Source organism: Engystomops pustulosus, chromosome 7, assembly GCF_040894005.1.
Source record: "Engystomops pustulosus chromosome 7, aEngPut4.maternal, whole genome shotgun sequence".
Classification (NCBI taxonomy): Eukaryota; Metazoa; Chordata; class Amphibia; order Anura; family Leptodactylidae; genus Engystomops; species Engystomops pustulosus.
In genome coordinates, this window is record NC_092417.1 from 53,699,761 (window position 1) to 53,817,084 (window position 117,324).

The 117,324-nt window shown below is 42.4% G+C and overlaps 3 protein-coding genes across 17 annotated transcripts; 2 read left to right on the forward strand and 1 right to left on the reverse strand.

Annotated features, from left to right (window-relative positions):
* The first annotated feature begins 8,506 nt into the window (after nucleotides 1–8,506).
* Nucleotides 8,507–65,355, forward strand: PPP1R13B (protein phosphatase 1 regulatory subunit 13B). Of its 9 annotated transcripts, none has more exons than XM_072115922.1 (18): nucleotides 8,507–8,805; nucleotides 28,793–28,940; nucleotides 32,525–32,644; nucleotides 34,758–34,819; nucleotides 46,218–46,319; nucleotides 48,982–49,156; nucleotides 50,540–50,733; nucleotides 50,996–51,160; nucleotides 51,314–51,494; nucleotides 53,116–53,274; nucleotides 55,174–55,343; nucleotides 56,634–57,132; nucleotides 57,425–58,188; nucleotides 58,911–59,048; nucleotides 60,026–60,159; nucleotides 61,629–61,795; nucleotides 62,258–62,457; nucleotides 62,938–65,355. In XM_072115922.1, the coding sequence occupies exons 1-18, from the start codon at nucleotides 8,797–8,799 to the stop codon at nucleotides 62,977–62,979; spliced, it is 3,429 nt and encodes a 1,142-aa protein (XP_071972023.1). In that variant the 5' UTR covers nucleotides 8,507–8,796; the 3' UTR covers nucleotides 62,980–65,355. The 9 variants fall into 9 exon arrangements, with proteins under 9 accessions (XP_071972023.1, XP_071972022.1, XP_071972020.1 ...); XM_072115921.1 differs by lacking the exon at nucleotides 8,507–8,805 and adding an exon at nucleotides 26,235–26,493 and having other exon boundaries at nucleotides 50,996–51,136; XM_072115919.1 differs by lacking the exon at nucleotides 8,507–8,805 and adding an exon at nucleotides 26,237–26,493.
* Nucleotides 65,356–66,597: 1,242 nt separating this feature from the next.
* On the reverse strand, nucleotides 66,598–92,367 carry ZFYVE21 (zinc finger FYVE-type containing 21). 3 transcript variants are annotated; one of them, XM_072115937.1, is made up of 8 exons: nucleotides 92,300–92,367; nucleotides 76,637–76,687; nucleotides 74,683–74,851; nucleotides 74,104–74,179; nucleotides 73,379–73,470; nucleotides 72,148–72,195; nucleotides 68,729–68,871; nucleotides 66,598–68,030 (listed from the first exon to the last, which is right to left on the reverse strand). In XM_072115937.1, exons 2-8 carry the CDS (start codon nucleotides 76,673–76,675, stop codon nucleotides 67,995–67,997), a joined length of 603 nt encoding a protein of 200 aa, XP_071972038.1. In that variant the 5' UTR covers nucleotides 76,676–76,687; nucleotides 92,300–92,367; the 3' UTR covers nucleotides 66,598–67,994. The 3 variants fall into 3 exon arrangements, with proteins under 3 accessions (XP_071972038.1, XP_071972035.1, XP_071972037.1); XM_072115934.1 differs by lacking the exon at nucleotides 92,300–92,367 and adding an exon at nucleotides 92,103–92,280; XM_072115936.1 differs by lacking the exons at nucleotides 72,148–72,195; nucleotides 92,300–92,367 and adding an exon at nucleotides 92,103–92,278.
* A 162-nt stretch (nucleotides 92,368–92,529) lies between these two features.
* On the forward strand, nucleotides 92,530–101,639 carry XRCC3 (X-ray repair cross complementing 3). 5 transcript variants are annotated; one of them, XM_072115930.1, is made up of 8 exons: nucleotides 92,530–92,696; nucleotides 94,410–94,480; nucleotides 94,838–94,978; nucleotides 97,484–97,696; nucleotides 97,768–97,922; nucleotides 98,759–98,971; nucleotides 99,290–99,336; nucleotides 101,121–101,639. In XM_072115930.1, exons 2-8 carry the CDS (start codon nucleotides 94,426–94,428, stop codon nucleotides 101,335–101,337), a joined length of 1,041 nt encoding a protein of 346 aa, XP_071972031.1. In that variant the 5' UTR covers nucleotides 92,530–92,696; nucleotides 94,410–94,425; the 3' UTR covers nucleotides 101,338–101,639. The 5 variants fall into 5 exon arrangements, with proteins under 5 accessions (XP_071972031.1, XP_071972030.1, XP_071972032.1 ...); XM_072115929.1 differs by lacking the exon at nucleotides 92,530–92,696 and adding an exon at nucleotides 93,046–93,107; XM_072115931.1 differs by lacking the exon at nucleotides 92,530–92,696 and adding an exon at nucleotides 93,642–93,723.
* The last annotated feature ends 15,685 nt before the right edge of the window (nucleotides 101,640–117,324 follow it).

Genomic DNA, 117,324 nt, shown 5'->3' on the forward strand with positions numbered 1-117,324 from the left:
AAACACACAGGTTCCCTTATGCGGCAGCATTCTTGACGTTGCTCTGTTATGTGGTCTTGAGATTTCTTCATACATCAATGGTTATAAAGAATGGAACTATGGAAGCTATAGGAGAATGTTAATCTATCTATATCATGTTTATTAGGTTTTAAATGTTATCAGGAGACATTGGACCACATTCATGTAACTGGCACACTTTGCAAAACATTATTTAATAGAGTTGCATGTTCTAAAAGGGGTTCTCTGGGTACTTCCAAGTTGGCCCCTATCTACAGGATATGTGTACGGCGCTCATCTCCATTAGCGCTGTAGAGATAAATAGAGCCATGAAGGGGCTCTAGTAATGCCCACAGAAACCTGGCTTTAACCCCTTAAGGACGCAGCCATTTTACAGCTTAAGGCTCAGTCTCATTTTTTAGATTCTGACCTGTGTCTCTTTATATGGTTATAACTTTTGAACACTGTTACTTATCAAAGCGATTCTGAGATTGTTTTTTCCCCACGTTGTACTTCATTTTAGTGGTAAATTTTGGCTGATAAGTTTTGCGTTTATTTACAAAAAAAAGAAAAAAAATGATGAATTTTTAGAAAAATTTGCCATTTTCGAAATTCTAAATCATTGCGTTTTCAGGCAGATCGATTTACCACCTAAATAACTTGCAGAATAACATTTCCCATTTGTCTACTTTACATTTTCATAATTTTTGAAATGTTTGGATAATTTATTTTGATGTCACACAGCCTACAAATCGAATAGCGATTTTCCGTATTTTCAGAATTGACTATTTTGGGGATAAATACTGTTTGAAATCAAATTTTAGATATTTAGCAACAAAAACCCCCTATATAACCAACCCATTTTCAAATATGCACCCCTCAAACTATCAGAAACAGCATTTACAATGATTGTTAACCCCTTGAGATCTTCATAGTAATTGAATCAAAATGGCGGTGAAATTTAGAATGGTCAAATTTTGTCGGTTATACGTTCATTTAGCCCTAAAATTTACACATTTCCAAAAGATAAAAAGAGAAAACTCACCATAAAATTTGTTCTACAATTTCTCCTGAGTGCAGCGACCCCCCACACGTGGCCGTTACTTGTGTTATGGGGGCACAGCGAGGTGCAGAAGGGAAGGAGCACCCTGCAGCTGCCAGGATTTTAGTTTTCTTGTTGCCCTCTTTTGAAGGCTATAAAATTTTCGCTTTTCCGTTATTTGGGTCATGTGACAGCATTTTTTTTGCGGGATGAGATGCTTTTTCCAGTGCTTTTTGGGGTTGGTATCACCTATTGTTGAAAATTTAGGAACTTTTTTTGAGGTCATGAGTACATATGTTTTGTTGATCACTTTTTATTGCATTTTTAGTGGGATATAATAGGTAAAAATCATAATTTTTGGCGGGTTTTTAACGTTTTTCTTTTACGGCGTTCATCATATGGGTTCAATAGTTATTTAGTTTTATTCTATGGATTGTTACGGACGCGGTGATACTATATATGTGGGCTTTGTGTTATGATTTAGACTTTTTTGAGCGTTATATGTCTCTTTATATGTTTTGGGGCTTATGGGCATTTTTTGTGATTTATAAAGTAATTTTTTATTGAAAAACATTTTTTTTTACATTTTTTTACATGATCCACCATGGGATATGAACAAGCAATCATCTGATTGCTTGTTCTTGATAATACTCTGCAATACTAATGTATTGCAGGGTATTAGCAGTGCCAGCCTATGCAGATGCATAGGCTGACACTTTGCCTTTAAGATGACGTCACAGACGCCATCTTAAAGGCAATCCCTCCAGACTTCTCTGGGGTCACGATCGGACCCCAGAGGTGCCAAAACAGCGATCGCCCCCCCCCCCCGAAATCGACGCGGGGGGGGGGGGGGCGATCGTGGGGTAAAGACCCCCAGAAGGCATGTTAAATGCGGCGGTCGCGTTGACCGCGGCATTTAACAGGTTAAACACCCGCGATCGGAGCCCACTCCGACCGCGGGTGTTAGCCGGGGATGTCAGCGGTAGATTACCGCTGAAATCCCGCGGCTAACGATGCCGGTTCGGCTGCTGTGCAGCGCTGAACCGGCATCGTCTCCGCGCAGTAGCTGTACTGCGCTGAGCGCTAATCGTCGGAAGCTGCGCAGTACAGCTACGGCGCGGAGCGCTAAGGGGTTAAAGTTGGGTTTAGAAGGAAGGATTTAGTAACGTTTTAGTGAATAGATTTTATACACGCTATATACCCCATGGGGGATTTGCTGCAGAACTTTCACTGTAGACATCCCAAAGGAAACTTTGCCTAGTGTGTCACTGTGTTTCGACTATCACTATTACCCCATTGCCTAGGGCTGGAAGGGGTAGTTTAAAAGCTACAGAAAAATATGACCACTGTAAATAACATAAGTCACGCAGAATGGGAAATCTATCTAATCTGATTGTATATGTATCATAGTTTATACAGTTAAAAAAGACCATCAAGGAAGGGATTGGATGAGGAAAGGATTTAGGTGAAACAATTTTTTATAACATAACCATCAATGTTATTTAGGTGTAAAAAGGCATCTAGACCCTTCTTGAAGCTCTCTGCTGTCCCTGCTGTGACCAGCGCCTGAGACATTCTATTCCACAGATTGACAGTTCTCATAGTACAAAAGCCCTGTCGCCTCCGGTGATTAAACCTTGTTTTCTCCAGTCAGTGCCCCCTTGTCTTTTGATTTGATCTTGAATGCTGTTCTTTGATTTATGATCTACTAGTACCCCAGGTCTTTCTCAACAAGTGACTCTCTAGAATTTACTCCCCCAAGGACATATGTTGCCTGTGGATTATTAGCCCCAGGTGCATAACCTTACATTTATCCACATTGAACCTCATTTGCCAAGTGGATGACCAAACACTCAGTTTATCCAAGTCCCCCTGCAGCCTATGAACATCCTCCATAGACTGTATTACACTACACAGTTTGGTGTCATCTGCAAAAATAGGCAAAGTGCTATTAATTCCTACCTCTATATCATTAATAAATGTATGAAAGGGGTTTTTTCCCACAAAGATAAGTAAGGCCCTATCCATAGGATAGGGCCTAACTTGCTGATCAGCGGGGGTCTCAGTGCTGAGACCCCCACAGATCGCGAAAACAAGGGGTCCGTCCGACCTCTTGTCGCTCCATGAGTGTAATGGAGAAGACGGCCGCACATGACCGTTCTGCTCCAGTAATCTCTATGGAGCTGATGGAAATTGCTGAGCGTCACACTCACAGATCTCTGTCAGCTCCATAGAGATTAATGGAGCAGAACGGTCAAGCGTGGCCGTCTGCTCCATTAGTCTGAGGAGTGGAGAGACCCCTGGTTTTCGCAATCTGCGGGGGTCTCAGCACTGAGACATTCACTGATCAGCAAGTTATGCCCAATACCGTGAATAGGGCCTTACTTGTCTTTGCGGGAAAACCCCTTTAAATAGTAGTGGGCCAAGCACAGAACCCCTGGGTACACCACTTATAACTGGTGACTATTCTGAGTAGGAATCATTGACTACAACTCTCTGGATACGATCCTTCAGCCATTTTTCAATCCAATTGCAAATGATTTATGCAAAACCAATAGCCCTAATTTTACCCATCAGGCGTCTATGAGTGACAGTGTCAAATGCCTTTGCAAAGTCCAAGAACACAATATCCACAGCAGCTCTACCATCCAGGCATCTGCTCACCTCTTCATAGAAGCAGATCAGGTTAGTCTGACAATTTCTATTCTTGGTAACCCCTCGCTGGCTGTCACTTATTATACTATTTGATGTCACATACTCCAGTATATAGTCTTTTACAAACCCTACCAATATTTCCCCCACAATGGAAGTTAAGCTTACAGGCCTGTAATTGCCTGCGAATTTCTAGAGCCTTTTTTAAATATTGGCACAACATCTGCCTTGCGCGTCACTTGGCACCACACCAGACATTAGGGAATCCCTGAAGATTTTAGACAGCGGTACAGCAATAACAGAACTGAGTTCTTTAAGAACTCTGGGGTGTAACCCATCTGGTCCAGGAGCCTTGTACACATTGATTTTATTGAGCTTAGATTGAATCATGTCTACATTCATCCAGTCTAGTATATTACCTGGATGCATGACCCACACCGGCAACTCCCACTGGACATGTGTCTTTTTTCAACCGTATAAACTATGATATGTAATCAATTCCTGCATCCAGAAATCTAATCCTTGGAAATATCTCTAAAAAAAATCCCCATTTCTTGCAATGCCTGAATCACAGTCATTTACCATGGCTATCAATTGTGCAATTTGCAGCTACACATCTACAGCACAGCCTCAGGCTACACAAACCCTTCATCTGAAGTGCTCTTTTTGTGGTACTGACTATGAATTATAATTATACACCGGGTGATTAAGAAACTGATCATATTACAAAGCATCACTGTTCTCCAGCTACTGATAGCTCAGACGTTGGCACAAGTACCAGCAGGCCTATGATAGAGAACTACAGAAAAGATCACTGATATTGGAAGCAACATTGAGTGTACATCCAGGCATGGCATAGATTTCTTGATAAATCCATACACAGGAATTTTCAAAATGCCAAATCTGTGGAGATCATAAATGGCATTCCGCAATAAAAATGAGCACCCAACAATTTTGGAAATGCTCCTAGGCAACGAAACATAACCTGCAACAGGACCCCCAAGTAGCATGTGCTGGTTATTACACCTGTTATGTAGTAGTGCAGTGCCGCAGGCTACCACTGCACGCCTAGTAGCTAGACCCCTGAAGACACGTATCATGCCTAAGGCCGGGGTTACACATTTAGAGTTGCATTCATAATGCGACGCCAGCGCACAGGGGGTGGGCCTCGGCCCGATCGCATATGCGTTTCTAGTGAATCGCATGCGATCGTTAAACAGGCCCCAGTGTCTTGTATTGTTTAAAGGCCCAACCCCTGTGCGCTAGCGTCGTGTTATGCACGCAAGGCTGGTGGAACATGTGACCCTGACCTTACAAATCCATGTCCGCTTATAATGGATCCTTTTAGTGCAAATATTGCGATATAACTAGCAAATCTGTGTCCACTATATTAAAGAGAGTTTATTGAATAGACAAAGTTATCAACATTGTTTTATATCATCTGTCCAAAGGAGTATACAAATATTGGTACAGCAACACTTAACAAAGTACATTCAAGGAAATGTTGGACCGTATTCACAGAAGATATAAGGAGATTGCTGAAAAGACAGCTATTAAAGCATACGATATTATGGAGAGTTCATAATGTTAGAAAGAAAGAAGAATCGATTCATACAAAAAACATTTTCGTTGGGTTTCCTGACGATTTCCGTTTTGTGTCGAATTGTCCCGGGATTTTGGTGCACGCGATCGGACCTCGGCGCGGAAGCGACGGATGCAGGAACTCGGGCTCACGATCTTACTGAATCCTCGTTGGACAACGCACCGAGGGATTGCGACAGGACCGGGTAAGTAAATCTGCCCCACTGTTTTTGGCGTAAAAACACCAGAATTGTGGCTTAAGTGCGTTTATAAATCCCCCCAATAGTATTGAGAGACTGGGGCACATTTACTAACAACAGTGCAAACCGCACTACATGCAGTCTACCTGTGTATAGTGCAGGGGGTCCTTCATGAACCTTTTTTTTTTTTTTTTTTTAATGCACCTTTAACTTGGGGCATGCGACACAATTCTGTCGGACTTTGCATGTTAAATCTGGTGCAGGGTCCGACTGAGTATCAGAAATCCCTTAATTTGCAGCCGCGCCACAAAAGGGTTGCGTGACACAAATGCGGTGCAGATACTTCTTGCAAGCAGTTTGCATTAAAAAGAACAAAGTCGGCAGGTCCAGCGGCAGCACTGGGCACATGCAGGGGCCCAGAGCTGCTGGGGGGCCCACATAAGGCTGTTCATAAGGAATCCATGGTGGTAAGGGGGGGGGCTGTATCTAATAAATTCTATAGGGGGGGGGGGGGCTTATATAGAATAACCATGAGGGGGCTGTTTGGGATGATAAACAAGTATTTTTTTAAGTGAACAGGAGACTGTTTTTGTTTCTAAACATGAGTTCACTGCAAAGGGGCCCACTAAGGCTCTGTCACCCAGGGGCCTACAGATACCTGGAGCCGACCCTAAAAGTTGGACTGAAAACTGGCACATGGCCCTTAGTAAATGGGGATTTACTAATGTGTCTCAGGTTCCGCCAGTCTTTAGCTGGAAAACACTTATTCTGCAGCAGATTTATCACTGTGATGATTAATTCTGGTGCAGTACAAGACTGTTGGCTCCAAACTGTGCGCCAGAATTTTGGGCACACAGACGATTTCCCACAAACCTTGTCCCTTTCTCGGGAGGCCACGTCCATCTCCTGAAGGCCATGCCCCCTTAATCAGACAAGTCAGGAAACTGCCAAAAAAAGGTCTAAAAGCCTTGATAATTGTGGTGCAAGGCATTTAAGGCCGTTTTTGGTGCAAAACAACCAGAATTGTGCAGCATAATATGTATATATGGTGCTCATCCTCCATTCCTTAGTGTCAGGTCGGATGATGGGGCCCCCTTGACACTGCAGGCCCTCCAGCAGCTGCCCCTGATTGTGTGGTGGTGGGGATAAACCAGCTAGCACCGCTTATATAGCTGGTTATATGAAAGATGTGATAACAGCTAGTGGCAGGAACACCTGTACCTACCTATACAGTAAGTTCTATGGAAGGCGGAGATAAGCAGCTGCCGGACAAATCTGGCACCACTTATCTAGCTATATGGAGTAAGTGATGTCAGCCAGTGGCAGGCATACTTGTAGCTATCTATACAGTAAGTTCTGAATTGCAGGCCACTGGCAGCAGACAGATCAGGTAGCTCCAGTCCCTGAGACAGCAGACAGGTCAGGTAGCTCCAGTCCCTGAGACAGCAGACAGGTCAGGTAGCTCCAGTCCCTGAGACAGCAGACAGGTCAGGTAGCTCCGGTACTTGAGACAGCAGACAGGTCAGGTAGCTCCAGTCCCTGAGACAGCAGACAGGTCAGGTAGCTCCAGTCCCTGAGACAGCAGACAGGTCAGGTAGCTCCAGTCCCTGAGACAGCAGACAGGTCAGGTAGCACCCGCCCCTGAGACAGCAGACAGGTCAGGTAGCTCCAGTCCCTGAGAGAGCAGACAGGTCAGGTAGCTCCAGTCCCTGAGACAGCAGACAGGTCAGGTAGCTCCAGTCCCTGAGACAGCAGACAGGTCAGGTAGCTCCAGTCCCTGAGACAGCAGACAGGTCAGGTAGCTCCGGTACTTGAGACAGCAGACAGGTCAGGTAGCTCCAGTCCCTGAGACAGCAGACAGGTCAGGTAGCTCCAGTCCCTGAGATAGCAGACAGGTCAGGTAGCTCCAGTCCCTGAGACAGCAGACAGGTCAGGTAGCACCCGCCCCTGAGACAGCAGACAGGTCAGGTAGCTCCAGTCCCTGAGACAGCAGACAGGTCAGGTAGCTCCAGTCCCTGAGACAGCAGACAGGTCAGGTAGCTCCAGTCCCTGAGACAGCAGACAGGTCAGGTAGCTCCAGTCCCTGAGACAGCAGACAGGTCAGGTAGCTCCAGTCCCTGAGACAGCAGACAGGTCAGGTAGCTCCAGTCCCTGAGACAGCAGACAGGTCAGGTAGCTCCGGTACTTGAGACAGCAGACAGGTCAGGTAGCTCCCGTCCCTGAGACAGCAGACAGGTCAGGTAGCACCCGTCCCTGAGACAGCAGACAGGTCAGGTAGCACCCGTCCCTGAGACAGCAGACAGGTCAGGTAGCACCCGCCCCTGAGACAGCAGACAGGTCAGGTAGCACCCGCCCCTGAGACAGCAGACAGGTCAGGTAGCACCCGTCCCTGAGACAACAGACAGGTCAGGTAGCACCCGTCCCTGAGACAGCAGACAGGTCAGATAGCACCCGTCCCTGAGACAGCAGACAGGTCAGGTAGCACCCGTCCCTGAGACAGCAGACAGGTCAGGTAGCACCCATCCCTGAGACAGCAGACAGGTCAGGTAGCACCCGTCCCTGAGACAGCAGACAGGTCAGGTAGCACCCTTCCCTGAGACAGCAGACAGGTCAGGTAGCACCCATCCCTGAGACAGCAGACAGGTCAGGTAGCTCCCGTCCCTGAGACAGCAGACAGGACAGGCAGCACCCGTCCCTGAGACAGCAGACAGGTCAGGTAGCTCCCGTCCCTGAGACAGCAGACAGGACAGGCAGCACCCGTCCCTGAGACAGCAGACAAGTCAGGTAGCTCCTGTCCCTGAGTCACATGTCGCCGCGGCCATCACACACCTGAGCGCTGCTGGCGGGGAGGAGCCATGTTGTGTAGCCCGGTTCCCCTTCATTCCTGACATTCCCGTGTGTGACGTCACGTCAGGCCTGAGCGTCAATCACCGGCAGAGCCGTCCATCAGGGAGCGGAGCTGTCAGTCATCTGCCGGCGCCCATGTCCCTAGTACCTGAGCCCCGCCCCCTGCCTTCATCTTACTATCCCCGCCCCTCCGCTCACTCCTCCTCCACAGCTCCGCATCCTTCTCCTTCCCAACCTGTGTCCTACCTATTCCCCCGCCAGGAAGGAAGGAAGGGAGGGAGAGCCGGAGAGAGGGGAGGCGGAGGAGGAGGAGGAAGCTACAGCGGGAGGAGGAGAGGCCTGTCCTGCGGATCCGCAGCCATTTCGTGCCTGGATTTTCTAACCTGCTCCCTGGATCTGATCACAGGAGGCTGAGGGCCGGGGGCACCGAGCCCTTACACCGGGCTCCCCCAGCTGTGACCGGCGCTGACAGCAGACATGATGCCGGTAAGAGGCGATGTGTCAGTGCGCTGCTGAGATTTCCATCTGTCTATGAGTGTGTGCAGGAGCCATTGCATTGGCTGTGATGTATACCGTGTGCACTGTATCAGCCTGCTATGGAGGATTGCTGCAGATGCTCTATATGTGTCCATACACTGCAGGGGGTGAAGGGCACTGCGGTGTCCGGATCTCTGGATGGGAGGAAATGGAGGCTTTCCTGTCATTCCTATCAGTGCACTGGATGTCATTCCTGATGCTGGGATATTATCCAGGGGCTGGCACAGGCCTGGGCATCAGATTGCCTCTGCAGATGTCTAGTCATGGAGCCAGACTGGTCAGGCAGGGGTTAAGCCCAGTCCTGAAAATCAGGATTGTCATTGTCACCAGCTGGCCTCTCCTTACCCAGATCTTTAAAGGGATTTCCTATTCTGTGTGTGTATGTAGACATAGTGTACACTATTTATTATAAGACTGATGTCCTGTGTAGACTAATAGTCTATTTTTGAGTTTAGTCCAAGATGGCGCCTAGATAAAACATCACATTGGCGCGCACAGGTGTACCGCTCACCTACATAACAGGGACATGGCCACATTGTGGCTTTTTAGTCTGTGTTTGTCTGACTTTATAAGCGATGTTCGAAAAAAAAATCCCATTGGATGACAAATGACAAAAAATGTCTTTGGCATGTAGACCAAATTTTTCCTCTGTAGAGACGTTGAGCCCATGTTTTTAGAATAGTAACTGTATTTGTAACTGTAAGGCTTAAAGGGATTGAAAAATATGACTGCTATCTTCCAAAAATGGCTCCTCACCTGACCCTGGGCAGTGCTTTGTACTTCACCAACCTACTAGGGCCTGAGTGCCCAAATTTTGACACCTGGAAAAACTCACTTGTATGTGTAAGCTTCATTCATTTCTATAGACCTGAGATACAAACCATGGTCAGCAGAGGAGCTGTTTTGGGAAGAAGCAGCCATGTTTTTTATCCTCCGTACAAACCTCTTTAAATCTGAGGTGTATTGGGCCTAGGGTCGTATTCATGCCAATGAGTTTCTTGTACTGTCTAGTTTTTGCTATATAACTGCATAAAAATGTACAAAAGTTAATGGGAATTTTTCTCACATTTGTAAATTTCTTTTCTTTAATCAGATTGCGTATTTGTTCCAAAATACTTGTTTCATGTCTTGTTCTGGTGGTGTTCGTGTAAATGTAGCTTAAAGGTGCTGACAAGGGGAGAGGTGTGGGTCCCGTTCTCACTAAGGGCGCTTTCACACGATGCGTTACGTCGTGTTTTTTTGATGTGTTTTTGAAGCATTCCAAAGGTTTTAGCCTTGATCCACATGCTGAGGTTACATCGCATTTTAGGAGATGCAGTGAAAACGCAATGTAACCTCAGCATGTGATCAACGCTGAAGCCTATGGGATGCATCAAAAAAACGTGCCGCAACGCATTATGTGAATGTGCCCTAACGGGTGGAGTAGCAGGTCGAGCATGTGTCCTGCTGCTCTATTCACTGGCAATTTGAGTGCTGGAGATAGCCGAGTACAGCGCTCTGTGCTTCACCAACCTACTAGGGCCTGAGTGCCCAAATTCTGACACCTGCAAAAGCTCCCTTGTATGTAAAGTATCAATTTTTGCGAGACAAGCTATGGTTGCATCTATTTTTACTTTTTGTTTAACATTTTTCAGGTTGCAAAAAATTCCTGTCTTATCTGACCTTTTTTTTAAAATTTTTTTCTTGCCTTGATAGTGTTTAATTTTTAATACATTGATGTTACCTAAATATGTTTATAATTTTATTTTTGGTTATTAAAGGGGGTGATTGTAATTGTTTACAATATACCGAATCAAAAAAGAAAAAATTGCTCTTTGTGTATAGCATGATACTGCAGCGCTGCCTTTGGATGGGTGTAATAGGGAATCTACTATGACTATCGCCACCCCCAATGATATTTGGGGGGGGGGAGAAAGTTGCAAAAAGCTGTGAACCATTTGTTTAGTAGCCCGAATAACCCTTTAGGTAAAGTTCAGGGAATCCCACCGATCGCAAACAGGCCACCTGGGTCCCAAGAATTGGTGTCTTGTTCTGAATTATGGGTGGAGCCACTATCTCTGACCACTCCCATAGACAGGGAATGTAGCGGCTGGATAAATGCTTGTTCTGTCGCCCCACCCATAAGTGAGAATGGTGGTCCTATTCTTGTGATTGGTGTAGGGTCCCAGCAGTCGGAACCTCTCTGATCCCCATGTTATCCCCAATCCATAGCTTAAAGGAAATCAACCATTTAGAAAAAATAAGAAACCATCTAAGGATACTCACCTATGCCCCTCTTCATTCTGATCCCGGCGCTGTCATGCATAGACCGCCTAGAAAAGAAAGATGTCCTGGGCTTTGGGCTGCTAATTATCCGATTGGCCTGAATTTCTGCCCCTCGAATCACTGGGAGAGGAGTTGTAGGGCTGTGTGCATCTGGTCCTCCATGCTGCTTTTTATAACTTTCTTTTTTCTGTGTGTCAAGCTTAGCGGGATCAGGATGAAGAGGAGCGGAGGTAAGTATCCCTAGATGGTTTCCTTTTTTTTTTTTTTAAATTAATGGTTGATTTCCTTTAAATACTTGAGAAAACCTAGTTACACCACATGATGTAGTGGTAAGTCATGTGTGGTTAAGGCTGGATCTTCTGTCTTGTGACCATGGATTGTGATGTTGTGACTGCATCCTCAAGCATGAAGAAGATGTCTTCTTATTTTTGTGTCTTCGGGGGCTGCAATGTGACTCCAATCATTTGCACTCAGATTTTCAAGACCACGTGGTGATCTTTTGTCACATGGCAGGAATCGTGGCCAAAGACTCTATGTTAGTGTCTGATATATTCACCACTAGCAGATATCGCTCTAAAGGAGATTTGTGGAAATCCATAACCTGTTCAACCCCATAAATGCAACCCCTGTCCAGATAGTGGAGACGTAATGCCTCTTCCATATATCTGTACATGTTACTAATTCCTTAAGTGGTTCTTTTTTTTCCCCCATATATTAGACGCCCGATGGTTTGATGAAGGGATATAGTTCTGCTAATCTTGGACCTGTTTTTTTTTTTTTATTTTTTTACTCCTATGTATTGTTCCAATTTTTGGGTGGTAGACACCACGTTGATAGTTTTTCCATGTTTCTTTGCTTTCTAAAGCAGCTTTTGTGTCCTGGGGTAATGCAGTAGAGGATTCTGATGCAGCATTACAGCTCTCCAGAAGATAGATATAGATAGAGCTGTAATGTTATATATTGGATATATGATTGACCTACATCTGATGACGGTATAGCTACATGTTTACCCTCTCTCCATCCGTCATCCTTCACAAGGACTGGTGTTTTCATTACCTCTGACTGAAGACTTCCTGAGATTACTTTCTGGCTCCAGGGAGTTGGAATAATCAATATATTTAGCTTTTCACTGACTGCTCCAGTTCTGCGGCTTCAGATTTGAATAGCCAGACCCTAAACCTTTCCCCAAAAAACCCTGCTTCCCCCGACGCTTCCACCTCCCTTTTCTTCGTAATATATCTCTACCAGATGGGTAAGAGAGTAATGTCATCCTTTGTTAAGCTTAATCTTTCAGTTTTAGTCCAGACTGAACTTAATCTGTGCAGGGGGTTTTCTTGCTCCTTATGGGGTTTTGATATTGATGACCGCAGGGTAGGTCATCACTATCCAGTCAATTGGTGGTTCAACATCTGAGTCCTTCCCTCTCCATCACTTACATTGTACAAGGAACAGCAGCACAAGTCCTGTCCACAGGAGTCCATGAGGGTCCTGAAGGTGATTAGTGAGGGTGTCGGGTGTCTGACCCCTTCCCATCGGATACCTGTGGCTTGTTCTGCGTAGAGATCATCGATGATGGGGCTAGACAACCCCTTTCATTTGTTGCACATTCACCTTTCCTATTGAGGTTTTATGGATGTTATAGCATGGGGATAACGCATGTAAAAAAACGCAATGTCCACAAAATGTAAAGCCTTGTATAACCTTGCCAAACCGCTAGACAGGGAACCCTACCATGCTGATCCTCCACTTCAAATGAGCGGACCTATAGAAAACAGCAGACATAACCCAGAAATGTGCCCGGTCAGTCTGGAAATTTCTTATTTTCTGTAGCAATGTAACAAGAAATGAAATGTAAGAAGTATCGTATGTTCCATATGTTCATATGCATTATGCATCGGTATATCATGTAGTGACGTACTACAACCTGAAACTCCCACTGAAATAACATAACTACAAGTATCCAATCCTACAAGTATAGCAAGAGTACAGTGTGTCTAGTCATGTACATCTATTACTTTAACATATAGCATCAGCTGTATGGCCATTTGCATAGAGCCTAGCCTAGGGGTCTATTTCACCCGAGTAGGTGGGCTTTTGTTTCTCTTTTGGTGTTTCAGATGTTGTATAATACACCTAAATACAAAAGAAAGAAAACATCTTTAAGGCATTGGAGAGATTTTTCTATCATAGACTTAAATAGCATGTAGCTCCTTTATTACTGTGTTCCCTCACTAATGAAGTGTCAGCTGATCTTGGCGGGTCCGTTCTCAATGGACATCTACAATCAGATTTACTATATGGTAGACTGTCCTCACTGACATGCTCGTTACGGGGGTCTGAGTACATTTTTTTCTTGTTCTTTTCAACGTTTGTGTTCCCAACAAATACACTTTATTAAAATACGTGAACAAGTTGGTTGCACTCCAGGCGACGTCACCGGGGCGCCTCTTTGCTTCACCATCTTCTAAGACAGTGATGGCGAACCTTTTAGAGGCCGAGTGCCCAAATTGCAACCCAAAGCCCCCTTATTTATTGCGAGGTGCCAACCAAAAATTAAAGCAGTAACTTATTGCTCCCTGTTCAACAACTCTCAATCATATTGGCCTCCTGAGGACACAATACAGTAGAAAGATGGAAAATTTACATCACTTATTTCCAGCGTCCCTCTGTACACAGAGAATCATGGGGCCAGCAGGAGGTCCTCAAAAGATAATGCTCCCTCTTCCTACAGTCGCAAGTAGCGAAGGAAGTATCAAAATATGACTGACAGCAGCATCTTTTAAGTTGCTTGGAACTTCAGGAAGATTCTTTGAGTCTTGTCTGGTGTGCTGGGGCGATGGCCCGGGTGCCCACATAAAGGGCTCCAAGTGCCGCCTCCGGCACCCGTGCCATAGGTTCGCCATCACTGTTCTAAGATATGCATGCATGCATGCACGTCACCAGCTGTCTGGGAGAACAACCAAAGCTCATATTGAGTGAGGGGGGGGGGGGGTTGTCGTGCAATTTTTTAGAAGATGGCAGAGGAAAGAAGCGCTTCGGTGACGCCGGCCATAGTGCCTCTGGTTTGTTTACATATTTTTCTCAAGAACACGGTCGAAGAGAACAAGAAAAGATCCCCCGAAAGTAACAAGCATGCCAGGGAGGACAGCCTACCAGTAAATCTAATGGAAGATGTCCTTTAATTAATGGGGCTATTACGATCATGAAGGATCCCCTTTAGATTTCTGTGAAGGCCATATGATTTAATTTCAAAAATTTTTTCACAGGCTCAGTCCCATACAAGTGTGGCTAAATGGGACTAAAGTACAGTACCAGAACAAGCCATTCTTATAGACAAACTGATGAATGTGGTGGGTCGGGTCACAGCTCTCCATTGTGCTAATGGGCAGGGATCCCAAGCAAGGATTGTGACATTACAGTCAATTCATTCACTACCGATGGGATCTCTCTCTGAATAGGCGAGAGCAGTAGGACGCCATTGTAGCGTCTGTTCTTGTACTGTCCTAGTGGTAAGATGACTGGAGTCATGTCTAGCACAAGCTCTAATAAAACGTGCTGACATTCCTCCCTCTACACGTAACCCGCTGACTTGTGGGGAGGGTGATGCCAGTGAAATGTCAGGCTGTTTAGTCATTAGGAGAATTGCATTCTGATTGTTTTACATCCACATAAAAGCCTGCTATTAGTGACACCATGACATGTATTGTACAGTACAGAGGATGTACACAATCCACCAGGTAATGTCTCGTTCTGTCCTCTCCGTCATCTTCTGACTAAGGATTTAAGGATCGGCTCCTTAATGGGACCAGTGTTCTGATGAACTAGTAGATCTCAAATGTGTTTGGTTTTTTTTTTTTCCTCATACAATGTGGTACTAAAATAAAAAAACAAAATGATAATACATATAAACTTTTCACTTTTCCTCCAGTTTTTTTCATGTATAGATTTGTTAAAATTTCAGTTTTGGGCTGCAACTATTTCTTACTTTTCAAAAAATAACATCCAAATTTTAGTGACAAGGGGTTGCATCGTCCTGTCAATGAATGGGCGCTGGTTTAATGTTTCAAATCCCATGTGATGAGCACCTGCTACCATTTCTCCCTACAGATTGCGTTGATCACTTGGGAACCTAGAAGGGAGGACATTTTGTAAGCTTGTAGTGTAGGTGAAATTGAACAGTTTGAAAAGAGATCTCCTCTAAGGGCGCCCACCTTACCTGTGGATTTGCCGCACAGAATTTCTGTATAGTAAATCTGCCGTAGCAGCGTAGTCGCTTGACGCCGGCGTATGATGGAAGTCCCGCGCCACTGGCTATAATCAAGAGGCTTAGGCTGCCTTATGTATATGGCGGGTGGCTGTGTCCAAAATTACCAAAAAACCATATTCAAGAGGAACATTCACATAGGGGCATATTTATCATACGCTGGCACTCGACGATAATGCCCTGTGCCGGCCCACTCCCGGCCGGCCGCGCCCCCCCTTGACGCCCCCACTGGCGTGAAGGTGGCGGATCGGGGCAAATAATCGCAAAAGCTAGCAATAAGCACTGGCGTGGCGCAGAGATCCTGATAAATATGCCACATAGTCTCTAAATGCTGTCCTGCACCCCACACCCTCCCTCACGTCCGCTTTATGTGGTGTGCTGGGGTTAGTTATGATTATTTTAGGGCTTCTACGCCAGTTTTTTGGCTTAGAAGTGTTGATAAATGTCCCCCAGCGTGTAAAAACTCTGCAGTGAATCTACAGCAAGGATGTCGCTCCCCGACAAAATTGTGCCATTAGAAATAAAAATTAAAGCCACCTGAAATACCTCACTAAATGTATGCGAAGTAAACGCCTAAAGTCTACTTTCTCATTGCAACCAATTGGAACTCCACTTTAATTTTCTCACAGCACTTTATAAAATGAAAGTTGAGCCCTGATTGGATGCCTGGACAGTTCTGATATATTAGGCCCAAGGGTACAGAAGATATGCCAAATGGTGCATGCACATAGATCCTTCAAGGGAACCTGTCACCAGGGACATCATTTTCACTAAAGGTGGGTTGTAGAAGTCCATTACAGCTGCATTGCAAATATTACCTGCTTTCTTTAACCCCTTTAACGACCTGGGTGGGCCTTTTTTGTTTTTTCATTTCTATTATTCACTCCCCACCTGCGTAATAAATTGCACTTTATAGTCATGGTATTTAATATTCCATGTCATGTACTGGGAAGCAGGAAAAAAATCCAAATGCAGTGAAAATGGTGAAAACACATGTGCATTGTTTTCTTGTGGGTTTGGATTTTACGGCTTTCAAATGACATGTCTACTTTATTCTTTGGGTCAGTACGATTACGGGGATTCCAAATTTGTTGTCTGATTCTACCCTATACTGCCATACTACAGTAGCAGCAAAGACTTACCGGCTATGGAGAGGGCGCTGCTGTGGCACACAATGGGAAGGGGTTAAGCATTTGCATTTCAATATAATTGTATGTTATAACTTACCTTGCACCCAGACAAAAATTCTCTGTGTAGTCCCAGGGGTTGGGCTTTGGTTTGGATGCATTTCAAAAAACATCACATGACTTGTCTGTGCTGCCGGCTGCTCGGCTCTTGGCCCCAACCTTTGTGCTCATGTACAGCTCCTCCCTCTCCCACTGATGAGGGAGGAGCTGTACAGGAGCACCAAGGTGGGGGCAAAGAGCCGAGCAGTCTGCAGCACAGACAAGTCGCAGAGCTGTAATGGGCTCCTGCAACTTGTCTTTAGTGAAAATGAGGTCCCTGGTGACCATAGGTGACCATGTCCTGCATGGTCAGAATAGCACCAAAGGTCCGGTGAGCCTAGGAGTGGCCAGGAGGTAAAAGCAGCAGCCCACACGTTAGGTCAGCCTGACATTTTCTCTTCCATAATGTTTAGCGCCTATGAGGGGTGGAGGACTGCAGCGCTGACTGGAGTGCACTATTTGGATTCATCCACGTATTTATTGTGTACGTGGTCAGTCACACCATTGTAACCGCTGTGCTGTTTTCATAAAAATGTATTATAAAATCATGGAAAGGCAATGCTTGAAGAACAGAAATAAGACCCCAAATAATATATTGCACAACTTGTATAGCCTCTACCGAAGACGGTGGGGGTTGTAGTTATGTGGTGTTTCAAGGAAAAGCGAAGAAGAATATCAGCGATTTTTTTTTTTTTTTTTTTTTTTTTTTTTTTTTTTTTTTTTTTTTTTTAGCTTTTACTGTTTCTATGGTAACAAAGCGCCGTGAAGTCAGTCTCCAGCCATCAGTCTATTCTGTATGTGACTGTAAGTGTTTATGTATGTGGGTTATATATGGATGGGTTATACATGTATACAGGTTATACCGCTTGTGGCTATGGGAGATTCACTAAATTGGCATCTAAATAACTGCACCACATCTGTCCTTAGGTTATGTTAAAGAGGTTGTCCCAAATTTTCAAGGTATCCCTAATTCTGTGACCATGCTGCTGCGGCAATACCACATACAACCTGCACACACACATGGCACTGTTGTACGAATGTATCCATGTTTATCTCATCATGTACAGTCCCTTCAAGGACATTTAACACCAGGATGAGGGTTTGTAAACCAAGCTCACTTACATGCTGGTGTGTTCTACCTCTGGCAGGATCCACTCTTCATTTAGATTCTTATGCCCTTTACTTTACCTTTTTAAAAGCTTTAAAAATTCTGCAAATGAGCCTAGGGTGCAACATGCTCCATAGCTGTTAATTGAGCCCTGAGCCCCTTAGGCTAAAATAAGAGCGGATCTTACCAGAGGGGGGGCAAACACCAGTACGTAAGTGTGTTTGGTTTACAACCCATCATCCTGGTGGTAGATGTCCTTTAAAGATGGTATAAATGACTCCCTCTGCATAGTCATTATAATGGGGGACCACATAAGTCATGTCCACAGTATAGTGTCCTGCTGTTACACATAATATCCACTTCCCTCATAGCAATAAGGCTGAATAGACTACTACTAAGCCATTCAACCGATAACCGATTGTCATATTATCAGAGCCAGGTAATACTTTGTGGATCTCCTTTAAAGAGACTTGATCATTCTGTTGGAGCCCTAAGGATGGGTTAGAAGAGGTGAAGGTCACAGGGGCAAAAAGTGTCAACTAATTCTACCCTAAATGACTATATATAAATTAGTAAAACATCATGTTGACTGTGTTAACCTGTTGCTGCAGGGAAGGAGCTTTAATGTATAATCGCAGTAGCACCGCCATCAGATTTAGTAGAGTAAAAAATTGTTGTGTGTTTTAAGGAATTTTTTTAAGTTTTTGACAATGCGTTTTTTTCTAAAGGGGTTGTTTGGGATAGTTGTGTGCCCCCCCCCCCCCCTCTTTATTTATTTATTTTTGTATATGGGCCTGGGGCCTCAGCAGTGACGTCACAATGACAGCTATAGCCTGCTGGAGAAGTCTGTATTTGGCAGTAGCAGGTACAGCCCATTCAGTTTAATCGACAAAACCCTTTTTTAAGGGTGCTTACACACGTGGCTTCAATGCATGCGTTTTCAAGGGCATCATAACATCTGAGAAGAGGAGATTTGCCTCTTTCCTTCTAAAACCAACTGTTAGGATTATAATAATGAGCCAGAAGGGCTCCTTAGTGTTACCACAACTCCGCTCCCTTCACAGGCTGTTACACTGTTACCCCCTCCTCCTGCTCTCTTAGCACTTTCCCTCTTCCTAATGTAATCTCACTGCTGCAGAGGAAGTGTCAGCACACAGGGATAGGGGGGAAATGCTTTTGGACAGTACAAAAGCCTGTGAATCTGCAGCACAAAGCAGCTCTGGTAGAACCCTAGGAGCCCTTCAGATTAATTCACACAAATTTTAAATGTTGATTTAAGAAGGAGGTCATGGATAACAAATATATAATATAACATAACAAAGAAGATTCCCACAGTCACAATGGTCGGCCGGAAGCTGAACACAGCGCGCTTCTGTGCCCCTTTTTGTGCACATGGGGCATGGACCGTAGAGAGTGCAGCACGGGACACTGGTAGGGACCACAGAGGTAAGTGTTTTTTTTTTTTTTTTTTTTTTTTTTTAACCAGCCCCCTTCCGGACACCACTTGTTTTTTTTTTTTAATGCTCTTGGACAACCCCTTTAAGCTTTTAACAGATGAAATTTGCAAAAGAGCTTGAACTTGTTCTATTCCCCACTCAGGAGATTAGACATTGCTAACGCCTAGAGATGTCTGGGACTATAGATGGAGATTGAGTTTGTTGTCTCTGTGGGACAATGTGTCATGTGAATGGAGCTGGTAAACATGGCGGCTTCTGGTGTGGTCCCCAGCCACGTGTCATAAATCATTATGGCGATGTGAGACTACTGTGGTGAGGCAGCCTTATGATCGTAACATGTGCAATATGCTGAAAACCAAACATGTTTTATAGTTAAAAACGCAGTTTCTGCAGAAACGCTGCAGATTTGCTGCATTAGTGCATATTCAAGCTGAACTGAGAACTATTTGTACTTGTCATCTGCTTCCATCAAATTTTTGTAGATTTTTTCTTTCGTTGTGCACAAAGCCTTCTTTATAGAACAGGTGGATGAAGCGGTAAAACTTTGCGATCCTCTTGTTGGTGATAGAAGTTGTGCGGCATATCAGGATTTCTCTGGTATCTATGTGGGTGGACATAGCAACCTTGACCAGTGCCGCCAGCACGTAGATAACCAAGGTCACATCTCTGTGTGAGGCCATCGTGTTCAGCCTCCTACCACCATCCCATGTAGAGAAAAAGCTGCATTTTTTATGTGGATGACGTCCTGTGATCTGCAGTGAATATTGTTTCTATTAGTCAGTGGCTGACGTTCTCTGCGGAGAGTACAATCCATGTCATGCCATGAGCCAGCGCCGACTATGTCATAACACCTTATATATGGACAATAAAGTGTATGTGGGTTCCTGTTAGACGTCTGCTGTATTCTGGGAAATGGAACTACATGATCACTTTAGGATCAGGCGCAGCTCAGAATCGTGTCCTCGTTCTCATCTTGTATTCTGGTTGATGATGGAAGTGCATGCTGGAAATTGTAGTGCCGCTGATCACTGTTGGTTCCCCACCAGTCATATATTAGTGACCTCTAATGGCCTTAGGCCAGTGTTGGCGAACCTTTTAGAGACACAGTGCCCAAGATGCATACCAAATTCCACTTAATTACCATGAAGTGCCAACATGGCATTTTAAGCTGCAACCTATTGCTACCAGTTCTTCCACATCATTCAATCGTATCGGCCCCTGAGGCCACCAATACAGTTGAAGGAAGGAGGACAAATTCAGACTCTCATTGTAGCTTCTCTCCAGGGTCTCTCTGTGCTGGAAGAATGGTGGGTCCAGCAGGATGACTTCCAAAGATAATGCAGTTATGTCAACATCTGGGGTGATGGCTTGAGTGCCCACAGAAAGGGCTCAGAGTGCCACCTCTGGCACCCGTGCCATAGGTTCGCCACCACTGCCTTAGGCCATAAATATTAATAACCCAAAAAAACCCTTTAAGTGCATCTCCACTTTTAAAGGACTTGGCGACATCTCAGCACGTCTTACTGGTGAGAAGCCAAGAGGGAGTCACAGGAAGCAGCGGCCAGATCAGTCCCGTAGTCCAGCGAGGGCCGAGACTGAGTACCCAAACTACAACCCAAGACCCAATTATTTTTGGCAAAGTGCCAACTCTGTTTCCCCAAATCAGAAGAATTACAGTACAGGCAGTCCCCAGGTTACGTACAAGGTAGGTTCCATAGGTTTGTTCTTAAGTTGCATCTGTATGTAAGTCGGAACTGTATATTTTATAATTGTAGATTCAGACAAATTTTCTTATTTGCCCCAGTGACGATTGGAGTTTCAAATTTTTTTGGACAAGGATTATCAATAAAGCTTCATAACAGACACCTTACATCTGATCATTGCACTCTGGGACTATAGTAAAGCATCCAGAGATCTTCACCAAAGATAACAGTGGGCAGAGGTGTCCGTCTTTAACTAGGGGTCGTCAGTAAGTCGGGTGTCCTTAAGTAGGGGACCATCTGTAATTGGATGCGTTGTCTCTAGTCTGGGGAACTCTGCCTGAACAACAGCCCATGTGCTAACAGAGAAGTGTCACCTCTGACGCTTGTGCCATAGATTTGCCACCAATGGACACTACTAACCTCTGATATTATATGCCTATGTTCTCATTTATATAATCCTCAGTGTGTAATACAATTTTACTACAATAAGATTTTTATTGGTACAGGTGCTTTTTGTATAATTATTCTAAAATATCCCATAATAACAGTTAAAAAGTAATACGCTGATGGCAGCCAAACAGCCAGCAGAGAGGAAACCTATCAGCAGTTTTGACCATATATAATAAAGCTGCAGACCGTGTTGGGGATCAGACCTGAAAATCTGTGTAACCATGTCTTTGTGTGCTAGAAGCAGCAGGACTGAAAAATGTGTATTCCAGGATTACAAGCTGACATGGAGCATTGTGGTGGAGTATGTGACATCTCTTCACGGAAGGCCCCCGGCACACATGGCGTTTTAAACCCGTTTTTGGGCCGTTTTTAAGCAGTCCGTTAAAAAACACATTCCGTTTTTTACCAGTTTTACCAATTATCTTAATAAAAATGGGTCAAAAACGGAATGTGTTTTTTAACGGACTGCTTAAAAACGGCCCAAAAATGGGTTCAAAACTCCACGTGTGCCGCTGACCTAACACAGCACAGCCCCTTCCGCTGATTAACTGCTGTAGTTTTGAAACGCAAGCTGCTACAGCAACGTAGCAGTGAACGTTTAAGAGTTCTTGCACACCTGTGTACCACAGTCCAGCTACAATCCCAGAAGGGGGATGAGTGCGGTGCAGGAGGCGTTACCCGTGGACACAGGGTCTCAGTCTATTGAAACTGACAGTGACTCGTTGGAGTTTGGTGGCAGGGAGCCAGGTAAACTTTGATATACTTTAATAACTTACAGGAATGGTGAATCTTGGCTATAAAAAGCTTTTTAGCAATTTTCATTACATGGAATACCGGAACCTTTCATCAGTTTAAAATCTATCCATATGACACTTAGCTGTGAGGCTCTTATATACATAGCAGGTCATGCACAACTGCTTGTATACTATTGTGGCTGGTGTTTCCTTGAGGATGACGATGCAAGGTAATGTTCCCCTTGGCACCTATGTAAAAAGCAGCTTCCTGGATCATCCATCACTGTCCCTGTATCTGTGTGATATCAGGCGCTCCTTGTTGGTGCATCATCTTCTATATATTTGTGAACCTGATGAACGGCATGTACTGAAATGTTACAACAGAACCACGAATCAGGTGGTTACTTACATAAACTTAGTTTATATCTCCTATTAGTTTGTTTATTTTGAGCCAAAATTTTATGGCAAATTTTGGCTTTTTCAAAAGTCGCAAACATTTTTTGTTGTCAGCTTTTGCTATCTTTTACGCCAAGGTTTAGTTGCACTTCCAATACAAAATCTGCTCCATTCTCCTTTCTTCATTTGTACCGTGTCCTGATTAATGTGCCGTATATCCAACCATTCACAGCTCCACAGACCAGAATGGAAATCCCAGAGTACATGCGCTAATTGAATTAGTATTATAAGTAGAGCTAAGGGTTCTAATAATAATTTCCTATTATAATGCTCCTTAGCTGCTGCTATGGAATTAGCTCTTAGGCTGGGTTCATACACATATATATATACCCTATATAATTTTTTTGTTTATTTGCATAAATATTTCATTTATATTTTGCTTTTCCGTAAAATGTTATAATGAAAAAACCCCCCGAAATATTAAACTTTCAGCTTTTGAATCTAGCAGAACTATGTTTCTATTGATTTCTTTGCTTATTTCATTTATGAAGTAGTCGGACGACTGATCCTGCTTTATTTTTTTTATCTTTTATTATCTAAAATAAGTTATGGATTCGCTATCTGGGTTTTGTCACCAGCCCATTTTAGCAGCGACTATTATTCCAGTTACCACAAGCGGAAAATTGCTTTCTCTTTCAGCTGAATTCATAAATTTTTCAGATTTTGTTTTCTATTTGAAACCAGCAAAGTATCGTCCTCTGAGCTATGTGTAATGTGCTGTGCAGAAGGGATAGATAATGCATTACTACAAAGGTGCAAAGCCTTAGGATTCTTAAAGGCTCTTAAAGGGTTACCTAGAGTTCGGGTTAGACTTCTTTTGTAACCTGCCATAATCTTACTTGTGATGTGCAGGTGTTCAGTATTCTCTCTCCTTCCTTTACACCTTGATCAATTTTGCACATAGCATACTGACCCATTGATTTAGATTGATCTGTTCACACGTCTGTTTTTTCAATTGCAGCATGCACTTATTTTTTTTCTCCCATGTGGAGAATAGACCTCCAAAAAAGTCAATGGATCCAAAAAAAGAAAAAAAACCATACGGCACTCCGACTGGGCAGGGCAGAAACTGTTAAACCATCAGTTTTTTTCCCAGACAGGAAAACACGGATGTGAAAAAAAAACAGATGTGAATACAGTTCGGAATGTTAATATATATATATATATATATATATATATATATATATATATACACTGAACGGACACATCTGTCTCAATGAGCCCACATGGAGTAGTATCCTCCATAGTGTTCCTTTTTGTCCTCCGTATGAACCGAAAGGACCGAAAAAATATGGCGGAGAGAGAGAATTTTTAATGTTTTTAAAATAAATACTGCTTTATGCATTATTGGTCTCCTGCAGCACCTCCACAGGGAAAACAAAGAATTACATTAATGGAGGTTTGCAGGACTGTGTTATTTATAGGGCATTGATTGCACGGTGCTTTGTGGGGGGGGGGGGGGCGCTGGACAATATATTAATAAGATCATCGTGCTGTTTGTGTCTGTGTAGACTGATTTCAATCCCATGGAATGTCAGCAAGCCAAGATCTAGAAGACCTCGGAAACTGGTAATGAAAATATAAATTGTAGAACTTTTCAACATATAAACAATAACCTTTATTTGATGAAACTGGACACTTGAATATAGAATTTATATTGAATAGTGAATGTTTAATAGTTTACATTTCTGGTCCAAGCTCGTCATATGTTCTCCACATGGACTTCCAAACCTTCCTGGTACCATGTTTTTTTGTTTTTTGAGTTTGGATTCTGGTAAACGGACACAGATTTGGTTGATTTATGTTTTATGATTTAGATTTATGTTTTATATATTGGGACACAATAACCCTCATTATCCCTCTGCTATATGTGACCCTGCCCCCTGCATGTCTTTTTGTGTTTTCCTAATGTTGGTTACATTGTGTATCCCGGACTCCTGTCTTCATGCCTGGAATGTTGACTCCGGAGCGTTATCATGTGATGAGGTGGAAGGATTTTATGTTCTCATCATTGACTGTTCAGCACCATCAGGACAACATGTTGTGCAGGGACGTGGTCTGACCACATCCAGAACATTCCAGAGGATGATTCAGGGATTGTTGAGGCTCGGATACATGTCCTAAACACTTGTGTTTGTCTTGTTGTGTCTGTATAGGGATGATGGGAAGTGTCATTGAAGTCATAACATACTGGTATCCTCTACTGAAGGCAGAGTTCTTGTAGGAGTCATTATCCCAAAATATAAGACTAAAAAAAATGGTGTTTTCCTTACGGCCACTCTAATAACTTGCTAATGTACTAAATGAATTAAGACTTATAGGTTGTCCGTATTATCGGGTTTCCTCCTGCATTTTCATATCATGAATGGGTCTATAGTTCTAATCATTATCTTTCTCGTTTTATGGCTTTCAGATTGCCTATACATTATTTTCCATATGTGCTCCATAGAGACTTTCGGCCTGTGTCATCATTAATACCATTACTGCCACCATCATCTTTTTGTCTCTTCAGCACATCCAAAAAGCGAGGGCCTGATATTTTCATACGATGTATCCAGTGTAACAAGCTGCCCACGTCTCCCTGGTTCAGCAGGATATGATTTTTATTGTATAGATCCTACACACTGATCCTGAATGTTTTGTTAGGGCAAAGCCCCGCTCCTCCCCTCTTCCTTCCTGAAGCTGTCTCATCGCATTATTCTCCCGTGTAGTAATGTTATCGGATGCAGAGGCGGAAGAATTCTGAGATTTTACAGCCAAACCAGCAGATTTGCACCTAGCCTTAGTTTTGGGCCTGTGCTTTATAGTAAAAAGCCATTGTATTGTATTGCTACTTACTTGGACTGTACAGACTGTAATAGGGTTTCCAGGCTAGGACCGGCGTGGAGTTGTGCCGCAGTCCGGCTGAGGTCAATGAGCAATGTTCACCAGGGTCTTGGCTTGTTTTTAAACTACTCTTTATGACACTTCTGACTTGTCTGTCCACTGTAGGGGTAGGGGGGGGGGGGAATCAAGGTCTAATCCTTGGGTGCAAGAGAGATGGGTCCACAGTGATCACCAGGACAGTTAGTACTCCAATCTCGCACATGCTCATTCGTGCTTATTTACAACTTTGGAATTTCTGGAGCTAAAGAAAGAAATTGCAAGAATATGCAATTGGTATGGGGGCTGATTTCTGGTGGTCCCATTATTAAGACCCACCCCAATCTGTTTTACCTACACTGGGCCAGCTAACAAACTCTGGGGAAGGTCTATTATGGAATTGCCCCCTCTACCGTTCTCTCTTGCCCCCTCTACACCTACAGTATATCGCTGCTTAGACTGGATACACTTGTAGAAGACACACAGATAAGAGAAGTATTCAATCTGCAAAGGTTTCTATTTTTTTTATGCAAGCAATAATTTTTTAATTTTTCCATAGTTTTGTATAACAGAATGCGTCCAGTGTTGACATTACAGTCTATTGGATTTTCACCTTGTGTGTGGCAGTATATACACTAGCCCTTTAAGATGAGGCTCCTGTGTATACTGTACTATCAGATTCTCTCTGGAAAGGAAGTCTCGCTTCCAGGTCTTGGCTGAGTCTTGGCCCCTTGTGTTTTGGCAGCCAGGGGTGCACATTGTACACCAGATCTCTCCCAGCGTTTGCCTAATTAGGCGAAGCATAATCCTCCGTATCGTCGAGCTGTCACATCCACGGCCTGCGTTGTGTCCTCATTGCTCCTTATCAGCGTTCATAGCCACACCACCCTCCAAATCCCAGCAGCAGTCTGAGAGACCGCCCGCCGCCTGAACAGGTCTCATCGCTTTCCCCTAAATGATCCCCTTCATCTGTGGATGTCCACATGAAGAACCTGTTCACCATGATCCTGCAGAGCCTCATAAATAAACCAAAGGACAAGACATTACCACGGGAGAAGATCGGAGCGAAATCTTCCTGTAAGAAGAAGGACAGTTTTATCCTGAAGAAGGAGGTAGAGTTATAGAAAGGGAGGGTTATTCTACCGATGTAGCAGAGCTGAGTTTCTTATACTTTTATTTGTACACACAATAAGATGCACAGGTTTAAGTTGATAAACAAACCACTTTTGTTTATCCATCTATTTGATAATAATAGTCCTATCTGCATCAGGGAAAGCTGTGTGACTGATGTAGTTGGCATCGCAGCTCTTAAAGGTGTAGTCGGTCCTGCACAGTGATCGGCATGCCAGGGTGTCAGACAAGTAACAACGACATCTACCCGTGTAATAGTTGGATAATCGTGCGATTGGTGCAGCAGCTTTATTTTTACGTCGGCTTCATTCTCAGTTTATGTTTGTTGATTGCGCTTGTTTACTTGTGTGTGATTTACTCTCTCCTCCCATATGTCAAGGTAACATATGGATACATCACATGGGAAAAAGAAGCACATCTACAAAACACTGCTCAGCTTTGTGTGAATGAGAAGTAGTAAGATCCCCTGATTGTAAGCTTGGATTTAGTGTGTGACTCCTTTTTTATTTTATCGTTTTATCATTTTCAGTACCTTTCTTTGTAGGGGCATTTGTCTATTTATTTATTTTATGTATTCTTTTTTATGCACTTGTAGCACTTGCTTTTTCACTTCTTTACTTTTTAATAAAATACAATTTATAGCGTAAATATATATAATTTTTCTTTACATTTTGGCTTTGTTTATATCTATTTGGTCTTTCATTTTTTTCTTTCTATCAAATGTAATGAAATCTGCAAAGGATCCTTGGATGCAGATGTGAACGGGACCTTAGACTATGTTCTTGAAAGCGATTCTCCGTGTTCTATGGGGTTATAGCCTACATAATATTGGAAATAGTTTTCTACACTTAAAAGAAAAGTGCTAATAATGTATGGAGACACGCAAAATAGCTTTTCTAACTTTAAAAATGTGTCCATGCACTTCCTTTTTTTTCCTTTTAATGGATTATCTGATGAATTTTATTTTTTGTTTGGAGTATATATAATTTTCCCTTGTATATATCTTTTGTCATGATGCTGCTATATACTCGTTGCTTTTGTATTACGGTCACTGCACTCATTCCACATACGTATAATATACTGTATGTGTGCAGTCATTTTACCCTCCTCTCTTTTGTGGGTTAAATAGAGGGGAAATCCTAGAAATATAATAGATTATTCTTATATTTTGAATCCATAAAACAAGTGATGGATTATCAGAAAATGTAAGGGAACTATATAATTTTAGCGTTTCCATACATCCTATCAATTTTGTTGTGGTCTGCTAAGTGGAAAATGCAAAAAAATAAAGGAGGCCTTGTTGTGTTTGGTGACACGTGAGAAGTCAGGACATTGACCTAGTTTTTGCGTCCAAAATTGTGTTTGTGCGGTTGATACATAGGGCTTCATACACACCAGCATGTGAAAATTTGGCAATTTACAGTTAATATCTACATATATGCAACTCTTTCTGACCATCTTTCTTCACATAAGCCAAGTTTTTACTGTGATTTGTGCCAATTTCTTTGTAATAATAAAAAAAAATCTAGGTTTTACTAAATTACGGAGTGCGTAGCAGTTTCCCGGATAAGTTGAAATCCTCAAATTTCCCTTGAGCAGCAGCAGAATTATAAAATGTTTTAACCTGTGGGTAGATGGAGTTTATTAACTGTGTAATACAGTTTCATATTATCTTTTAAATTTTCCCTAATGGTTTACTAATATTTTAGAAGTTTTACTGGGTTGTCAGACTACAGACGGACCTATCTGTCCACTGTGTCTCCGGATGCTTTACTTTAATGTCTGTAATGAAGTTTTATGGATAATCCTTGTTTCCATGACAGCACAACATTTTGAAAATCCAATTGTCACTGGGACAAAAAATGTTTTTTGTCTGGAGCTACATTTATAAAATATACCAGTTCCGACTTATGTACAATTTCAACTTAAGGACAATCTTTAAGAACCTTGTACTTAACCCGGGAACTACCTGTTCTTAGTTTGTTGTCTGTTGCTATAGTGATGCATAGTCAGCATAAGTGCTGGTGCTGTAGATTTTTTTAATGAACGTTTATTGTAAAGTTGCATCATGTTTACGGTATATATTTAGAGATTCCGACATCTTGTTTTACATGTAACTACTAGTGAATGAGCAGAGCCTAGTGGGGAAATGTTAATGCTGGCAGGTGACACTGGCCCTAAGGCTGGGAGTCATTTTGGTGACATGCATTGTTGTCTGTTTATAGACCGTTCTGACATTGGACCATTGTAACAAGCGCTTTGTTTCTCTTTCTTTTCCAGACTATATTAACAGTGTTTCTAAGCAACAATGAACAAATATTAACCGAAGTCCCAATAACTCCTGAGACGACATGCCGGGATGTGGTGGAGTTCTGCAAGGAACCCGGAGAGGGTGCATGCCACCTGGCAGAAGTGTGGCGGGGGAATGGTAGGTCACCCTTCATTTATTTCATTCACATGTTACACCCTATTTCATGTACAGAAGGGTACTGCGCTATTTTTCCTGTTAAAAATACCATTCGGGCGTGACTGCAATGGACAAACGCAAATATGAACTATGACTTGGGAAACCTAAAATCTTTACTTGTTTCAGGTGAATGGCAACCTTCTAATAAAAGATATATGTTTGCAGTTGGCACTTTGGCTCAACACTTTTGTTGACACTTAAGGGCTAAAAGGCTCCTCTTCGTGTATTTTTTTTTCCAAAGTTGAGCCATTCGTGGCCTCATTGTCCTCCTGATAGAGGTTCAGAACTGAGGAATAGTAAAGGGAGGTATAGTGCAGCTTCCTAGTGAACCTTAGAGACTCTGAGTGTCCACCACGGACCTTTTGTATGTATATACTGCCTTAATAAAACATATGGGAGAAGCCCTGTGGCTTTATGACCGGTTAAATGGAAGATATGGACGTATAATAAATATTTTACTTCTACTGTTCCCCTAGGCAGGTCAAGGTGTACACATCCTTACACCTCTCTGTATTGTACAGCACATTCATTTACACATTTGATGCCAAAATGTCTGCATTTTATCAATTCATATCTGTAACATCCATATGGATATCATAAAGTCCCATTTAAAGGAATATGAAAATCGCTGACATTTTGGCAACAAATCGACTGCACGTGAATGTATAGTTGGAAAATTTGTCGCACATTGAATAGGAAGAAAATCTTAAGATGACGTCAGAAATAGGATCACCAGACCTATCCAAACTATAATGTAAATTGTATACCTGTGCTACCAATATTGTAGAAGTGACGCCAAGGATGAGAAGTTTTACTTTATTTGGTGACTGGCACCTACATCGTATTCTCGGATGCTGTTGTCTGTCCTATTATCACCGCTGAATAATTTTTCTGTTCCAAATAACAAATTGGATGAATAACATCTAATAATTGCTGCTCTGCTGCCTGTAAAGTAAGGGGCACTTTCTCTAACCGGATCGGATAGGCTTGGCACTGTGTAGGCCCCGTCTTTCCCCCTCCTCCTAGGGCATTTAATGCTTTGTAAAGTTTGTCAGTGCTGTGGGCTCTCGCTCCCAGATGTTCGCTGCTGAGATGCATTAGCCCGCACGTCACTTCTGAGCACACAAGCTGCTTCCTGACAAAACCTTTAGAAAATCAGAAACGCAACTGGGTTGACTCATGTATTTTTTGCCTATTCTTCTTCCCCCTCTTGCCGCCCTGATGACTCATTCTGGTAATGGTTTCTGAACCTAATAAATATCCTTCCAGGCTCTGTTGCTCATCTCGCCCAGACAGCTGTTAATGTTTGCGATAAGCGGAGACAGTCAAGGTCACCAAAGACATTTACTTTACAGTCGGCTCCATTTTTTTTACCATTAATAAATTAGTTTTGCAGGAGGAGAAGTTCCTGCTTTCCTTCTTCCTCCTACTTCACACTCGTTCCACTCCGTACCAGCTAAATGAAAAGAAAAACCCTTTGATCGTCCATCCAATGCTGTCTCCCACATAGACTGTGCCACAAGTGGAAAACCCTTCTTTCAAAAAAGAATAGGAGTAGTAAATATGAAACTCTGATGTCCACAGCAGAAAGTAGGGTACCTGTTCCTTATTAACCTTTTTTTTTTTTTTTATTATTATATAAAATACTGAAACTAAAGTTAGGAAATTCTTGACTGTTTCCGTCTTGCCACTTTCTAGCACTTCACCAGATCTGTTTGTGCTCTTGTTGTTCCATTTTTAGTGACCCCATGTGAATAGCTGCGTGGCAGACCCTGAAAATTCTCAGATCTAATTACATTTATTGTAATATTAAATCCTCTCCTCTGAATGCAGTAACATGGATGCCCCTTCTTGTGCCAGTCAATGAACTGGTTGCAATTGCACTTCAGAATTCAGTTTCAACCAATCATCTATTCAGTTCTTCATAAAGCTGCAGCTCAGTCTAAATCTCCCAACCTTCAGTGTTCTATTTTCTGTCATTCTAAGGGTTCATTCACATGGACATATGGGGACATATACATGGCCGCAACTCCCCTATAGACGGCAATAGACACGTCCTATCTTTCTCCATTTGCACGGCCGTGCATCTCTTTTGGAGATCCTCCTCTCCAGCGTGCCAGGCGGAATGAATGAAGCACAAGACTAACATCCACCATTGTCCAAACCTTCTACTCCGAAATCCAGGATTTATCTTGTGATGCATCACTTGTCTAGAATGCACTTACTGGGACAATCAGAATGTGTGCACCTTTTCCTCTGTTTTACAAGTGGCCTCTGTAGCCATATTACTGGCTGGTGATATAATGGGGTGTCTGACCTCGGCACTGATATATGTAAAGGTCAGTGACTTGACTGGTGACTGACCCTTCGACATAAAAAATAGGTTATTTTCTACTTGTAGCATCAGAATACATGCCCTGGCAGTCATCACCTCAGAACTTGGTATGGTGTGTTTGTTGGACAAACTCTTTAACATGCAAAAAAAAAAATGGAAAAATTTAAGTGAAAAAAGGTTTCCAGCTCACCAGTACTCCCATCACAGTAGGGATCCTATGCCAGGAGAAAACGCCAAGATGGTTACCCAGTTATGACTAAGGACTAGACTGGCAGAAATGTGTAGGCTGGGAGGACTTCTCTACATTCTACTTCTTGCACTGTGTGTGTTATGCTAATGTTTTTAATATCACAATAACCCTTGGATTTTATGTCTACAGATCTTTTTGTCTTCGTGAACCACTTTAAAGGGAACCTGTCATCAGGATACCTATTTTTTAGCACTCCCCCAGTCCCCACAGAGCATAGTACATACACTGCCAAAGAGTTTTTGTATAAAAAATAGGTTTTACAGAAAAAAAGATATGTTATATATTACCTTTCAATGTCATGTGCTCTGTGACTAGGCACCCGTCCCCTGGGAGTGGCTGGAAAGGAGCAGTTTTCCCCCCAGCCTTGGGAAACTGCTCCTTCATCTGTCCTTATCAAATAAATGAATAACTCCCATCACTCTGGATTGGCTGTAGAGGAGCAGGGGGCGTTGCTAAGCCAAGTGATGGGTGTTTTCATATATTTGAAAAAGACACATGGAGGAGCGGTTTCCCAAGGATGTGCCTAGTCACGCAGCACATGGTAATGAAAAGTTATATGTAACATAGGTTTTACAGAAAAAAAAAGATATTTTTTTTTTATACAAAAACTCTTCTGCAGTGTACTATGTACTATGGTCTGTGAGGACTGGGTAGTGCTAAAAATGGGTCTCCTGGAGACAGGTTCCCTTTAACAGATTCCACTGTAACCCTCTACAGACTGGCATATCTCCTACTTGCCGTGGTATCTGGCCTGAGGGGCTTGTTTTGCTGACATCTTACTGGATATTTATGATATACAAACTGTACACAGAATTGCACCTTCATTTGATGTATGTGATTGATTCATGGAACATCAAGCATCGGGTTCATACAGAGTCCATGTACTAGTTCATATATAAGCATTAGATTATCTGTCACAATGTGACACTTTTTAATTGTTGTTATTCTTGCTTTGTTTAGAACGACCTTTGCCTTTTGATCACCTGATGTTTGAGCACTTGCAGAAATGGGGTCCTCGAAGGGAGGAAGTGAAGTTCTTCCTACGTCATGAGGATTTTCCAGCAGAAAGCAGTGAGCAGGGTATGTATACAATGGACCCCCCCCCCCCCAACCTGTTTCTTTTGCAGCATGTAGTGCGGGTGAGCTGTACAGTAACATGTGAACATACAGTAGCACATGCATGTAATCAAGTCACCTGTCCTTCTTCTCATATCCGAGAAATAGGAAGACAATGGAGCATGCAATGAACTCAAAAAGACTATTGCGCCCTGGTTGAGCAGTAACATTCTTCTCGTCCTGGCATGCTTCTCTATTGGTGGCATGCTTTGTTATTTTCTAACCTGCTCTCGTGATGAATGGTCCATTTATATTCCTGCTTCCTGGAAAGCTGGAGTCTCTCCAGTCAGTAAGAGTAGTAGCTCTGTGTGCGTCATAATGCCCCAAACAGGAATGTAAGGCTTTGTTGTTCCCTCTCGCCTGGCGGACTGCCAGGACACTTTATTATCATGACACTTTAACACTTTATGTATAGCAGAACCAGTGCCAGGTCACTGTACACTGGGTGGCACACTTATGGCTTGTAGCATTGCGGTAGGAAGGTAGCCTGTTTATACTGGCGTGTGTCTATATTTATGTGTCTAAACACTTCCTTATGTAAACGCCAGATACGTGAAATGGAAATTAACCACCACATTAAAGGGCAACTCCAGCCACAGCAATTTAATATCAACAGCTTTAAAAAAAAAAAGGTGCCACCTTCATTGCACCCAAGGTTAAAATAAAAAAAAAACTGTGCTAGTTAATTTATTTTGGGAAGTCCTTTGGGAGAAGATTGATTGGGTTAAAGAAAAAAAGCAATACCTGATCTACCATTCTTCCCCTGATTTAATTCTGATACTCCCTACTCTCGGGTAGCATTTCATGTGTTTCCATATGGGCCCATGAAGTTCCTTCCCCTGAAAAAAAATCCTTTAAAGGACACCTGTCTTCAGGTTCATCTATTTTTTTATCATATAAATGAGGCTGGTCACATGGTCAGAGGCAGTGATGTCACCCCTTTTACCCCTCCCCTCTCCTCCCCCTGCTCATGTCTGTGTGTAATGTATAGTAAAGCATTGCTAGTGTGTGTGCTGCATCTGCTGACATGCTGCATCCTCCTAATATACAGGTGAGAGACACAGACATCAGCTACACATGAATCTGACATGTTCTGCTGTAACATGGCTGCCTGGAGCTGCTGTATCTCTCCTAAACACACACACATGCACACACAGGCTGCAGGGGGCGTGGCCACCAGGAAGCACATCATTATACAACCTCACTCCATTATACAGGCTGTCAGTCATGCACTGGGGGTGTGGCTGTGCCTCCCACTCATGAATAGAGTGGACAGCTTGAATATGCTAATGCTTCATTGGACATTTCACAGGTCATTTGCATACAGCTTTAGGACCTCATTGCTTAGGTTTACAGGCATGTAGAGGGACAATGAAGGGATAGAGGCAATGCTCTCTAATGGCAGTTTATGAAAATATATTTAGTTTAGGGGGGTTATTTTGCATGACGGGTTCTCTTTAATGTATGTCTTTGGTGACCACAGCTCTGCTTCTGTGATACCAAGCTGCAAATCCCCTGTATAGACACATTAGTATGATAACATTTTGTCTTCCTGCAGCTTTCATTAAAGGGAACTTGTCACTTTGAAATTGCAGCACAGTCTGCAGGCAGCACATTATAGTGCAGTGGGTGCTAAACAGCATGTACAGTATGTCCCTTCTGCAGGTAGTATGTTATAGAGCAAACGGAATAGAGTAGATTGTGCATTCTGTAGGAAGCCTGTTATAGAGCAGGAGGAGCTGAGCGTATTGTGGATAGTGTCCTATCTTTATCTAATATGTTAATGGAGCAGGAGGAGCTGAGTGTATTGTACATAGTGTCCTATCTGCAGGCAGCATGTTATAGAGAAGGAGGAGCTGAGAGTATTGTACATAGTGTCCTATCTGCAGGCAGCATGTTATAGAGCAGGAGGAGCTGAGCAGATTGTACATGGTGTCCTATCTGCACGTAGCGTGTTTCAATAAGGTTTTGTGGTCCCCTTAATGTTTTTTCTCTCTAAATATATCTTACAAGCTGCTTACAGAAAAACTTGAATGTTCAGTTTTTCTTTTCACAACTGGATTTTTTCTCTTTTCAGCTGCTCGCCAGGCTCCTAATCAGAGGAACGGGCTCACTGGAGAGAAGCGTCTGGAAAATGGGGTATGATAATCTATTCCTGTGTGCTGTGCTGCTCCCACTTATCTGAAATAATATCAATAACGTGTGACTTGCTTCAGATTGCCGGGGTTGTTGTATCGCCCTGGTGTTCTAGCTTCTGAATCGGCTACTCTTTATGTACATGAGATCTGGTGACCTTCGTCTTTCATGTTGGTAGTCATCTTCTGCAGTGCCTAATTGCCTATGCTAATGAGTTGGAATGTTTTATGATATGTCCAGGATTAAGGTACTATTGCATGACCTTTCCCCTGTCACTAAGGCTTGTGATTGGATGAATTTTTACAGGCTAGCTTTGGACATGCAACTTGAAACTATGCACGTCCCGGTGCAGCCCAACAATGTACTATTTACCTAAACATGAAGCTGCGTGTTCTACATTATTGGTGTTTATTCTGTCTAAAATCTTCTTGGTTGAAGGCAACTAAGACTATAAAACATTAGAACATTTATTGGGAGTCCACCAAGTGTTATTTCTGCTTGGTGTGTGTTGTACACAAATGAACTGTAACTTCCTTTATACTGTTATTTTCTTACCGTTTTGCGGTATCTGAGATATTCCTGTTTCAGTCTGTGTGTCAATTTAGCAGTCCGTGCACCCGAGATGTGTCCGTGGCACCCGGGGCACTGCTATTCCCTCTTTTCCCATTTTTCTGACCAGACATGCCCTGCTTATCTGACAGAGAGGGTAGTGCGTGAGGATGTAATGCCACTACTTGGGGTGCTGAGGACACACCCTAGTGCACCAACTTCCTCATTTGCATGCAGATTAAAATGTGAACATAATAAAAACAGCTTAGTGGATAGAAATAATTAAGGGGTGTTGGAATTCACACCTCATTCCCTACACTCGTATGCTGCTAACAGATTCGTAAACTTGTGAGAGGGAATAGACTTGGGGCCAGCTCCAGCATTGGTCATATCTGGGTAAGTGCAGGGGCCCAGAGTCTTTACATAAGGAAGGGGGCTATAACAAAGGAATCCATAGGGAATATGTTGGGCTTTATTTAAAATGACCATGAGGGGGCTGTATATAAAAAAAAAACAAAAACAAAAAAAAACATGAGGGACCTGTTTGAGATGATAAACTAGGGAATATTTAACACCGGACTATTTTAGTTTCTGAATTTTTAATCCCGGCACATGAATTCACTGCAAAGGGGCCCAGCGAGGCGCCGTCACCCGCAGGCCTACTGAGACCTGGAGCTGACCATGGGTAGACTACCTTTAAGATTGGTTTGGGAGGTGATCATTTTGCTTTTTACCTTTTTATACTGGTGCTTTATTGGATTGTGGTTGACACTTGTACTAAGCAGAGATCTGTATAAGCATTCTGAATGTTGTAGTTTAGGGTCAACTGGAGACCAAGTGTGTGAGGCCATATGGATTATCTTCTCTGGTTAGGGACTTATTTCCTAATATGGTCATCAGATATTTATACGGCTGGAATCTATTGTGTCAGATATTTGTACTATATTATCTATATGTGGATATCTTTTTCTGCAATGGTTTCAAGGATCACCAAATAAAGTCCAATTTGTAGTTTGGCTTGAGCATATGGGAGCACAATGAGTAATGTACACGTTACGTATACAATATAAATATGATGTCTGCACACTGTACCTAAGTCTTGGATAGGTGGCAATTTTCCAAATGAAGTTTAATGATGTGGATCCAATGAATATTTTCCCAACATGGCTACCTTTCCAATCAGGTTCATTAGATGCCAGAGGTTTTGACATGTATATCTGATCCTGGGAAAGCAGATCATGTGTTCACGTGTTTATTGTGGGTTAACATTGGCATCACACATGAAAGTGACAAACAACCATTTCCTAAATTTGTGTACATGTCGTTCCTGCGTCTGCAAGGGATCATGAAATATTGTAGGTGTGTAATGAAAGTGATGCGTGTTGGTACCTGCCACACATCTGCCACACATGAAGAACACCCACGTCCCCTTTGTTCAGGTTTCCCACCTCTGTAAAGCCGCTTTATGTCTCTTATTTACTGCTCTGCCTCACAATTCTCCAAATGGTGATTAAAATACTTTTCCCTATAATTTCGTGGATTAGTGGGAACAACGGATGCAATGGAAATGTAGATTTGCAGCAGCGTTCTTAGGAGTCTTAAGGGTACCTTAAGGTACCGTATCTACAGAGCTAGCAGCTGCTATCTGGCCCACAGTGTCAGGGGGCCCCAGCATCTGGGGTGTTGGGTGTGTATGGTGTGTGTGTATACTGTATGTATGTATGTATGTGTGTGTGTGTGTGTGTGTGTGTGTGTGTGTGTGTGTGTGTATACTGTATGTATATAAATATGTGCATATATGAGTGTATGAATGTGTGTGATTGTAACTCTTCAGATGTCTGCTATGTTTCTCCTAGTTACACCCCTGAAGGGTACCCCACAATGTATAAGCGTAAGGAGGGTTTCTTGGCACAGATGTCTCTTGTGCTGTTCAGGACGATCCATATAGAAGACAACCCGATATTTACTTGAAGAAATCCAGTTGCCCCCGATTATTGGGATTTACTGCCAACTAGTATTACATGCACTGGGATATAAGCTACCTCCAAACTACTAATGTACCACATAGCAGTTTTGTGACATTGGAATAAATAGGCTAGTCTTCTCTCCCTTTTTTTGAGCACCCTGACCTCTTGTTATCATTCTTTGGACTATTTTTGGTAGGTCCTTACCACATCTGATGTACAACCTACAAGAGTCGACCTTTTCTAGACATTATGACCGCAATTTCCAACCATTTTAAGATGGTTAATACACATATCAGATGTATCCGAGACCCTTTTTACCACATGCATAACATGGGGACATGTCTTCATAGAGGCCTCTAACTACCTCCCCACCATTAGTTCTATTAAGTTGTCTATGGACGCACCCCACAAGACTAATCCATGGCCTCCACCATTACTGCACTAGTATAAGTCTGGTATTGACCTCCATTAAAAGTCTTGAATGCAGTGTGGACAATACCCCGTCACCTTTGGGTTTATGGGGCACCATCAAATAATAGCTCTGACCGGTGACCATGTTCTATACTTTATATTAAGAAACTGCCCAAATCCCCTCCCCTTATGTAATATTTCATGTGGTTCAACTTGAAGTCAGTGCAGTGCTCCTATCCAAAACCTCCAAAAATAACCTTGGCCCATCACCTGCCCTTCTATAAGATATGAGTCGTGAAGGATCTCCGCCGTTCCCCTAATTAATATTGACTTGTGAGCGCACAGACTGCGCATCCCTGGAGCCTATTTGTACATGTTTAAAATTCATTTTGTACAAATCTGTTTCTGAATAAATGCAAATTCGGTGTGAGTGGAAGGTGCCGGCACGATACCAGCAGAGATGGGTGGTGGAGGATGTCATGTGCTGCATGCAGACCTCGCGCAGCAAGCAGTGTGTGTGCAGGACATGAGTCTGATGGGAGCTGACAGCTTAGCTTGATCTTGCCTTGATTAGGTGTCTGACTGCTGGCAAAATCCACTAGTCTTTTCCATTCAGTGATCGCTTATCCACGCACAAGGGCAGCGTTACATATCGATAAAGCAGAGAGCCAATGGGCCGGACGCCACCGCCGTGTGACATTACAATTTACTGTTCCTGGAGTTCAGCTCTGGAGCACTGAGGACATTTCTTCTTTCCTGATCCAACTATAACCCAACATATAATAGCTGGGGGTATGGAGCTGACCCACCGGGAGACCATCCAGAAGATCACCTCTAATGGGGAATTCAGCAAGATCAAAGTGTCCTCCTACACCGTCACATGGGGGAACGTCACAATGGTAACTGACCAGAAGTACTATAACTTCTTATGCTATCTTATCCGTGTCTATCTAATTATATGTTATTAATTTCTTTTCTGCAACCAGTTGGTTAAACAAGTAGGGCCACATTTTCATTACTGCTGAACACTTTTTTGAATGTGTCAAATTTATGAAAAGTCATGTTTTTAACATACAGAGAAATTATATGAAATCATATACCATATCTTAAATTATAGAATACACCTTTTGCATAGAGGGCTGTCTATCCATCTATACAGCCGGACATTGATACAGTGAAGAGGGGGTGCTCTCTCTAGGGACCCAACCATGGTGTCCTATGGGGAAAAGAAAAATTGGACAGAACTACGATTTTGAGTTAAATTTAAAAAAAATTACTTTATTTTCCTCGTACACACACTATCCATCTATTTATCTTTGCTTCTAACAAACTTTTCTATAGTCTGTAGGTTATAGGTTTTTCTATAGTCTCATTTTGTGTATTTAATTATACTCCAGGTAATTTATTATAATAATAATCTTTATTTGTATAGTGCCATCTAATTCCGCAGCACTTTACAAATCAATTAGAATATACTTTTGTGTATATATTACACAGGCGATTCCTGGTTATATGTCTTATAATGAACTATGTCTTGTATTTAATCATTTTTTTTTTGTTTTACACTTCTGTTTGTCTTCTGTCTTCAGTAATTGTAATTCATTTTTTTTTATATATATGGGTCTGCATTGTCTAGGTTTTGTTTCTCTGTTTCAACATTTCCGATTTTGGGCTCTTCACCCCTCCGCCGTCCGTATGCCCACATATTTGTAATGTGCTCCTGACCAAGTAGCAGAATCCTTGTTGGATAATATGGCATTCCTTATTTCAGTTTCGGGTATTGGAAATGCACCCCATCCGTATGACCACACGTGTGTAATACACTCTTCACCTAGTAGCAGGATCGGTGCTGGATGATGCAGAATCCCTCATTTACGTGACTAAGAAACCAGATTTTACAATGTTTCTTTATATATTGTCATTCTACAATGACATTCTTCTATCTTGTGTAAGAGCTGCAGGTATATTTTCAGTTCTTTCTTATGAAATGTTTTCATTTTACTTAAAAATGAGCGTTTGTCTTTGCGGTCAGACACAGATCAGGCAGAACAATTGTTCTGTTGCTTTTGCCTTCTATCTGTGTGTAAAAGTGACATATAGGGAGAGCTTAAAGCTCATGTTGTACCATCTTATCTCTTTGTTCTTATTCCCAAGAAACAAACTGCAATACATTGATGGACACTGTAACAATATAAGGAAGCCAATAGTAAAGCCCTGGTTTCCCTTACCACTGGCTGGAGATGATAACGTGTCATATGAGTCTTATTAACAGTATACAGAAAAATATAGAAAACTGCAGATTAGCTGCTTTTATGTTGAAACTGAAGACTCTCTTGAGCTTCATGATCTTTGGATGTATAACACTCATGTGATGTATACCATCCTCTGCCCTTTTATTTAACCTATGGTGCAAAATGAAGCTATATGGGAAGGGATGATGGGAGGGAAGGCTTTTCTATTTGCCCGTGTTGAGGTCCTCTACTGTACTGACATTGCTGACCAGCACTTGTTGCATCTTCTTTATATGTTCCTATACACTTAGCAGCCCTGTTGAAGCGAGTAATACCATTGTGTTAATGTCCTCCTTTGATATCTTCCTCTGTCTAAGGCTTCTTCCTGGCAGGGGGTGAAAACACTAGAACACAACCCATAATTTCTTGTCTGCCAAGCAAATACTTTTCATCTTTAAATAACTTCTTATAAAGCCCAGGGCTTAAAATCATCTTTATTGTAGCTGACTACATTATATAAGTAAACAGAAGCAACTAGTTATTCATATGGTTTCCGAGAGGATTTTTTGGGTCAGTCATATTGCTATATGGGGGCGCGCTGACAAAATTGGAAGGTCTTCTAATACTGAAATTGCGGTTATATTGAAAAGATAGACCACAACACTTTTGGAGCTTGCAAGTCTCCTGGGTCGTCCTCGATACCAATGGACAGCAAAAAGTAGTTATGTTTTTGTAGGAAACGCCAACTTTTGGGAAAACACTTCTTCAAGAAACAATGCCAGTCTTGCCCGCAGATAGGAGTATGGTAATGCAGCTTTGCCCCTTTCAAGATGAGGTTCCCCTGAGCACGTCTTCTAATCTCCTATAACTTCTTTAAGTGATTTTCTTCGCCCTCCATTAATGAGATGGTTATTTTCATCCAATAGATTATATCTGTAATGGAGCTGGTGTACTGCCATAACTGTATGGCTGTAGATAACATAAAATATATATATCCTGCCTGTATGAATAACCGAATGACCCAATGATTCAGAGTAACCCGTGAAGTTGGAATCAGTTTCCGAAAGCAGACAATCCAAAAATCCCTGCACACGTGCCTCCTATGTGATGAGATCTCCTCTCCAGGCTTCTGGGTCATTCTTCTCCTGACCTCCCTCACACTACCATGGGTTGCTAATAAGCTTTTAACTCTTAGTCAGCAGCGGAAGAATGTCATATTCAGCATATTACTCCTTGTGTAAACAGCAGAGGCCCACAGAATGACTGACTGATGGACCTTCCCGTGTAAACATCCATTCTGTATGTGACAGAGTCTTTTTTTAGGACCTTCTAGAGAAGATATTTATGTTGCCCTACGACGATGATGGCTACTGAATCAAAAAGGTATTAAGTCTTTTAAAACCAGTGCTGAGATTTACCCTTTATTTTTCTGTGGGCTATTGCTTAGAAATTTTTATATTTGGAGAAGTGACTTCTCTCGGTAGGAGTTGTGTTCTGCAGCCCATCCTTCAGGCTTCATGTCGATCTCCAGATGGAAGCAATGCTTAGGGTTAGGGAGGGCTGTCGGTAGGAGGTGGCACTACCCACTTTACTGGAATGGCTTTAATAAATATTATGTTGTAGTTGAAATTTTCCAACAATCCTGGGAGTTCTGCCGACAAAGAGATGGAACGCTATACACTCACCCACCCACACAAATACACACCCATAGCTTCTGGAGGTGAACTTGTACAGAAGACCAAAGCCAACACATACACTGAGCTTAACTCTGTAAATGTCTGATGGATTCATACTGTGCATAGAAAAAAATCTAAAGAAAAATGTGTAAAAAAAAAAAAATACCCCAAAAACTATGGTGGTGATGGGGATATAGTAACTGATATTGTAGAAGGAGAAACGCACTACCCACAAGTGTGTAATTCATGGATTCTGGAGCAGGAGTACAGGATTTAGACTAATATGCGAAAGTATTTTGTCTATAGTTCTCCTTGAGAAGCTATGTGTCTCCATAGTAACAGACTACAAGTAAAACCCTGTAAAGTCTGCTTCTGCTGTCATAATGGCTTCCATCTCTCTCCAAATGTATGTTATTGAAAGAAATCTAGGACTAGGGGACGTGATTATAGGTTCAGTGCTCACAGTAGTTTCTTGTAGTCTGTCGCCATAGCGGCGCACAGGTCAGCATTAGAGCTGTATACAATGTATTGTAAAACAATTTGCTGTGTTTTTTTTAAAATTCTTTATAATTTAAGATATTTAGAATTGAGAATAAAGATATTAATCTTTATATGGTTCCATCATATCCCATAGCACAAATAAGATATTACAGGTTAAAAACCTAATCATGTGAAGAAATGGGAGTGATGGGCCCTGCTTGCAAGAGCTTACAATCTAAGAGGAGGAATTTGTAAAACATAAATAGATGTAAAATAACTTCAAGACTGTAAATCTGAAACAAATGTTGTATAAACTGTGAGTGCTGCTGGGATAGAACTGGTTAATAGATGATTCAGCCATGTGACTCCCTGTTTCTGTGGTCTTCTGATGACCCCATAAAAGGCTGAATGAAGGGTGTGTCCTTATTTTCCATTATGCCGGAGGTCTGGGTTTACACGCTAGGCTTCTGAGAAGATCCCACTTTTCCTATTCCGATGATTGTATCCTGAGATTTTACACGCACAAACTGTACATTGATTGCTTCCTTTATAATATACTGTGAAGTTGGATGTTGTGAGACCGGTTACTCCAAGATTAATGACCTATAGCCAAATGGTATACAAGCATGCTTTCAAAGTCCGACCATTGGGTGCACACAAAAAATTCCAAAGATGGTGGAATTAGCAAAAAAAAAAATTCTGATGGGCTTTATTTGTATGGCTTTCAATGTGCGGTCAAGATGACACCACGCTTCTATTATTTGGATCAGTATGATTGTATTGTACTTCTGTGTACGGAGCTGTGTAAGGTGTCATTGTTTGCGTTTTCATTGATACCATTTTGAAAACTGTAAGATTTTTCAATTCCCTTTTTTTTTTTTTTTTTTTAATATAAATTGTTTTTATATTTTAATAGATCGGACATAGATCGTTGATACCTAATATGTTTATTAATTTATTTATTATATATGTGTTATATGAAAAAAGGGGGTGATTTGAATTTTTATTTTTTGAGGACTTAAACCCTGGGGCAATCTGATTACTTAAACAATATACTGCATTACAACTGTTTTGCAGTACAGGCGGTCCCCTACTTAAGGACACCCGACTTACAGACAACCCATAGTTACAGACAGACCCCGCTGACCTTTGGTAATGCTCTCTGAATGCTTTACTATAGTCCCAGATTGAAATAATCAGCTGTAAGGTGTCTGTAATGAAGCTTTATTGATAATCCTTGGTCCCATTACAGCAAAAAATGTTTAAACTCCAATTTTCACTGGGGCAAAAAAAATTTTTTTGTCTGGATCTACAATTATAAAATATACAGTTTCGACTTGCATACAAATTCAACTTAAGAACAAATCTCCGGACCCTATCTTGTACGTAACCCGGGGACTGCCTGTATATTGTAGATATACTGCTTCTGTGTTTGTAACCGCTATTGAAGCCTTCAATAGGCTCCCATCTCTCACTGCGGCGGTAGACTCCCCCCGATGAGGTCATAGAAGGCGCCGACTGCCACTTAATGAGGGATTTGGAAAATTGTGCTTCTTTATTTTTAAAAACCAGCCTGCTCCATTCTAGAAAATTCCACATGGGTTGGGGTAAGTGTAAGGAATATTATTAAAAAAAAAAAAGTGGACTTGCCCTGGTCCAGCTTCTGATTCCAACAAAGTGTTGACAGTCTATAGATCCATTGCGTAGAATGGTGCTGTAGGTAGCCCAACATAGATAGATGGTAGCTTGGATTTACCATAATACACCTTTCAATTATCGATGGAGGTTTGCTGGTGTACATGTACCCAGGGACTTGTAAATGTTAAGGCATCTCCATTGTGGACAAACCTGGAATTGGTAAAAACATAAGGGAAAAGCTGCTCCTATCTTATCAATTCACCTTTTAGGCGCTTACTCTGTCACCTGTTATCACATATCACCACTGGCAGGGTGGCCCACCATGGCCAGAATCTACATTTGTCATTGGATACTTATCAAAATGTTTTTTAACAAGTTCTGAGTTTATTTTTGAAATAATGTTCCTGCCCCAGACAATCCCTTTTAATTTTGAAGATCGTTTTTTATATTTACTTTTTCCTTCTGTTGTGTGAATCTTTGTATTTTTTTGTTGGAACCTGTGTAATATTGTCGTGTTGTTTTACTCTCCTGTGTGTATGGCACGCACATTGGCTGTCTAAGCTTTCTGCTTGTTATTTTGTTTTGTGTGGCTTTGGAAAGGGAGGATCTGATGTTCAGGCCCTGGTATTAAGCTGTGGGAATGTGTAGGATTATACACAGGATTGTTTGTCCTCCTTTTAAGCGGAGATGATCTTTCATTGAGGAGAGAGCCGCTCCTAGGCACGTACTGGTCGCCTGTCACTCACGGGTGCACTCCTCACCTGCCTGAACGCCTGCAGTCCCTCTGCCAGACCCTGCAGCGTCCTCCACGAGCCGCCCCGAGCTTTACCCTTTAAATGTCACGATGTGGGTGAGGAGGAAAGCGCAGCACATAAAGCTCCAGGTTGTACCCTCACTTTATTCCCATTATACTGTCACTGTATTTCTGCCACTTTCCTTCAGGCCTAGAGTGGGTGGCTGCGCATTGTTTCAGCTTCTGTAATGCTGAATGAATTAAGAGGATTTCCTGCTGGCGCTTATACTAATTGTGCTTCAGGATTTGCGCTCTCATCTGTAACCCCTTCACATCCGGGGAGGATTAAAAAAATCCTCTCCCGGGATAAGAACATGAAGAATGTCAGGTGTTTTATAACTAGTTATGGCTGCCACAGGGTTAAACACAGGAATGTTAGATTGTGCGCAACATTCCATACGTTCTAATAATGGCTGGTTAAATATAGTACATTTTTTCGTATGATTTACTTTACTTGGTGCGTCGTTGTGTACTTTATCTACCGTTGGTCACACCTTTCTGTTCTGTGGTTTGGCGTGTAAGGAGGTCTTATTCTACAATATAAATATTTAATATTAACACACAAATGTTCACAGATTCTTCATAGATTAAAGCCATGTTCCGTTGACGCCATTATACTGAGGAATTTTCCCAAAAAGGAACATTATGTGAGACTTATCAAGTTTCTGAGGTAAAATTGGTCTAATTGCCCATGGAAACCAATCAAGGCTCAGCTTTAATTTTATAAACGGCTTTGGGAAAATGAAAGCTGAGCTCTGATTGATTGTTGTAGGCAACTAGAACAGTTCTGCTCTAAGAGATTTATGATAAATCCTCCCCCATTATTTCTATGGTAGTTTATGTATAGTATGTATAGTATGTTACATTGTCAGCATGTGGTGGCACGTGAAGCACCTGCACCCATTCAATACTAGTAAGCAAAATCTCTGTTTGCTGCCTTATTACTATCTTATGCACAGTGGTTTCTCAACAGAATAAAAAAAAAATAATTTATATATACGGTATTTTTTTTTATTATAAATTTTTATAATGTTCTTAAAATTGCTATAGAGAATTGTGAACACAGGCTCACTGTTTTCATTCAGCCTGTAGCTCTGTGGTTGCACAACTAGTAGAACTTTCCATTCACTCATCTGATTCTAATATTCAGTATATTTTTTACCCTTTGCTCCCCCCCCCCCCCCCCCCCTCCCGGGTTCGCTGTATATTACAGAGAATGTGATATAAATGGAACAAGATTCCTTGTGATATTGGAGAGATTTCCTCTCTACCTAACTCAATCTTAATAAGGAAATCCTTTTCTTTATACTATACTGAATTATTATAGCCTCTTATTTTGAAGTTATGTTATAATTAGATTGTTCAGAATTGAAAGGACCTTCTTTCTTTTTGTAAATATGTTCTCAAGGTTTTTGGCTAGAATTGTGTGTGTGAATTTTTGGAATATATCCCATCTTTATAAACTCTGTGTACAGGATTTTATGTAGAACAACCTTTTACTTCAATTCCTAATCTGCTGTGAACTTGACATTTGCTTTCAATCTGATATTTTACATGTTTTTAGGATTGTTTTCATACTTTTGGGATATTTGTGTACATAAGCAAATTCTTTCACTATAGCAAGACTTTATTTTGTTCTCTTTCCCTTTTACATAGATGGGCAACCCAAGAGTGGAGCTGACTCTGTCTGAGCTGCAGGATATGGCCTCTCGGCAACAGCAGCAGATCGATAACCAGCAACAGATGTTGGTGGCGAAGGTAAGTACCATAAATCCAGAATTGTGTGATTATTAAGTGAGTTTGTTTGATCTAGAAAAAGGATTTTCTTGTGCCTAAACAACTTGTCTATAGAAATGACCCATATTCTAAGTTTCCATATATTCCCTGAGTAGAGAGTAGCAATAAAGAGAATCACTTTTTCTGGAGGACCCAATATATCTGTTGATTCTGTCTAATTGCTGCTGTGTAATGCTTTATTTCTCCTGTGGTGGCGCTGCAGGGAAAACAAGGACTGCTCCTAGGTCCCCTCTTCCACCAACAGATTTCTTGCCCTCTCTGTTAAACTTTGCAGAACCCAAAGATCTACCAGAAAAAGGCTTTTTCAGATCCCATACCCTTAATCCCTGAAGTTGCTTTCTCCTGTTTACGTCTGCATTTATCAGACACTATTGACTAAGTGAGGTGAAATTTGCTGATGTCTGTACAATGAGCCGTGTAATTTGTATACACACAACAATAATTTACACTATAATTGAATTCTTGTGGCAAGCTTAATACAAAGAACCTGCTGGTATGTAGGTTAATTGTAATAAACTACAGAATGCCATGAGGGTTTCATATCTAATGTAATATTGCCATTAAAATTCATTAGATGATCTAGGCTTATTATAATGAGGACGTCCTGGAGAGTGAGTCCAAATAAAAGGTGACTCCTGATGTTACCATCTGACTATTCGGGATCATTGTTGCTAATACCTGAGCCTGGTTCAGGATCCTTCAAAACAGGCAAATTCTTATTCTGTACAAATATGTTACAAGAAAACACAGGAAGATGTTACTTTCTGTTATAATATAGGGTGAGATTAGGAGGCAGTACTGTCTGTACCAATCTGAGCTTCAGTGAAAACAAGGAGGCAGTACTATCTGTTCTAATGCAGTTTATATGGAAATTGTAACCAAAGAGGCAAAGGAGAGATGTATCTAGGAGTGATCAGATAGAGACTGAAATATCCCCTGAAGTTAACTGAAGACCAATATATCCAGCATTATGGTTGCATCGGATTCTTTTTCTGTTTGCCCCTCATAGCAATTTTAATAAGATTACAGACTGTGGGGTCGACTTAGGCCCTTTTTAATTTACTACTGCCATTTAAAGTTGTGTTTTTGTATCTTTTTTGGGTGAAAGTAGTTGTTGCATTGGCTACATATAAGTGATAATTTTGCAGCTGCATGGCTTTCTATGCAGAATGGAGGGGTGAAGAGCTCGCCCTCTTCTGCACCTACCCGTGTGCACGCCCAGGATCCAGCCTGGGTGAGCACACAATGTGCCTGTAGCCTAACAAGATTTAAGTGTAGTGGGCAGGAGGCAGTACTATCTGTACTAATTGAATTTATAGGGAGAGGTTTTGCTGTCTGTAAGAACACGAGTTATAGGCAGGGACCAGGGACTATATGTAGAATAGTAGAATTTACATGGAGAGGCAGAGGTGATACTGTCTGTAACAATATGATTTATAGGCGGTACACAGAGACGGTTCTATCTGTAATAATAATAACAGGGACCAGGAGACAATACTATCAATATGGATAGTACTGCTTCTCCTTATTAATTATATTAGTATATATTGTACTGTCTCCTGGTCCTGCCTTATAAATCATATTGTCACAGAGTTGTGTCCCTAGTCCCCTGGGAGTGGCTAGTGAGGAGTGGAGCAGACTTGTATGACGTCTTAAGGAGGGAAGTGACAGGGAGAGGAGATAGGCGATATGGGGGCATGGAAGTTCTTTTTCTTATTTGAAATGTATGCACGCATTGGAGCGGTTTCACGAGTGGGGGGGGGGGGGGGGGGGGGGAGACCTCTCCTCACTGGCCCCTCCCTGGGGACCTGGGACACAGCTCTGCATATAGAAAGGTAAACTTTTATCTAACTTATGTTTTTATTTTTGGAAAAAGCCAGTTTTACTATAAAAACTCTTTGGCTGTGTTTACACATGGGGGAGACAGAAAAAGTTCTCCTGATGACAGGTTCCCTTTAACTGTATTACCATATTTACTGGTAGTGAACTGTATAAATTGTGTACAATTGTATAGCATATAGATCTTTCTGTACAAATATAATTTACAGACCGGGAAAGGGAGACTGTACAAACTGCTGGCACATCATCTGCAGGGGGATACACTTCTATATTTCTCAGGCTGATGATAAAAACGTGTATTAGTAGTATGTGGCAATGTCTATATGAATGTGATTATTGGCACCATCGCCTCTGTACAGCGCAGTTATATTTGTACACCTGTATACTGGGACTGGCGTGACTAGTTCTTTTATGTAAGCCGACTTTTAGTTGACCCTTTTTTCTGTCAGAGTTTCTTTGTGTTTTTGAGCTGAATCACTGTGCCGTATAAGCCCCGGCGGTAGCACTGACATAGATTATTCTATGACCTTTCAGTGGTACCGGATGGTGTTTTCTGGCATAGTTGGCCCTCTCTTATCTCTATCACTCTTCTCTTCTACTCATCACACTGAACATTTGTGTATAATCTCCAAGGAGCCATCCATTACTTATCTCTAGCTCAGGAGACACAAGGGAGCCATTTTGTTTTCTCAGGAAGAAAATGTCAGGTCTCAGGAAATGACCGGCAAAGGAAGACACACAGATGTCTGGGAATCCATGTTTACCTTCTCTATTGTCTTGGCAGGAACAGCGCTTGCGCTATCTTAAGCAACAAGAGCGGCGTCAGCTCCAGACCATCTCAGAGACGGAAAAACTTCAAAAGCTCAAAGAGCGAGTGGAAATGCAGGAGAATAAGCTGAAGAAGATCCGGGCCATGAGAGGCCAAGTAGACTACAGCAAAGTCATGAATGGAAACTTGTGTAGGTTTTTAAGAGCTGTACTAAAGGAAGTTTCTTGACTAAAACTATTGAATGCCACACCCACCAATCTGCTTTCACAAGGATTTGAGAGGGTTTTTTTACTTTCCAAACTCTTTGTGGAAAAGCAAGAGGTATTTTATAGACTTCAGTGTGAACCCGCCAAAGGTGCAGTTTTGTCCCAAAGTGGTCTTCAAAAAATCCAGCATCTTGTCATTTGATGCAGATTTCACATCAAAAGTCTCATCAAAAAAGTTGTTAAAAAGTAAAACATATGGGTTAATTATTCATAAAAATTTGTAGATGTAGGGAAAGAAAATGTACTAAACCAAATAGACTATGGAGTATGTGTTTTTTTTTCTAAAGTCCAGTTCACTTCTCTGTTAGGTCTTGAGTTTTTTCCTTCCGTTATCAGCCAAAACAAGGAGTGGTGGAACACACAGTACAGGGGAAAGACTTTTTGTTTTATGCTTTACCTCTGTTAGGTCACTGGAAAGTATTGCATCTCTTCTGTGTGTTCCACCACTTCTGGCTTTGGCACACAATAAATGAAGGAAATAACTGAAGACATAACAGAGATGTGAACTCTGCCAAGGAGGCAGTCATTCTTGGGACAAACACATCTGATCCCTCCATCACTTTTTTCTTTTTCTGTCTTTGCCCTTATTCTGAGTCTGCTATAAGCTGCCCTCATGTACCATGATACCTTGCGTTCTCTCATGAAGAAATGTAGTCAAATATCCAGTGACATACCTACAAGTAAATCCACTGAGCATCACAGTGTGTACATACCAGGCTATATGGTGACTAGCTTGGTAGTTTTCTTCAAATGGAGTAGCATGTAATAAGTATTAGAAACCAGCAGTTAGACAATAACATGAAGTGTATAGTCCAGGCTGTGTGAGCAAAAATGGTTAACAGCTTCCATGCAGTGAAAAGGGTGTCCAGAGAACAGAGGCTGTGGGGAGGGTTGCTGCAGAGGAGTATATGACACAGCTGGAGGTGCATCCAGATATCACATGTCTGCATCCACAGATCTGCTTGCTAACCACATACACAATGCATCACAGCAGCTCCTTCCCTCCAGCAGTTAGAATACATCTGTTTTCCTGAAAATGCTTTACGGTCTCAAAAGAGATAATCGGCACATCCAGCAGAGACCACTCCTGCAGTGACAGGCTAAACTGAGGAGGATAGTAAAGAAACTGCAGGACAAGTTTATCCTCCATTCCAAAAACAAATGATTTGTGAAGCTTGCACTTTAAAGACAAATTCAGTTCAACCCGACCTCTTATAATGGAGGCTCTAGAAGTATAAATACTTAGACCTCTGTGACTTTATCTGTTGTAGTAGATCCCTACTTACATTATTTTCCTTTCATGACAGCTACAGAAATTGAGCACATCAGTGACGTGTTTCAGGAGAAGCAGCAAGAGTTACAGGCCGCGGTGCTGAAGGTGGAGCAGCTGACCCAGCAGCTGGAAGACCTGCGGAAAGGGAAGTTAAATGGTTTCCAGGCTTATGGACAAATGACAGGTCCGGCTGCACTAGAGCTGAAGAAGCTTTATCAAGAGCTGCAGGTGAGTGCCCAAGTCATGTTGGACTGCACAGATGGAGAACACTCCATCTATAATCCAGCTTACATATTCAATTATAGTGCCACTTTGAGGCTTATTGCAACGCATTTCATAGGCTGTGGGGAGAGACATTGCCCAGTTGCGGATGTGTTTCCACTTAAATGCTTATGTGCTACCAGCACCAAATGTTTTGGATTGTTTGGCTGGGAAAGGCGCCTCAAACAAATAGTTCATCCATAACCATTGCAGATTTTGTGTCTTCTAGATCAGAAATCGTCTCAACCAGGAGCAAAATAGTAAGCTCCAGCAGCAGAAGGAGCTGCTCAACAAACGCAACATGGAGGTGGCCATTATGGACAAGCGGATCAACGAGCTGCGCGAGCGCCTGTACAAGAAGAAAGTTGAGGCACGTCAAAAAGAAAACATTCCCGTAAGATTTACTATTAAGCAGGCCACTTCTCTCATTAATACGCTGCATATTATCATGGGATAGTGGAATCACCACCATTGTGTTCTTTTCCATTTCCTTCCAGTCACATTCACAGAGTAATCTGTCTGACATGTTTTCTTCTTCACATTACAGCTGAATCGCATCAATGGTGCACCATCCCCTCAGTCTACGCTACCCACATCAGGGAGGGTAGCAGCAGTGGGCCCCTACATCCAAATCCCAAGCACAGTGAACTATCCGCTGCCTGCCGATCCAGTCAAACCTCAGTCTCTATCTCTAGCTGCTAGCGGGACCCAGCCCCGCTCCAAGTCTGGTAAGTCATTGGTTGTCAAGTTAGAAATGTAAAGTGATTTTCTAATGTGGACAACCAGATGGTGAGGATTCCACCTGCCGTAGTGGACAACCTCATTGAAGTTGGACAATATAGAAATATAAGTAGCTGATTTTTATTTTAAAGGGAACATTCAGCAGAAACTGACCTAATAAACCACTACCAGTATGTCCTCATGCAGCTGAACACCTTCCAGATCATGTCTATTTTATCGTCCAGCCCAGTGGCATCTTCCAGAAAATCAACTTTGATGTGACATTTAATTTGGTTGTATAAAGTCAAGGAGGCGGAGAGTTTAACACTGAAGTCAAGCTTTCCTCACTTCAGAATACCCTCTTCACTGTAATTGATCTTCCTACATCCAGACACATCACTAGATCTCCTTCATTCTGAGCTGAGGAGAGCTTGACTTCTTTAATGCTGAGGTTTCCGCCTCCACGACTTTATACAACCAATTTTCATCTCACTTCAAAGCTAATTTTCTGAATGATGCCACCACACTGAGCAATGTAAGAAACATGATCTGGGAGGTGCTTCACAACATACTGGTAATGGTTAAATAGGTAAATTTCTGATGACAGGTTCCCTTTAATGTATGGTGGATGCATAGCATGACTTCTACATGCAATGTTTGATTACGAATAGTGCACTTCTTATACACGATGTCTCCTAGTTGTCCATCTGCTCATTAACAATCATCTCTATGTGAACCATCGTCCTGTTAACGTATGTGTTTTAATGTCATGTTTGATTTAAAGGGGAAGTAAAGCTCCATGTTACTGTCTTATTTCACTGGCTATTAGATCACTGGTGGGATTGTTACAGAATGATTGTATATTTTCAAAAGCAAAGGCAAAAAATGCAAATTTAAGTAAAAAAAAAAAAAAAACTTAAAATAAAGGCTGCAGAAATAATTGCTTTCATGTGTAGATGTGTAAGATTTGTTAGGACCCATTCACATATATCAGATGATATTTATGAACAGACCCTGAAGAACCTGGGCCATCGCATCGGTCTCAGCTGGGCCTAATGCTCCTTCCAATGGCATTAGGCTACTTTGACCACTGTCCTACTTTAAAGGGCATCTACCACCAGGATGAAAGATTATGCAAATTAGGGGCTCCAGGCTCCATAGCAGTTAATGGAGCCCCTCAGGCTCATTTGCATACATTCTTTCATCCTGTGGTAGATGCCCTTTAAGCTTAGTCATACTTGGTAAATACTGGCACATGGTACTAGCAGTGGTCTCTGCTATAACAGTGGACCCAGATTGTCCTTGTAGTCGCTCCTACAATTGTTTGTATTCCGCTAGTCAGAGAAAAGGTTGTTTCTTCATCTGGAGAAGTAACCTGAATGACTGACAGGATCTGATACTTCTCCTTTAACCTTTTCTGTATAGCTGACTTCATACCATGACTGCCGCTGTTTATTTCTTGTACTATTACGGATGCTTCTATGTTTCTCACATCACTCTTCTTTTTTACATCCTAATGTCTCGTCCTCTGTCTTGTATCTCCTCTTCGTCTGTTTCCCCCTCTTCTGTGATGTGTTTTTCTCCTGACATCGGGGTGGCCATCTTGTTTTACCTGTTGTCCTCCAATAGAGGGAGACAATGAGTATGTGAAAAAATCTCCAGGTCCCTGGAAGGTTTCAGATTTAGACATTGTAGTGGATCCTGTGCGGTCATCTTCCACCTCCTGTCTTCAGTCTTCTGACCACAGTGTCTTCTACCAGGCACCTGGCCTCTGTGACAGCCAGCACAGTGAGTCTGCTCCGCAGCCATTCTTCCCGTCTGCTTACCAATCACACCCGATCTACGCACGTTAATCTGACTATACACTAGACTAGCGCTCACTAATGGTGGGAACTGTGAGGACCTCTCCCAGCAGCACCTTTTACTTTATTCATCCACACTCTACAAACATTAATATTATAAAGTTACATATTATATTATATATTTTTAGTAGTAGTGTATAGAATAATATAGTTCTTTATACACCTTATTAGCTACAGAATAACCTTTATTTCTGTGAATATTCCAAATCGATAAGTAATCTTAATAATCCTGGCTTAGAAGCACACAATTAAAATTAAACTGTAGTGAATGCAGCTATATAATTCAGCCTTTCTTTAGGATAGGTGATCAATATCAGAACGGGGTTGGGCAATTTGACCTCTGGCATCCCATCAAGCAGTGCGGCAGGCCAAACTTTCACTTCTATCGGGCACATAGCCTGTTTGTAGTCTTCACATTTAATTGAATAAAACCAAGCTGCAGTACCAAGCACAGCCACTATATTGTGTACAACACTAGAGAGAAACAGCACTCATCTGGTGATCTGGTGGGGGTACTGGGGTGTCAGACACCCCAAGGTCTGATATTTGTCACCTATTCTAAGGAAAGGAGATAATAAATCCTAGAACACCCCTTTAAGTGTAGGACATGCATGTGTGCTTTTATACTAACTCCAAATCTCATCACACATTTGTAGTTTCCCAAAATATCACATATCTCATGTCTTTAGCTGATGTTCCCACTTGTGTTATCATCTGGTCTCTGTAAAATTGTGTGAGATAGAGAAGGATCCTCATATTTGAAGGTCATGTATGTAGAGATAATGAGAAATAGATGACATTAATAATACAGATTATCTTTCACATTCCTGGGTTTTTCCAGGCGCTCCTATACTGCTGGACCTTGGCGGGTCTCATGGCAGGTGTCCCTCCCAGCAGGCTCTTGGGTCTTTCCATATTTAACCTCAGATGAAGCGCCTGGATACCCCCTTTAAATATCATCCTCCAGTACTGGCCCATTACATGATTAATACAGGCTCTAATGCCCATTTTAATTTTGCCATTTCATGAATCTATCATCAAAGATACCCGATGGATGAGGTCTACTGGTACTTGTAGTTCCACAGTCACTCTAAATTCTGTGGATTTCTTACATATGGAGACAATGTTCTTCACTGAGATTAAACTAATTATTTTTAATGGTCCTTGTGTCCTTCTTTCTCTTTTGGTTTCCCATTAATTGGTGTGGAAACTGGGGCAGTGAGGATTTGTTATGTGTTCTCCACTAGGGACACAGATTAATAACATTGAGTCTGTCTTAGATGAGACTGATATATGCGCTGCCTAATTCAGCCCCACGAGAGCCTGCACTACGCACGACGGACACTAATCTGTATGTAACCGTAAGAGGAAGAAGTCATTTATTTACTTGCCATCTCGCCCCGTCCAGAACTTAAAAATCTCTCCCCATTACAGCCAATAGTAAAATATATTGACAACTTTAGGAGGGCCCATGCCAAAATCTTCTTTTAACCTCAGCCAAGGGTTAATGTGGATTCTGAGGGATTATATATTGCACAGTTTGCCCATTGACATGATTGGATACTATGATAACCAAATTCCGTACATATCATTGGTGTAGTATAAATCCTGACCACACGTCACTTCACTAGTGTCCCCTTTAGATACAGATACTAAAAAACGCAATCACTAATGCTTCACGTGTGACCATATTCACATTATCACAATGATTAATTCATGTGTAATTCTAATCTGTAGTAATTGTAAAATCAGAGTAATTTCCAGGTGTCGTTAGAACTCATAAATGATTGCATCTTCTGCGTTTTCACACAATTGTGTTTTGCAGGTAATGACGCAGGCTGGCCTACACTGAAGCAAAGCACAATGGCCGTCGTAAAGGCGCCACCTCTAAGCAACACAGACTGGAATGAATCAAGTATGGAGCCCGGCTTCAAGACTGCACCTATATCCAGCCAGCCCCTACCTTCTGCTGCTGTAGGACCTACTGACAAGTTGGTGAGTGTCCATTTCTGCAACATGTGAATACACTGCTGGTTCCCAGAGACTATCCCAAAGATTAATAACGCTACGCATTCCAGCTTCTCACCAAAAAAGCAGAGTAGGGGCTCATTCAGACAGGTGTTTTTTCCACTGAAGCCTTCATTTGGGCTTATGGACACATCAGTAGTTTTTTTCCTCTTCCTGGCTTCAGGTTTTTTTCCACTGATCAAATGATGGAAAAAAAACAGAACAGACTCTACATTTTTTTCCCCACCAACTGATCAGTGCAAAACAACTAAAGTGTGAAAAACCACATGGAAAATGTTTAAGTAAGGCATCAGTGAATATCACCAGAAAGAGAAAAAAAGAACGGTTTTCCTTAAAGGGGTATTCCGGAAATATGTACGTCTGACACAAAAACCCATGATGATATAAATAAATGAGTACAAGAATACTCAATGTCATTAGTCACAAAACTGAGCTTAAATAGTTTGATTTTATGATTTACAAAATGTATGGCCTCTCTAAAGTAGGTGGAGTTATCACTAAGATGGCCGCCACTGGAAACTACAAGTCCCAAGATCCTTTAGTTCTCAGTAACTCCTCCCTCTTATGCTCTGCTCCCAGTGATGATGTAACAGACTGTGCTGCTCTGTTACCATAGTAATGATGAGTAACTGCCATCACCACTGGCCATACTGGATGCAGTGCAACCAACCGACTACAGCCTAACATAGTGGTGATCACATGACCTGCCCAGGCAGGTGCAGGACATGTGATGTGGACATGTGACCAGCGGCCATCTTCTGTCGCGTGTCTTGTCCGCAACGGACCGCACGTAGGAAATTTACGGACTGATTAAAGGGCCAGTAGCATTTTAATTCTTCATCACTGTGTATGTCATCATAATTTTCTGCTAAGGGGAGCAACATTTTAAATAACAACTAATTACACATTAGCTTATATTTTTAGTATCCATTTGTATATGAATTATGCTGATTCCTGGAATACCCCTTTAAGCCTCAATGAAGGCTTCAGAGTGAAAGAGTCCTAAATCCAGACATAATTCATATGAGATGCTTTGAGAGTCCTGACTTTCCTCTCACACAGTGTCTGACCTCTCTATTTGGGTGTGGAAGGACTGTTACGTCCCATATGTCACAGAGCTTAGCTTCACCGCATACATTTCCTGACAGCTGCACTTTCACATTTCCGGAATTGCAGTTTTTGAGAATAAAATATTTTACCTAAATATTATATGGTTATATTAACTCTTTTGTTTTTGTTTTGTTTTTTTTCCCCAAGTCTGGTGATGCTGGAAAGTTACCATCTCCAATGCCCGGGTTGAGTAAATCTCTGCCACATAATTATGGCATGTACCAGGGCCCACTCACTTTAAGTGCGACCAATTCCTTGGAAAGGAGGAAAGATGGAAGTCTACCTAGACCAGGGTCCGGTGGATCTACAACCCGCACAAGGCCTCTTCCACTACCAACAACAAGCAACGTCCACCCTCCAGGCTCCTCCCAGCAAATCCAACAGAGAATCTCTGTGCCCCCGAGCCCCACCTACCCGCCATCCTCTTCCCCTATGTTCCCTGGTACAGACGCTAGACCGGACCCTCCTCTAACTGTGGCCATACGACCTTTCCTGGCTGAGAAAGGGTCAAGGCCTCAGTCCCCGAGGAAAGGACCACAGACGGTGAACTCGAGCTCTATTTATTCTATGTATCTCCAACAATCGGCTCCACCAAAGAACTATCAGCAAGCTGTATATAACACCCTGAACAAATCCGTCAAAGCAGGTACTATCAGGGGTATAACATAAAGCGATGTGGATGATGGGAGCTGGGGTCTTGGGTTCATGTGAATTTTGTACAATTCTTGATAAGGATGAATTTTATGAAATGAGTTTTATCACTAAATTGTTTCTCTTTATAAAAATATAAATAAATATTAAATATAGTTTTAAGACACCTTGACTTTACAGAAAACCTACACAGATATGCTACAGACCACTAGAGCGGCTGCTGTGGGGTGAGATGCCTTGTTGTGGGTCACTATGCAGTATTAATGCATTATATTCATGTGTTTCAGTGTATGGAAAACCAGTTGTCCAGTCCAGTTCATCCAATTCTTCACCCCTTTCTTTCCTACATTCTGGACCTCCTCCTAATACTGATAAAGAAGGAGAGGCTGTTCCTCCTGCAGCTGAAAATAGTGGGGTAGAAAACATACCACGTCCCCTGAGCCCAACCAAACTGACCCCCATAGTGCATTCACCTATGAGATATCAAAGTGATGCGGACCTAGAAGCCCTCAGGAGAAAGCTTGCCAATGCTCCAAGGCCACTGAAGAAAAGGAGTTCTATAACGGAGCCGGAGGGTCCCAGCGGACCCAACATACAGAAACTGCTCTATCAGCGCTTTAATACTCTTGCTGGAGGAATGGAGGCCGCACCGTTCTACCAACAGGGTAACTCCCAGGACTTTGGTGTATCGGCCGATGTGGACAATGGTAACGCTGGCACCAATGGTAACGTAGACGAGGCGGGTTCTCTGCATCCAGCCGCCGTTCCCTCTACCCCTCCTCTTCCCCAACCACTTTCACCACCTCAACCACCAGAACCACAGATCTCAGCAGACGATAATGACAATAAGGTCTGTTCACCCATCACAGAGGAACTGATCAGCAGTGAGATCATAAACCAGATCTCCGAATCAACGGAAGACAACAACAACAATAATAATCCACCCATCGCACCTTCTGTCGAGAAGACTCCTAGCCCTGTACTTGAAGTAGCATCTCCAGTGAAGGAAGAAGTCCCTGCACCTCCCAGTGCCCCATCGCAGATCCCCCCTGTAAGTAGACACTTGTCATAGTGGAAGGTATTTCACCTAAGTAATGCTACTCCCTGCTAATCCTGAGGATATTTTTCTTGCTTTTTGTAATGTAGCTAGTTTTATCCGATCTCTTTCTCCTTATGTAGTCTTGAGAAACATATGCAACATATGCTCATAGAAAGCAGTGGAGCCTGTGGCTCAGTATTGCCTTTGCCTCTCAGAGGAATCGACCTCTAGTAACGCTGCAGCAAACTATGTGTTATTGTCATGCAACATGGTCTCCGGGATACATAGGGGGTTCCTCCTGTACATATAGGATTGCCCTGGTGGGTCTCTGCTTTGGTATATTGAGTCCTGGCAACTCGACATCTCCTCTGAACTATGTTTGGGATTCCCTCCAGTGGGCACAGGCATTTGCACCGTCTCTACAAAGAATACCACTTACACGTGGGCAGGGTGTCGGCCTACCCTTCTATATGTGCTCACAGTCCACCAGACTGAAGATAAGTGTATGTATGTATTCTCTGTAAGAATGGATATCCCTGTACCAACACAGCGTTATTTTGGACATATTATTCGGTTTATTGCTGCTCTGATTTCGGGGTAATAATTGACTTCTCTGATGGGTCTAATGAGAGAGCGAGAACACATGTTGTGGTAATGTGTATGTACATATGTGTGCTATAGTGCATAATATTACTTTGCTCTTATATTATAATACCCCTCACTGTTTGTTGTAGGTGAAACGCACAAATTTGAAGAAACCAAACTCTGAGAGGACAGGACATGGACTACGAGTGAAGTTCAACCCTCTGGCTCTCCTGCTCGATGCATCCCTGGAAGGGGAGTTTGACCTAGTCCAGAGGATTATATATGAGGTACAGGCGCTTCACCTATATATCTTAATACAGACAGAAAACCATTAATCTGTTAAACGCTCCCAAATTATCTGATAAGTGAGTGCAATGGAGACTTTTTTTTCTATCTTTTTTTGTAAAAAGAATTACGCTAATAAATTAAGTGTAACAGTTAAAGGGGTATTCCCATGAAGACAAGCTTCTTAAATATACACATGATAACAAAATAACACATTCTCTAATTCACTGTTAATTACAAAACTACAGCATTTCACAGATATAATTCCAACCTGTCTCTATCAGTCTTTGTGTATACAATTTTGGATCCGACCATAAATCATCTTCTGACAACGGTCGGGCAGGGCACATTTTTCTCATGAATAGCTTCTCCTGTCTGCACACTGCAGTGCTCTCTGCCTCCTCTATTAAAAGACAAGCTCACACACACACTTCCTGTAGGCAAGCCATAGACTTACTCTACAAACTACAGATAACAAGATCTTTACAGCAGGGGAAGAAGTTATAGTAGAGCCGACTGTGTGTGTTTATAGCGGAGATGTAGCAGAGCTAGAGTTTGTCATTGTGTTTTGTAATCTCATTGATCTTGTCATCTCTGATCTGTCTCATCTCTCTCTGTGTCAGATACAAGTAGAACGTTCAGAAACTAAATGAAAGCGTTTTAGCACACTGTCGCCACACAAAACTACAGGGATAATGAGCTGTCTGGATAGAGAGTAACCCACCCACAATCTTACACTGACCATCACTGAGTGATGGGAGCTTAATAGCAATAAAATTGAGTAAAATTGTAAAGTAAGGGATTAAAAATCATCTTTATTGTGTAAACATCACTAGGGGATTGAAATTTGACAACTTTCTTTCATGGGAAACCCCCTTTAGTAATGATCAATATTAGTCACTTCCTGTGAGATCTTGGATGGATCCTAGAACACTGCAGACTTTCTTTAAAACTAATTAAAACTCTGCCCTTTCCATAGGTTGAGGATCCAAGCAAACCCAATGATGAAGGCATCACCCCTCTACATAATGCTGTTTGTGCCGGGCACCACCACATAGTCAAGTTCTTGTTGGACTTTGGTGTCAATGTGAATGCAGCCGACAGTGATGGGTGGTAAGTTCTCTAGAAAGTATTTTCCTAAATAACACTATAGATGGGAATGGATGAAGAGAGGAACCTTAGATTACAAGTTACTTGATGTACAAGTGTTTGGCAAGACAATCCTGTATTTCGAGAAAAACTGAACTATCACATGGTCCTAAGTATTCAGACCCTACTATACCCAGTATTCAGTAGAAGCAGCTATTGAGCCAGGAGTCGTCTTGGGAATGATATAACAAGTTTTTCACACCAGGATTTACAGATCCTCTCCAGTTCCCTCAGGTTGGATGGTGAATGTTGGTAGAAGCAATTTTTAAGTCTCTCCAGAGATTCTCAATTGGGTTTATGTCAGGTTGGGCCAGTCAGAGATGTTCTGAAGCCACTGCTTTGTTATTTTAGCTGTGTGCTTAGGGTCTTGTTGGAAGGTGAACTTTCTGCCCAGTCTAAGGTCCAGAGCACTCTGGAAGAGGTTTTCATCCAGGATATCTCTGTACTTGGTCGCATTCATCTTTCCTGCAATTGCCACCAGTCGACCTGTCCCTGCCCCCATAGCATGATGCTGCCCGCACCACGTGTCACTGTTGGGATTGTATTTAGCAGGTGATGAGTAGCGCCAGGTTTTCTCCACACACCACTTAGAATGAACAAAGTTCAAATTAACAAAGTTCAAGTGTTTTGCACTGAGGAGAGGTTTCTGTTGGCACACACTGCCATAAAGCCCCGACTGGTGGAGGCTGCAGTGACTTTGTGGAACTTTTTACGTACTTCATCTCTGGAGTTGAGCCACAGTGATAGAAGGGTTCTTCTTTACCTCTCTCACCAAGGCTCTTCTCCCATGATTGCTTAGTTTGGCTGGATGGCCAGGGCGAAGAAGAGTTTTGCTCGTCCCAAACTTCTTCCATTTAAGGATTTTGGAGGCCTCTGTGCTCTTGGGAACCTTTGGTGATGCAGAAATTCTTTTGTAACCAGATCTATGCCCTGCCACAATTGTCTCTGAGCTCTTTGGGCAGTTCTTTAGACCTCATGATTCTCATGCGCTCTTGCACTGTGAGCTGTGATCTCTTGTATAGACCAGTGTGTTCCTAATCAAGTCTAATCAGTTTAATTAAATACAGATGGACTCCGATGAAGGAGTAGAACCATCTCAAGGAGGCTTCAAATGGACAGAAAAGGGTCTTAAGACTTTTTTATTACCATAGTTACTAGGGGGCGCTGTCAGTATTTTATTACAATGTGCACAAACATGGTATTGCTACTCGGCCGCCTTTAAAGCTGGTATGCAAACGGGACATATGACAAATTGACGTTGGTGTCAGACCTTATTGATTTGTTATTGATATGTAATCACTAAAAATTACCTGAATAACCTTGGGCAATGGAGGATCTACACAGCAGTGACGCCAGGGCCTTGTAAGCATAGACCGAGATCTAGTTTCCTATACCACTTGTCATTTGTACCTGTTTTGTTTCCCTCCTTTCAGGACTCCTCTACATTGTGCAGCGTCATGTAACAGCGTCCACCTGTGTAAGATGCTGGTAGAGTGCGGGGCGGCCATCTTTGCTACCACAATCAGTGATATTGAGACGGCTGCAGACAAGTGTGAAGAGATGGAAGAAGGATATATACAGTGTTCCCAGTTTCTTTATGGTAAATTGGGTGTTAACTATGTTTGCATTCAGTACATAATCCTTACAGCTTTTATCGATCTTTGTAGCAAGATGGATTACAGATATATCACTAAGCTTCATGTGTTCATTTATGCAAGTTTTGTTGAAAATTTAGAGGCCATTTCATATATGACTGGCCTGTACATGGAAACCTCTTAATAACTCAGACTAAAGCCCCTTTCTCACACCGGGCGTAGCATATGTTCGACTGGAGAGGTGCTCCTCACCCCTCTCCTCTCCATAGGGAGTCGTGCATGCAGGTTTCAGTGCACAGGGCACTTCTATGGCGGCCGTATTCTAGCTGCTGTTCGTACGGCTAGCATATACGGTTGTGTGAAAGCCTTACACAGTATTAAAAATGAGATTTTTGCATAAAACATGAACTGGGGGTATATTGCTTTTGCTCCGTCTCTGTCCAGTAAAGTGACCTTATTGCACACAGGTGTTCAGGAGAAGCTGGGCGTCATGAATAAAGGTCTAGTGTACGGCCTGTGGGATTACGAAGCACAGAACGCTGATGAACTGTCATTCCGAGAAGGGGACGCCATCACAATCCTAAGGCGCAAAGATGATGTGGAGACGGACTGGTGGTGGGCACGGCTGAATGATCGGGAAGGATATGTGCCTAAGAACTTGCTGGGGGTAAGATATTTAAAACGATTTTTTAATTTTGTATGTTGCACATACGCGAATTATACCATTCCATGGATATTACAATTCATAATTGTAACATTTTAGATAATTTGCAGTTTATCAGATGCAGGGGGGACTCACTGATTACACAGTGTTAAAAGGGTTAGTGACTGCACCTCATGTTTTGTGTAATGTGGGGGACAGGATTTTAGGTAATTTACCAATATACATCTATGTTCTTGAAATGTAAAGGTGCTTGGTTCAGAGGTTTCTTTTACCCCATTAGCTGCAATCCCCTACACACAACAAAAACCATGAGGTAAAGTATCAGAATATTACACCCTGGCTCCACGTAAAGAAATGGAGCTGCTCAATAAGCTTCTTCACAAGGAGGTTCTGCAGCAGCTCAGGTTATAGTGTGTGATGCTCACAGGTTGTACATTGGATATGATATAAATCCTGATCTTTCCCCCTCCGTGTGTTTTCCAGCTGTACCCTCGTATAAAGCCCAGGCAGAGAACTCTAGCGTGAGTTGTGTAGAATCCATCCCATGATCACACTGGAAACATTTCACCAGGACACGGCTGCAGTCATCGGAGGACGACATTTCACGCTCAGTACATCCGGCTTTTAATAATGGAGAGGTAATAGTAACTTGTCCCACTGTAATATAAACCTCCCCCAGTGGTTTTAGGATGAGCCACACCGTGATGCCATCGGCTGCCTGCAGGATCCGTGTCACCGTCCTCCAGTGCAGATTCGCTCTTCGGCACCACAGATTTCTCCGGTGTAAATAAGAAGTTTAATTTCACGCGTTTCGCTCCCTCAGCCTGCTTTTCGCCAATGTTTTAGTGCCTGTGCATACAGTACCAGGTGGACAACCCCTTACGGCAACACACGATGGGCACTACACCTCAGCCGGGTCACCATATTCACTCGCCTTTTGATCTGCACTTCCAGTTGGGGTCCTTTTACTTGCCAATCAAGTGTCCAAAAAACATTATTTTTTTATCTTCACTTTTAAACACGTGGGATATGGGAATAGAAGGGATCTGTATGTGGATGAATGACTGCAGCAGAGTGGAAAGAGGGGATTAGAAAGCATCACAAGCAGGTGGGTTAAAAACTGAGTTGTAGAGGACATAAGGAATGTGTATGGTGAGGAGGGACTTGAAGCGCCATGTTTTCTATGTTGGTGATGGGAACTGTAAGTTTGGGAGTGGGGGGAGGGACCTGACATTATTTGCACTTTGATCCATTTCTCCATCATAGCGTAATACATTGGGTACCCGTCTGTATACATGGTCAATGCACACTAGGCGGCATGTGATATAGCTCCAACCTACAGGAGCAGGCACTGCTTTCCATACGCTGAGGCCCAGATCACCATTACTTTTCAATGCAACCAGTGGACTAGAGAGACCCCCATTAGATGCTCAACCCACGGATACTGTGAGGCCATGTTCACACACTGCATTTGAACCACAAGCTATAACCTATGGGGAGGGGCCTGATCATGTATGCATTTACACTGAAACGCTTGCAATAGGCAACGAGGATCTTGTGGTTTCAATTGTTTACATCACCAACCACAAGCATTTTGGTGTAAATGCCATTGGGCCAAGCTCATCCCAGCGCTCTTTAAATTGCACTTCAAAGCGCACATCAAACGCACCGCGTGAATACGGCCATAGGGTAAATTCACACTGCAACAGCATGTACGTCCCCATAGACGACAATAGCGGCATGGCTGGGATACGGTGCCACGCGTGTGGCACTGGTCCGTGCTGCACACCACAAAAAGATAGAGCATGCTCTATCTTTTGGCGAGTGTGCGGCCGTGCGGCGCTGTTTTCTATGGAGGGAGAAGGGATCACCTCCTCCTCCTCTCCAGCACATGGCGGTATGCCCGCGTGTGAATGAACCCTTATAGCTCATTTTTTCACATTTTTGAAGCAAGGTATGGACACGGAAGGTGAATTTATAGCATGGTAAAAGGTAAAGTTAAATGGGTTGTATAATATTAGCAAAACAGAGCTGCTTTCTACTAGAACCAGAACCACACCTGTCAATGGGATGTGTCTGAGATGCAATATCAAATGCAAACCATAAACAGGTGTGGCGCCATTACTGGTCATTCTTTTCTAAGATAGAGGTTCTGCATTTGTGGACGTAGCTGCTATATGTAACTACAATTCTCAGCATAGCTGGGATGTTTAGGGTAACAGCTGGAGCGCCAAAGAATAGACCCCAAGGACAAATGTCCCCATGGTAAAAATATCCATGATGGCATCTAAATGGATACACAGGTCTGGACATTGCCCTTAAACCAGTCGTCTCCAACGTTTGGGTTTCTAGCTGTTGTGAAACACGATTTAGCTGTAGGCTGCTAGGGCACGATGGGAGTTGTAGTTCTGCAACAGCGATAAACCCACATGTTGAAGACGGCCTCATAAACTGTGATAGAAAGTAGTTAGGAGAGTTGTGTGTGAGGATTGAGATGTGAGTGGACTGGATGCAATAAGATATACACTGTATTGTGACGTATATAAATATATATATAGATAAAATTTATTTCACTGGGACTCACTGTACCTGCTCGAATACCAGAAGTATTTCCCTAAGTTTTAGGCCGTGTTCCTCTTCTCCTTGAGGTGTACCACACACAGCCCTATCACAGACGTGTCATTTTGGTTATGTTCTCACATAATGCTGTGCTGAATATGCTCTTAAAGATGTTTGCATTCAGTGTATATATTGTGGTGACGGTGGAAAAACAAAGTACAAGATTATTTGTTTAAATTTATTTGCTACTACTGAAGTTTGTTTCTGAAAGATCTAGAAGATAGATTTCAGAAAGAAAACCCATTGTAAATTATCAATAAAATGCTAAAGCATGTTCAAATACTCCGCCTGCCGTCTGTTCATTCTGGAGGGGGAGGAGGGTGGTAAGAGGTCTGAGGACTGCCACGTCCATATCTACAGCTCATAACCTGCTGAATGACGTCTGCTAGAAGAGCAAGGTGCCAGGAAATGAAGCTTATTGTGTAGATGAGATCTATTGATCTGATGGGCAGGGATCCAGAAGTGCCAGCGTCAGAAGCTCTGGCCGTAGTGTACAAATAAATCTCAATAGTTTCAGTGATGGCTGCGCATGCAGTGTGGCCAGACTGCACTACAGATGGAGCTTACCTTCCAGCTCTGGGTGTTGCACCCTCACCAATAATTAGTAGTTTAGAATACCCCTTTTAATCCATATCCTTCAATTTATAAAGGCCAAGAGGACACATGCACATTAAAAAAAAAGGCAGGTATTTGGTTGGGATCACATTTGGGTTTTTATCCAAAGATTTTAAAAGGGGATTTTCTGGAATAATAATTGTTGTTCTGCTCCCATTCACTTGAAGTAAAGCTCCAGCACCGGCCACTATTCAGGGAGTGGAGCAGAACATCAAGGGCAGGAATAACTATTCCCTGTATAGTGTTCTGCTCCAGAATTACAACTGTGCTTCCATTTAAGTAAATGGGAGTTTAGCTAAAGGTTCGTGTATGTCCATTCCTTTAATTATAAGTAAGCAGATCTCCCACATCTGAGGGCTCTTGTTCTTTTGAATGATGGAGGACGCAATTACATGCAGTTTTGTGTTTACAACGCGTTATCAATAAGGTGACATTGCATTTACATAAATGCATTGTAAATACAATTGAATTGCGTTTACAATGCAGTAACAAATTCTGCATGTAGACACAAGCTCAGTGGGGCACCTTTACTAAAAGCAGAGCAAACTGCATTGTGTATGTGCCATTATTTGTGGCACATATTCTTCATGAATCTGGCCCTCCGTACACTGCCGTGACAGAGTACACCTGCAACGTGCGCGGTCCGGCTGTGCATCCATCGGAACACACATTTCGATGACTAAGCTTGCGTCACGTGAAGCATAGTGCAGCCACAATACAAATTGGTAGCGTGACACACATGTAGTGCGGACACTTCTTCTAAAATACCTGTGCAAGCATTTTGTAAATAAAAGAACCATCCGACAGAATACTGGCACAAAGCCCTTTGTAAATGTGCCCCAGTGTCTTTCTCCACTGCCAGGCTTATGTGTTTCTCCCCAAATAAAATAAAAATCCATAATGACCAGGTATCTGTTGTGCTTTTTATTAGGTAAACACAGACTGTACAAAAGCTGCAGACCGTTGTCCCTGTTAGGACTTACAAAGTGTCCTTCAGTCACTACAGAACCAGCAAGTTTTCTGGTAAAGGAACGCTCCAATCAGATTCCTTGAATTATACCTTGTGGAGGAGCAGGACTACAGGTTCTAGGAATACAATGAAAATGAGTCCTGCTTCTTCCTTCACCAAGTATTATGCCATAAATTAGCTTTGACTGGAGTGTTCCCTTAATATCTAGCCATGTAGAGCTGTATACAGGTAGACTGTGAATACATTGCGGCATTGGGCCTATTTCCCATTCTGTAGAGACTTGGTCCAGTAATGCAAAATATTATCATCATATTATATTACACGAGTACAAATGTTTGTATAAAGTGAGATTTTGCAATATCGGTATTACAAGGTATAGGATTATGCAGCGCTCTAATGTGAGGTGTGAAAGTCACCCTGGAATTTTCGGAGCAGTCTTCATCTTTATTGTAAGAAGTTATATTCCTGGAGCAGTTATATAAATGCATATTATATCATGTGCTATGTGTATAGTCCTCCGTACAGGGCAGAGTCACAGGAATGATTGCCATAGAAGTGTATGGGGTAGCAGCACTTCACAACCTCCAAATACATTTGGCAACATTTCCCTCCATTATAACAATCCTAAGTTGTCTTTCCAGGAATAAATGTTAAACAACTGAACACAATAAGTAAGTTTTTGTTTTAGTAGTTAATTGCGGTTTTCCAGAACAGAGCTGGAAGTTTAATGCAAGGGAATAGGTTTGATAGGAAGTTCTGGCTCACGGCGTTCAGTACCTCCATATCCCCCGTCCTTACAGATGGGTCACCAGCATTATGAAACAAAACAAAAACTCCTATAAGACTGCCATCACTGCAACTAGAAATGCTGTGCCCCCCATGTGAAAGAAACATGAGCTAAAGTAAAACCATCACATTTATAAAGGCGGTGCCAAACCCCAGGCACTGTACTTGGAGAAATGACACAGGAGCTGGGCAACATTGCACCACACACTCCCCATCCATTGTATTGCCTAGAAGATTAGTGCTTTTTGTAGAACAGAGAGAGAGAACCTGAGATCTAGAGGAGAAAGTCTTCATTCTTCACAATCCGTGACTGAGGATCAGTCAGATGAGGCTCATACGAGTGTTAGAATGGCTGCTGGAACAAAAGCTACTGGAACACATGGCTAAGTAGTGAACGTTACTAAAAACCTCCAGCCATTCTTGGTGAAGCGTTAATATGTATACATATTGCACGATTAAGGTGAGGAACTCTCGCTGTAACAAGTCTTTTACGTCTTACATAGTGTGTGGAAAGAGTAGCGAGAAATGACAAAACTCTGCACATCTTCAGTCACTGGTCCCGAGATTCATACAGAAGCTTAGCCGCCTGCAAAATGACAGATCACATATCAGAGATGGAGCACAACTTGGCTCCCAAAAAGGGTACTTTGTAGTATTCTAAGTGATTAAAAAAAAACTCTACAAAGTCTTTTGGTTTTCATTTTATATATAATTATATACACACAGATCACCTAAGTACTGTGCAATGCAAGGCACAGAAGCCAGAATTTTCTTCCAGAGTAACACCTTGTGCACATGGACATATGAAAATGGCTGTAGATGTATGCAGTGTCCACAGAGACTCTCGTCACCAGTGGGAGGTGCAGTCTGTCAGCCCACTATTTTGTACAGATACAGTGCCATACATGCTCACACGGGTGAAAATGTCCTGTATTTACAGCCAAAATGCAGCTGTTTATGCATTTTTTTTTTTTTTTTTATATTTCCTCAAATGTGTAAAGCAATATAAAATGCTCCCAAAAATCTGTAAATCTGTGCCATGCTACTACCTACCAACTATTTGTTAGTTTAGTTTTTTTAGTATACATTCTGCCTTTTTTTTTCGGGCTGCACTCTTTGTCATCTATGATTGTGTGAGGCCTCCATAGAGGACTACTGTGCTGTACAGTAACCACACTAGATGTGGAGCAGTAGTCCCGCAGGGGGCACGGTACAGCGTTCAGCCTGGTACATACAATACGTCACAGAATGACATACACATCCATCGCCATCCGTGTACAATACCTTGTGCATTGCAGCCAGCCAAGAGGCTGACATCTTTTTGTTGCTATTAAAGTCTTCACTTGTAGTAAACTTCATCTGTAATAGTTCATCGGAGCCTTGAGGTTTATACTGAATGAGCATCCCAGTGGCCCGGCTGTTCCCCCCTGTATGTGTATGCAAAGAAGCGGAAACATGTTAATTTTTACCTCCGAGCACATACATAAATCATGTCGGCCAAGGCTTTGGGGAGGTTAATAAGTACCAACATAGTATACACCAATTTACATGGACGTCAGATTAAGCTCAGGGCTACATGATGACTTTGGAGCAGGAAATCTATTACAAAACCACTGAATTGCACAAAATGTGCAGCTCCCTGTGACCACTACAAAGGGCTGGACCACATCTACACCAGGCTATAACTGAGGTTCAGGGCATCTCCGCAATAGCAGGGATGTCCCACAAGTCTAAGAGGAAAACTGTGCCGACAAGGGCTTTCCACCTGGTAATGCAAGTCTCTGATCTAAAGTCATCATATAAACACTTTTCATTCAATTGAAAACACACTCTTCAAAATTGATAAGTACCGGTAATATGTATTGTTTTTTTATCTTGGAATTTTTGGGCAATGTGCGATTTTAAGCCTTTTTTTTTGCCTACTCTTTTGTGATGTTCTTCTAAAGATTTCCTTATAGAGAAAAAATGGTTAACACTGTTATTCAGAATTGCCTTTTATTCCTCTATATTTCATGGATGGACGTTTATTTATTTATATATTTTGTTCAGTGGGTTTTTCTATACTAAAATCTTTGTGGAAAACATTAGGCAAAAAGTCTCCTGTTAAACATCAGAGCCATAATTCTACAAGTGTAATAATTAAAGTAAATTTTTTCAAGACCAACTGAACTGGGAGCTACTTTTGTAAAGGATTTCACGGTGTTTTTTGCTGCTTTAACAACCTAAAAAATGAAAACAAAAAATATTCCAAGATAAAAAAAACCCACAATGCAATAATTCTAGAATAATGCAAAAGAAGCTTAATTTCTATGTATGATTACAGGGAGATTGTAAACATTTGCATGAAATAGTATTGCTGATACTCCCACCGCTGGAGAAGATGGACTGCTCGTACCTTAGGTTCTCTCGTGGTATGAGCCAGATATGGCAATGGCTGAAAGGGATTCTGTCTACAGTTTTGACCATATAAAGATGCAGACAGTATTAGGTAGCAGTCCTAGAGTTAGGATTTGTGTGTGGTAGTAACAGCAGGACTGGGGAAAAATGCATGTATATTCCAGGATTGTAGCTGGATTTTGAGCACTCTGGTACACAGACCCTCCCACCTTCAATACTGCAGCAGTAACTAAGGGGGAGGGGCTGTGCAGCAATACTGTTAAGAGATCTCACAGATCGGTGCTCAAAATCCGGCTACAATCCCAGAATATGAATGCATTTACACAGCCATGCAGCTACTAACACTCAAACATGTGGTTACACACATCTCCAGGTCTGCTACCTAACAGGTCTTGCTTTACCTAAAATAAAGTTCATTATATTGATATGCAAATTAACTTCAGGCACGACTGGGGGCAGGGAATAGCATCAGTGAGTTGTGGGGCTTAAACGACCACCACCCCAGTAGCCCCTGTAGATTCGCCTACCTGCTCATTGTCCACTGTTCTTCGGGTGCATAGCTTAAAGCAGGGGAGCTCTGTGCATGCACAGTAGCTCCCATTCCACTGCTGGTGATGCCCCTGAAGCAGGGGAGTTCTCTATTCTGCCAGCAACACACCCGAAACAAAGAGGACAATGAGCAGGTTGGCGGATCTGCATGGGTTAAGGGGAGTAGCCTTCACCCCAGAGCCAATTTGGGCTACTCCCCGCCCCCACAGTGAATTTGCATATGCATATACCGGTAATTTATTTTAGAATTGGATAAAAAAGTTTTGTGGATAGTGCAGGGAGGGGGAAATCAACCTTTGGGAACTAATTCAGAAAGATTTACTTTGTGAATTGCATCAAGGGTCTTCTTTTCTTGAATGTTCACATAAAACGTTAAAAGTATTTAGTTTATGTTAAAACTGAAAATAATCTGTAGACAGATACCATTTAAAGCCTTACATGGCAGCGTGCACGCATGATGCTCTCACTGCCGAGACAAAGTGGTCATGCCCAATACAGCTCTACTTATAGTCTATTTTTGTCATCTGTTGGGTGTCCACTGGTGGGACCACAAGGGACAGGATGCCCTATAAAATGAGCATTAGCAGTGCCGGCAGATATCTAGTCTGTACTTTTGGGCTCCACGTATTTCAATCATGACAGAAGATAATGCAGCACAAAATGTCCTAACAATGGGAGTATGGATCAAACTACAATCTGTAATGCAATGAATGTCACAAAAAAAAACAAAAAACACAGGCAATTTCTTCTCAATTATAGAAATAAACACAAGACAATATTACATAAAACACTTGGTAGGGGCTTGGTTATAGATTCTATACTGGGGACCTAAAGCTTGTTATACCTGTAGATGTGCAGGCCCTTAAAGGAAATCTACCATCAAAATCCATCATGATAAACCAGGGACACTTACTGATAGATCCAGGCACAGGGACAGTGGTCATCTTCTTATATTTGTTATCCATGGCCTCATTCCTTCTAAAATTGGTGTTACCAGAGCCCTTCTGAGCTGAGCACCGAGGGCCTTCTTTAACAATCCAGTAGCTCTTCAGACTCATTAGCATAACCACAGTCACGGTGCCTGGATCTATGAGCAAGTGCCCCTGGTTTATTACACTTGATTTTGAAGGTAGTTATCCAGCATCCCAAAATGGACTGCCGTTCCGATCGGGGGTTGGGGGGGTTAATGTTTAATTCTAGATTCTAAAAGCTGACCAAAAAAAACTATTTAGAGGACTGATTCATTTGATTAAGGCTAATCATAATATGCTAAACCAAGAAAAATCCATTGTACTTGAATCAGCATATTTTTGCATTTTGCATCCCTACCAAAGTCTATGAAAATCACTTCTGGGAAGTTCGATCATGAACATAAATTTAAAGGGAACCTTTCAGGATGATTTGGGGCACTAAACCACCCATAGGTTTTTATGGGACTGTGGTTTAGTCGCTGTCCAGGCCCAGTCTAATACACGTGTTGGAAACATGGTGCATGTTTCAATGGAGAAAAGTCCATGCTCCCGGATCTCCAGAGATATGGGTCCAGTTCAGCGATTTGGGACCTGTGGTTGGTTCAGTGACCCAAAATGCCCTGTCAGTTTTCCTGTGGTTGCAAACCACTAGATTAAAGTCCACTAGTTAAAGACAAGTAAATGGAATTGGAAGGGAATGTTCAGGGTACAAACTGATTTGGAATGAAAACAACCAATCATAAAAGTGTGACATAACATGGCAGGCGACGAGTCACCTCTGCTGACCTTCGATAATGCACTGGCTCTCGAGCAGGCTGGTGTATGTATGAATATCTTTTCACATCAAAGCAGCGTGAGTGGTGAGAAAGAAAGTTATTAACAGGCAGAGCAAGTGCAACATTATCACTAAAAAACAGCAAGTGAGCAAATATCAGGTTATTACCATCATGAGAGGACCACCAAGATGGCGGATAGCAGAGCATGAGGATGTGTTAATGCAAGCCGTGTTCTAGGATGGATTAAAACAGACTGTGCAGAAGTTACCGATTACATGTGCAGAGGAGTTTTCCAGAAACTTGTCCCTGACAAATGATCGGGGCGCAGCAGGAATGAATGAGCAGCCACATGTGGACAGGCTTCTTAACTACTTGCATTGCGGTTTCCATTGTCTCAAATATGCATTTATATGTTACTATTAAAAAAGGATGATTTTTATAGAATTCTTCATTCATCTTCCCCGACATCTACAATCACAAGTACACCATACATATTAGATGGCTGGCTGAACCCATAAAATCAACAGGTTCAGCATACAAACATCTCATATATATGGCAAGCTTAAAGGGGATGTTCCAGCAATCTGTCTTCTCACACACTGTCCATCTGAATTATATTAGTGCCAGTGGAAAGAAAAGTTTACAGATCATTAGTGCTAAATACTTACACTAAGTGGTTGATAGGAAAAGTAAAGTTTGTGTAGCTGGATAACAGCAGATAATGTGTAAGTGGACTAGATGCATATAAGCTCCATTCACATTTCAAGCAAACATCAGTTTTTGAATGTCCATTTTATATCATTCATATAATATTATATACAAAGGAACACTCCAGTCGCTGCTGATTCATTGAATTATACAATGTGCAGGGCCTGAAGGGAGGAGCAGGACTCCAGGTTCTAGGAATACCATGAAAAGGAGTCCTGCTCCTCCCTTCAGACCCTGCACCAAGTATTCAATGACAGGTGTAGAAAGAAGGTAAATCCCATCCTTTGTGATTTACCCTCCATCTACAACTGTGATTATACGCCCACAATGTATTTCCAGCACTTTGGGGAGAGGACGTGGCCGCGGTACCGTACTTAAAAATGATTATGCAACTCAGAAAGGTTAATGTAATTCCATTCGTATTTGGTAAAAAACTGATCAGTCAAAACCTGAAGCCTGCTGAGAGTTAGAACGGAGCTTAAAACAACCATGTGTCTATAATATAGTCACATGTGCCTAATGTAAGGCGTTACCTCCAGGGGTGAACCCCTCTGTGAGAATCTGTACTGTGGAAATTCGAGCAACTTCAATTTCATAATGGTCTTCCCCATCTAGAAACAGATACCTACCAAAAGGAAAGCAATACAAAAAGGTTACCTTGCGGCTTGGGGGAAAATCTTCAAAAAAAAAAAAAAAAGTATTAAAATATTATTCCCGCTACCCCCACCGTGACTGTGGTAATGTTCTCATATTTGTTATACATAGCATCCTTCCTTCTAATATCAACTTTTACAATTATGCTAATGAGCCAGAAGGGCTTTGTGGGGTGTTAAAAGAGCAAATCAGTGCTGTAGCTTCACAGGCCGTTAGACTGTCTCCCTCTCCCCCCTGCTCGGCACTTGCCCCTCTCCCTTTGCCTAATGTAATCTCACTGCAGCACAGGAAGTTTTAGCCCACTTTTAGGAGTGCTTCTGCACAGTGTAACTGCTTGTGAAGCTGCAGCACTGAAGGGACTACTGTAACTGTAGCATTTTAGAATCATTAGCATAATTTTAAATTGATTGTATAAGGAAGGATGCCACGGATAACAAATATTACACAATTACCACAGTAAACCTATGATCCATGCTTTATAACCTTAGCTCTGATGATCATTTTGTTGTGATGCAATTCATACTCCTCCATGGGCCAACACCTTATTAATACATAGTCACACGGAAGCCGAAGCCTTTTATACGTTCTGGAAGCCAAGAATTACCTGTGGTTATTGGAGAGACGGCAAACAACATTTTCAGACTTCTCCGAGGATCCCTGGGTAATATAGAAGGTAGCTCCTGGCATGGAAAGAGGAAAATATAAAAATTATTTTAAAAAATGCCCCTATAACATATCAGGAAAGAGCAGATTGGAATGGGCTCCTAGCCGTGAGTAGTGAAAAAGAAGAAAAAAGGAGCCCTCGTCCTTACCATTTGGATGCTGTCAGCGTTGTCAGACTCCGGCTCTTAGGACACAGTTTGTGCCGACACATTTCATTTACCCTGGCATAGCTGTACATCTAGGCACAGTTATGCCCTGTACCTGTTTAGTTAAACGAACGTGTGCTAAAAATAGCTACAATATGTCTGGTCCAGAAAACAGCTGATCTCAGGTTCTTGTGATTTCATCCATCACAAGAGTTTTTCCCATAAAAGACATTTACGGTATATCCAGTTCTGGGACCTGCACTTATTCTCATGAAACCTTGCACTTATAGGGCAAGTAATAACCAATTGATGACTACCTCGTGTCCTCGGACTCTTATCCATATGTTCTGCACAGTATGTACATCACTCCTTACCGTTCATCAGAACTTTCAGTTGTCGATCGTAGAATTCCATCTCTTTCTGTGAAATGACGGAACATTCTGCGCATTGTCGTACGGGATCTACAAAACACATACGTGGTAGAGGCACTTTCTTACTGCAGCACTTGTCACAGAAGCATTTCCCACACCTCCGGCAGTGATGCTAGAAAGATACAATGAAGGAAGTGAAATGCCCGAAGCACTGGATCTCTTATGGTAAAAAAAATGTAAAAAAACCTTTTATTGTTAGGAATGTATAAGAGAAATTCTTTCAAAACAAAAACAGACGATAACGGCACCACCATTAGCCACCGTGTACAAAACACATAAAGGGATGTGAAGAAGAGAAATTCTTTGTACAATCTGTCCTATTAAAGGTTCCATTAGTATTATAAACGTTATCTGCCGACACCACACAACAATAACCCTGCCCTGATTATACTGCACTGAAACAGGTACAAAGCCATCGCTAGGACTTAATTCACACTCACTGCACTTATTGCAAATATATCCAATATCCCCCATTCACCAGAAAGACTTGTCTGTCACAGTGTGGAATAGTGCAGTCTGCCCCATAGAGACCCCCTGTCTATTTTGTTGAGCATGTTGGTCTATAAGTTACGAACACTATGATCTGCCTATACAGTGCCAATCGTTGTGCACTACAGTGGTCCCTTACTTAAGGACTCCGGACTTACAGACGAACCCATAGTTAAAGACGGACCCCTCTGCCCACTGTGACCTCTGGTGAAGCTCTCTGAATGCTTTACTATAGTCCCAGACTGCAGTGATCAGCTATGGGGTGTCTGTAATGAAGCTTTATGGATAATCCTCGTTCCCATGACAACAAAAATTTTTAAACTCCAATTGTCACTGGAGGAAAAAAAAAAAAAATTTTGTCTGGAGCTACAATTATAATATATACAGTTTCGACTTACACACAAATTCAACTTAAGAACAAACCTATGGAGCCTATCTGGTATACCTCTGGAAGATTTCCAGTCTACCGTCAGTAAGTATAGCGCTCATTTCATACATCACGTATGGTCACTAGGTTTTCCTGCCATTTTCATGCTGAGTAACCAAATTTGTGTTTTAAAAGTAATTAAACATTTGAAGCAACTATTATAATTGACTGAATAGTGCAGGTGATCATAGTAAACTTTGTACATATATGTCATTATGGGATTCGGTCACCAGGAATGTAATTTTAAGCTGGTGACAGATTCCAATAGGCCCTTTAACGATTAGCTTTAAAAAGTCTTTGTGGGCATTGTAAATTGTTACAGTATTCTATAAAAGTATATTAGGCAATAACAGGCTCCCTGCCAGCAACATCCAGTGAGTCACAGGGGAAGGGAGAGGAGCAGCTGCAATGGCCTGTCTCCCTGGTTAGCCAATGTAGGTTGGGAAGAATCAAGGAGATTGGAACTGGGGCTGTTGAAGTTTAACCCCCAACCCCCCCCTCCCCTCCCCCCCGTGACTTGCTGTAATGGTGCTAGCAGGGAGCAAGGTAATGTCTAATATATTTTTATAAAGTAATGAGACAAAGGCATCTTAAAACAAATCATCGCAGAGTCTATTGGAACAGCTTCATTGCAGAGGCCATCTCCTGATGATTCAGCTCTCAGTCTGTAAAAAGTTTTGTTGTTAGACACTTTATCCAGTTCCTTTATCTCTCAGCTGTCAGTGGAGAACAGTATAGAAAGCGGATTTACACAAACTACTTCAATCATCTGCACTAGTGATTTACAGAATTCCGTCAAATTTTTTGTTACACTAACATTTTTCAGTATGAGAAGTGGATTCTTACAGAGAAAGCCATTAATCCAAGTAACTAGCCAATATCAAGATGTTATGAAGACACTTCAGTCTTTTTCCTTAGAAAACTAAAGCCCCCCAGAATTGTTTTCTTATACTGGCACCTTTTTCCACACATGGCTCTTACCTTCCTTGTTATGAAGTCGAATTTGGCATCACAATGCATACACAGAGGACACTGGAAGAGATGGAGATATTAGATCATCATCAATTAGCAGAACACAGGAATTTCATTTCCATATTACACAATGTTACCCCCAACACAACACAAAAACAAAATCTTCAAATCCTCACGATAGGAGCAGAATTATAAATTGCTTAAAGCTATAGATTACTCCGGAAGCTGAGTTTCCCTCATGTAATATAGGTCAGTAATGATAATTACACTGGTTAATAACCACAGGAGGGGGAGATGTCAGAGTAATGATAAGAAGTCCCTGAGTGCGGCTCTGACCTAGAATAAAGTGTGGATGACACATCTTATAAGAGACATCATTGGCAAGGTCAGGGTCCAAGAACCTGGGGGTGATTTATCCAGACTGGGCATCACTAAAGAGTAAAGCAATTTATTAATAAAAGTGTCATGGAGATGAATTTTCTCTCTCTGTCAGTTTACTCTTCACTGTAGATCTATGTTACCCGGACGTAGCCACCACCATTCAAGACCGGAAAGTCAAGGATGGGGGTCCTACGCAGCAGGGAGTACAATAACTGAGCCGCCTTCATCAGCCCAACCTGCAGAAATACACCAAGCAATGCTGGATAAGGCGCTATGGTATTCCATAAATGGTTTCACTACCCGACCCCAAAACATACAAGATGCACTTGTCCCATTATCCATCTAGATTAACTTTACAAGGGCTGTGTTGGCACCTCAGCTTAGTGTCAGGCCCCTTAGGAGAACAGTAGGTCCGTCTCACAGAACAAAGGTTGTAAAACATGACCACCAAGTGCTCACTGATCAGAATAATAGGGGTCCCCTTTTTCAACAGGAGATCACCACTTCATTTTTAAAGGGAAGGACAGAGACAGCAAAGTTCAGACCCAGTGAAGTGAATGGAGCTGTAGTCACACATGACTCCATCACTGCACCCACTCAGAGGATAAGGGACCCCAGTTGTTATTATTGGTGGGGGGACCCAGGAATGACCATACAAGCTTCTCCTATTGAGTGTAAGTGGCAAATGTGAAAATGGATTTGGTTCTATTGAATTTCGGTCCCCATGGCAAGTTACCTTAGCTTGATGTGCCATCACCAGGGGGGGGGGGGGGCAGGTGCTGTGCCACACTACCAATACCATCGGGGAGATTTATCATTAGTCCTATGTAGCTTCTTGACCTATATAACATCTTTTTTGCAGGCTTTTTTTTTTTTTAGAGAGAAACTCCTAAGTCACGCAATGGCGGAAAAAATACACCACAGAGTGTACAACACCGTGCGACACCACATTTATTAACTGAGAGTTTTCAAAAGAACACAACTTTAATCGCAAAACTTAACCACAAAGGAGGTGGTGTATGTGTGCCCATTGCTACTACAGGGGGATATTTATCTCAAATTTGCACTATTTTTATGTTTTTGCTCAAATTTGTTTTTGAGGTATCTGAGAATTTGCTGTGCAAAAACATTGCAAAATGGCAGAAATTGAGCAGATGCTAAACATACGTGCGACTGGTGCAGTCTGTTCGCATAGAGCACACACAGCTGAAGGCAGGTAACACTGCACATACACCGGACTATAAATCTGACTGGTGGAAACCTGCCCGTCTAACACATAGACAACTGCTCAAAATCCTGCCTAATGATAAATCTCCCCATAGAAGTGTACATATTACAGCTGAGCGAATAATTTCCATCCATCCATCCATCCATCCATCCATCCTTCCATCCATCCTTCCATCAGGGGTCCAAGTGGTTGCTATTTTTATTTTATAAATAACCCCCCCAATTTTGATCTGTTACAATCTTTACACCAACACTTGGTTGTTCTCAGCGAATAAACAAAAGAGAATAATCTGCTGAGTGCAGAGAACTGCAGACGACAGCAAGACTGGGGGAGATAACAGCAGGCTAAGCTCTGTGTGTACGGGATGTGAACTCAACCTACTGACCCGTCCAATGGGCACCGAGCCATAAGGATTACACACTACAACCCATCGTCAGTAAGAAATACTGCACTGGACTGTGGGGAATTGTCAGGTTCTTAAAAGGAACAAATGTATTCATTTACCCAGTCTACCCCAGTGTTATTGTAAGTAAATCAGGCTTCACTGGTCACAACCGTCATTTGTCTCCCTCACCTGGTTTTGAGAGGGGAGCAGGCGGAGATAACAGATCACTTCTCCTATTCATTATATGACAGCTGCGGGAGCTTCACAGAGGGTCCCGGCTGTCATACAGACCACCGCCACCTGATGTGCTCACGTGAGGGCGACGATCGAATCTGATATGATTGCACTTAAAAGGTTAACACCCGCTATGTAGGGGGACGGATATCCAGCCGCAAGTTGTGCTGCAGCATATCCATTCGTGTGCATCGAGCCTTCGAATGGACGTCCCAAGGTACTCACTTTAACCCTTTAAGGACTATGCTCATTTTCACCCTTCGGGCAGAGCCCGATTTCTCAAATCTGCCTGTGTCACGAATGCTTTATCTTTGGCTCCATTCATACTACTGTATGGGGGCGTATATACGGCCCCCATACATGTCAATGGGCGCACACCGCCCTACGGAAGGGATACGGTGCCGCACACGTGTAGCCGGGAGAGAGATAGGACATATCCTATCTTTCACCGGAATACGGACCGTGCACCATATATTACTATGGAGAGGGTGTTATTTTCAGACTGTTTTCATGACATGTTAATATTCTAGTTGAACAATATTGCACTTATTTGTACAAAAAAAAGGCAATTTGGTGAAGATTTTAAAAATGTTGCTATTTTTCTGACTTCTAAATGTTGTACTCATCATACACTCAGTTAACTGCCCAAATTGGTTGCTAACATTAACCATAAGTCTGCTTTATGCTGATATAATTTTGTCATGGCAATTTATTTTATTAGGACGTTAGGAGGCTTACAGTTCAAACTGCGATTTTTTTCAAATATTTGAGTAAAATTTCAGATTCAATTTTTTTTACAGGACAATTTCTCTCCGTAAGGGTTTAAAAAGTTCTATTTATTAGAAACTCCCCACAAATCGCTCCATTTTTTTTTAAAAAAACGGCACCCCTCAAACTATTCAAAACAGCTCTCACAAGAATTAAAACAAAATGGAGATTCTATTTGGAATTTTTAGATTAGGACTAAATAATAATTTTATTGTCACAAAATTTGGTTGCTTGAGCTGTTTAAGGGCTTATTGTTTGTGGGACAAGTTGTACTTTTTATTGGCATCATGCAGGAGTTTTTATCACTTTTTTGATCACTTTTTATGGAGTTTATTTTTTTTTTGTAAGGTGTTCACCATTACGGATGTGGGGATACCCTATATGTGCGGTTTGTGTGTTGATTTTTACGTTTTGTGTTTGGGAGTTTTATACCTATGGGGCATATAGGGGACTTTGATTTAGTATTTAAAAAAATTTATTACACTTTTTATGTCCCTCTCTCGGACTTGCCTATGCAAATGCGACCCAGCAGGCATTCAGGTAAGGCATCCCTGGATTCCTTCATCGGACCCCGAGGTTGCCATAGATCCCGGCTGCTCGACCTGAGGCTTGGCCGTCATGTACAGCCAGTCTCCTGCATGTATCGCACAGGCTCTGCTCAGGAGCCTGTACAATCCACAAGATGACGTTGGGGACCGTCATGGTGGCCCAAACAGAAGCTCACCATGACCTTCTCTAATGTCATGGTGGCTTAAGTTCTAAGAAATTGCAAACAAAAACAAAGAGTGGTAATGATACGTTGAGAGGATTCATGACCTTTACTTACAATGGAAGGCTGCAAGGTCTCCCATAGGCTATTATGGCCTTCATTAAAATACTACACTATTCCATCCCATTTCAACCAGTATAGTGATGTATACTGACCAGTTGAGTGTCTGTCTGAGGACATGGTAAGCGTACATTTGAGCTTTCTTGGCGTATACACTGCACGTGTGTGACCCATCATTATTTTCCAGAGCCAAGAGACAGGAAACCCACAGAATACAACAAGATGAAGTCTCTCTCCAATCCAGTATCCCATAGTAAGAGTGAATATACATGGGGCATGCGTTAGAATCCACCACATTATGCTATGTGTGTGTTAAAGAGCTAATCACTTCCTTCTGTACCAAGCGCCGAGGAAGGACCAAATATTTCAAATCAGTCTACTCTTCTGATATACCATGGGTGCCATGTCTATGTATAAACCAAAGCTCCGAAGGCTGTCATCTGCCCTTGCAGGGTGTGTGAAAACACCTATTGGTTAGAAACTGCCTTCAAGCTTGAGGTCTACAAATAAAGATGAGGTTTTATGGGATCTTGAACTGGGGTTTGGAATATCCAAGAAGGACATTGTTTTCAGCCAAGAGCCCTACTTTCTCCTAAGCTAAGCGCTTATAATAAACCTGGCTCTATCTGTTCTAATTTTCCTGAAAAACATGAGAATCTGTCACCCGAATATTGGAATATTTCCTCTAGGAACTGCTTAATAAAGTAAGCAGCTCCCTGGCGTCCTACCCCAATAATAGCAGTGTTAAACCACTAGCTTTGTTGGAACATACCCATAAGCTAGCAAGTACTGCACTACATCGCGCTCCAAACGTATTCACAAGGGGCGGTCCCAGGAGATGGGGACTGCTGCATGAAGCCTGGCAGTCACCGCCGGCATATGGTGTGGGAGGGGAGGACTGAGGGAGAAGTGAAGGAGAGGGGAGCACCCCCGACAGCCCCTCATGAATACGCCGGACCCTTGTAAGCTTGGTCCAGTGTTCAGACGGCTATGTAGTGCAGAGTTTGCTGGATTTATGCTCCGATAAAGATAGTGATTTAACACTGCTATTACTGGGGTAGGGCTTGGGAGTGTTTACTTTAGTAAGTGATCCTAGAGGCAATATTCAGGTGACAGGTCCTCTTAAAGGGCACCTACCACCACAAATCTACCTATAAAGGTAGATTGGGTGGTAGGTGCATCAATGGGACGTGAGGATAGCCCTTTTAAGGGCTAATCCTCACGTCCCCTCACTTTTTTGGTAACTTTTATTCCACATATATTTAAATTTACTTATGCGGCTACCGGGGCGTGGAGTAGCCGCATATGAGATTACATGAGGCGGCTACTCCACGCCCCGGTACCCACTTTACCCCTCCTACTCACCCATCTTCGGCGCGCAGCTCCGCATAGCTGCGCGCCCTCGTCCGGCGACCCTGCCGTCTGCGCATGCGCAGAAGAGCAGGCCCGCGCCTGCGCGGTCACTGCTCCGAAACAGGCGCGGGCCTGCTCTTCTGCGCATGCGTAGCTGCGCGCCGAAGATGGGTGAGTAGGAGGAGTAAAGTGGGTACCGGGGCGTGGAGTAGCCGCCTCATGTAATCTCATATGCGGCTACTCCACGCCCCGGTAGCCGCATAAGTAAATTTAAATATATGTGGAATAAAAGTTACCAAAAAAGTGAGGGGACGTGAGGATTAGCCCTTAAAAGGGCTATCCTCACATCCCATTGATCCACCTACCACCCAATCTACCTTTATAGGTAGATTTGTGGTGGTAGGTTTCCTTTAAAGCATTTACTCTTGCTGGATGCTCCTTGGGATCTAGGGGAAAACTCAAATTTTTTCTTGAATTTTGTCTGGCAAAAATGCTCGCTACCTAATCCAGAATACACTCCTTTAGCTAAAGCTGCATTTCTAATAAATAGAGCCTTTAATATCACCTGAAAAGAGAAAAGGGACAGTGTGCCTCTTCTATTGTCATAATGTTCTACATCTTTGACTTTATATCTTTTTATTTCTCAAGGAAGATACAATGTGGGAAGCCACCATTTCCACAAGGGCAGTGGCTGCCAATCCTTCATCCAACCTAAAAGTCTTCCTGCAGTGGTAGTATGTTCATGTAGTTACACACCACACTACACAGGAGCAGTAGTCTACACGTCTTCTCCAGGGATTTGGCCGTCAATGAGAAGAATACGGCTGCACAGCTTAAGATTGGAAAGTTACATCTGAACAAACCACAAGACAATTGGAAGAATGTTTTTGGACAGAAGAGACTATAGTAGAGAGGTTTAATTTTCGTCAAATGTAGCAATGTGCATTATGGGTAAACAAAGAATATTGCAGCAAACTGTCTATCAGAACTGTGGAGCGGGTTGGGATTCTTCCAAAATTAAAGGTCATCTACCACCAGGATTAAGGTTAGTAAACCAAGCACACCAACATACAGGTGTGTGCCCCCTCTTGCAGGATCTGCTTTACTTTGAACTTTCCATTTCCTTGTATTTAAGAAAAAAGGCTTTAAAAATTATGCAAATGATACTGATGTGCTCCAGGCTCCTGTAACCCCCATGAAGCCCAGAGCCTCTCAGACCCATTTGCATGATTTTAAAAGCCTTTTTTGGGGCACATACTAGTATGCAAGTGTTCTTGGTTTACAATCCTTCCTACTGGTGGTAGATGTGCAGATAATGAGGACTTGACGTTTCCTTATGACAAAAAAAGACAGTGAAATCTGTGGTGTTGTATTATTTGAGGTTGTAAATTAAGATCTTCTAGAATACAATCACAACATACACTCACCGGCCACTTTATTAGGTACACCATGCTAGTAACGGGTTGGACCCCCTTTTGCCTTCAGAACTGCCTCAATTCTTCGTGGCATAGATACAACAAGGTGCTGGAAGCATTCCTCAGAGATTTGGTCCATATTGACATGATGGCATCACACAGTTGCCGCAGATTTGTCGGCTGCACATCCATGATGCGAATCTCCCGTTCCACCACATCCCAAAGATGCTCTATTGGATTGAGATCTGGTGACTGTGGAGGCCATCTGAGTCCAGTGAACTCATTGTCATGTTCAAGAAACCAGTCTGAGATGATTCCAGCTTTATGGCATGGCGCATTATCCTGCTGAAAGTAGCCATCAGATGTTGGGTACATTGTGGTCATAAAGGTATGGACATGGTCAGCAACAATACTCAGGTAGGCTGTGGCGTTGCAACGATGCTCAATTGGTACCAAGGGGCCCAAAGAGTGCCAAGAAAATATTCCCCACACCAGAGGTCGCGATAACGCCTCTACACGCGTCATAGACGCGTTTAGAGGCTGATTTACTTGCCCAAAAAAATCACCAAGCGTATTAATACGCTTGGTAATTTTCCTATGAGCTGCCGCTTCCAAGCGGTGACGGCGCTGGCTGCAGGATCGCAGCGCTGAGTGGCTGGAGGCAGGACAGGGAGGGACTTCCTGCTCACCATCCGAGCCTCTCCCGCGGGACACAGAGAGATAGGTGAGAGATGAAGGGGCCGAGCGAGGGGAGGGGGGCGGGGGCCGAGCGAGGGGAGGGGGGCGGGGGCCGAGCGAGGGGAGGGGGGCGGGGGCCGAGCGAGGGGAGGGGGGCGGGGGCCGAGCGAGTGAGGGGGCGGGGAATCTGTTGCCAGGGCTGTGCTCCTGATCTGTGTGCGATCGTGCACACAGCCAGAAACAGGATCGTGCTATGTGACAGGGGCCCGATTATTATCCGTCTCCTGTCACAGCAGCCCCTGTATACAGTGAGAGGCTGCAGGGAAGGTGCTGTATGCATCCTCTCTGCAAGTCTCTGTATACAGATCACTGATGACAGTGATCCAATGGGCTGTTACCATTAGATCCCTGTTATCTGTGATCTATATAAAAGAAAGCAGGGAACACATATATTATGTGTTCCTCCCAAAATGTGCCCCTGTAAGAAAAAAAAAAAGTTCCCAAACCGCAGCAAATTTATTAAATAATTTTATTAATTAAATAGTCCACTCTGTAGACAGTAAGGCTGCATTCAAACAAACCGTATGCCCGCCAGGCCGTAGCCGTGCAGGCATTGAAATACAATTTTAATACATTGGGTACTGGCCGCAACACGGGGACATGTCATTTTCCCGTGTACGGAGCGGTATCACTCCGTGCGGCCATCTATTGGGGACATATGTACAGCTGAAAGCTTGCGGTTGTACATGCGTCCCCCACATGGTTGTGTGCATGTAGACTTAGGCTGGTGCCACACGTAGCGCTTTGTCTGCGCTTGCAAATGCAGACAAAGCGCAAAACACCGGCGGCTTGTTCCCGATCGCAGACGTTTCCATAGAAACGCCGATGCGATCGGGCCGAGGCACGCCCCGGTGGGCGCGACTTTGTCTGCGTTTGCAAGCGCAGACAAAGCGCTACGTGTGGCACCAGCCTAAGGCTACATGCACACTGCCTTGTGCCCGCCGCACCGTAGCACGGTGGGAACACGGCAGCACGGGGAGACATGTCCTATCTTTTCCCTGGCTAAGGAGCGGTACGGTGCCGCACCGTACCGCTCCCGTAGGGCGCCGCGAGCCCATACAGTAATGTGAATGCAGCCTAAGGGTGAGGTTATTACCTACGTTTTCAAACGCATCACAACAGCTGAGACGAGATTTGCCTAATTACATTGCTGTCAACATTTTGTTTACAAAACGCATGCAATAAAATTGTATTGATGCATGTGTTTTTTTTACACAATGTTGACAGCAATGTAATTGCTATTTGATGCGTTTTGGTGCGTTCACACGCTGCGTTGCGTTTTTGACGCATTCCAAAGGCTTCAACCTTGATCACATGTTGATGTAACATTCTGTTTCCATTGCATTTGCTAAAACGCAATGTTACTTAAACATGTGAAGCCTTTGGATGCGTCAAAAACGCATAAAAAAGGCGTGAATGCACCCCAAAGGGGTTTTCCCAAGAATTCAAATTAGACCCTATCCAGTGTATAGGGCCTAACTTGAATTTGTGGGAAAACCCTTTTAAGCACAGAAAACAGGAGCTGTAACTTTTTCCTTGTATTAATAGACGTCTTATAATACTATATATATATATATATATATATATATATATATATATATATATATATATATATATATATATATATATATATATATATATATATATATATATACGCTAGGAGTTATACATTTATTAGTGAAAATTTCGTACTCCTCCTGGGTTAAAAATACTCCTCAAAAATTGTGAGAGGAGTATTATTACCCTTCTGGAAAAATGTTAGTGCGACCTCTGCCCCACACCATGACACCACCACCACCAGCCTGAACCGTTGATACAAGGCAGGATGGATCCATGCTTTCATGTTGTTGATGCCAAATTCTGACCCTACCATCCGAATGTCGCAGCAGAAATCGAGACTCATCAGACCAGGCAACGTTTTTCCAATCTTCTACTGTCCAATTTTGATGAGCTTGTGCAAATTGTAGCCTCAGTTTCCTGTTCTTAGCTGAAAGGAGTGGCACCTGGTGTGGACTTCTGCTGCTGTAGCCCATCTGCCTCAAAGTTCGACGTACTGTGCATTCAGAGATGCTCTTCTGCCTACCTTGGTTGTAACGGGTGGCGATTTGAGTCACTGTTGCCATTCTATCAGCTCGAACCAGTCTGCCCATTCTCCTCTGACATCAACAAGGCATTTCCGCCCACAGAATTGCCGCTCACTGGATGTTCTTTCTTTTTCGGACCATTCCCTGTAAACCCTAGAGATGGTTGTGCGTGAAAATCCCAGTAGATCAGCAGTTTCTGAAATACTCAGACCAGCCCTTCTGGCACCAACAACCATGCCACGTTCAAAGGCCTCAAATCACCTTTCTTCCCCATACTGATGCTCGGTTTGAACTGCAGGAGATTGTCTTGACCATGTCTACATGCCTAAATGCACCGAGTTGCCGCCATGTGATTGGCTGATTAGAAATTAAGTGTTAACAAGCAGTTGGACAGGTGTACCTAATAAAGTGGCCGGCGAGTGTATATGTTGCTATAAAAGTGATTTTTTTACCTGTAAAAATCCCACTTGTGGCATCATCTATAAAACAAGGGAGTAGATATGGAAACATTCCCAAGGTTTACCAATGGGCGATCTAGTAAGCCTGTGGCTTGTTTTGACCTTTGCACTCGGGGCATTTACTAGAATGAACCTAAAATCACTGAGCTGAAGTCAGCTGCTTGCAGGATTTACCAGACCGATCCTTGAAACACTGAACTGAACAAAGAAGTGGCTTATGGACAATGGCCGTCACATAAACACTGACTGGATCATTGCACAACTGCAGCAATCATACAAATGTCTGAAAGGGCCTATAAAGTCTTACAATCACCGCACCTCCTTAATAAAGACTCTGTAGCTCTTGTCTACATGCAATGAATATAAAATATCCATGACTAATGCCTTCAACAAGACGTAAAATAGTGGCAGCATCTGAAAATACTCAAGCAGGTGGGAAGTATAGGAACCTCCAAGACCCTAGAGGGGGAGCTATAGACAGAAGTCTGCCCTCTCCTGGGAGATTGGGTGTCCAGCCAATAGCCCCACCAGCATATTACTCTATTGTCAGCTTATAGCAGAGGGCATCTCCACCTCTAGAGAGCAATCTGTGAAGCACAGGTGCTTGTCCACAATGAGCATGTGCAGCTACCTGATGACTGGAATAGCGCATGCGCCATTGAGGGTGGCACCATCAGATAGTGGGGAAAAGTTAGGATTGTGAGGGGACAAGAGGAGGCAGGGCAGCTTGACTGTGCCTTGACTTTATGTAGGGGGGGGGGGGAATTTTAGAAGAATAGTGGCAGCAAACACTATATAAATCCTTCAATGGAAGACTTCTATAGTGAGCTATAAGTTACTGTATGGGCTTTGTGGGGGGGGCGGGGGTCATGGCTGGTGTCAGGTTCCCTTTAATATGATATAAAAAGCAGAGTTCTAGGGAACATAGAGCCCAGGACTGGGGTGTCTGAAGTGAATGATCTGTTTATTTGCATATGACGGGATTTTCTTTTATAGGAAAGCAGATAAGGTTTAACATAAACTCTTCTCAAAAGAACATTTCATACGCTACCAGTCTAGTGGAGTAAAAGCTGGTGACAGATCATGTCCACAGCTCATTTTGGGTCCACAGCATAATGACCTTGTGGAGGTCTGGTATCTTTTTCATTACATGTGGCCTAAACCCCAGGTACAAATAGAGAATTGAGCTTCTTTCCGGAGTTACACAATAGCTGGTAATGAAGGTTAGAGTTCACAATACTCATACACATGATACTGACAACAAGAAGCTCCCAGCACTGCAATAAACCTGCTATATAAGAGCCATGATTTGTGCCCTGTCCTCCACCTGCTTTCCAAACACAGATTTTACAAGCCACGTAACCCGGTGAAAAGGCAAAGTGCTGAAGGAGCCAAGGACCAACATTCAATATCCGAGACAAAGCAGAAGACTGGAGCTCACCAAGACCAATGCTCAGCCCCATTCACGTCTGTGCAGCTGCCCTGCAATACCAGAAACCACCAATAGACAGGTTCAGCATCATTTCTGCAAGAAAGCAGCAGTGATTTCTCTCATCCGGGACATCCCCATTAACAGGTTCCCCTTTAACTGTCCTCATAAGTCTTCTCCAAGAAGTGCACACACTCCATTTCTTTACATCATTTAATGGGTGCCGTTCACTGATCCTCGGGTAAACAAAAAACTTTCTCTATGGCCCCCACCATTTACGAGTAGCCAAAGTCATATCTCTAGTGTCAGGTGGGCGGAGCTCTAGTACAAGACTAGCCATTAGACAGATAAATTTGGATACTGAAAGTTTGCCAATTAGACCAGACTAGTCAGATGGTTTGTCCTGGGCGGGAACAATCAGTGTGGCTCCGCCCATCTGACAGTAGAGATCTTAAAATTCTGATAATGATTACTCAGGAATGGTGGGGCTGGAGAGAAAATTCCAGCAGCTGTGGCAGAATCAATGGGGCATTTCCATTTTTCTCTAGCCAACTTAATCTATAACTTTTTTTTATTTTTCCATGTACAGAGCTTTACAAGGTCTTGTTTTCTGCGGAATAAATTGCACTTCATAGTGACGGCATTTAGTATTACATGCCGTGTACTGGCAAGCGGGGAAACTGGTGAATAAAAGCATTTGCACCATTTTCTTGTGGTTTTAGACTTTGCAGCTTTTACTGTCCGCCCCAAATGACAGGTCTACTCTATTCTTTGGGTTGGTGGGATCACGGGGATACCAAATTTATATATGGTAGGTTTTACAATGCTTTCATACATTTACAGAAATTAAAACCTTCTGTACAAAAAAAATAAATAAATACTCGCGGGTGTTTTTACAGCGTGGGCTGCCGGCAACGCCATCTTACCTGGGCCATCCGTCTCCATGGTAGCCTCGGGTCTTCCGAAGACCCGAGGCTATTTCGTTTTAACCCCTTCATTACAATGTGCTCATAGCACATTGTAATGAATGAGGAAGAAAATCCCCATATACTGCCATACTGTAGTATGGCAGTATATGATAGGATCGATCAGACAACCTAGGGTTAAAGTACCCTAGGGAGTCTGAAAAATAGTATAAATAAAAATAAAAAAAGTTTAAAAAAAAAATTATAATAAAAAAACCTAAAATTTCAAATCACCCCCCTTTCCCTAGAACTGACATAAATATAAATAAACAGTAAAAATCATAAACACATCAGGTATCAACGCGTCCGAAAATGCCCGATCTATCAAAATATGATAGCGGTTTTTCAATGCGTTTAACCCCGTAACGGAAAATAGCGTCCAAAGTCGAAAATGGCACTTTTTTGCCATTTTGATAAATCTAAAAAAATATATAAAAAGTGATCAAAAGGTCGTACAGTCCTAAAAATGATATAATTGAAAATATTATCAAATTTCGCAAAAAATGACACCACCCACTGCTCCGTACACCAAAGTATAAAAAAGTTATTAGCGCCAGAAGTTGGCAAAATCAAAAAAATTATTTTTGTACAGGAGGTTTTAATTTTTGTAAATGTATGAAAACATTATAAAACCTATACAAATTTGGTATCCCCTTAATCGTACCGACCCAAAGAATAAAGTAGACATGTCATTTGGGGTGCTCAGTGAAAGACGTAATATCCAAGCCCACAAGAAAATGGCGCAAATGCGTTTTTTCACCATTTTCATTGCATTTGGAATTTTTTTCCCGCTTCCGAGTACATGGCATGGAATATTTAATACCATCATTATGAAGTGCAATTTGTTACGCAGAAAACAAGCCATCACACAGCTCTTTACATGTAAAAATAAAAAAGTTATAGATTTTTGAAGGTGGGGAGTGAAAAATGGACATGAAAAAACAGGAAAGGGCCCGGTCCTTAACCGGTTAAAGGGGTATTCCCATCTGGGCATTTACATTTAATTTAATTCATTTGCCATTTGTAAACATTTCTTTAATTGGATGTTATTAAAAAAAATGTTCCTGTGTGAAGATAATTTCTCATAAATGTAGCAGTTTTGTCCCTTAGAAACGAGACAGCTTCCTCGGATACGACCACGTCAGATTTTGGCAGCAGTGGTCAGACATGCGCTATTGAGCCCTGTCTGACCTCCTGGATTCAGCAATCATTACCACAGGACGGCTGTGGGACATTTCAGTAACCCCCGGACATTTCATATACAAAAATCTTTTGTTCCTTTCTACAATCCCTCCAGCAGAGGTGGCTGTAACCGAGGAAGCTATCTCGTTTCTAAGGGACAAAACCACTACATTTATGAGAAAACTTATTGAAGAAATGTTTATATATGGCAGATTAATGAAAACAGAATGTGAATGCCCAGACGAGAATACCCCTTTAAGCTTCTTATGACCTTGTTTTTAATAATAAAAGGCTTTAAAAAGGTATGCAAATGAGTCTAAGGGGCTCCATTAAAACTCATGAGGCCTGGTGACCCTTAGGCTCATTTGCATATTTTTAATAATAAAAAAAAAAAAGAAACATAGCATAAGACGGTAAAAGAAGAGCAGAACATGCCAGAGGGTCATTCTATTGGTAGATGTCCTTTAAAAATGGGAGAGGGGCTTCAATGTTACTGGAAAAGGCAAATCGAGTTTGCAGGATAGAGGTGGGTGAAGCAGAAGAAACCTGAGAAGGCTATGCTGTGACTACAGCGGAAAAGATGCAGGCACTGCTGTGACTACAAGTAGAAAGAGGCATAGGGGAGGCCCTGTTGTGACAACACTGCGAAGCGGGAGCAGTTTAGGAGGAAAAGGTACTGTTATGGCAACATCTACTCTAGTTGTCAGACAGGATTGAAGGCCTTTTTCTGCAGTCCACGGGGTGGGGTGTTACAGTCCCCGCGCTGGCACACTCGCTGCAACCGGCGACTTATCACATGTGAAAAGTCCTCGGTTGAGTTTGTTTCTACGCCAAGCCCTGCCTGGCGTAGAATAAACGCTACGCAGCTGCCTGCCCGATACATCAAGAGGCAGAAGCACGAGCGCCGGCTTATGATAAATATCCCAGTTTGTCTCTACAAGGTTCACCATCTGAGATTTCACATAAGAGGAAATTTCAGAAAAGACATGTCCCCCCCCCCCTGAGGGGGCTGGTAGTTTAATGTGGTGACAGTATCTTTAATACATGGCTCCCCAATGCAGGTCGGTTTATACAAGCCAACAGGAAGCTTCCTTGATGTCTCCTGCCTGAAAGTATCTTCCTGTACCCTTGGGCTATGTTGACACTATCATAGTTATGATCACAAACCATTTACACAATAGGAGCATTTGCTATAAACTGAGTTCAACCAATGTGGCAGCATATAGTTCCAATAGGCACAGTCACTCAGCTTTCCCGGAGTCCTGATCATCAAGTTAGATGACTATACGAGAGCCCAGGACTCTTCATTGCAGTTAGTTATGACACATCAATGAATCTTCTCTGTGTCCATCCTATTCCTCTACTGGTTATCTGCCTCAATGTAAAGTAGCAGCAAAGCAAGTCAGATTTAAAGGGATATTCCTCAGTTATTCCTTATGCACAGAATAGTGGATCACTTGCTTATCAATGGGGCTCATTACTGATCACATAAGTTGGGGGTCTCTTGCACTAGCAGGTGCTGCGCTGATCTCTCACATGGTACCAGAACACACACTCTTATGGCATTGCTGAGTGATGGGCATGGGAATAAATGGAGGACCCCCTCCCCCTTTTATATGAGGGATATAGGGGGATCTCACTACAGCACATCCCTTTAAACAAATCTTATTCAGCTGCAGGGAGATTATCTAGTGAGTTGGATACTACAGGATTTAGGTAAATGAGCCTCCTGGCCATTGCTGAGCATCACCAAACTTTCCCAGGTGCAGACATAAGTAAAGAAAGCAGAGTGGTATTGTATCTCTATAATGCAGAGTGCAGCACACACGGCAGCGGCACTACAAGTCCCAGCATGACACACCACTTACTGACAGAGCTGCTGGGACTTGTAGTTCTACAGCAGCAGAACATAACAGAACTTATCCTGCCATGACAGCAATGCACTACAGGAGCGGAGGAGAGAAGTCACCAACTCCTGTGGCCTCCTCCACTCAGACCCAGTGCACACGGGAGCTGCGGCTTGTACCTCTTTATCCGGGACCCACTGCGGTTCCTCCAGGCAGAAGGGGCTCCCGAGCGCCCGGTTCTCGGGGAGCATACGGAGACCGCTCGGGGACCGGACCAGCTTCTTCCCATCTCGGTCGGTGGACATCTTTAATCCCTCACGCCACAGAATCCCCGTAACCAATCAGGCCCCAGCTCTCCCATTACTGACAGACTCACCGCGACCAATCACAGCGCGTCTGACTACTCCACCGGAGCTCCGATTGGGCGAACACGTTTACAAGAAATTAACCCTTTATGATTCTTCCAAAGGTCGACCAAACCCTACCAATTCATAATAGTGGATTGGCTTGTTGGCATCTACATAGTTAACTGCAACAGCCAATCATCTGAGCTTGGTTTGACAACTCACCAAGACCAATGGGAAAAGAGAGTTCGAGTCACGTGACATCTATTGACAAAAAAAAAAATCAGAACCAATGCGAAAGTAAAGTTTGTGGGGTGCGGCTGATCACGTGGTTAGGGCCCGCTTTGTGATTGGAGAGTAACTTTGTTTGTCTCCACTGTGATTGGCTGGGTGAGGCCCGCCATTTACACATGCGGCGCCTTGTGCCTGGTAGGTACAGTTATATTTACTTGCGGTCCGGTGTAAGAAAGTACTACAAATATGAATTCAGCTGAACAACCAATCACATCACACCTTCTATTTCCAGTGTGCGCTGGAAAAAAATAAAAGCTGGGATCGGATTGGATATCCCTAGTAGTTAAGTGTATACACCTTATTATGGGGGCAGTTTAGTGTAACACACATGACACATGTGGACTTTAAATGTGGAAATGCTGACACTTGAGGGACATCCAGCAATCCATGTGTGGTGGACATGGAGCAGGAATTTGAGGAAACTTACTGGGAACCTGGGTTCAAGTCCCATCCAGGTCAACATCTGCAAAGAGTTTGTATGTTCTCTGTGTTTGTGTGGGTTTCCTCAGGGTCCTCCAGTTTCTTCCCACACTCAAAAACATACTGGTAGGTAGATTAGATTGTGAGCCCTATTGCGGACAGGGACTGTTTAGGGAAGCTCTGGGCAGCGCTGCGTAATCTGTGTGCACTATATAAATAAAGAATTATTATTAACTTGCATTTTATGTATTCATTCAGAAGAAGCTGATTATTTCTGCGTGTCTGTTCACATTCACTAAACAGATGGTGAGGATTATCCCACGTGGTGCCTGCATATTCTAGGTTGCATTCCCATGTGGCTATTGCATGGCATATTGAAATGCAGCACAAAGGCTCCTCCTGCGATCACCTGTTGAAGTAACATTGCATTACTAAACCGGAGGCGTACGTAATCTTTTTAACAGGTGATCGCAGGAGGAGACTTTGTGTTACGACAAAAAAATCGCCACATGAGAATACGGCCTACATGTAATGTTTCCTCCTTCCACAAGTGACAAGTTCAATTTGCAATTGCCAGTCCAAACAGGACTTTTCAGAAGCAAAAGCTTTGTGTGGGGCACCATGGGAAAGGTCAAGCAGGAGGTGTGAATAATTAGCAGCCCGGCTGCTGATTATAAGTCTCATTTTTTAGGTGATCCCGGACTGTCAAGATTAGTGAAGACCCACACCAGGATCAGTATGGGTAGATTTCCTTTAAAATGTCCATCGATGTCCATGGACTTTTAATGTTTTACATTTATTATCCATTATTAAAAATCATTCTTCAGTTTCCATCCAATTTTCTACAACAAAATTGAAGAATAATAAATGTGGTGCAAAGTGAAACTATTAAAAACCCCTTGACATCAATGGACATTTTGGATCCGTTAGTTTTCCTTTATTCTCATTTTGATACATAGTGGAAGTCCAATTGCAGGTGTGAACTTTGTGTGGGAATTTTTATGGATTTTTCTGAAAGGGGTTGCTCCATGTTTGATTGTTATTCCCTAGCTCTGGGGTGCACAGCAGTGGTCAGATTGTTATTCCTGATCCTGTGGAATGGTGGATAACAAATGTGGTGCAACCAATTTTAATATGAGCTAGAACTCCAATTCTTGTTCTGATGTTTGCGTTGAAGTACAGTTCAACCAACTAGTTATACAGATTTAACAATCCCACTCAATCCCTAAATTAGGGTTTATGCAACACAGTGCTCTGTATTACAACAACAAAGGAACATATCTAATACATTTCCATATGGAGCACCATGGCACCACATTGTTTGTCTCAAGGGTCTGTGCATAAGACCTTTGCCAGGGTGGGAGAAGAAGTGAATTTGTATTATATGGAATATAAACATTTCTGTGATTACGTTCTGTTTCTTGGCAGTGTGGATCATGAAGACATGGACTGGGAGCAGTTGGATTTGAATCCTCAAGTCAAGGCAGCTCTTAACAAGGGTAAGACTTAAGTGTATTAACCCCGGATCTGTGTCACTTGACGTTATATGGAAGAGTATATAATATACATTTAATACAATAAATAAACTTCACAGGTTAATTTGCTTCCTAATTATCGGCTAACTTTCTAAAAAGACAATATAACTAATACATCCTGAAATTCTCTGTGGGCTGTCGTTTATCTTTCTATGAACCTAAATGTCAAATCTACGTATTTCACAGAAGTGCATCACTACATGTAGATGGATATCCTGCATTATCATATGACACGGGAGACATTGGATATTATGCCCCTACTGGGGGCTGATGACTCTTTCAGCATTAGATGCGTATAAATATATTACCTTTCCTCTGCAGCAAATATAAAATCAGTGGAAGATATTTTAAGTTACTCCGTTGTGGATCTGCAGAGGATTACTCAGCTGTCTATTCCTGATGTCCACAGCTTACAGAAGGCATCTGCTGTTACTTTACAGAAGGATAAGAAAGTGATCACAGGTAGATACATTTACTACAATGTTATAAACTAAGATTATTGATTACTTTGTATGGATGCAATTACAGAATTACATTATACAAAGGTATTTTATATACAGGGAGAAAAGTATTTAGTCTGCCACAAATTGTTCCACAAGTTCTCCCGCATAAAAAGAGGAGAGTCTGTAATTCACATCATAGATGGACCTCAACTATGGCAGACAGTGGGGCACATTTACTTACCCGTCCGGTAGCAATGCCCGAGGTGCGTTGTCCGACGAGGATTCGGAGCTGCTGCGATTCACTAAGATTGTGCGTCCAATTTCCTGCATGTGTCGCTTCCCCACTGAGGACCGCCGGAGTTCACCATCTTCTTCCCTGTGCATGTAAGTGCATAGCTTGCGACACATGAATGTTAAATCCCACGCTTAGTACGAATCAGTCGGGTTGTCCGATGGCCACGCCCCCCAATTTGTGTCACATGAAAGTCAGCACTATTGCGCCAAAATCTGATCGCGTGCGCCAAAAACTCCAGTTATATCCAAAAAATTTAGAACTTATTTTAAATGATGGTGGAAAATAAGTATTTGGTCAATAACAAAAGGACGTGACAGTTGCTTTTATTGTATTTCATTATGATGTACCGCTCAAAGACTTTTTCATTTTATTGTATAAATGTTATGTTGATGTCTTGTAAGCATATTCTTTCCTGTACCCTGACCTACTGTTTGTCATTAATAAATGAAATTATAAAAAAATAACAAAAGTACATCTCATTACTTTGTTATCCTTTGTTGGCAATGACAAAGGTTAAAGGTTTTCTGTAAGTCTTTACAAGGTTGGCACACGGTGCTATGTTGGTCCATTCCGCCATGCAGATCTCCTCTAGAGCTTTGATGTTTTGGGGCTGTCGCTGGGCAACACAGACTTTCAACTCCCTCCAAAGGTTTTCTATGGGGTTGAGATCTGGAGACTGTCTACATCACTCCAGGACCTTGAAATTCTTCTAATGAAGCCACTCTTTCATTGCCTTGGTGGTGTGTTTGGGATCACAGTCACGCTGAAAGACCCATCCATGTTTGCCTTGGTTTTCACTCAAAATATGACAATACATGGCCCTATTCATTCTCTCATGTACACGGATCAGAAGTTCTAGTCCCTTTGTCCAGAAACAGCCCCAAAGCATGATGTTGCATTCACTCTCCTCCAAACCGTTCTACTTTGGTTTAATCAGACATTCTCCCAATACTCTTCTGGATAATCCAAATGCTCTGTAGCAAACTTCACACAGTCCCTGATATGTAGTGGTTTAAGGATCTGAGTCCCTGTCGGTGTAGTGTGTTCCTTATGGTAGCCTTTGTTACCTTGGTCACAGATTTCTGCAGGTCATTCACCAGGTCCCCCCGTGTGGTGGTCCGGTAGGTCTTCCATTTTCTAATTATTGCCCCCACGGTTGATTTCTTCACACCAAGCTCCTTGCATATTGCAGATTCAGTCTACCCAGCCTTGTGCAGGTGTACAATTTTGTTTCTGGTTTCCTACGACAGCTCTATAGTGGAGTTTAGAGTGTGACTGTTTGAGGTTGTGGACAGGTGTCTTTTATACTGATAACAACTTCACACAAGATGTTACAGGTCTATGAGAGCCAGAAATCTTGCTTGTTTGTAGGTGACCAAAATACTTATTTTCCACCATAATTTGCAAATACATTTTTTAAAAATAAGATAATGTGATTTTCTGTATGTGTTTTCACATTTTGTCTATCATAGTTGAGGTTCTACCTATGATGTCAATTACAAGCCTCTCTCATCGTTTTAAGTGGGAGAACTGGTGGCTGACTAAATCCTTGTTTCCCCACTAGCTGCAGTAAGATTACTGGATGCATACATCACATAGATCACAACATTTCCTATACAGGTGAATTTACACAGTGGAACAACTTCTTACAGCTTGTCCAGTGCATACACATGCACATAAATAGGAATGACAGGTTACAGTACTCGTGCTCTGCACTGATATATGGGTGTGCAATGTAATGTAGGAGGGCATATTGTAGTAAGAATTGAAGGGGTTTTCCCACTAACTAAAGTTAGGCCCTATCCATGGGATAAAGCCTAACTTGCTGATCAGTGGGGGCCTCAGTGCTGAGTCAGACTAATGGAGCAGACAGCCAAACATGAGCATTCTGTTCCATTAATCTCTATGGAGCTGACGGAGATTGGTGAGCGCGGCACTCTGTAATTTCCATCAGCTCCATAGAGATTAATGGAGCAGAACGGTCATGTCCGGCCGTCTGCTCCATTAGTCTGACGGAGCAGCGAGGGGTTTGACGGTGCAGCGAGGGGTTCGGCGGACCCCTTGTTTTCGCAATCGGTTGGGGTCTTGGCACTGAGACCCCCCTGATCAGCAAGTTGGGCCCTATCCTGTATTTAGTTTGTGGGAAAACCCCTTTAAGCTTGCATTTATCTTACATATTCCTTGTTTTCAGAAGTTACTAAACTAATCTCTTATTATCATTATTCACAGCACTACAGTTGTACAGGGACAAGGCTGGATTCCCGTCCCAGCACCAGAAACTGAGCCTCGGTTGCAGTATCCTGAATAATTTCCTGCGCGGAGGGATCCCCATAGTTGGACTCACAGAACTTGCAGGGGAAAGCTCCGCAGGGAAATCTCAGATTGCTTTACAGCTGTGTCTGTCTGTTCAGTATTCTGTAGAATATGGAGGTCTTGGAGCAGGTACATTTACAACAGATCTTTCATCTGTACAGTATAAAAGTCACACTGTATAACATGTATGTTTTAAACAGGGGCTGTATATATCTGCACAGAGGATGCCTTTCCTAGCAAGCGTTTGCAGCAGTTGATTAAATCCCAGCACAAACTCAGATCAGACGTCCCGGTTGATATAATTCGCAACATCCGATTTGGAGACAGTATTTTTATCGAGCACGCAGCCGACATAGTGAGTGCTACGATTTGTGCACTTAAAGCACTTATTTAGAAGTTGTGGATGGAAATGGTATACTATGTGATATTATTATTTTTTAAGGTCTCCTTTTAGAGCTGTAAGTGGCAATCAAATTTCCTCTTGGGGCTAAATAAAGTATTATTGTTATTCCTTAAAAAAGATGTTTTACAAATATGCTAATGAGCTGCAAGTGCTACGGGTTTGCACCAGAGCTCCTCCAGGCTCCTGCTGCACAGGCAATAACATGTTCCCCAGAGCACTTGCAGATCATGAGTATATCTTTAAAAACTTTTTTTTTTAGGAAAAGAAGACCATAAAATCTATTGTAAGGCCAGATGCTGCTTTATACATTATGAATCAGACGGCAGATTTCCTTTTAAGGGCATCTACCACCAGAAAAAGAACGTTATGCAAATGAGCCTAAGGGGCTCCAGGCTCCATAGGTGTTAATGTAACCTGGAGCCCCTCAGGCTCATTTGCATATAGTCTTTCATCCTGGTGGTAGATGTAAGTGAAGGAAACATTCTTGTTTATACCCAAAGGCTACCTCACATGTTCAATGGTGGTAAGAAGAAGAAGGATCTATTGCCATGATCTGTAATGGCTAAACCGTGCTGCGTGGCACATGTATTACACAGAAAACCCTTTCGTTCACTAAATTGGGGTTTGGAATAAATACAGTGGGCCTTTTTACCTGTTTTCCCCAGAGACCAGTACAGTACTTGGCACATAGGTGGTAGTAGTTTGGCGGCTGTGATGGGGTGGAGGGTTGTTTTGAAGGTGGTGGGGAAGGTTAGGAGGTATTTTGCCATTTCATTCTTTTGTTGTAGGACATGCTGACAGACTGCATCAGTAAGAAGCTCCCCATCCTGCTTCGCCGCGGTCAGATTCGCCTGATAGTTATCGACTCAATCGCTGCTTTGTTTCGTTGTGAATTTACTGCCAAGGATGCCGCCCTAAAAGCGAAACATCTGCAGTCACTCGGGGCCAAACTCCACCATCTCAGCACCTGCTTTACAGCTCCTGTATTCTGCATCAATCAGGTATTGTCTTGTAATGATGGGTGCTCTATTTATCAGTAAGGCCCAGTTCTTTTTTTTTAAGCAGAGGCTTAGATGAGAGCGGGCTTCGGTCCGGTAAATAAGTGACGTCACTGAGACTACAGGTTGCAGGTGACACAAGCTATGATGGGGCTAGGGCAGGGAGAATACACTTTACCTTATACCTTATTCCTGTCCTAGCTATTTCTAGAACTCCTGGAAAACCCCTTTAATGGGTTGGACTGCACTATCCATATTCCTGATAGATAGTTCTTCTATACATGGTACCATTTAATTGAACACTGTTCTCTTATTCACTAGGTCACAGACACCATGAAAGAGACAGACTCCGTCCTGAGCCATTTGGGGTAAGAGTTCTTATTTATGTGTTCACACTAAATGTTTCATCCAGCTCAAGCATTGGTAAAAAAAAAAAAAAATTTTATAGGTAAACTCCCTCAATTCACCCGTTTTACATAATGTGTATACATCATGTATTTTGACCCATTTCCATCCTTACGTTTGCAAAGGGGAGAATGTATTTGTAAACCAAAAATATTAAACCTTCCAAAGACTAAGACTAACTACACATTGCAGATTGTCATTTGGAATAATTGTATGTGAATCTGTACAAAATATAAATTTTTTATGTGCATAGTTTATGCAATTTTATTTTGAGTGTATTGCTGTTTTTAATGCATTCTTTTCATTTCCATAAAAAAATCTGCATGAAATCAGCATCAATAACATTTTTCTCTTCAAAGGTACTAGATCTTATGTAAAAAAAAAGCAAAAACAAAAAAAAACCACATCATCACTAATTTATTTTCTGCATCGCTCGAGATTTTCTGTGTAGAACACTGACTGCATTCGCTTTAATGCTTCTATATTAAGCTGCAATATGTTTGCAAGAAAATGTGTGTGGGACTCTGTAGGTGTCATTATGAAGTGGACCGACTCCACTAATACAGGCGGTCCTCTACTTAAAGACACCTGACTTACAGACGACCACTAGTTAAAGACGGACCCCTCTGCCTACTGTGACCTCTGGTGAAGCTCTCTGGATGCTTTACAATAGTCCCAGACTGCAATGATCAGCTGTAATGTGTCTGTAATGCAGCTTTATTGATAATCCTTGGTCCAATTACAGTAAAAAATTTTGAAACTCCAATTGTCACTGGGGCAAAAAAAATTTTTGTCTGGATCTACAATTATAAAGTATACAGTTTTGACTTACATACAAATTCAACTTAAGAACAAACCTGTATATAATTGCCTGTATATAATAAATTATAAAATGTCCTTTAAATGTATCTTCTGTTCTTGATCTAAGAATGTAAGCCAGGGGTGAACTACACACATTGTCATACTACTCAGTCTTAAGTAACCAGCACCCTAGATGCATCAACATCCACAGTACAGCACAAAATGCCACCCCAGCAATTATAAATGCCACAGTACAGCATCGCAGCATCCAAATAATTCAGGACAGACAATAATAGTGGAAACTCCCATAATAGACAATAATAATAAAAATAAAACTACTAATACTAGAGACCCCTTTAGAGCAGTCCAAAAATAATTATTCTGATCCGTAAACCACAGTGGCATCAGGACCCGGAGCAGAGATGTGCCAGGAGCAGTGCATTACAGCTGACAAGTGCTTGCATCTCTGCTCTGGGTCCTGATGCAGGACGCAGGAGGGCACCTGGGAGCAGTGAGGACCATCACCAATGAACATTTCCAGAACTTATGGACTGTCAGCAGGGTGCAGGACGCAACTCGCAGGCTAGAAATAGCCCTCCGCGGGTTGTGCACTACAGTTCCAGGAGCGGTGAAGCTCCTTCGCCACAGATGAGAGGAATAAAGCAGTGGGAAGAAATGTCTACACTCATCTTACAACTGCTAGAGTGATCATGAAAACAGGACTGTGGAACACGCAAAAACAAATCTGACCATTTTGGCTTTGTTGGTGTCGGCTTTACCGACTTCACAGCCCTGCTTAATAAGTCTATCACTGCTCTGGTCAATAAGCCATGTCTGGTATAGTAGCCCGGCTCTTGGGAATAATGGGATGATACCCCCTCCCACAACACATATACTATTGGTATTAAAACTGAGACTGACTTAATTTCCTTTTTGCACAACACAGGCTACAAGATAGAAAGGTCCAGCCAGCTCTGGGCATCTCCTGGTCCAACCAGCTCTTGATGAGGCTTATGGTCTCTCGGACACAGATGACAGCTCCCCCACCACATACAGGAGGTATCTTACGGACAATGGAAGTCATTTTTGCGCCTCATCTTCCTCCCTTCACTTGTCAGTACACAGTAGACCTGGAAGGAGTTAAGGGAATTGAGGCCACATGAACTGTTAATACATTGACCTGGTTAATGCTGGCACAGAAACTGTGTCACCCAAGTCCTCATGAAATGGCTTTTACGTCTATTGCAATCAATAAAATATACACCGGCTATGAATGTCCTCAGTCGCAAGAGCTGCAGCATCTGTCCATAAATCCTGTATTTTATGGCGCTGATATTGTTTTATAATGAAGGACAGTGATGGAGGAGGATGTAACATCCAAGGATTTATATGGGGTCATGAACTCAAATTGCTGCAGCTTTCTCTGTATACGCACTTTATTTTTGTAATAAATATCTACATAACAGTATTTGTCTTTTTTTTTTTTCTAATTATAAATCGGGTTACTGGAACCATAAAAAAAAATTTCTTGTGTGTTCAGCATAAAAGATGCACCTTTGTGTTGGCTGTAGTTCCTAACCTGACCATAGCCAAGAGCGTTAGTAGATTTTCTGTCTTTAGTGCTGGTACTGTAGTAACAGTTGCAGTAACTACGCTGCAATTCAACCAGAAGACAGGGAGTCTTGCATCATACCTCTCTATGATGCAAGGACTCCCCTTCTGTACAAGGTCAGCAAAATAAGGGCCCGTTTCCACAGGTTGAACACATTTGTGTGCAGCTAACCTAAGTTTGGTTCACATGGCCTTTGTAAGCCTGGGAAATGCATCCAGGCTTCTTGAAAGTCAGACATAGATGTAGAGTAAAGCTCGTATGCAAGGTGTACAGTCTTTCAAATAATCACAACTCCAGGAGTTTTTGGTGCATTCCTGCGCCCTAGTTATAGTTTACACCAGAAACTGGCGCAGGTTGTGATGTAGAACTGCCCAGCTGCCCAATTTACAGTGGGTACAGAAAGTATTCAGACACATTTTTCACTCTTTGTTTCAGCCAATTGGAAAGATCAAAAAAGTTCTTTTTTTTTGCTCATTAATGTACACTCCGCACCCCATCTTGACAGAAAAAAAACAAATGTAGAAATTTTTGTTGATCATAAAACAAAAAAAACAAATATGACATGGTCATAAGTATTTAGACTTTTTGGGTGCGGTTGCACATACCACTGAATCGAAGTGATCCGTAACCAGCACCCAATGTCTTGCATTTAAATGTTAAAAGACACCAGGTACTGGTTACCGATCTCTACATTGATAGAAATGCATATGCGATCGTGCCAGGACCCACCCCTGTGCACTTTTGATTCCGTTTTCTAAATTGAGTCAAAACAGTACATTTTATCACATCCTTTGCAGTGGACACTCGTATTTATCTCACATACTATCCATATACCTTCTGATCCTCCGTGAGATGGTTCTACTCCTTCATTAGAAACCAGCTGTGTTAAAAGGGGTATTACCATGAAGACAAAATTATTAAATGTACTCAGGATAAAATAAAACATTCTCTAATTCACTGTTATTAACAAAATACAGCATTTTACAGATATAAGTCCAGCTTGTCTATATCAGTCCAGCCTTACACAATTTTGGCTGCCCCTGGATCTTCTGACTTTAGGGTGGGCAGACATATTATTTTTTTTATTCCAAATTTTATTGATTTTTCCTTTTTTTTTTATATACCATAGAAAATGCAGATAATACACACTCAAAGGATGAATAAAAACACAGTTTCATTTACATTTTCTTCTTTTATACATTATTAGCCTTATACAGTATACTAAGACATCCTCCCCCCATATTCTTCTGTCCGACGCTGCACCAAGCTTCTCTCTTCCTCTAGCACCCACTTTGCATTCCAGGACGAGTACACACACACGCACACACAAACTGACTTTCTGCCAGCGTGAAGAGAGTAAAGCTACCGGCATATAAGATCTTTATCCAGGGAAGAGGGAGGGAGGTAAATAAGAGGACTGACAGTATGTAATGGCTGTGATAGCAGAGGGGAGAATATCATGTGTAAAAGGCATCTCATGGTTCTCATCTGTCTCATCTCTCTTTCCAAGTGACAGATGCTAGTAGAATGTTCAAAAGCTAAATGAAAGTGTATATAAACCTGGACCCTGATAATCTAACCACATTGTCAGCACACAGAACTAGAGGAATCCTGAAATTTATGGTCCCCGCCCATATCCTGGAATTTTACACTGACCAGCCTAGGGAGTAATAGGAGCTAAAACAGCAATAAAACTGAGTAACATTGTAAAGTAAGGGGTTAGAAATTATCTTTGTGTAAACATCAGTACGGGATTGAAATTAAAGAATTTTCTTTCATGAGCAAATCTCTTTAATTAAACTGGACTTGATTAGGAAAGGCACACCTTGGCTCATGGCTCAAAGTGCATGTTAGAACACACGAGAATCATCAGGTCTAAAGAACTGCCCAAGAAGCTCAAAAACAGAAGGCACAGATCTGGCCAAAGTTACAAAAGAATTTCTGCACCACTCAAGGTTCCTAGCTGCACAGTGGCCTCCATAATCCTTAAATGGAAGACAGTTGTGATGACCACAACTCTTCCTCAATGTGACCGTCGAGCCAAACTAAGCAATCGTTGGAGAAGAGCCTAAGGCCCGTTCCACACTTGCGAGTGTGATGCAATGAACTCGCATCACACTCGCAACGCATGCTGCCGGGAACGCACGGCCCGAACGCTGCACCGCGGGAGTGAACTGACATGCTGAGTTCACTCCCGCGGTGCAGCGTTCGGGCCGTGCGTTCCCGGCAGCATGCGTTGCGAGTGTGATGCGAGTTCATCGCATCACACTCGCAAGTGTGGAACGGGCCTTAGTGGCAGAGCTGTGGCTGAGTTCCAGAGATGCAAAAGGGAGATGGAGATATCACTGCAGCCTCCGCCAGCCAGGGCTTTATAGCAGAGTGTGCAGACGGAAGCCTATCCTCAGTGCAAGACATATGAAAGCCGCATAGTGGGGCACTTTTACTTACCTGGTCCTGTCGCAATCCCTGTGGTGCATTGTGCGATTCACTAAGATCGTGTGCCCGATATCCTGCATGTGTCCCTTCCCTGCTGAGGTCCGCCAGAGTTCACCTTCTTCTTCCCAGTGTATGTGAGTGCATTGTCTTGAGACACAATTTGAATTTTAAATCCCCCGCTTAGTCCGAATCAGTCAGGTTGTCCGGCGGCCACGCCCCCTGATTTGTGTTGCATGAAAGTCAGAGTGATTGCGCCAAAATCCGATCGCGTGTACCAAAAACCCCCTGTTAAATGCGGCGCAAATTGGATAAAAGTCGGGAAACCCGATGGAAATGCTGTTTGCGGACCTTTAGTAAATGTGCCCCACAGTATCCTAAAAACATATGAAGGACTCCCAGACTATGCGAAATAAGATTCTTTGGTCTGATGAGACAAAGAATGAATTTTATGGTGCTAATTTCTAAGCAGTATGTGTGGAGAAAAATCAGGCGGTGCTCATGACCTGCCAAATAAAATCCCAGCAGTGACACATGGTGGGGGCAAGACGACTGGTGGCAACTGAAGGTGAGTTGAATGCGGCAAAGTACAGAGATATCCTGGATGAAAACCTCTCCCAGATGCTCTGGACTTCAGACTGAGCTGAAGCTTCAACAGGACAATGACAGCTAAAATAACAAAGCAGTGGCTTCAAAACAACTCTATAACAATTTTTTAATATTGTTTTTATTATTTTAAACACTACAGTGTCAATACAAACATACATAACTTTTCTGGTTTCCAGTAACAATGGAGCATTGGGTTCTTATGAGACATATGGCATTATAGCCAGAGCCCGGACCTAAACCCAATTGAGCATCACTGGAGAGACTTGAAAATGGCTTCCACCAACATTCACCATCCAACCTGAGGGAACTGGAGGGGATCTGCAAGGAAGAGGCAGAGGATCCCCAAATCCAGGTGTGAAAAACTCCCAAGAAGACTCATGGCTGTACTAGCTCCAAAGCTGCTTCTACTCAATACTGAGCAAAGGGGCTGAATACAGGCGGTCCCCTACTTAAGGACACCCGACTTACAGACAACCCATAGTTACAGACAGACCCCTCTGCCCACTGTGACCTCTGGTGAAGTTCTCTGGATGCTTTAAAATAGTCCCAGACTGCAATAATCAGCTTAAAATTGTCTGCAATGAAGCTTTATTGATAATTCTTGGTCCTATTACAGCAAAAAAATTTGAAACTCCAATTGTCACTGGGGCAAAAAAAAAAATTGTCGGGAACTACAATGATAAAATATACAGTTTCGACTTGCATACAAATTCAACTTAAGAACAAACCTACAGTCCCTATCTTGTATGTAACCCGGGGACTGCCTGTACTTATGACTTTCTTGAGTAAAAATACCCAGGAAAGCTATCAGGGGACTATAGATACATCATGGTACACCAGTGAGTGATAAATCCCCTCTTTCCCGCATAGTTTTCCTTTTCCCAATCTAGAAAACATAATTGAATATTCTTTACCCAGAATTATTATTATTTACTTATAGAGCACCATTAATTTCATTAAGGGGTTTACATTCATTACATTAAATCAAGAACAAGTACAAATACAAAAACTACAGTGATCAGGAAACAAGTGAAAGGAGAACCCTGCCCATGAGTTCTCACTATCTATATGGAAGGGTAGGAGGATGCACCAGGTGAGGGAGCACAGCTATACAGTTGCATTGTAGACAATCCTAAGTAGATGGGTGTTCAGGCTACGTTTGAAGGTTTGGAAGGTGCAGGACTGGTAGAGAGGAGAAGGGAGGAGACAAATGACAGACAAATTAGCCGGGCGGCAGAGTTAAGGATGGATTGGAGGGTCTAATGAGTTAGCTGAGAGACAACAGATAAGAATATTGCAGTAGTCCAAACGGCAGATGATGAGGCCATGGACTAGAAATTTTGTGGACTCTGGATTGAGGAAGGGTTGGATGCGAGAGATGTTCATGAAGTGGAGGCAGCAGGTTGTAGTAAGGGCCTAGATGTGAGGCCTTAAGGTGTTGCCCACTTTATCTCATGTTTTTTGTAAGGTGTGTGTATAAGTGTGTGTGTGTGGGGGGGGGGGGGGGCAGGATATTAGGTAATTTACCAATATACAATATGTAAAGTGAAGCTTCCTGGGCTATACACATCAAGAAAGGGGAGCAGAACTTTTAATAGATGTACAGTATAGTGGTAAGTTACCTAATATCCGGGGCACTACACAGACACATTACAGAGGCAGAGTCAAAGATGGCAGCAAAAGGCAGCAGACTTCAGAGACTGTGTGAAGCCATACATTGTGATGGTTAGGTCTGGTGGGGGGGGGATGTGTTAGGTGAAGGAAAGATTATGAGTTCTGTTTTGTCCATGTTAAGTTTAAGAAAACAGGAAGAGAAAAAGGAGGATATAGCTGATAGACACTCTGGAATTGTGGCTAGAAGAGAGGAGATATCTAAACCAAAAATATAGATCTGTGTGTCATTTGCATAGGAGTGGTAGTGAAAGCCATGGGACTGAATTAGCTGTCCTAGGCCAGAGGTGTAGATGGAGAAGAGTAGGGGTCCCAGGGCAGAGCCATGAGGGACTCCAACAGAGAGGGGGTGAGGTGAAGAGTGGTCTTAGAGTGATAGACACTGAACATCCGGTTGGAGAGGTATGAAGAGATCCAGGGGCAGGTCAGTGATGCCAAGAGAACATATTGAGGCACATTTACTAAGAATGTAGGAAACTGCACTAAAAGTGCTCTGCAGTGGCGTAACTAGCAAAGGCTGGGCCCCATAGCAAAATTCTGAATGGGGCCCCCTTCATCTTCTCTGTGTTGTTTCGCTTTAATTTATATAAACATTTCATACACATATATTCATACACTCACATATGTATGCACTTTTATACATACTCTTATTTATATACACATATAAACAATCATACACACATGTACACACTTCCATACAGTATACACACGCATGCTATATACACACACACACACACTGCTATATATACGCACATTGCTATATACACACTGCTATATATACACACACACACATTGCTATATACACACTGCTATATACACACACACACGCACTAACTGCTATATACACACACACACTGCTATATATATATACACACATGCACACACTGCTATATATACACACACATGCACACACTGCTATATATACACACACATGCACACACTGCTATATACACACACACTGCTATATACACACACACTGCTATATACACACACTGCTATATACACACACACTGCTATATACACACACTCACATGCACACACTGCTATATACACACACACACACATGCACACACTGCTATATACACACACACACACTGCTATATACACACACACACATGCACACACTGCTATATACACACACACACACACGCACACACTGCTATATACACACACACACACACACACACACACACATGCACACACTGCTATATACACACACACACACACACATGCACACACTGCTATATACACACACACACACACATGCACACACTGCTATACACACACACACACATGCACACACTGCTATATACACACACACACATGCACACACTGCTATATACACACACACACATGCACACACTGCTATATACACACACACACATGCACACACTGCTATATACACACACACACATGCACACACTGCTATATACACACACACATGCACACACTGCTATATACACACACATGCACACACTGCTATATACACACACATGCACACACTGCTATATACACACACACTGCTATATACACACACGCACTGCTATATACACACACGCACACACTGCTATATACACACACACTGCTATATACACACACACTGCTATATATATACACACATGCACACAATGCTATATATACACACACTGCTATATACACACACATGCACACACTGCTATATACACACACACACACATGCACTAACTGCTATATACACACACACTGCTATATATATATACACACATGCACACACTGCTATATATACACACACATGCACACACTGCTATATACACACACATGCACACACTGCTATATACACACACATGCACACACTGCTATATATACACACATATGCACACACTGCTATATATACACACATATGCACACACTGCTATATATACACACATATGCACACACTGCTATATATACACACATATGCACACACTGCTATATACACACACATATGCACACACTGCTATATACACACACATATGCACACACTGCTATATACACACACATATACACACACACTGCTCTATATATATATATATATATATACACACACACTGCTATATACACACACACTGCTATATATATACACACATGCACACACTGCTATATATACACACACTGCTATATATACACACATATGCACACACTGCTATATACACACACATGCACACACTGCTATATATACACACATATGCACACACTGCTATATATACACACACATGCACACACTGCTATATACACACACATGCACACACTGCTATATACACACACACTGCTATATACACACACACTGCTGTATACACACACTGCTATATACACACACTGCTATATACACACACTGCTATATACACACACACTGCTATATATATATACACACATGCACACACTGCTATATATACACACATATGCACACACTGCTATATACACACACATGCACACACTGCTTTATATACACACATATGCACACACTGCTTTATATACACACATATGCACACACTGCTATATATACACACATATGCACACACTGCTATATATACACACACACATGCACACACTGCTATATATACACACACATGCACACACTGCTATATATACACACACATGCACACACTGCTATATATACACACACTGCTATATACACACACACTGCTATATACACACACACTGCTGTATACACACACTGCTATATACACACACACACACACACTGCTATATACACACACACACACACACATGCACACACTGCTATATACACACACACACACATGCACACACTGCTATATACACACACACACACACGCACACACTGCTATATACACACACACACGCACACACTGCTATATACACACACACACACACACATGCACACACTGCTATATACACACACACACATGCACACACTGCTATATACACACACATGCACACACTGCTATATACACACACATGCACACACTGCTATATACACACACATGCACACACTGCTATATACACACACACTGCTATATATATGCACACATGCACACAATGCTATATATACACACTGCTATATACACACACACATGCACACACTGCTATATACACACACATGCACACACTGCTATATACACACACACTGCTATATAAACACACACATGCACACACTGCTATATACACACACACTGCTATATACACACACACATGCACACACTGCTATATACACACACACATGCACACACTGCTATATACACACACACACTGCTATATACACACACATGCACACACTGCTATGTACACACACACACACACACATGCACACACTGCTATATACACACACACTGCTATATACACACACACACTGCTATATACACACACACTGCTGTATACACACACACACACACTGCTATATACACACATGCACACACTGCTATATATACACACACACATGCACACACTGCTATATACACACACACACTGCTATACACACACACACACACACTGCTATATACACACATGCACACACTGCTATATATACACACACTGCTATATACACACACACATGCACACACTGCTATATACACACACACACTGCTATATATATATACACACACACACTGCTATATATACACACATGCACACACTGCTATATACACACACACTGCTATACACACACACACGCACACACTGCTATATACACACACACTGCTATACACACACACACATGCACACACTGCTATATACACACACACTGCTATATACACACACACACATGCACACACTGCTATATACACACACACTGCTATATATATACACACACACACACTGCTATATACACACATGCACACACTGCTATATATACACACACACACACTGCTATATACACACATGCACACACTGCTATATATACACACACTGCTATATACACACACACATGCACACACTGCTATATACACACACACACTGCTATATATATATATATACACACACACACTGCTATATATACACACATGCACACACTGCTATATACACACACACTGCTATACACACACACACGCACACACTGCTATATACACACACACACATGCACACACTGCTATATACACACACACTGCTATATACACACACACTGCTATATACACACACACACATGCACACACTGCTATATACACACACACTGCTATATACACACATGCACACACTGCTATATATACACACACTGCTATATACACACACTGCTATATACACACACACTGCTATATATACACACACTGCTATATATACACACATGCACACACTGCTATATATACACACACTGCTATATACACACACACACACATGCACACACTGCTATATACACACACACTGTTATATATACACACATGCACACACTGCTATATACACACACTGCTATATATACACACACATGCACACACTGCTATATGCACACACTGCTATATACACACACTGCTATATATACACACACATGCACACACTGCTATATACACACACACACATGCACACACTGCTATATATACACACACACTGCTATATACACACACACTGCTATATACACACACACTGCTATATATACACACACTGCTATATATACACACATGCACACACTGCTATATATACACACACTGCTATATACACACACACACATGCACACACTGCTATATGCACACACTGCTATATACACACACTGCTATATATACACACACATGCACACACTGCTATATACACACACTGCTATATACACACACACACACATGCACACACTGCTATATACACACACACACACATGCACACACTGCTATATACACACACACATGCACACACTGCTATATACACACACACATTTCTACACCCTGCATATGTACATACACTGACTTTCCTTGTAAGCTCTGTCCAGCATTCTTCTTATTGCAGCTCTTCTTAATTGTGCATCTTCTCACCCATGAGGAAAAATGCCACATAAATAAGAATACAGCAGACTAGCAGGTAGACTCACCCATGAGGCAGGCAGAGGAAGCTTGCTGGTCCTGCTGAGCTGCCGTCCTCTGCCCCGCCCCCTCCCTTGCATCCCTGCACTCAGCGGAGCTCAGTCCCACTGCTAAGAAAGTTTGTAAGGGACCCGGGCAGGCTCTGACTTCTGAAATAATATTAAAAGAATGGAGGTTGTGCTGTATCACATACTATGCAGCACATCACATCTTTCACTCTTTTGATTTGTGTGGGACCTTGGGTGCCTCAGCCTGACCGGACCCATGGAGCCACCGGGCCCCGTAGCAGCTGCTATGGCTGCTACGGTGGTAGTTACGCCACTGGTGCTCTGCCCGTGTATAATGCAGGCGGCGCCAGATTCAGTAAGAATGTGCAGAAATCATGAATCTGGCGCTTCCCTGCACTGGGCCGACAGGGTTCACCAACTTTTTTGTGGTGCACCTTTAACATAGGGTGCGCGACAGACTTTGCATGTTAAATCTGGTGCACGGTCCGACTGAGCACCGGAACGCCCCCTAATTTGTGTTGCATGGTGCCTTGTGCAGCTGTATTACAAAAGGTTCACATGCAAAACATTTGTGGTGCAGACACTTCTTAAGCAGTTTCCACTAGAAAGAACAGGCAAAGTCCAACAGAAAACTGGCGCAAAGCCCTTAGTAAATGTGCCCCATTGTCTGCAGCAGGAGAGAATGGTCAACAGTGTCAAAGGCAGAGAACAGACCAAGGAGGAGGAGAACAGAGCAGACAATAGGTCATTAGAGACTTTGGACAGGGCAGTCTCCGTGGAGTGATTGGGTCGGAAACCAAATTGTAGTTTGTTAAAGAGAGAGTTGGAGAAAACAGGAGGATAGTTCCAAATGGACACTTTTTTCCAGGTGTATGGAAGCAAATGAAGGAAAGAAGGGTGATATTTCAGGGTTCTTTTGGATGGGTGTGGCAATTGCATGTTTAAGGTAAGATGAAACAATACCAGTGCATAATGAAAGGTTAAAGAGATAGGTTGAGCCGGGATGAGCACAGTGGTGAGCTTGGGAATAAGATGCAACAGAATTGGGTCAAGCGCACAAGTAGTGAGGTGTGAGCTGAACAGCATGGGGGATCTCTCTCATTAGTAAGGGAGGGGAATTGGATATTCTGGATGGGTTGCAGGGATTGAAGATTGAAACTTTCCGATACCATGTATTTTGATTTTAAAGTTTGAGGCAAAGTCCTCAGCAGAAATGAGAGAGGTGGGTGGAGGTGCCAGAGGACATAGAAGGTAATCCTCTGAAGAGTGCACAAGGCTAAAGACTCTGTGAGGGACATTTACTATGGCGTTTCCGCCAGTTTTATGGTACTTTCACTTAATGTTCTGCTTTCTGGCGGCACCAGCTAATTTCTCCATAAAGGGGTGCGACTTTGGTAGAGTGGAAACTCCTATGTGATTAATATGTGTTGTAGCCATTTTTGGGCGCTGTAAACTGGTGGAAAGTGGAACAAAATACATTTGGGCCCCACATTAGGATGACTGCTGCCTGTCCTTCTTGTGTCCTTCAGATTGGACGAGTTGTCTTTGGAGGTCAGCCACTGATGCATTGCCGAAGCGACCATTGCTCCACTCCAGGGCAGTGCTCAGCCTGTTCTCCGAATGCTGGACACATTTCTGGAGCTCGGAGCAGATTTTGGTCCCAGGGACAGAAAATGGTCTTGGCGCCACAAATGTATCTGCACAGCTCCACAATATTAAATATGTATCTCCTTTCCAAGAGCAAGTCGGTAAACAACCCAGTGCCGACACTTTATGTAAATGTCCCCCTGTATGTCTGTAAAGGCAGTCTCCTGAAGCAGATTAGTGTCTTCCCTGACCTGCAGCGTGGTGAAACTATAACTTGTAGCAGGAATATTCTCTGTGCTCATTGGGCATTGTATCATAGGAGCTGGAACCATTTTTCTTATGAGAACTGGAGAGTAAATGGTTCCAGCAGTACAAGTTGATAATGATAGTTTGATGTCCTCTCCCTGGCACATACTCCGTAAGAATCATGCTCCATCATGCCGTCAGCAGCCTCAGCATTGTTACACATACCTTATTCTGCTGATCTCCAACAGCAGTGACTCCCCAACCCCTTCAGAACTACAATTCCCAGCATGCCCTGGCAGCTGCAGGTAGTTACACAAGAGCTGGAGACCAGTCTGTGCTGTATATTGAATGTTCCAGAAGAGTACTTGGAAAATGTCATATGCTCAGATGAAACCAAATTAGAAGTGTGGTAGAAACACAACTCGTGGTGTTGGGAGAAGAGTGAATGCCGAATTGCGTCCAAAGAACACCACACCTACTGTAAAGCACGAGGGGTAGGAACATCATGCTTTGGGGTTGTTTCTCAGCAAAGGGACCAGGACAACCACCAGGGCAACAGAAGGAGTGGATGTGTAAGAAGCATTTGAGGTCCTGGAGTGATGTAGACAGTCTCCACGTCTCAAACCCATAGAAAACCTTTGGAGGGAGTTGAAAGTCTGTGTTGCCCAGCGACAGCCCCAAAACATTACTGCTCTAAAGTGGATCCACATGGAGGAAAGGGCCAACCTTGTGAAGGAAACATTTGACCTCTGTCATTACAAACAAAGTATATATAACAAAGTATTGAGATGAATTTTTGTTATTGATCAACTACTTATTTTCCACCATAAATGTGATTTTCTGGATTTGTGTTCTCCTTTTATCTCTCAACTTGCACAATTGGTGACTGACCAAATACTTTTTCCCCCCCCACTGTATTTGGGTTGTGCTGGAAACCGAACTGCCCCAGAAGGCCAAGAAAAGCTCATATATAGAACGATTAAATTAAAAAAAAAAAAAAAAAACCTGCTGTTACAGAAATGTGGACAAATTGTTGGAGGCTGAGGTGGGGAAAAACATACTAACCCTGCTCTGGGTCCCACTATGCTCCAGTACTTATAGTTTTTGGGCCTGTACACGGCCAAAAGTTCCAGGGGGTCACAGAACCAGCTTAAAGGACATCTACCACCAGGATGAAAGACTGTATGCAAATGAGCTTGAGGGGCTCCAGACTCCAGTAACGACTGGAGCCCCTCGTGATCAATTGCATACAGTCCTTCATCCTGGTGGTAGATGCCTTTTAAGCCAATTTGAGGCCTCTTTGGACCAGGGGAAGTGATGTCCTGTGAACAGAGGAGATTACTCATTGGGAAACACTGTCACTTTTCATTATTGCAGAAGTACATGCACCCTCTGCATCCTTAGGTGAACCTGAGAAAGGGGGATGGAATAATGCTGTACATATTTATAGCATAGTTTGGTAAAAGTTAATACTTATTAAAAAGGATATACCATCAAATTCCATCATGGTAAACCACTCATAAACTTACTCATAGATTCAAGCCCCGTGATTGTGGTAATCTTATATTGGTTATCTATGGCCTCCCCCTTCTAAAATCAAACTTTTTATATTATGCTAATAGTTTAATGACAGTGTTCCTAGAGTCCCTGGGATCTGCCCCTATGGTCTTTCAGGCTAATTAGAATAATTGTAAAAGTTGATTTTAGAAGAAAGGTGGCCAAGGATAACAAATATAAGAAAATAACCACAGTCATGGTTCCTGGTTTATCATGCTTGGCTTTAATGGTAGATTTCCTTAAAGTATGAAAGGTTTTTCAAGACCTCTGACATCTATGAAAGAAAAAAATAAATAAATAGATGCAAAAAAGGTTTGGAAAATGTTATAAATTTACATTATACAAAGAAAGTATAGTACATAAACTGAAACCGGAAAGGATGTTTGTAAAAGAGAGGGGCATTTGTATGCTGGGTATAGTGTGACACCAGGGGCTCCAGGTAGGTAATGTATAGGTATGGCAAGTATTGTCCTGGCTTACATGGCAGTGATACATTCAGAACAGGAAGAACATTCATAGCTGTAGTACCCGAGGTATTAACATTATTTAGGCTGTAGGATGATTTATGTTCAGAAAGACTGCACACATAGCTGACTGACAGGTCTGAGAACGCAGCAGTTTACCATTTATAGACTTAATGGGTCTTTTTTGTAAAAATTATGTCTGCCCCATAAATAACATTACTGGAGGACATTTTCTTATGCCTCTGCCATGCGCTGATACCGTTTTTTCCCCCTAGAAATATCCCCCTGCAGCCAACCATGCTTTGTACCTGGTATCTGACCAGCAAAAGATCTGTTTTCCACAGACCGAGTACAGGGCAGTGAATGGGAGTCCTTGCATCCGTAGTGAAATATGATGCAAGGGTTCCCTGTCTGCCCGTTGAACAGCAGCGGCTACACCAACTATGATAGCATTATGTATTACCTTAACAAATTTCTAAAAAAAACCCCCCATTTTTTAAATAATCCTTAGTTTTTCACAAATTTGAAGCCAACTGTAATGTATTCATCTGCCAGTTTATCGCCAGATCAGTGATGTTTTATTGTCCTTGTGCTCCTCAGTGATGAAGGATAAAAGCGTGGGGCCTACTTTATACCCTTCTGTGGGCTATTTGTGGCATTGCAGCTTAGCTTCATTTACTTCAGGGAGAGGAAGCAGACCGAATCTGTGGCCATTATATATAAGCAGATTTATTGATATGATACTATAATAAAAAATATTTATGATATCTATAAGGGAACCTGTCACCAGGATTTATCCCGCTTAACATTCAGGTAGGATATGAATTCCCTCTTTTATGTGAAATCTCCCCCATTAACCTAAAAAATCTCCTCCAAAGTTAGGCAAATATGAGTCTTCTCATCCCATTTCACACGAGATGAGTCAGGATTTGTGGTTGCAGAGCGAGTGTCCCTTTTGTAGCACCTAGAACTGTGTCTTTTTTTGTGTCATATTAAAGATAAAAATCTCATCTTTCAGATCACATAAAGCGTATGGCAGTGGTGGCGAACCGATGGCACTGGTGCCAGAGATGGCACTCAGAGGTCTCTCTGTGGGCACACGGGCTGTCTCCCAGGCACAGATTTTGCCAGACATGGCACCTTCCTGCAGTCCAGGTAGTGCCCTGCTATTTTAAAGTGACCCTTCCTGTGCTGCTTGGTCCTGTCCTAAGAGTGAAAAGGTGTGGACAGGGTCGGATTGGAGCTCCAAAATTCTGGTAGCAATAAGATTGATTCTGTCAAAATTGATGTGTTTGCACTTTGGGAAAAGCTAGCATTTTTTGGGTCTCATTTTGGGCACTCGATCTTTAAAAGGTTCGCCATCACTGGCGCATGGCTTTGTGATCTACAGAACTGCAGATTTTCACACATTTACTGTCCGAGTCGCAAGCCCCGACGATGATGCACTGTGCCGCGATCCATGTAGATCCTGCGCTCAAGATCCTGCATGTGTCGCTTCCCCGCTCCAGTCCGCCGGAGTTCACCATCTTCTTCCCAGTGCATGTAAGTGCTTGGCTTCGACACAAATTTGAATTTAAATCCCGCGCTTATTCTGAATCTGTCGGATCGGCCGCCCCCCCAATTTGTGTCGTGTGAAAGCCAGCGCAGCTGCGCCACAATCCGCGTGCGACACATTCGCAATTCCCAAAAAGTCAGGAAACCCGATGAAAATGCAACCGTGGGACCCTTAGTAAATAAGCCCCATAGTTGGGAATGTAAGCTGCAGATAAAGATCCAGTTCCCGCTTATTTTTAAACTAAAAAAGAATCTCATCTTTCAGTTCTTTTCTTTAAAGGGAACCTGTCACCAGGAGACCCATTTTTAGCACCTCCCAACCCCCACAGAGTATAGTACATACACTCCCAAAGAATTTTTTTTTTACAGGGAAAAAAAACAAAAACTATGTTCTTTAATACCTTTCAATGCCATGTGA

Excerpts from the sequence above, each read along its gene's own strand:
- XRCC3 (XM_072115930.1), top strand. The coding sequence starts at position 94,426 with ATGGACTGGGAGCAGTTGGATTTGAATCCTCAAGTCAAGGCAGCTCTT. Across the intron at positions 97,697-97,767 it reads ATATGGAGGTCTTGGAGCAG|GGGCTGTATATATCTGCACA; the intron begins GTACATTTACAA and ends TGTTTTAAACAG. Across the intron at positions 98,972-99,289 it reads CTGTATTCTGCATCAATCAG|GTCACAGACACCATGAAAGA; the intron begins GTATTGTCTTGT and ends CTTATTCACTAG.
- PPP1R13B (XM_072115919.1), top strand. The coding sequence starts at position 26,365 with ATGAAGAACCTGTTCACCATGATCCTGCAGAGCCTCATAAATAAACCA. Across the intron at positions 46,320-48,981 it reads AACAGATGTTGGTGGCGAAG|GAACAGCGCTTGCGCTATCT; the intron begins GTAAGTACCATA and ends TTGTCTTGGCAG. Across the intron at positions 61,796-62,257 it reads GTGTTCCCAGTTTCTTTATG|GTGTTCAGGAGAAGCTGGGC; the intron begins GTAAATTGGGTG and ends TATTGCACACAG.
- ZFYVE21 (XM_072115934.1), bottom strand. The coding sequence starts at position 92,228 with ATGTCCACCGACCGAGATGGGAAGAAGCTGGTCCGGTCCCCGAGCGGT. Across the intron at positions 74,852-76,636 it reads TCGACTTCATAACAAGGAAG|CATCACTGCCGGAGGTGTGG; the intron begins GTAAGAGCCATG and ends GTATCTTTCTAG. Across the intron at positions 72,196-73,378 it reads AGAGGGGTTCACCCCTGGAG|ATATTCATACATACACCAGC; the intron begins GTAACGCCTTAC and ends TGATGTGAAAAG.